Source organism: Melozone crissalis, unplaced genomic scaffold, assembly GCF_028551555.1.
Source record: "Melozone crissalis strain CALT ecotype California unplaced genomic scaffold, PUWL_Pcris_2 ptg000004l_1, whole genome shotgun sequence".
In the NCBI taxonomy this organism is placed as follows: domain Eukaryota; kingdom Metazoa; phylum Chordata; class Aves; order Passeriformes; family Passerellidae; genus Melozone; species Melozone crissalis.
This window is the reverse complement of record NW_026535782.1, coordinates 39,231,909-39,353,804: the sequence shown is the minus strand read 5'-3', so window position 1 is coordinate 39,353,804 and position 121,896 is coordinate 39,231,909. Positions and strand designations below refer to the sequence as shown.

The window sequence follows — 121,896 nt, the reverse complement described above, 5'->3', positions numbered from 1 at the left end:
AAGGACCTGATTAGGGTGAAGAAGAAACAACTCTTTTTTCTTAGGCTATTCCCTACCAGACTTTCATGTCCCCTGAAAGATCTGCCCTTCACCAAGATCAGATATTGGTCTTGGCCAAGGGTGGTTTCTCACAGGAATCATCCCTGGGCTCCTCCACTTTCAAAGAGAGTGTTTCCTCATAATCCACCCCTATAATAAGGTGCATACCAAGAAAGGATGGATTTCACATGAGGAGCTACAGATGTCAATGTGATTTTAGAGAAGAGACATATATTATAAAAAGAAACATTATTTCCTAGGAAGTAGCTGTACCACAGCATTTTGCTGTTTGCTATCTGCTGACACTCACAAACATCCCTCTGGTGAGACTGCTGGTCTTCTCTCCCACTGATAATTAGAAAGACCAGCTCCAGCAAAGGTGAGCAGGTGGGAATGAGAGCTGGATGGGAGAAAAGTGTCTTCTTGCAGCACCTGGCAAGGACTGAAAGGCTTCTAGTGCCATTAGTGCACTTGCCCAGATGGAAGTACATCTGCTGGTCATTAGGTAGGTTCCAGGAGCCTGCTTGGAGTGAACCTTAGCTTATCAGGGATCTCCAGATGTGTGGAGGAGGTCAGACCTTCACTGGGTGACTCTGCAAGCTGGGGAGGCCTGGCCACGCTGCCTGCTGTGCCCTGCTGCCTCTCTGCTGGTGACCTTGGGCTTGACGGTGGAAGGGGCACAGCAGGTGTTTCACAATGACCCCGGCCAAAAATGGTACCTCTGCTCCACCCTTTCCCATCCAGCCACATCCTCTTGGAATGCCTGAGGGCACTCTCTGGGAGCAGGTGACCAGAAAAGGGAAGGAAGGATGTTTTATTGCCTCAGCTCTCTTCCTTTCAGGGGAGTTTGGCAGAAAGGACTATTTTTTTTTTCTCCTAGTCTCTCCAGCAGATGGGAAATATGGCAGAAGTGTCTGATCTGAAGCTGTTTGCAGCTACTGTGATGTAACATTTGAACACAAATGTGTAAAATTTGAAGCTGGAATTTAAAATAAACACTTCCTTTACTAACATTGTTTTGATCAAATAACTGAGAAAACTTGAGTAAATTTACACTTATATACCATCTTTCTAACAGATTTCTGCCATGCTTGGTACTTTCAACCTTAACTACTGGACCCTGGAGCTACAAGCTGTCTTTTTTTCTTTTATTTTCTTTTTCAATTGTATCAAAGACAAATCTTAACTTTTTGCAGCAAGATATTAATTCAGAATCAGCAGAAACTAGAATAGGCCAAAATTAAAACAAAGAAAGCAAATTGGAACAAAAGGGCTGTGTCAGCTTTTAGTAACCTTCTCAGCAGATCCAAATTAATTTTTTGAAAGCATTCCAGAATGCGACAGGCTGCTCTGGGCTCTGGTCACCGGTGTATGTGGGTTTGAAGAAAGCTGCAAAGAGCAGAGCAGAGTGGAGGGAACAGGAAAGCCTGTGGGATGAGAGCACCTCTTGTTAGTTCCATTTAAGCAGAAAATTAGCCAAGCACACTGCCTGTGCCTGCTTTGTGAGCAAGCATTCATGGAACAAAAACTCCATCCTAAATTGCCTTGTCAAAACACTGTCAGCAGCATTTGCAGAGACCGAGTATTTATTTGGACGTACAGAATGAATTCCTGCAATGCATTTAAAGAGAGCAGCTTATCTGCCATTTGCCAGCTTCAGTTCCGTGCTCAGTGCAGGCTGTGTGGCACAAGGCTCTGGTGCACAGAGGAGCAGCTCCTCACGGTGCCCATGAGCCTGGCAATGGCCATGGCACAGCTGGCACTGGAATTCAGCACAGCCACCCACGGGCTCTGCTGGCACCAGCGCTGCAGAAATATGACATGCATCTCCAGGGCAAGTGTGGCTACCATCCCTCCAGGACTACAGAAAATAGCGAATTGTTAACATATTTCCAGGGCTGCAAAGAAACCTGTTATGTTTGTAAAAGGTAGAAATTAGGTAACCTGGTTTCTCGCATCTCTTTTCCAATGGACTTCTTGATGGCTGAGTTCACAAGGCAGCATTTCTCTTGAAAGAAGGGAGTCTGGATTCTTCTCACCTACAAAATCTACTTATTTTTGTAAAACTTTCAAGAAGTCAATGTCTTTGAAATCTTGGCTGCTTTGTCAAATTCTGGCTGGGAGTGCCTAGGAGCCTCAAAAGCTGCTGTGTTACATTGACTAACCCTCCCTTCTGGCACAAGAGAAGCAGGACAGAGACACAGAGGCCTAAAGAAGTCCAGGAAACGTTAAAAATTGTTACCTTGAGCTTCAGCTAGAGATGCATGGCACCTCATTTCAGCCCTCTTTAGAGGTTCACATGCAGTTTATTCACACTCTGAAGCTCCCTCTAGAGATAGGAGAAGGAAGAGTCATCCCCAAAACTTCCTCCAGTCCATCTCTTCCAGGCACCTGCTTTATAATACGTGACAAATTATAGACAGCAATTCTTTATCCCTTTCCTGCCTCATTCTATGTCCCACAGGTTGGCTAGGTTTATGTTCCAGTTTCAAATATCCTGTCCCACAGACACTGCTCTGGGCCAGAGATGCTGTTGTGGAAGGAAGACTGTGTGTGGCAGTGGTGCATCTCTGCCTCTCCCCCTCATGGATTTTTCAGGTACCTTTTGACCCTGCTGACACCAGCAAGACTTGGGAACACTTCTGAATGACAGAACACTTGCACAAGAGGGATGGATCTCCTCTAGATCCAAAGAGAAATGGGCATCTGGCTATGAGCATGCAGTGTGGCCTTCTGTACTCCCAAATATGTCATACAGGTACCACTGCTTGCATCCATAGTTAACTCAGTATTCATCAGTGGATATATGGCTGTTGGGATGGCCTTTATGTCCATCATGAATCAGGTCTCTGTATTTGACAAAGCTGCTTTGAAAAGTGTTTGTGGACTCTGCCTTTAAGGACAAATTCCATTCTTGATACCAAAATCAGATTTTGACTAATATCTCTTGTAAGGCTCCCCTCTAGGCTGGGTATTATTTTATATTTGCAGAACATCAGACATCCAGGGATTGTTTTCAGAGTAGATGACCACATTTTGTAGTGAGCTGGTATAGCTCTAGAAAAAAATATTTTCACACTTGAAGCAGCTCTGCAGACCTGGAGAACTGGAACTGGGCAGTAAGGATGAATATGTTCTCTTCCTGTCAGCCCTTGCTTGAACCTTGTTCAGTCAGGGAGCTGTATGGGATCTCAAAAAGCAAAAATGTTGCTCTACTTTGTGCCTTTTTACAGGGATGTCTGAAGATGAGCATCATCTTCCTTTAGCTTCAGCACACAGCAATCATTGCACCTGGGACCCTTCCTTCTTCTGTAGGCAGGTCTTCCCACAGGCAGTGGTCATGAGGGAGCCTAGGAAACAGCAGCCTCCTTCCCTAAAATCTGCTCCTCAGGAGGAATCTTTTCTCCATAGCACGGTGGATTGCAAGTAGGCATTGATAATCAGGCCGCCTACTTCTCACCGCTTTTTATATTTGGGGAAGCATATGGTGGCTGACGCATTTCCTGATGTAAACTCAAAAATCACATCAGTTTGGATGCTCTGATTATCAACATGGAGCTACAAACAATTCATTTCCTTGCTGTTCTACAGCATTTTCAATGACCTTTGGAGGTTCCCGTTCTCTCCTGATGTGTAGGGAAACAGAGGCAGGGAGGAAGCCAATGGTTTGCTCATTGCCTCCAGGGCAGAAGAAGTGGTGAATGGAGGTGGCCTTAGTTTCAGATGAATGTTTGCTCCCTGAAGCTACTCTCTGACCTGGCACAGCTTTTATAATACTGATCAGGTCATGATTGTAAATTCCCTTGTTCTGGGCCTTTGATGGTTGAGACTCCCATGTTTAAGGATATATCATATCCATTCTTCTCTTTATATTTCTTGGAAAAGAAAAGGTTTCTGTAAGCCAACAAGAATATTTCCCTTGTAAGGATTCTGGAAGAAAATGTCTTTTTTTTTACATTATTAATATGGAAGTGATTGGACAGCTGTCATAGGAGTCCTTGTTTGAATAGATGTCAGCAAGAAGGAAAGAATATTGCTTCATGCTGGTAATTTAAAAAAAAAGTCTTAGAATCTCTTTATCAGTTCATCAGAACTGCCAGAAGAGTTAGTGGAAAAGGAACAAGAGACATAAGGATGTATTCAGGATTCCACAGCTAAGCACTTTACATAACAGACCTTACATATGCTGAAAAATAAGGTGGTGAAGCAGCCCACCAGGAGCATTCCTCCTCCTCTAGCTCTTCTCTGAATTTGTCTGCTTGCCCAAATTCATGCATTTCTCCTGTCTTTACAGGTGCAGTGATACCAGCAGCTATTTTTGCTCTTGGCTCAGGGCAGCATTTCAGCTGCTGGACATCTGTGCCAAACTGCTCCTTTCCTTTGCTGGCTCTGAATCCCAGTGTCCTCTAGAAAAGTGCTGGGAACATCATCTTCGATCCTCCAGCAACACAGGGGCAGGAGAGGGGCAACCTCTTCTCCCTCTAGGGTTCCCGTAGGGTTCCCACCCGCCTCTTCTGAGCCATTATGAGCTTGTTTTTAAGAGGTGGTAGCTCATCTTCCTGGCTTCTCTGCAGAAAGTGGAGGAGATGCAGGTGGTTGTTCTCTGCCTGACCAGGGTGGGCACCAAAGGGGAGCCAGTGAACCACAAGAGCTGCAGTCAGTCAGCAGTTTCAGACCAGCTGCCTCAGAGGAGTTAAAAGTGCCTAAGGGATGTGAATGTCGTGGTTCAGAGTGGGATGGGAAAAGATGTGAGTCCCTACCAGGAGTTGGTAGGGAGACCTGTACATTGCCACCCAAACCAAAACCGTGGGTCAGGATTTTCTCCAGACAGCAGCTGAAAGGTGGAACAAGCTGCTCTTCCTGCTGTCCCCTTTGGGCTTTGTGACTGCTGCATGGGATGGAAATGCTATTATTTTAGAAGGACATTTTGGAAACTGAAGCTGCCTGCTCTTGAGATGTTTCCTTGTGAGGGTGCTGAAATGAAGGTGCAAGGGTGTTTCAGGTGCAACTGACTGCTCTGCGCCCTACAAAAGGTCAGCCAAGCCATTCCCACATTTTTATGTGTTTGGTGGCAGAAGAGTTGGGAATTACCAAAGTGAGGTGCAGGAACTGTTGTTCCTGGCCATCCTAAACCTAAACCTGGTGAGTACATCCAGTGTCAATAAGTGCAAGTGGCAGTAGAGTTTTGTTATAACTGAAATCTCCTTCTGTCTCCACTAGGACTGAAATCAAATATCTGCATGCAACTTGGCCAAAAGTGCTCCCTGTTGTCTGGATCTAGACAGCTGCTGAACCAGCAGCTTTGAGAGCCCTTTACAGTCCCTGCTTCCCCAAGGAGGGCACTATCAGGCACCACCAGCCCTGCCACCCCTGCCCAGCATCTCCTGGGGCTCCCTCAACCCTGTTCTGGTCCCTGGAGGCCATTGCAGCCCCCTGGAGCCATCAGCCCCTGTCCCAACAACACAGAAATAGGGCCAGGCTCAAGCTCCCCACAGCCCTGCCTGGCCCTGGTCGCACTGCCCCAGGGAGCATCCAATGCCCAGAGCTGGGGCTGAGCCCAGAGCCCCTCTCCAGGCCTCATCCTGATCCCACCTGCACCTGAATTCTTGGCCTTGCCTGTGTGTGTGTGTATGGCAGGGAGCTCAGGTTTGTGGCAAATTAAAAGTTAAAATAAGCAGAAAAATTCACTACATTTTGAACAGGTTTTGGTTTTGGTTTTTTTTTTTTATTTATTTTTTTTTATGAAATTAGATTAACCATCTCTGAATCTTTTTTTCTGCTGACAAGAAATGTTGAGAATTAACACCTATAGCTGGGCCTCAGCAGTAGAAGGGTAGAAAACGTGAATCAGAATAAAATTGGAGGATCCAAATAGATGTATTTTTGAGAATTGTGAATGACTCTCTGTTCTCCTATCTCCAAAACAGAGATGGGCTTTACATGTTTGGGAAAGCCACAGCAATGTGAAATGCAGCACAGTTAGGTGTTCATGTGGAAAAGTCATAAGGGAGGGGAGGAATAGGAGAAAGAGTTGAAGAATTGAAGAATTATCCTCAGTGTGAGTACAAACAGCTGAACACTGGACCTTTGTAAGGTCCTTTTCCTAGGACTTTTAATGACATCTATGGTGGCTGCTTGGCTTTGTGTCCTAGAGCCAAATACCACAAAAGGGACATGCAATGATTGAAAAGAGCATGCAATAATTGGAAAGCTACCCTGATTTTGCAATTTTTTTAATTGGCTAGCAGGCACTAAGTTTGGTTTGGATTACTATATATTTTTACAAGTTAATAGGCATTTGTTACTGGTTACAATAATCTATACTTTCCATGCTCTCTGGGAAGGGGTCTAAGGGGCTTTCAGATCTGATTTCTTGCAGTCCAAGCTGGTTCACATTGATAGCACCTGCAAAAAATAAATAGTTCTGTAGGATTTTCTGGCAGATTCTTGCTGCTCTAGCAGAGATCTCTGTCCATACTGACAGTGCATGCAGAGACCAGACAGCCTGGAATGCCACTGAGACCCTGCTGTTCCTGATTTCACCTCTTCTAGGGTGATGGAGCAAGACTGGCTGTAATTGTGATGGTAAATGCATGAGAGGGAGGGAGAATCTCTCTCAGTAAGGATCCTTCCCAGCTGTTCTTTTCCATGTCTGCATTGCAGGGCAATATGTGCTGCTACCCCTATCTTAATTAAGTTTGACCATGACTGGAGTAATGATCTCTGGTGCACAACTTCAGGTTTTTGTGCTGCTAATCACACAAGAAACAGCAGGTTTTGAGGGAGGAGGGTGAGCCACAGTCTTTGTGTATTTACCACTCTATGAGGTGATGCTGTATTCCTATCTCCTTGTAGGGCCTGATTATTCTCTTATACTTCTGCATCCTTCCCCTCATAAAAATGACTTGACTGCTTGTATATAAAATGGTCATGAGATTATATAATCTTTGTACAAATAAGGAAAGGGAATATTGGAATAAAAACAGAAGAGGAAAATCAAATAAGTAGGAGCCCCTAAAATAATTACAAAATTTAGCCTCAAGTTGCTCAATTTAACATTTGTTAGAGAATGGTGGAGACAAAAGTGGAGTGAGATGAGGACTACCACAATGTGTAGCAGTGTTGCAGTGGCACATACTGAGAAGCTTTTCCTCTGGAGATGGCTGGTGTTGTGGTTGGCACCACTATACAGGATTTAGGCATACAGCTGTGTGCCAGAAGGAAAACAGTCTTGGGAATATTACATTACAGGCTGGAGGGAAGTGTGCTATTGTGATGCATTATTACTCTTGTAAAATAAGATTTGCAGAGAATGGGGGAGGTAGAAAGGCTTCTGTCCCAACACAGGTATTGGGATTGGTGATTGAAGAGTTGGTGAGTACAAAAACCTGCTCAGACACTGTAGCACATTTAGTTTTTAAGGGACATCAAGGATTCTACCAGACCTAGATGGGACAGAGCAGACACACATTCATCCACCTGATTGCAGGAAACTTTAGGGGACATCAACAATTTCACTATTCAATTCTTTATGCCCCCTACTACTGCATGGAGTAAATGTCATACAGTCAAGTTCTCTTGGCTTTGTAAAATTTCCAGTGAGCCTTACTCAATAAGCCATCCCAATTCCGACATGGTTTGAAAGCCCAGAGCCAGATTTGCTGAATTTTCCATCTTATTGCACTCTCTGCCTCATCATAACATCATAATTCCTCACCTAGGGGACCTCGATGGCAAGGAGGAGTTAGAAAGAAAACATAAATGCAAGAAAAATGTGTTTATTTTCCTAAAGTCCTTTTTACCATAATTATGCAATAAATTGTCAAAGTGCCTGTATGAGGTTTTTTTGAATCAGATTTTGTGAATTAATTGAAGATGAAGAGTCTTCCAAAATCTTCAAGATGTTCATTTTACTGTTATTTAGTGGAATGAAATAGAGGAGTGAGGTGGTATTTTTCCACTCACAGATTTTTTATCTTGTTGAAGAAGAAAAAGGGAAGTTGATCATAACTGCTCAGCATCATACCTAAACCATTCAAGTGCATTTTGTTTATGTATAAATAATTGCAGCAATCTGGCCCTGCTAAATTATTGATGGCCATTAAATTTCAAGGTAAAGGAATTGGGAACTCCTGACAGAGACACAAAACTATACCCAAAGTTGTAGCTGGTAAGAATGTATGCATGCTAATGGGGGAGTCACCACAACCTGCATGAAGAGCTTTGCTTCACTTTGTGCTGCAGCCAAAGCTTTTATGTACAGAAACTGCTGTGACATGATCTGTAACACAGAAAAAAGGCAGTGAGCAAAAATTGTGGTTTTTCTTTCCAGCTTCAGATCAAAATATGAATAGAATGGTGCTCTGATATCTCTTGCAGACTCAAGATCTGTCCATTTCTTTTTCCATGTTAATGAATCACATGCATGAATTTTACAGATTTAGCACTGTGTGCTCCATTTAGAGTGTGATCTGCTTCTGTGCATCAGAGACCTACATGAAACTCTGTGATCCAACGCAAACTTTTTAATCTTTGGTGTTCAGCCCCCAAATTATTGCACTGATATTTCAGAGCCTTTTGCTACATTAACAGGAAAAATGTTTCAAAGAGCGGGATAAAGTATGTGCTGTCTCATACTTCACGCATAGAAGAGTGGAACGTCTGGAAACTTTGGGAGTAAAGGAAAAAAATTATACCTGAGTGTTTCACAGTAGCCAGAGGTTTAAACCCCAGTAGGAGAAGCGGCAGCACAGCTTTGTGCTACCTCACTCTCTTTGAAATCCTTTTATTTTAAACAATGAGACTCTAAATGTTTGCTTTCTTATCTAAGGTAAAAAAGACGCTCTGAATATTGATATTGAGTTTTCTGACTCACGTTAACTTTAAAGAAGAATTTCTAATTTACGAAGAAAAACAAAACTTTCACGTTCTCGAGGTCCATTTGTTGGCCGGACTCGGGGTTCCTTATCCCCTAGCTATTCAAATCCAAATCTTTTCTCGACGAGACATCAACAGGGGAAAACCAGCGGCTCCCACGGCTTCACAGATGTAGAAAAAGGACGAGTTTCGTGACAGATCAAATAGAAAAAGCCATTCTATTTCCCCCGAGGAAGCGCTAGGCGGAGCGCGGAGCACCGGGCGGGGCGGGGCCAAGCAGCGCCGGCCGCGCTGCAATAACCGGGGGGCCCGGGGCCGGCCCTGCCCGGTGCTCCCGGTGACACCGCGGTGGCCGAGACCGCCAAGAAGCCGAAGAAGGCGGCGAGCGGCTCCAAGGCCCGCAAGCCCGCGGGGCCCAGCGTCACCGAGCTGATCACCAAGGCCGTGTCCGCCTCCAAGGAGCGCAAGGGGCTCTCGCTCGCCGCGCTCAAGAAGGCGCTGGCCGCCGGCGGCTACGATGTGGAGAAGAACAACAGCCGCATCAAGCTGGGGCTCAAGAGCCTCGTCAGCAAGGGCACCCTGGTGCAGACCAAGGGCACCGGCGCCTCCGGCTCCTTCCGCCTCAGCAAGAAACCCCAAGAAGGGAAGGAAAAGGCTCCTAAGAAGAAAAAAACTATAGTAATCAAGCCCGGAAGCCCACCAGCGCCGCCAAGAAGGCGGTGACAGCAAAGAACGGCCCCAAGAAAGTTAAGCCTGCAGCCAAGAAAGCAGCGAAGAGCCCCAAGAAGGCGACAAAGGCTGCCAAGCCCAAAAAAGCGGCGGCAGCAGCCAAGAGCCCGGCTAAGGCGAAAGCGGTGAAGCCCAAAGCGGCCAAGGCAAAAAAGCAGCACACAAGAAGAAGTAAGGCCCACGTGGAAATACGCTTGCTTCGCATTTAAACCCAACGGCTCTTCTAAGAGCCACCAACATTTGGGCTGGAATGCTGTGGCTTCCGCAGCAGTTTTGGGGAGGGGTGTGGAGGAACAGCAGTCTGCTGGTGAATGTGCTGTTTGATTCCGGAACAGCTCGAGGGGCACTTCAATTGGTAGGGGGAGGGTATCAGCGCCTTGGTAGCTTTCAAAATGCCCAGAAGGAGCAGGGATTGGCTACGGAAGGGCTGAGCTGCTTCCTGGAACTGGTGTCAGCCCCGCCCCAGTGGGGGCCGGTGCTGTGGCGCGGAGCCGCGTTCGGCACAGGCAGTTAAAATGTCAGAGATAACAGGATAACGCCCCCGGTTATTCAAAACTTCCCGCGGGCTTTCGCCTCGGCAATGAAATTCAAGCTCTTTCTCTGAATTTGTGGGTGGCTCTTAAAAGAGCCTTTGGGTTTCTCTTCGTTAAACTAGGCAGCCTTTCTGCTCACTTGGCTTTGGCCTTGTGGCTGTCGGTCTTCTTGGGCAGCAGCACGGCCTGGATGTTGGGCAGCACGCCGCCCTGCGCGATCGTCACCTTGCCCAGCAGCTTGTTGAGCTCCTCGTCGTTGCGGATGGCGAGCTGCAGGTGGCGGGGGATGATGCGCGTCTTCTTGTTGTCGCGGGCCGCGTTGCCTGCCAGCTCCAGGATCTCGGCCGTCAGGTACTCCAGCACGGCCGCCAGGTACACCGGCGCGCCCGCGCCCACGCGCTCCGCGTAGTTGCCCTTGCGCAGCAGCCGGTGCACGCGGCCCACGGGGAACTGCAGCCCGGCCCGCGACGAGCGCGACTTGGCCTTGGCCCGCGCCTTGCCGCCCTGCTTCCCGCGACCCGACATAGTTGCAAACGAGCAGATGAAGTCAGTAACTGACTGCGAAATTTCTAAGCGCTGAGTTCGGCCTTATATACCTCTTTAGCGGACGGCGCGACTTCCGATTGGCTAAAACCGGGATGTACCTAAAACAGCCAATAGGAACGCGGATCAAGATTCGACCAATGGCGATGAAGGGCGGAGCGCTATCACTGCAAAAGCTTGCCTCAGCCAATAACAGCTTAGTCTACGGCAATCCCTAATTTGCATAACCGCTCTATAAATGCGGCGCGCTCAGAGGCGCGCGTCGTTCTCTGTCTGAGAAATCGTCGGTGCCGCTGTGCCGAGAGGATTCGCTGCCATGCCCGAGCCGGCCAAGTCCGCCCCCGCGCCCAAAAAGGGCTCCAAGAAAGCCGTCACCAAAACGCAGAAAAAAGGTGACAAGAAACGGCGTAAGAGCCGCAAGGAGAGCTACTCCATCTACGTGTACAAGGTGCTGAAGCAGGTGCACCCCGACACGGGCATCTCGTCCAAGGCCATGGGCATCATGAACTCCTTCGTCAACGACATCTTCGAGCGCATCGCGGGCGAGGCCTCGCGCCTGGCGCACTACAACAAGCGCTCCACCATCACCTCGCGGGAGATCCAGACGGCCGTGCGCCTGCTGCTGCCCGGCGAGCTGGCCAAGCACGCCGTGTCCGAGGGCACCAAGGCCGTCACCAAGTACACCAGCTCCAAGTAGACGGTTTTTGCGTTCTTCATCTGATATTTTAAACCCAAAGGCTCTTTTAAGAGCCACCCACATTCTCAGTAAAAGAGCTGATCCTGTGGCGAGTTCCTACCTGTCCCGTTTTGATTTTTTTTTTTTCCGGTGGCGGGCTGAGGGGGGAATATGCATTTACGGTGTTCAAGTATCTTAAAAAGAAGGCGGGATTTACAGTGTTTGCGGTAAACTTAGGCTATGTCCTACATCTGATTCAATGGGCTCAAGGACGTTCATAATTCTTTTTAAAAGCCTTAGGAGTTCGTTTTGGTGTATATACACTGTAGGGCAGGCGGGTTAGAAAAATGAATACATGCTGTCGGTGGTCTGTCAATTAAAACAGCCGAAGCATGTTCCTGACGGCTGGTACGTGGTAATTTCTCCGCTGACCTACGTTAACGTAACATGGTGCGAATCGGGAGCATTGACAGAGGTGCTTTCAGATCACCCGGTGCTCTTGTGCCTTGTTCTTTTGATTTACAAAACGGACTCTGAGGTGGATGCCCCCTCCTTGCCCCGCAATGCGCATTGTCCCAGGTGACCAAGGGAAGGAAAGCCGAACGCGCTCTCGCTCCGACCTGGGCAGTCCCCGCGCAGGTAGCCCCGAGCACAGGCTCCCGAGTGTGGCTCTATCCCGGCTTTCGTTCGCCCCTCTCTGTCCCCGCCGTGTCTCCTCGCCCTGCACTCTCCGCCGCCGAGCGCGGACGGGGCTGCAGCGCGCGAGCAGAGCCGGGGCCGAGCCGCTGCCGCGCTCGGTCCGACCTGAGTGAGGACTGCGCGGAGCCTCCCCGCGGGCGGGCCCGCCCGTCTCCCGCCCGTCTCCCGCCCGTCTCCCGCCCGTCTCCCGCCCCATCCGCCCGCCGCTGATTGGTGCCGCTCGCGGCCCCAGCGCGCGCTGCCCCGGGGCGCGCTCCCCGCACGGGACGCGGCGCTTCCAGCGGGCCGGGGCAGCGGCCGGACCGGGAGAGCTCGCCGGGGCCGGGCAAGGCGGCTGCCGCCTGCGCCTTCTGCCTTGCTGCCGCGGCCTGAACCGAAGGGCGCTACTGAGCGGGAAGAAACCGCGAGCCCGCGGGGAATAGAGGCGGCTGCCGGCTGCAGCTGTAGCCAGCGGTCTTGAGACTGTGAACGGAAGGGAGGGGAGAGGATTTAGTAAAAACAGGGCGAGCCCGCCCTGCCCCGTTCTCCGGCGGTGCCGCCGCCGCCGTCCCGGCTGTGCCCCGTGAGCCGCTGCTGGAAGGGGCGGGGGGCGGGGCCAGGGCGCGTTTCCCGCCCCGGAGGCGGGGCCTTCTCCCCGGCTCTCGACAAGCGCCCAATGGCAGCCGGCCGCTGCCGCGCGAGCGGCCAATGGGCGCGGGCAGTCCGGCTATAAATAGTGGCATCTGTAAGCCAGGGCTGCAATCGGTGTTTGTGAGCAGCGGAGCGCTGGTCTGGTGCTATGGCGCGCACGAAGCAGACGGCGCGGAAGTCGACGGGCGGTAAGGCGCCCCGCAAGCAGCTGGCCACCAAGGCTGCCCGCAAGAGCGCGCCGGCCACGGGCGGCGTCAAGAAGCCGCACCGCTACCGGCCCGGCACGGTGGCGCTGCGCGAGATCCGGCGCTACCAGAAGTCCACGGAGCTGCTGATCCGCAAGCTGCCCTTCCAGCGCCTGGTGCGCGAGATCGCGCAGGACTTCAAGACCGACCTGCGCTTCCAGAGCTCGGCCGTCATGGCGCTGCAGGAGGCCAGCGAGGCCTACCTGGTGGGGCTCTTCGAGGACACCAACCTGTGCGCCATCCACGCCAAGCGCGTCACCATCATGCCCAAGGACATCCAGCTGGCCCGCCGCATCCGCGGAGAGCGCGCCTGAGCTCCCTGCCGTAGCCCCCGCAGACCCAAAGGCTCTTTTAAGAGCCACTACATAAACAATTAAAAGAGCTGTGGCACTGGTTTAAGCATCATTTCAGGGGGTGTGGGGCACAAGAAATTGCATGTTCTGTGAGTCATGTGAAATCATCAGTGGAGTTGCAAAACCATTTTGTACATTTTCATTTATTAGGCCCTGGGACAAACCCTTGTAGTATTAGTCGCAGGGATGTAAACTCCTGTTTCACCATAATGTAAACCTGGCATTTCCTTAGTGTGCAAGTATTGCCTCCCAAACAGCCATTGACTTGATTTCAGTTCTATTGATAAACATGGACTTAAATGAATAACTACACCTCGGCAGTCTTTTCTCCCACACTTTACTAAACTGATCACGTTCTGTTATAGTGCCACAGCTCTTTTAATTGTGCATGTAGTGGCTCTTAAAAGAGCCTTTGGGTCTGCGGGGGTTACGGCAGGGAGCTCAGGCGCGCTCTCCGCGGATGCGGCGGGCCAGCTGGATGTCCTTGGGCATGATGGTGACGCGCTTGGCGTGGATGGCGCACAGGTTGGTGTCCTCGAAGAGCCCCACCAGGTAGGCCTCGCTGGCCTCCTGCAGCGCCATGACGGCCGAGCTCTGGAAGCGCAGGTCGGTCTTGAAGTCCTGCGCGATCTCGCGCACCAGGCGCTGGAAGGGCAGCTTGCGGATCAGCAGCTCCGTGGACTTCTGGTAGCGCCGGATCTCGCGCAGCGCCACCGTGCCGGGCCGGTAGCGGTGCGGCTTCTTGACGCCGCCCGTGGCCGGCGCGCTCTTGCGGGCAGCCTTGGTGGCCAGCTGCTTGCGGGGCGCCTTACCGCCCGTCGACTTCCGCGCCGTCTGCTTCGTGCGCGCCATAGCACCAGACCAGCGCTCCGCTGCTCACAAACACCGATTGCAGCCCTGGCTTACAGATGCCACTATTTATAGCCGGACTGCCCGCGCCCATTGGCCGCTCGCGCGGCAGCGGCCGGCTGCCATTGGGCGCTTGTCGAGAGCCGGGGAGAAGGCCCCGCCTCCGGGGCGGGAAACGCGCCCTGGCCCCGCCCCCCGCCCCTTCCAGCAGCGGCTCACGGGGCACAGCCGGGACGGCGGCGGCGGCACCGCCGGAGAACGGGGCAGGGCGGGCTCGCCGCCCGAGCCTCAGGCTCGCCCTCTTTATCCAAATCCTCTCCGCTCGAGTTCATTTCCGGCCTCAGGACTCCTGGCTACAGCTGCAGCCGGCAGCCGCCTCTATTCCCCGCGGGCTCGCGGTTTCTTCCCGCTCAGTAGCGCCCTTCGGTTCAGGCCGCGGCAGCAAGGCAGAAGGCGCAGGCGGCAGCCGCCTTGCCCGGCCCCGGCGAGCTCTCCCGGTCCGGCCGCTGCCCCGGCCCGCTGGAAGCGCCGCGTCCCGTGCGGGGAGCGCGCCCCGGGGCAGCGCGCGCTGGGGCCGCGAGCCGCGAGCGGCACCAATCAGCGGCGGGCGGGAGACGGGCGGGAGACGGGCGGGGCGGGCCCGCCCGCGGGGAGGCTCCGCGCAGTCCTCACTCAGGTCGGACCGAGCGCGGCAGCGGCGCGGTCCCGGCTCTGCTCGCGCGCTGCAGCCCCGTCCGCGCTCGGCGGCGGAGAGTGCGGGGCGAGGGGAAACGGCGGGGACAGAGAGGGGCGAACGAAAGCCGGGATAGAGCCACACTCGGGAGCCTGTGCTCGGGGCTACTGCCTATGCCGGACTGTGCAGTTCGGGAACGAGAACGCTTACTGATGGGAGGGAAGAAGGGAGGGCATTCATCTCGGAGCCTTTTGCTCAAAAACAAACGAACTGAAAAACAAGGGCACAGGGTCGTCTGCAACAGCCTGTGCTTTAAATGCTCCTCATTCACACCGTCATCCATTCGCGTAGCTCAAGAGGGAAGCACCTCGTACCAGCAGTCAGGAACAGATCTGTTTCGGCAGTTTTGGGGCCGCCGACTGCACTCGTTTGTCTAATTCGCCACCCCCAAACCGTACATGTACCAAAAGCGGGCTCCCAGGGTTTTTCAAGCGAATTATGAACGTTCCCTTCTCCGTTGAAGCGGATGTAGAGCACATCATTTTACCACAAACAATGCACGTCCCACTTTCCTTACAATTTACAATGCTTTCACAACATTACCTCAGTTTTGCCGAAAAAAACCCCGAAGAGTACAGCAAAGTACAGATTGCCATAGCAGCAGCTCTCTTATAGAAGAGATGATTCAAGAGGTCTGGCACTTGGATCTGTTGCATTTGGTGAGAGCCTCGGTGTCCTCGGAGGGGGATGCTGTTTCCCCTGCGGGCTGCACGCTCCCTTCGGGTGCGGGGTGGTTTCCGAGACGGGGTTGCCGAGCACTGTGACTTCTCATGGGCTGTACAGAGATGTAGTCGCCGTCGCCCCAGATCCATGTACGTGGGTATTCCTGTTTTCCTGGCTACCAAAATGCCGCGTTATTAGCGCGGCACAGCGGGGCGGGGACACCGCGGGCGCAGTGAGGCGATGTGCGCGCTCTCCGCGGGAGCCGAGGAACGCGAGGGTGCCGGGGAACGGCAAAGCGGAATGTTCGCCCTTTGGAGCGCACAGCGATCCCTGTGCCACCTGCAGAGGAGGCATCCGTGCCCGCCTGACTGGGGTGTGTGCCGGGTGGCGCGGAGCAATGGCTGTACAGGGAAGCAGCAGAGAGCCGTGTCCGCCCGTCTGGGATCAGAATGATTCCTCCGTCAGAGAGGACCGAAAGGATGCGCTAGCAGGCGCTGAACAATATTTGACAGCTGCTGCAGAAGGATCTGTGTGTTTGCTGGGCTCAGGAGGTGCCGCGTGTCGTAGGGAGCAGGGCGATGTGTGTGTCGGGGTGCGGAGGGCTCTGAGTGTCGGGGTGTGAGGCTAACGGAGGGCTCTGAGTGTCGGGATGCGAGGCTAACGTGGATTGAGGGCGCTGAGCGATGTGGTTTTGGCAGAGGGTGGGGAGTGTGCGGGAAGGGCGGCGCAGGGCGACTCAGAGACACGGGGCTGCCGGGCGCTGCGTGCATCGCCGGGCGCAGTGAGTTGTCTGTAAAACAGCGCAGAGCGATGTGCTTTCCTTCGGAACGAGGCGATATGTGTGTAAATCGGCGGCCAGCGGTGTGAGTGTGCGGGAGGAGCGGGACGATGCCCGTGCCATAGGGAGGAGAGCGGGGCGTGTTGCGGGAGGTGCAGAGCGATGGCAGCGCCGTACCGGGACGAACAATGTGTGCGCCCCCGGCGGGGAGCGTAAATCTAATTTGTGTGTGTCCGGGGGTGCACGGTGATGCTGGTGCCGGGGAGCGTAAATCTAATTTGTAAGTGTCGGGGGGTGCATGGTGATGCTGGTGCCGGGGAGCGTAAATCTAATTTGTTTTTCGGGGTGCGCTGTCTTTTTCGGGATCATAGAGCTAGACACACACTGTGTGTATGTTTGCACATGGATTGATGGCAAATTTATTATGGAACGTTTAGAAAGTGAAGGATGTGCGTAAGCTGAACAAAGCAGAGTACTGAAACACAGCAATGGGCTGTGGAGAGAAGAGGTCATAATTTACCAGTTTAATTCCGTGTTTCTTCGGTCTAACTTGCACAAGCTGCGACAGCGCAGTGAGAGCTGAAAACCTTCCGCTTTCCCGCGTTCGCGTTTGCCGGGCACGGCGCTGCCCTCCTGCCCGAAACTCGCTCCGCGGTGGGACCTCCCCGGCTCAGCCAGGGGCGAGGAGCTGCTCACGGAGGTGCTCACCGCCATCCGGAGCTCTTTGACAGCGCTGTGCCCAAAGCCGCGGCTCGATCCGCTCCGCCCCGGCGCTCCGCGGGCTTCTCTCCGCGCCCGGCCTTGCCACGGATATGTTAGTTACACACACGTCCCCTTGACGGATCTGTGTGTGCCTCATGTGGCTATTGCTTTCTAGAAACATTGGTTTTAATTATTTTCTGTTTCTTGAATCTCTGCAGGCAGCCCTTGAACTGGCACACTTATTGACCCCAAATTAACACTCAAAGGGCTTCTGAGGTCTGTGCCGGAGCAGAGGGGTTGTACGCTGTCCCACAGCTGTGCTCGTGTCCCGGAGCAGCTCCTTTCCCCAGCCGCTGCACCCTGGGTAGTCCTGTCCGGGCGGGAGCGCCGCGGGGCTGACAGCAAACCTGAGCTTGCCTTTCCTCTTGGTACTAAATCTCTGCCTTATCTGGATGTTGAGTGGAAAGTGATTGTACATGGAACTTTTCTAAGTGTGGGAAATGCTGAAATAGATGCCGTGTATGGAAGTATTGGACTCCCCCTCAGATCCTCCCCGTCTCTCCATTGTCGCTGCCGAAATCCGTGGAGTACAATACATACGGGTAATAGCCACAAATGCAGAAATCCTTTAGGGGAACGTGCCACGGTCAGGCTCAGGGCCGAGTCACAGCAAGACCATGACTGTCAATGCGCTCGCTCACCACCTGCCTTCACCGTGTGCATCTCCCCACGCTGCTCCGGCGCACTCCGCGTCCTCTCGGCGGCTCCGGGCCCCGAGCGCCCGCACGGCCCCGGGAGGGAGGGAAGGGGAACCTCGGGCACAGCCCGGAGGGAAGGGACGGTGCAGAGTTGTTCGTGTCCCTCCTCGAGGCACGGAGGGGTCAGCGCAGGCACCCAGGCGCTGCTCCTTCAGCATTCCAAAGCCTCCTGCCAGCCCTCGCAAGGGGCAGAGTGCCGCCGAGGAACTCATTCCATGCCACCCCTTCTGTCTGTGCCGCACCTGCAGCCGCACTTTGCCTTCTCAACATATCTGTGATCACTATTTGATCCTCTGTGTTATCCCTTAGCTTTCCAAACTTTCATACAGTCTCTTAAGGTGAAAATATCTTGGCATGGGATGTGGAGAAAATTCCTCTTCTCAGTGATGGTGTGAAGTGCTTTCTCGTCTCAAAACTATGGCAACCATCACCGACATAAACAAATATTTTACCAAACTGGTTTACACTTTGCTTGCATATGAGCTCAAAAAGTCATGGTCCCAGGATTTTTTTTTTGTTGTTTTTGTTTTTATGAGGTGAAGAGAACTCTTGATGGGTTTTTGCAGATGGGTCATCTCTCTGCCACTGATTGCCTGTTACAATCTTCTCCCCAACAGGCACTGATGGATATGATATTCTGCATGGAGAACAAAGCTATGTGCCATCGAAAAAGATAGTGAGTAACAGCTGGGATCACCACCAGAGGGCACAGCTAAAAACAAAAGTAAAAAACCAAAAAACACCACTAACAAAAAACCCCTCAACATACAAATACCCACAAACAACCAAAAAAACCCTGAAAACAAACAACTCCCCCAAAAAACCCAAGAAACAATCCCCACCTCAAAAAAACAGAAACAAACAAAGCCTCACCACCACAACAATTAAAAGCCACACTCTAAAAACCAATTCAAAATTGACCCAGGCAGTATAAATCAGTTTTTCTTTGGGAGTTGCTTATCAAACTGTGTCTGTAATGAACAAAACCATATGAGCCCCCACAGTTAGTCTGATGTCTTTCTGGAAAAATTTCTATGAAGAGCTGTGAATGAGTAATCTGAACTCATTGCTCAGGGTGGATGTATCCACATGATATCAAGGAAATAGGAAACAAAGAGAAACATTTGCACATTTCAGACAGGAATTTTAAAACATTTGCACATTTCAGACAGGGACTTTAACACCCTTTTGTTCTCGTAAAATACTTTATTTCCTGCAGGAGCAGCCCGCAGAGATATTTGACCAGTCTGTTCCTCTCCCAACTTTTTCTGTGCTTTCAGATTTATGGAACTACTGATTCCCTGAACACAGAATGACATTTGGAAGGAAAGCTGGTCCCCATTGCCCAGTTCAACATGATGGAAAATCTGAACCTGGGCCAGATGTGCAGAGCAAAATTGCTTTATTCATGACAGTAACAGTGTACAGGCAGTTTCCATTGCAGTTCTGCTTGCACTTCTGCATCCAAGAGGACTCTGTTCCCACAAGGAAAACATACTTCTTGTTGGTTGGACGTTCTTTCTCCCTTTTCCTTTGCCAGATTTTAAGGTAATTTGTTTTTCAAGTTTTCTCAAACTTGAAACTCTGCACCACACCTGCTGGTTTTAACCCCTTGACTTTGGGGCTGCATTCAGTCTCAGGTTTTACCTTCCACGTTGTGCCTGTGGGTCTCTGACTCCCCTGGCTCCAGCTCACACCAACCCACCCCAGCAGACTTGCTCAGTGACCCCCGATGGTGTGGCTGTGCCAGGTCACTGTCACAGTCCCTGCCCCACTCACCATGTGCATAAAAAATAAAAAAGTATCATAGCAATTCAACCGATTGATTGATTGATTGATTGGTCTGAACTGATTCCTGAAATTCTCCTTTAACTGAGCTCAGAAGTTATCAAAAACTTTGTGGTGTGGAATGATCAAGGAACTATTTTTCTCTTGCTTTGAAAAAAAATAAAACTTGAAAAAATCTGAGTATTTTTTGTAAGAAGGTAATAAAAAAAAAACCAACCTAAATTTCCTGCCTAATGCCTTCCAAAACTCTATCCATGGATTTTTTTATTTTAAGAGATTGATGTTCTATCTGGCCTTTAAATCCCCATGAATACAAAAAACTTTTGTCATGGGCAGGAGTCCTTTGCTGTAAACTGAACAGTATGTAATGATAAGTTCTTCCCTATTGAGACATGAAGTTTTCTTACTCATGTAACAATGTATTATGGCTTGGAATGCCATGATAAATCAGTTTTAAAATAGAAACCATCATGCATGGACAAAAGGTGTCTTTCAAATCATACAAAGTCTGCAATTACATCAAGGGCAGGTTTGAGTTGCCGTGAGTAACTCTGTGATTTTAGTTATGGGGGGTATTCTTGTACCAGAAGCACCCAAAAGTCAGAATGAATTTATCTGCACAACACATGTGAAGTAGCACAAGCATCAGGAAGGGTTTCAGAAAACACTAAAGTTACTGTGCAGACTTAGGCAGCCCTAGGTGAAAAACAAGGTAATGTTGGGCATTGCTGCCACAGGGTTTGTGTGTGACCTGGTCACCCTGTTTGGGGTTAGCACAGACAGGCTGCACTCCTGCCTCCAGCTGCACCTGTGGGATGGATGTCCCCATGTTTCCTCCTGAGCAAACACTGAGAGTCAGTCACAGCCACAGCTCACTCAGGGAGATCAATTGAAGGGCTGAAGGGCTAAAATAGATGGCTACAAACTGTTCAGAAGGGTCAGGAAAGGGTGGGGGCAGGTAGTCTTCTATGTGAAAACAAAAAAGTGGATGGATTGCAAAGAATTGTGTTAGAAAACCAGGACTAACAGCTGAGAGCTTCTGGGTACAAAACTAGAGGCCAAGCCAAAAAAGGAAACCTCACTGTCAGTATTTACCACCCAAACAAAGGAAGGAGGATGCTGATGAACTTCTTTCTCCAACTGCAGGTGCCATAATAACCACAGGCTCCTGTTGGGGCACATCAGCCAACCTGACATCTGCTGGAAACGTGGCACAGAAAGCCTGGATAACTATCCAGGAGACTCCTAGAGCACTTTGAAGATAAATTTTTATCAGGTGAAAGAAAGTCCAACCACAGGAGAAGCATTACTCCACCTGCTCTTGCCAACAAACATTAGTTAATTGAAGAGGTCAGGAATAGCTGCAACCTGGGCTGCTGCCTGAGTCCAGACTTGTCACAGATTTGAGGGACATGAGCCAGGCAAAGAACAGAGACAAGATATTTAATTTAGCAAACATTCAGTTACTTAAGAAAATGGGATAGGGAAACTCCTTGAAAACTGCCCTCAGGGATCAAGGAGAAGGTTAATCAAGCCTGAAATTTATTTAAGGACATTTGTCCCATGGAGCAGGTGCATTGATTCCCACATGCAAGAAAGCAGGCTAGGAAGGCAAAAGACCAATATGGCTGAGTAAAGACCTTCTGGACAAAGTGAAGTGCAAGAATAAATGCACAGGCAGTGGGAGCAGGGACACATATCCTGGGAAGGATATAGAGTGCCTGGGGCCTGTCCAGATGTGTAGGAATGGAACCAAAAAACCAAAAGTACATCTGTAACTAAATATAGCAAGGGATGTGAAAAATAACGAGGGCTTCTGTAGGTACACTGGCCAGAAAAGGACTCCTCAATAAAATGGGCCCCCCAATAGAAAAGAAAGGAGATTTAGTGACTGCTGGCATAGAGAATACTGAGGCACCCCACAAATTTTTTGCCTCAGTTTTCACTGGCAATGTCTCTTTCCCATCTCCTTATTCTGTCAATATCAAGGCATAGAGCAGGGGAACAAAGTCCCTCCCCTGCTGAAAGAAAATATCAGGTTCAAGACAGTCTGAGGAATGTGAATAAGCAGAAATCCATGGTCCCTAAGGGGGTTCATCCCAGGCTCTTCAGGGAATTTGCAGATATAGTTGCAATTCAGATGCTGTGCAATATTTTCACCAATAACAGAGTGGGATGGAGTGCACCTCAGCCAGTTCATGGGTGCCACCAGGCTCAGTGGGGCCACTGATTCACTGTAGGGAAGGGATACCCTGCACAGGGACCTTGGCAGGCTCCAGGAGTGCACCCACGTGAATCTCATGGAGCTCAACAATGTCAAATGCACGGCCCTGCACCCAGGCCAGGACCATTCCAAGCACCAGCACAGACTGCAGGGTGAACTGATAGCAAGCACCCTGCACAGAAAGACTCAGAGATGAGGGTGGATGAAAATTTGGACACGAGGTGGCAATGTGCATTCGGTGCTCAGAAAGCCAGTGATACCCTGGGCTGCATAAAAAAGAAAGCACAGCTAGGAGGTTGAGGGAGGTGATTCTCTTAATTCACTCCACTCTAATGAGAGCTCACCTGGGGCTCTGCATCTGCCTCTGGGGTCCCCAGAACAAGAAGGACTTGGAGGAGTTCCACAGGACGGCCATGGTAATGATCAGGGAGCTAAAACACTTCTCCCGTGAAGAAAGGCTGGGAGAGCAGTGGTTGTTAGGCCTGGAGAAGACAAGGCTCTGGGCAGACCTTTATCAGAAAAATAGGGCAACCCTGACAATGAGGAGAAACGATGCATCTGACTCCATTGATATCAGAAGGTTAATAAATTTCTTTATTATACTATATTAAGCTATATTATATTAGAATAATAGTATTTAGTCTTTATTATACTTTATTATTCTATATTATATTACACTATATTACACTTCATCTAAACTGAATCTGCACAAGCACCCAACTGCCCTCCACTGCCCAGAATTTTGTGATTGTCTGCTGACCAACAGTCTGCACACGTGCCTGGCCCTGACAGGCTAATGTAACAAAACCCCATCACTTTGGGTAAACAATTCTACTGTGGCACAAACACAGGTGCAGCAAGTGAGATAAGAATTGTTTCAATTATTCTTTTCTCTGCTTCTCTCAGGCTCAGAGAATGTGAATCCCACAGACCTCAGTGTGGCCTTTTGACATATGAAGAACATTTATAAGAAAGACAGAGAAAGACTTTTCACCAGGGCCTGTAGTGGCAGGGCAAGGGGCCAGGTTTTAAAAGTGAAAGGAGTTAGACTTAAGTAGGTTCCAAGGAAGAAATTTTTCATTATGAAGGTGGTGGGACAAGAGAAGTTGCTGATGCCTTCATTGGAAGATTTCCAAGCCATGTAGGATAAGTCTTTGAGCAACCTGTTCTAGTGGGAGGTGTCCTTGCCCATGACAATGATGTTGGTCTAGAAAATCTGGGAAGGACCCTTCCAACACAAATCATACTCTGATTCTCTAGTGCATCAAATCACATGGGCTCATAGCAAGGACCTTCCTGAAAGCACTCATCCATACCAGAATAGGAGAAAAATGAATTCTTGAATTTTTGACTGAACTTTGGAAAAAATTCATGAATCATAGCATTATAGAATAAGCTGAGTTGGATAGGATCCATCAGCACCATAAAGCCCAACTGCTGGCCCTGCACAGGACACCCCAAGAGTCACACCATGTGCTGACAGTGTTGTCCAAACACTTCTTGAGCTCTGTCAGGCTGGTGCTGTGGCCACTTCCCTGGGGAGCTGTTCCAGTGCCCAATCACCCTCTGGGTGAGAAACTTTTTCCTGACATCCAACCTCAACCTCCCCTGACTCAGCTCCATGCCATTTCCTTGAGTCCTGTCACTGGTCACAGGAGTGAAGAGATCAGCACCTGCCTCTCCACTTCCCCTCATGTGGAAGCTGCAGACTGCAATGAGGTCTCCCCTCAGTCTCCCCCACAAGCTGAACAGGCCAAGTGATCTCAGCTGCTCCTCATACAGCTTCCCCTCCAGACCCTTCACCATGCCTGTGGCCCTCCTGCAGATGCTCTCTAATCACTTCATGTCCTTTTTTTTGTAGTACCTAGACTGCACACAGCACTGGAGGTGAGTCTGCTCCAGTACAGAGCAGAGGGGACAATCCCCTCCCTTGCCCAGCTGGTGTTGCTGTCCCTGATGCCCCCCAGGACAGAGTTGGCCCTCCTGGCTGCCAGGTCACTGCTGGCTCATGTTCAGCTTGCCATCAACCAGGACCCTCAGGTCCCTTTCCATGGCACTGCTTTCCAGTGCCTCATTTCCCAGTCCGTACACACAACCAGGATTTCCCTGTCTCAGGTGCAGGTTCCAGCACTTGCCCTTGTTAAACTTCATATTGTTCAGGATTGCCCTTCTCGAATTTGTGAAGGATTCTCTGCAGGGCCTCTGCACTGGAGGGAGTTGGCAGCTCCTCCCAGTTTAGTGTCATGGCAAACTTAGCATTCCTTGAGCCCTGCACCCAAGCTGCTAAGGAAGAAGATGAAGAGAACTGGGTGAGGAGGGAGCCCTGCAGAACCCCAGCAGTGACAGCCTGATGTTCCCCAGTCCCTGTCACCCTTTGTGCCTCAGATGTCAGCGCCAGCCTGGCCACACATCAGGCCCTGGCTCCCTGCAGAAGGGAGTTCCTGATTAAAATCACTTTTCCTTTCCTCAGAACAGAGATCTTGATGTGGGGCACAGATGGTGCTGTTTTGGGGGCCCTGTGCCCCAGAAGGGCTCACCTCATCACCTGTCTGACCCTCTACCTCCAGGGCCTCACACCTGCTGTAGAAGGTGCCAGTCCTACTTCTTTTGTGTTCAGAAGGAGGAGGAAGGTTCCTCCTGCTCCACCACTTCCAAATATCTTTGTCCACTGTATTTAAAAAGTGTTCTGTAACCAGAAGGATCAAGGAAATCCCTGCTCCTGATCGTCCAACCAACCAGCCCAGGGCCAACTGGCATTTAATAAATGGTCTGTGAGCTTGACAGTTTATTTTAAGGGGAAAATAGAAGCCACATGTCATTTTGTTTTTACTGAGTACATCATAATATTTAAAGCAATTATTTTTTTTAATTAACTTCACCCATTAATTAAAGGAATTAAACTTATTTCTCCTTCTCTCCTCCAACTGAAAACCTTTGCAAGATCTCTTTCCATTTCCTTCTTTGCTTAGCCTAAAACTGTCTATTATTGTGAAAAACAAAATTTTAGAAGTCCACAGAGGTGGTCAAAATTTTGGAGGGCCAGGTGAAGTAACTTTCAGGAAAGCACATAGAGTGTTCCAGGAATGTGCTGCTATACCACGTGCTTGGAAGTAGGATAGAGGCCTAGCCTAAACCCAAGAAAATCCTTTGCAAAGGATCAAAATAATGAAAAGATAAAGGAGCTAGCCACTCTGAGTTATTAGAATAGATTGAATTTGAAGGAAAGTTGTATGCTGCAGAGTTATCACCCAGAAATTTCCCCCCCAGTGGTGTGGATCCTTCCCAAGAGATTAATTTCTGTGCCAATGTATTTCACAAGCCAAAATTCACAGTGGGTTCAGCAGGTGAAACTACCGTGAAATATACATCAGGACAAAACCAAATGCACATAATCTCGTTTTTATCCTCTCTCACATGATGTTTTTCTGCTGCCTCTCTGAAATGCCACAACATCTCCTGACAGTCCTCCAGTGCACCCCAGCCAAGATAACCAAGCACCCCTGACAAGTTCATAAAACTGACCCCACCATCATCAGAACTTTAGAAGACAGTCGATGATATTTTATTATCAAAAGATAAAGGGAAAGAAGCCAAATAACTGCATTTACAATCATTTGAATCAATCACCTGGGTTTCCAATGTTCCCACAGTGCACCACAAATGTTCAAGCATGATTATCCTGCTGCTATCCACCTCATCTCAAGAAAAATCTTTTTTATATAAATACAATTTATCCCATATCACAGTAGTCATACATTGGAAAAGGCCACACTATTGCTTCTCTCAGCAGTTGTCAGGAGAAAATTATTTGCTTAAATCACTTGAATTACATCATTTTGTTACAGAAATGCCTGCAGCTTTACATCTGATTTTTCATATCGAAGACATGTATGTTGTATTTTAATTTTATTTTGTTTTTCTTTTTGTAAAATTGGTGATTTTGGCGGACAAAATTCCTGAATTATAATGCAAAAGCAAGCAAAAAAATAAACATCACCTTAAAATAAGAACTTACAAATGAATAGGTTTATTTACTGTGCATCATGAACATGAGCGTTTTGGATAAAAATGGGAATACAGTTCATTAAAATAATAATGCAAAAGAGCAGAAAACCCAGGGGACAGAGAAGCTACTATACGTATGTATATATATATATGTATAAGTATTCTGGGATTTTAAAGATAGATTATTATTTAAGGGAGCTGCTTTGCAGGTTAATGCTTCTGGTGAAAATTGTCTTTCTTTTACTTTTTAACAAGTCCTTCTAAAGTTAAATAGGGCACTGTGTCCAAAGGTTTAATTATTTTGAAGAGATGCAGTCGTGTTATGGAAAACAACTCATAACCCAGACACAGAGCCGAGTGACCACCTTGTGTTACCTGCATCGATTCAAAGCTAATTTACGCTAAGATAACGTCTCGGGATCACACCCTTTTTGCAGCACCTCGATGAAAAACCCTCTCAGCAACAAGTATCCGATGTCACTGAGGCAGTGGTGCCAGAAGCAAAGTTTTAATTCAAAAGGAGAAATAAAAATCTTACGCTCCAGCTCTGAGTGCAATACCCAAACTCGGGGATTGCTGAGCCGCCTAAAACTCACCTCAAGTCCCCCCTGAAAGGAACGTCGCAAGACAAAAATGCTCTCGCTTCTCAGCAAGAACGCCAGGAAAGGGGGTGCCGCGGTCCGGTTTTTTTTAGGAAAAAGCAATTTTCTGGGAGGCGAGAAACAAAGCGCGGGCGGCGGGAGCGCCGGGGGGCGGGGCGGGGGCGGGGCCGGCTCGGGAGTAAACCAATCAGCGCCCGCCGCGCTGCTATAAAAAGAGGCGCCGCCGGTGCCGCGGCGTTCGCAGCGCCGCCATGGCCGAGAGCGCCCCCGCCCCAGCCGCAGAGAGCGCGCCCGCCGCCCCGGCCAAGGGCCCCGCCGCCAAGGCCGCCGCCAAGAAGCCGAAGAAGGCGGCGAGCGGCTCCAAGGCCCGCAAGCCCGCGGGGCCCAGCGTCACCGAGCTGATCACCAAGGCCGTGTCCGCCTCCAAGGAGCGCAAGGGGCTCTCGCTCGCCGCGCTCAAGAAGGCGCTGGCCGCCGGCGGCTACGATGTGGAGAAGAACAACAGCCGCATCAAGCTGGGGCTCAAGAGCCTCGTCAGCAAGGGCACCCTGGTGCAGACCAAGGGCACCGGCGCCTCCGGCTCCTTCCGCCTCAATAAGAAGCCGGGTGAAGTGAAGGAAAAAGCCCCGAAAAAGAAAGCTTCGGCGGCTAAGTCTAAGAAGCCGGTGGCTAAGAAGCCCGCCAGCGCCGCTAAGAAGCCCAAGAAGGTGGTGACAGCGAAGAGCCCCAAGAAAGCCAAGAAGCCGGCAGCAAAAAAAGCAGCCAAGAGCCCCAAGAAGGTAACAAAGGCTGCCAAGCCCAAAAAAGCGGCGGCAGCAGCCAAGAGCCCGGCTAAGGCGAAAGCGATGAAGCCCAAAGTGGCCAAGCCAAAAGCTGCAAAGGCAAAAGTGACTAAGGCAAAGAAGGCAGCACCGAAGAAAAAGTAAGTCCTTCGCTGGAGAAGTCCTGCTCCACATTTAAACCCAACGGCTCTTTTAAGAGCCACCCACATTTTCTTAAAAAGAGCTGAAATTATAAATTTAGGTTCGCAGTTGGTTAACTTGGCAGCTGTAGAGAAAAGCCCCTTCCAATAGGCAGCAAAATTCAATATTTTCAAGGACCAAAATCGCGTGAACCAATTCGTGTAATTTTTTTTTAAAAAAACAGCCTTTGTGATACTTCCGGGATTTTGCTGGCATTTAGAGAGCAATTTCAATGCCAAGTGGGGGTTGGGTTTCTGTTTAAACACATATACAGAGGGATGATCAAAGAAGGGGCCTAATAAAATAAGTTACACTTGGGTCAGTTTTTCAATGCTTAAAAGCAATTTAGCCCTTTTTTGAGAAAGTTGGTGGCTCTTAAAAGAGCCTTTAGGTTTCTCGGTTAACCTTGGCAGCCTTTGATGAGCGCTCACTTGGCTTTGGCCTTGTGGCTGTCGGTCTTCTTGGGCAGCAGCACGGCCTGGATGTTGGGCAGCACGCCGCCCTGCGCGATCGTCACCTTGCCCAGCAGCTTGTTGAGCTCCTCGTCGTTGCGGATGGCGAGCTGCAGGTGGCGGGGGATGATGCGCGTCTTCTTGTTGTCGCGGGCCGCGTTGCCCGCCAGCTCCAGGATCTCGGCCGTCAGGTACTCCAGCACGGCCGCCAGGTACACCGGCGCGCCCGCGCCCACGCGCTCCGCGTAGTTGCCCTTGCGCAGCAGCCGGTGCACGCGGCCCACGGGGAACTGCAGCCCGGCCCGCGACGAGCGCGACTTGGCCTTGGCCCGCGCCTTGCCGCCCTGCTTCCCGCGACCCGACATCTTCCCTGCAGCGACTCGGCAGCGGCGACAGCGACACAACCGGGAAAGCCGGCGGAACTCCGAGCCCGCCTCACCGCCAGCCTTATATACAACCCGGGCGGATCGGCAGCGCCTGCTACGATTGGCTGCGAGAGAGAAGTTCGTTCCGTAGCCAATGGAAAAGCGAATCCAAATCTGGCCAATGGCGGATCCCGGCGCCGAGCTCGGAGCCGACAGACAGCCAATGGCGAGGCGGCGGTGCCGGCGGAGCTGCTATAAAGGCGGCTGCCGAGGCGTTGTTGCTGCTGCTGAGCGCTGTCGCTGTGTGAGTTGTTGTTGTGAGGAGCTGCTGCTGCTGAAATGCCCGAGCCGGCCAAGTCCGCCCCCGCGCCCAAGAAGGGCTCCAAGAAGGCGGTGACGAAGACGCAGAAGAAGGGCGACAAGAAGCGCAAGAAGAGCCGCAAGGAGAGCTACTCCATCTACGTGTACAAGGTGCTGAAGCAGGTGCACCCCGACACGGGCATCTCGTCCAAGGCCATGGGCATCATGAACTCCTTCGTCAACGACATCTTCGAGCGCATCGCGGGCGAGGCCTCGCGCCTGGCGCACTACAACAAGCGCTCCACCATCACCTCGCGGGAGATCCAGACGGCCGTGCGCCTGCTGCTGCCCGGCGAGCTGGCCAAGCACGCCGTGTCCGAGGGCACCAAGGCCGTCACCAAGTACACCAGCTCCAAGTGAATGCTTGCCTAAAACCTGCTTAACCCAAAGGCTCTTTTAAGAGCCACCCACTTTTTCAACAAAAGAGCTGAACAGTCAAGTAAGGAACGCTTGATTCTCTCTTAGTGTGGAGTCTGTGTTTTAAGGCTTGGGTTTTTTTTTTATTTCTTATTGTTTGGTTTGGTTCTATTTTAGGGTTTTTTGGGTTTTGCATACTAGGTAGTTGTTCTGATAATATACTTCTCTCCAGTTTCCTGTTAATGAATTTTCCATAGCTAAAATATGTCATTAAGGGCGGTTTTAAAACGCTGCTGGTTTGGATTTTTTAGGATTTTTTTTATGTTTTTTGTTTTTTTTTTTTTTATTTTGGGGTTTTTTTTTGGTTTTTTGGGCATGTTTTGGTTTAGGTTTTTTTTTTCTTTTTTGCAGCCTTTTTTTTTAGGTGATGTTTTCATTAATTTATAGTTTTCACAATTTTTAATATCACCTTACTGTTGCAAGTTTCCATGTTATGTCTGTACTAAACTGAAGGATAGGGAACTTACTGTTTTTTTCTAGCCGGGAGGGAATCGAAATTATCCATGGATACTCATCCCTGCCCAGCACTGCTGTTGTCGATCGGCCACACGATGGTGCTCAGCCTCTGCCGTTTTTGGGGTTTGCGGTTATTTTTGCCACAGAAGCGAGAGATGAGTACAGCGCGCTGCACTACAAAGGAATTTATGCTGTGGTAAGCTCTTGTAATAGCCCGATATTGATCAACATAACTCAGAAGCACTTTCTAAACTCTTTTATCTTCACCATTTGTCTTTATAATCTTTCTGTTCATGTCTTTTTTTTTTTTACAGTAACATGCCCGGCTCCTCCCCACAACTGCTTTGGGTTCTCCTTTCAAGGAAGAAAACATGGGAATGGGAAGATTTTTTTTGTTTGTTTTTTTTTAAACTTATCTGTCCTTTTCTGCATTAATCTGTCACTAATTGTTCTAAAAGCACGAAATACCAAGAAACTCGACACTCTGGGCTGACTTTGTCAGCTCCCAGGTCTCATCACGCAGCCGCTAATGAGGCTCAAAGCGCAGGCTTTGTCAGACCCTCCCTCTCATCCCTGGGGAATGACATGCCACCATGGATGCAGATCAATGCCATTATCACTTCCTACCTGGATCTCAATAATCCTGAATCCCAAGTACATATTGTGAACTTCTCAACGTAATTCATACAGGGACCACAGAACGACAAAAGTGACCTTTCTAGTACTGACTTGCCTATTCTTTGGTAGGACAGTTAATGAGACAGGCACCAGGTCTCTCAAAAATCTGTCACCTATTACCTAAGAAATGCTAATTTCAGTTTGAAGGGTTATGGGGACTTCTGAGACTGGATTTCAGATATCCAGTGGGAAGAGGCATTCTCCAAACTCTTCTTTATCAGCTTGAAATGGGGTTTTGCAATCTCTCCAAGGGCTTTAGTGCAAACTCTGAAGCCCAGGTTGCTTATTCTGAGTTCCTGTGTATGTCTAATACCCTAAAAGATTAATAAACCATTGTATATTCCACTCTAGGCTTTTCCAAGCTTTCCTGGAGCACCAGAAAAGCACAAAGAAGTGCTCCTGTTGTCACAGTCGGAGATGGCCACCAGAAGGGTTTGTCAGTGGCCATTCTGTAGATAATCAGCCCTGTGAAAAGCCCAGTTCAGAGCAGAGCTGCCCTGGGACAGCCCTGCTGCCCGATTGAAGCAGCAGCTCAGGGATGCCTTTGGCTGCCCAGCTCTGAGTGTTCGTTTTCCTTTTCCCGTGTTTGTGTGCTCCACGTTGCACACTGCATCAGGAGCCAGCACAGAAATTCTGAGGATTTTTTCATAGATGGTTTCAGTGTGTGAAATTGTTTCTAGGCCTAGGAAACTCTTCACTAAACAGAAACCAAAATGCTGCTGATTGCTTCTTTCAATTTCAGTAGGAATGACAAGGCAATATTGGGGGCTATGATGTGAACAAAGCAATTGTCATCAGGTCTGATTGTAGCACAACTCTAATTATTCTAACAGTGCTGAGAACAAAGTCCCTGAGCTACTGCCATGGAAAATTTATTTAACTTGTTCCTTTCACCAATGGTAAAGGTAGCAGGATTTACCCTCAGCAAAAATATCAAATCGTAAAAATTCCATGCCACAAGAAGATGAACCCTCAAAAGCACTAATGCAGATAGTGTGAGTATAAAATCACATGGCAGCTTATTCCTCCATCATTCACATTCTTTCCTGTCCTTTCCCATTTCCTTCAGAGCAGTTCCCTTTGTACTCCCAAGGACCCGACCCCGGTGGGATCCCCCAGCAGAGTGAGGGCTCTGCCCAAATGCAGCGCCCTGCGGGAGCTGGGGCTGCTGCCATCAAACCATGGGGGAACAAAGCAGAAACCCCTCCAACAATTCTCCTGCCCTGGGCTCCTTTTGCAGATGAGTTTCCAGCTCAGTGAGTGACAAGTTCCTTTCCGCAGTGTGCAGAGCAGACAGAGCTGGGTGTCCCCACAGAGGAGCCCCTGCAGCAGATTGCAGCCCAGATTGTGTCTGTGCCACCATCCCATGCCCAAATACAATAATCCAACTCTTGGTGCTGGGCCCCGCGTGTCTCATTGATGGTTTTGGTCACGGGGCTGAACTCCTTCTGAAGTTATCTCATTCCTGGGATTGGTTCCTTGCTCCATCTTCATCCTGCTCCTGGCTTGCCAGTTTCAGCTTGGTCAGTTTTGTGACACCATTTTTATAAACAGTTTACACTCATCACCTCGTGTGCCCTGGGGCTCCAATTGCTGATCTCCCAGTGCAAAGCAAAATCATCAATCCCAGCAATTCTCAATATTGGAAGTGTTTGAATGTGTAATCTATAAACAGGCCCTTCATGTTGTCTTTTAATCTACCCTGTATTTTTACCTTCAAAACACCTCCTGATTTACAGCATCTGAAATATGGGGAATGTTTACTCTTTGTAACATAAATATTTTTGTAAAAATATTCTTTTTATATCAGCAATTTTTAATATCTCAGATTATCAGAGTGAAATTACAGCTTAGTAAATAACCAGCAAAAAAAGAACGCTGATGGACAATACAACCAATTACAAAAAATTCCTCTATTTTATTTTTATTAGAATAATAAAAATGGCACTTCTGGAAGAACATGTATCCTCTCTAGATGACCATCCTAGCAGTAAAATTTATATGTATTAATCATCATGTTTAAAAAAGAAAACACCCTCCCTTAATTTCTGCAAAAGGGAAATACAGCAGCTGGGCAAACAAATATCTGTATTCTCTAGTGAACTGACTGAACAGTGAATCAGAAATGAGAAATAGATGCCTTACACGTGGACCAAAACCAGTACAAATCACAGACTGTCTGTAGAAGTTTTTTGCTACTTCCTGGGGTTTTGGGTGGTTTTTGAAGGGTTGTGGTGAAGTGGGTTTTTCTTGAGTTTTTTTTTGGTTTATTAATATTTGTTTCATTTTTCGTAATGAAGTAAACCAATATCTGCTTTCAAACCTGAATTTGTTTTTTTTCTTTAATGGCCACAGGATATAATTTCCAGACACCCAAGACAAATCATCGCAATGTTACTTTCCCAGAGGCTTTGATTTCCATTCTAAATAGAAAATATTACATTTTAAAATAATTACAGTTGTTGGAGAAAGTATTCACTGCAGCTAGGGAAAAATATTTGGTTTCGCACACACCTTGATGTAATGTTTTCTGACAGTGATGAAAACTGGCCCAGGTCAGACGGTAAATGAAAAAAAAATTGATACTTCAGGTTGCACATACCTGGTCTAAGGTTGTGCCATTCAGAGAGCAGCACAGCCAAGACAGAAATCTCACAGGAGGAGAGGCTGAAAGTGGGTGGGAATGCAGCTGGGAACTTCTCCCTTGCCAGCCCCCAGCCCTGTGAGGGAGGATGGAGCACTCAATGAGCAGAGGCAGCTCCTTCCCCTGGGCTGGGCTCACAGAACCAGGGGCTGTGCAGGTGGAAAGGCTGGTTTTGGTTACATTTCTTTCATGCTTACAAGGAACCTAATTATTTGACTGCAGACCTATCAAAATGCTTCTTTCAAAAGCATTCCTTGTCAGAAATGATAGAAGGTATTAATCTAAAAAGTTCCTCCTTTCATTTTTACCACTGAAAATATCAGGAAACAATTATGAGCATAATTCATTTTAAAACTAGAAAACAAGCAGATTGAAAAGGGTTACAGAAAGGATGGGAATTTTAATCCCATATAAAATCCACAACCTTTTTGTACTTGCACTCCTGCTTGTATTGTATGTAGATGTTTTTACTTGCACAGGTTGTAGGAAAATGGAAGAAATAATTCCTGAAACAAGAAGAGAGCACAGTGTTACATCTGAAATCTGAACCTGTAATACATGAAAGGATTGACTTCCTTTTGTGCAGTATCAGAGCTGGGAAGAAATGCACACATCTCTGGTGTGCATCCTCTTTTCCTTTTGTAGCAAATAGCAGCCCCCTCAACAATAAACATTCTGAGCACTCCACATGATCAGGTTTTGGGGGTTTTCCCCCTTGTGCTCTCGGGACACTGCCAGGTTTGTGAGTTCAGTAATTCCACTCAGAAAAGAAGACCCAAATCACCACAGGAATGGCACAGGCCCAATCTTTCACCGTACCAAACCACCTTTACCCAGAGCTGCCTGCCCCGTGCTCGAGCATCAGCAGCTGCACTGACGGCACCACAGGCACTCCTGCGAGCCTGGGCTCAGCTCAGCTGCCCCTGGAAGCCAAATTTACCTGAGTCTGTTCTGCTCTCTGCATGGGGGGGCTTTGAAATCGCTGCTCCCAGCCCCATGGGAGAAGGGAAATGGTCACATTCCACAGGCAGCTGGAGCTCCTGCAGCTTCAGCCTGAACTGACACTTACATGTCATGCAGAAACTCACAGGATGTGCGTGTGCTGTACTTCAGAGTTACCACAGCAGCTCACAATTCTGTGCAGGAAAGTGTTAGGAAAATTAATTCACAAACACCAGAGGTTTATGTCCAAAAAGGAGACAGAGGATTCCTTTTACTTTATTCAAATAAAGGGAGAAGCCACGAGGCATTCCGCTGATATCTCTCAAATTTTTAGAGGATGCAGCCTCCTTTTTTATTCTAATTTCCTGACTGCAATTCCCTTCTCTCTTTCCCCAGTCCTGAGGAACTTGAGAGGTACAGACTTGAAATACTTCCCTTTAATGTATAACCCTCGCTTTTAACTTGAATTGATATGGAATTTAGGGGGTTTTTTTCCCCATTGTTTCTTTTGGCTTTCAATGTCTAATTTCATTTTCCAGCAAACCCAGAGTCTATTTGTAAGAGCAAATATCTTTTACCATCCATCAATCAGTGGAATCCTTCCCATTTTTTCTTTCATCTCCCAGTGCTGGTTTTATCTACCAGCAGACAAACAGCTCGTTTGTAAAGAAAAATCTGCTATTCCTCTCAAAATGACATGGTACAAAGCACAGGAGGAAACACCAGGAAACTGCAAAAGAATGGGACTAATTTACAGCATTTACCTGAAACTGAATAATGTCTTCTTTTCCTCTTCACCCTACAGGTTTCTTTCTTGACAATGGTGAAGCAAAAAATCCTCTAACTGGTGGCTGGGGCGAACCTGATGAGGAAATTCCTTGTTTCTGGATGTAAAACTCCAGGGCCCTGCTCTGCCCTTCCAGGAGATATCCCAGCCTTTCCTTTGCCTTCTCCCTTCTCTTCCCAGGGCCTCTTGCACACGAGGTGTTGGTGGCAGCCACAGAGCAGCACGAGCTGATGAGCTCCTAATCCCAAAGCTCCCCATTCCCAATGTGAGGTGCTGCCCCATCCCGTGCCACCCTGCATTTCCCCACTCCCAGGGGCGGATCAGTCCTTAAATCCCCGTCCCTGCCCCAGTGCTGGGAGCAGGAAAACGCCTGCTTGTCACGGCCTGACCAGCAAACCCAAAGGGTTTTGTTGTGGCTGCAGAAATGAGGGTTCCTGCCGGGAAGCGTCCCCTCTGTCACTCACCCCGCTGTATTTATGCGGGAACGGGATCGCGCAGCTCCAGCCCAGCTCTCCTCCTTAACGCCCCCAAATGCAGCTCCTGGGATTGAATCACAAAGGCACAACAAAGCAGGAACCGAACCAAGCCCGAATTCGAACACGACCCCGTGTTTCGTGGCGCGGGCAGGCGGTCACTGCGGGAGCCGCAGCGAGCGCCCCGTTCCCAGCCCGCACGGAATCCTTCCCTCGGCACGGCCGGGGATGCTCAGGGCCGGGATGCGGCACCGGCGGGGCCGGGGCTGCCCTGCCCGAGCATCTGTCCCGGCAGAGCTGGAAATGCTCCATCGACACCTTCCGCCCCGTTCTGCTGCTCCCAAACACGCCGTGCTCAAAGTCCGTCTGCGCCGATCCAAGGGGGCTGCCGGTGCTCACTGCTGGGAAATACATGAATTTTCAAAGCGTTCTGCTCGCTTATCCCGCTTTTGGTAAACCACATCTAGGAAGCATTTTCACAAGAGTGTCTGGCTGTACAATGTACATTCGAGGTCCTGCAACCCTTCCTAATTTAGACCTCGTATAGCCCTATCTTTAATTTCTGGCTTGATTCCCCATGGATGTAACTCGAAACTACAACTACAAAATAACCGAGCACGTTCTTTAGAGGGAAAGATTTAAGGGAAATACTACAATAATAGTTATTAATTATATACCTTCTTGACCACTACCCACTGTACTCTTAATATCAGAGCATTCATTTGTAATGGAAAGAAACCTATAAAATTGTTGTGTGGAAAATTCTACCATCTACAAACTCGAATTTTATTCCAGTGTTCACACAACATCGAGATGATGCACACACGGTTTTTCTGAGCAGTCTTTCCCGTTGTTCACTGCAGTTCAATATGCAGGGCTGTTGCATTATGAGGAATAAGGTGGCACAGAGGGGAGTGGGGAATTCCTTCCCCTGTGGGAGGGTGAATTCATCACTGACTCACTTTGAGGAAAGTGAAATTCAGCGAGCACACACACACACACCAGGTCACGGGTGCCAAGCCGCATCTCTTTCCCCGTACCGAGGACAGCGATGGCGAAGTCGTGCCCGCGTTCCGGGCCGCCGCCGTCGCTGCGGTGCCGCAGCTGCAGCACAGGCGGAGGCGCCGGGGCCGAGCGGCCGCTGCTGCTGCAGCCCAGAGCCGGCGCGGGAGGCACGGGGAACACGGGCCGGGAGCAGCCGCGCCAAAGGCAGGAGGAGATCGGAACCCAGCAGGGATTTGACTTTAAAGCAACACCGTGGCCTGCCGTAAGAGCAGCAGCTTTTCCAAGAACGACTCGCTTTCTCCCAAAACCGAGCGCCGGCTTCAAACTCCCCGTACCACAGGGAGGAGGGCGTGGATCCAGTGATCAGTGCCAGAATAACGAAATTAAAGCGATTGCGCTCTTTCCAGTGTAACCCAGTGACTACTAAATCACATCAGAGCTCCTTGGGAGCAGCGGCAACACCTCCCTGCCTGAAACCATTCCCCGGTGTTCCACAATTCTGCCCAGGAAAGCAGCTGGGACTCACACAGGAGTGTTAAAAGGCAGCAAAGGTGGATCAGTCAGGGGCCCGAGGCTGGGAACACCCGTCCTGTTGAGAAACCATTTGTTCAAGCCACTGCCAGGACTGCCCAACATTATTCTAGGCTTTTATTTTTTTTTTCTCCTGCGCGAATTGCTTTCGTTTCAGCTCTCCTTTATCTGAAACACGAGAGATCAGCTCAGAGATCAGCTCCTTTTACCGCGCGCAAAGAAAACAATCCAGTCTGCTAAGACTTTATTTAGATTTCCTAACACGTAACTAAAAAAGCGCAACAAACTCGGAGTGGGCTGGCCAGAACACGGGATATTTTCACCACTAAAAAACCCACACTTCCCACTGTTAAAACTCTGAAAAAGTCAACACATAAATCAATCAAGAAAATCTAAGGAGGCATAAACTACGGAAATTCATCTCGGTGATAAAAACATGGGTTCTTTGAGATAAAACAAACCGCCTTTAAGACAATCTCTTAAAAGAAACAGAAACAAGAAAAGCAGAATTAGAGACTTGAAGAAAAGACAACTTACGTGTTCCGGTCTTTGACTGAATAACCAAAATGCAGTGACTTAGCCCTTTAAGAGGAACGTGGGCGGCTCTGAAAAGAGCCTTTGTTTGGTGATGAGCCTCACCGAGCATTTACTTGGCTTTCACCTTGTGGCTGTCGGTCTTCTTGGGCAGCAGCACGGCCTGGATGTTGGGCAGCACGCCGCCCTGCGCGATCGTCACCTTGCCCAGCAGCTTGTTGAGCTCCTCGTCGTTGCGGATGGCGAGCTGCAGGTGGCGGGGGATGATGCGCGTCTTCTTGTTGTCGCGGGCCGCGTTGCCCGCCAGCTCCAGGATCTCGGCCGTCAGGTACTCCAGCACGGCCGCCAGGTACACCGGCGCGCCCGCGCCCACGCGCTCCGCGTAGTTGCCCTTGCGCAGCAGCCGGTGCACGCGGCCCACGGGGAACTGCAGCCCGGCCCGCGACGAGCGCGACTTGGCCTTGGCCCGCGCCTTGCCGCCCTGCTTCCCGCGACCCGACATCTTCCCTGCAGCGACTCGGCAGCGGCGACAGCGACACAACCGGGAAAGCCGGCGGAACTCCGAGCCCGCCTCACCGCCAGCCTTATATACAACCCGGGCGGATCGGCAGCGCCTGCTACGATTGGCTGCGAGAGAGAAGTTCGTTCCGCAGCCAATGGAAAAGCGAATCCAAATCTGGCCAATGGCGGATCCCGGCGCCGAGCTCGGAGCCGACAGACAGCCAATGGCGAGGCGGCGATGTCAGCGGAGCTGCTATAAAGGCGGCTGCCGAGGCGGTGTCGCCGCTGCTGAGCGCTGTCGCTGTGTGAGTTGTTGTTGTGAGGAGCTGTTGCTGCCGAAATGCCCGAGCCGGCCAAGTCCGCCCCCGCGCCCAAGAAGGGCTCCAAGAAGGCGGTGACCAAGACGCAGAAGAAGGGCGACAAGAAGCGCAAGAAGAGCCGCAAGGAGAGCTACTCCATCTACGTGTACAAGGTGCTGAAGCAGGTGCACCCCGACACGGGCATCTCGTCCAAGGCCATGGGCATCATGAACTCCTTCGTCAACGACATCTTCGAGCGCATCGCGGGCGAGGCCTCGCGCCTGGCGCACTACAACAAGCGCTCCACCATCACCTCGCGGGAGATCCAGACGGCCGTGCGCCTGCTGCTGCCCGGCGAGCTGGCCAAGCACGCCGTGTCCGAGGGCACCAAGGCCGTCACCAAGTACACCAGCTCCAAGTGAATGCTTGCCTAAAACCTGCTTAACCCAAAGGCTCTTTTAAGAGCCACCCAGTTTTTCAACAAAAGAGCTTTGATTTCTTCTCCTGCGCCTTTTTTTAATAGCCTTTTCTCTAAATTCCTTAGTAATTAACATTTTACCCCGAAAATTGAATACAACTTTATAGTCCAGAAATACAAGCAAATTATATTTAGACTCTTATTTGTGTTTTTTTAGGCTTGCAACTTTTTTTCACTACTGAGCCCAGCTATGTACTGAAAAGCCTTTATTTTACCTGTTATACATTAATTGCTTCATTTTCCTTGTGGTTTAAAGGGAGCTTCCCTGTTCCACCGCATTACCTGTGTGCTTTTACACAAAGTCCTATGACAAGTGTGAATGGTAAATGTTAAAATGTTCCCTCCCCGCCCCGAGTTTCAGCCATGGTCTCTCCCCTCTCATATCCATACCACAAAGAAGTGCCATATACTTCATATGTGTCTTCAAGAATTTATAAATTTATATGGAAATAATTTTTTTTACCTCTACACTTCATTTGTCTTCCCGATCTGAAGTATAAAATTTGTTGAAACATATGCTATAAATATTAAGCACTTACTTTATAATTAGGTTTATTATTCTAAAATTCCACGTAATAGCTTCTTAACGGCTTCAGAAGTAAATAGCACTCATTTAAAGTGTTTTGTTAGTCCCTGTTGCCCCCTTACAGGTGTTTCTGAATTTTCTTTCATTTTTTTCTTTTACGGCTTCTGTTTAAGACCTCAGTATCAGATATGTAGGAAAAACTGCAAATACTGATGAAAAACTGGTCCCGAGGGACGATATTCAAGTGGGACTTGAAAGATGTAGAACTTTAAAAACCAGATCTTACTGGATGGAAAAGTTAAATAATGGGTACAAAATGAAGGAGAGAAAATTCTTCAAATTAAATAATTGGCAGCTCTTTAAAGCCTCAGTCTCTGTCCCACAGAGAAGGGAGGCAGCCGCCTTAGACCCAAAGGCTCTTAGTTTAAGAGTTGCTACATGGACAATAAACGGGCTGCAGCACTGCTTTGAAACGAGCCGTTTCTTAATTTCTTTTCTTTTTTTATTTTAAGGTTAGATTTTTATAATCCCGACTTCTTTTATGCTTTACTGAGTCTCATTTTACTGAGCTCCTGCATATCAAAAAATTCTTTTATAAAACCCCATACGGCTCTCAAGTTTATTTACAACTCGTTCCCGAGTCTTTGCAGAGTAACGCGTGTTTTACAAACATCGGGCAAGGAAGAACATGTGAAAATACGTTAGTTTAAGTGGGGTAAGCAGAGTCTAAAGTAGAACGGAGTTTACATCCCTGCGAGTGTGCCTGACGACCTAAGTTTAAGGGAGGAGGGGCGATTAAATAAATGATTGTGACTGCAGTTGTCCCGTGCTAAAAACAATGCTATTAAAAATCCTGGCTCTAGAATAGATTAAAATTTCACGGACTCAGTGAAAATTTTACTACTGGACCCTAATAAAACATTAAGCGAACATTAACAGCCTGGTCTGCAGATCATGGAGCAGCTTTATTAAAAGCTCAGGGCTCTTGGTATAGTCATCCCCCAAATCATGAAGGTTCCCTCCTCCCCCAACTACTAAAACCGTGTTTAAGATAGTGCAACAGCTCCTTCAATTGTGCACGTAGTGGCTCTTAAAAGAGCCTTTGGGTCTGCGGGGGTTACGGCAGGGAACTCAGGCGCGCTCTCCGCGGATGCGGCGGGCCAGCTGGATGTCCTTGGGCATGATGGTGACGCGCTTGGCGTGGATGGCGCACAGGTTGGTGTCCTCGAAGAGCCCCACCAGGTAGGCCTCGCTGGCCTCCTGCAGCGCCATGACGGCCGAGCTCTGGAAGCGCAGGTCGGTCTTGAAGTCCTGCGCGATCTCGCGCACCAGGCGCTGGAAGGGCAGCTTGCGGATCAGCAGCTCCGTGGACTTCTGGTAGCGCCGGATCTCGCGCAGCGCCACCGTGCCGGGCCGGTAGCGGTGCGGCTTCTTGACGCCGCCCGTGGCCGGCGCGCTCTTGCGGGCAGCCTTGGTGGCCAGCTGCTTGCGGGGCGCCTTGCCGCCCGTCGACTTCCGCGCCGTCTGCTTCGTACGCGCCATAGCACCAGACCAGCGCTCCGCTGCTCACAAACACCGATTACAGCCCTGGCTTACAGATGCCACTATTTATAGCCGGACTGCCCGCGCCCATTGGCCGCTCGCGCGGCAGCGGCCGGCTGCCATTGGGCGCTTGTCGCGAGCCCGGGAGAAGGCCCCGCCTCCGGGGCGGGAAACGCGCCCTGGCCCCGCCCCCCGCCCCTTCCAGCACCGGCTTGCCGGGCACAGCCGGGACGGCGGCGGCGGCACCGCCGGAGAACGGGGCAGGGCGGGCTCGCCGCCCGAGCCTCAGGCTCGCCCTCTTTATCCAAATCCTCTACGCTAGCGTTTATTCCGGGACTCCTGGCTGAAGCTGCCGCCGGCAGCCGCCTCCATTCCCCGAGGGCTCTCGATTTCTCCCCGCTCAGTAGCGGCCTTCGGTTCGCAGCCGCGGCAGCAAGGCAGAAGGCGCAGGCGGCAGCCGCCTTGCCCGGCCCCGGCGAGCTCTCCCGGTCCGGCCGCTGCCCCGGCCCGCTGGAAGCGCCGCGTCCCGTGCGGGGAGCGCGCCCCGGGGCAGAGCGCGCTGGGGCTGCGAGCCGCGAGCGGCACCAATCAGCGGCGGGCGGGAGGGGCGGGCGGGGCGGGCCCGTCGTAGGGAGGCTCCGTGCAGTCCTCACTCAGGTCGGACCGAGCGCGGCAGCGGCTCGGCCCCGGCTCTGCCCGCGCGCTGCAGCCCCGTCCGCGCTCGGCGGCGGAGAGTGCGGGGCGAGGGGACACGGCAGGGACAGAGGGGCAAATGAAAGCCGAGGAAAAGCAACTCTCGGGAGGCTGTGCTAGGTGGTAGGGCCCAGGCAGGACTGTGCAGTTAGGGAGTGATAAGGCAGAGCATCGTCTCATTTTTCTTCCCCCGGTCATTCGCGAAAACACATTTTCGGGGGGGTGAAGAAGAGCGGGTATCCATCCCGTATCCATTTGCTCAGAAACAACTAGAAAACAAGAGCACAGGGCCTCCAGGAAGCGCCTGTGCTTTTAATGCGTCCGATTTAGGCAGAAAAAGAACTAGCATCATTTTTTTTCTCCTCTCCCTCAGCATGCACTAATGGCGTAATGATTTATCTGGGCCGTTTTGAGACCGTGAAAGCTAAAATTTTTAGGCCCCACTCTAGCACCAAATAAGCGCGAGAATGAAGCTCCTAAGAGAAGCAGGATATAGTCTCAAGAAATCAGTGCAAATCCTGCTGTACTTTAAAATACGACACTTTGACACCGTCATTGCATATTTCCCTCTAAGAGACGTTTAATAATGGTGCAGGAACTCACGAAAAAAGACCAGCTCTTTTACTGAGAATGTGGGTGGCTCTTAAAAGAGCCTTTGGGTTAAGCAGGTTTTAGGCAAGCATTCACTTGGAGCTGGTGTACTTGGTGACGGCCTTGGTGCCCTCGGACACGGCGTGCTTGGCCAGCTCGCCGGGCAGCAGCAGGCGCACGGCCGTCTGGATCTCCCGCGAGGTGATGGTGGAGCGCTTGTTGTAGTGCGCCAGGCGCGAGGCCTCGCCCGCGATGCGCTCGAAGATGTCGTTGACGAAGGAGTTCATGATGCCCATGGCCTTGGACGAGATGCCCGTGTCGGGGTGCACCTGCTTCAGCACCTTGTACACGTAGATGGAGTAGCTCTCCTTGCGGCTCTTCTTGCGCTTCTTGTCGCCCTTCTTCTGCGTCTTGGTCACCGCCTTCTTGGAGCCCTTCTTGGGCGCGGGGGCGGACTTGGCCGGCTCGGGCATTTCGGCAGCAACAGCTCCTCACAACAACAACTCACACAGCGACAGCGCTCAGCAGCGGCGACACCGCCTCGGCAGCCGCCTTTATAGCAGCTCCGCTGACATCGCCGCCTCGCCATTGGCTGTCTGTCGGCTCCGAGCTCGGCGCCGGGATCCGCCATTGGCCAGATTTGGATTCGCTTTTCCATTGGCTGCGGAACGAACTTCTCTCTCGCAGCCAATCGTAGCAGGCGCTGCCGATCCGCCCGGGTTGTATATAAGGCTGGCGGTGAGGCGGGCTCGGAGTTCCGCCGGCTTTCCCGGTTGTGTCGCTGTCGCCGCTGCCGAGTCGCTGCAGGGAAGATGTCGGGTCGCGGGAAGCAGGGCGGCAAGGCGCGGGCCAAGGCCAAGTCGCGCTCGTCGCGGGCCGGGCTGCAGTTCCCCGTGGGCCGCGTGCACCGGCTGCTGCGCAAGGGCAACTACGCGGAGCGCGTGGGCGCGGGCGCGCCGGTGTACCTGGCGGCCGTGCTGGAGTACCTGACGGCCGAGATCCTGGAGCTGGCGGGCAACGCGGCCCGCGACAACAAGAAGACGCGCATCATCCCCCGCCACCTGCAGCTCGCCATCCGCAACGACGAGGAGCTCAACAAGCTGCTGGGCAAGGTGACGATCGCGCAGGGCGGCGTGCTGCCCAACATCCAGGCCGTGCTGCTGCCCAAGAAGACCGACAGCCACAAGGTGAAAGCCAAGTAAATGCTCGGTGAGGCTCATCACCAAACAAAGGCTCTTTTCAGAGCCGCCCACGTTCCTCTTAAAGGGCTGATTCGCTGCATTTTGGTTATCCAGTAGAAATTGACCAGAACGCGTAATTTGTCTTTCCTTCAAGTCTTCTATTTTGGTTTTCATCCTTTCAGTTTCCCAGTTCCTGTACGAAGGTTGTCTTAAAGCTGGTTTCTTTTTTTTTTAAGGTGGGTGTTTTTCTCACCGAGGTGAATTTTCGTCGTTTATGCTTTATTAGAATTCATTAATTTATTAAAATCTATAAGTTTTCGTTGTTTTTACAGGGGCGGTATGGGTTTTATAATGGCGTAAATATCCTGTGTCCTGACCAGCCAGCTCCGGCTTTGCTGTACGTGCTCTGTTCAGTACCTAATACAGGACAACAATAAAGTCTTAGCAGTCTGGATTGTTTCCTTTGCGAGCGCTAAAAGGAGCTGATCTCTGTTGCACCTTCGTGTTGCAGAGAAAGAGGAGGTGGAAGGGAGGCAAAACTCGCAAGGAAAAAAAAATAAAAACAAAAACCAAAAACAAACAAACAAAAAAAAAAACTGATTAGGCTTAGGCAGTCCTGGCAGTGGCTTGAACAAATGGTTTCTCGACAGGACGGGTGTTCCCAGCCTCGGGCCCCTGACTGATCCACCTTTGCTGCCTTTTAACACTCCTGTGTGAGTCCCAGCTGCTTTCCTGGGCAGAATTGTGGAACACCAGGGAATGGTTTCAGGCAGGGAGGTGTTGCCGGTGCCTCCAAGGAGCTCTGATATGATTTAGTGGTCACTGGGTTACACTGGAAAGAGCGCAATCGCTTTAATTTCGTTATTCTGGCACTGATCACTGGATCCACGCCCTCCTCCCTGTGGTACGGGGAGTTTGAAGCCGGCGCTCGGTTTTGGGAGAAAGCGAGTCGTTCTTGGAAAAGCTGCTGCTCTTACGGCAGGCCACGGTGTTGCTTTAAAGTCAAATCCCTGCTGGGTTCCGATCTCCTCCTGCCTTTGGCGCGGCTGCTCCCGGCCCGTGTTCCCCGTGCCTCCCGCGCCGGCTCTGGGCTGCAGCAGCAGCGGCCGCTCGGCCCCGGCGCCTCCGCCTGTGCTGCAGCTGCGGCACCGCAGCGACGGCGGCGGCCCGGAACGCGGGCACGACTTCGCCATCGCTGTCCTCGGTACGGGGAAAGAGATGCGGCTTGGCACCCGTGACCTGGTGTGTGTGTGTGTGCTCGCTGAATTTCACTTTCCTCAAAGTGAGTCAGTGATGAATTCACCCTCCCACAGGGGAAGGAATTCCCCACTCCCCTCTGTGCCACCTTATTCCTCATAATGCAACAGCCCTGCATATTGAACTGCAGTGAACAACGGGAAAGACTGCTCAGAAAAACCGTGTGTGCATCATCTCGATGTTGTGTGAACACTGGAATAAAATTCGAGTTTGTAGATGGTAGAATTTTCCACACAACAATTTTATAGGTTTCTTTTCCTTACAAAAGAATGCTCTGATATTAAGGGTACAGTGGTAGTGGTCAAGAAGGTATATAATTAATAACTATTATTGTAGTATTTCCCTTAAATCTTTCCCTCTAAAGAACGTGCTCGGTTATTTTGTAGTTGTAGTTTCGAGTTACATCCATGGGGAATCAAGCCAGAAATTAAAGATAGGGCTATACGAGGTCTAAATTAGGAAGGGTTGCAGGACCTCGAATGTACATTGTACAGCCAGACACTCTTGTGAAAATGCTTCCTAGATGTGGTTTGCCAAAAGCGGGATAAGCGAGCAGAACGCTTTGAAAATTCATGTATTTCCCAGCAGTGAGCACCGGCAGCCCCCTTGGATCGGCGCAGACGGACTTTGAGCACGGCGTGTTTGGGAGCAGCAGAACGGGGCGGAAGGTGTCGATGGAGCATTTCCAGCTCTGCCGGGACAGATGCTCGGGCAGGGCAGCCCCGGCCCCGCCGGTGCCGCATCCCGGCCCTGAGCATCCCCGGCCGTGCCGAGGGAAGGATTCCGTGCGGGCTGGGAACGGGGCGCTCGCTGCGGCTCCCGCAGTGACCGCCTGCCCGCGCCACGAAACACGGGGTCGTGTGCGAATTCGGGCTTGGTTCGGTTCCTGCTTTGTTGTGCCTTTGTGATTCAATCCCAGGAGCTGCATTTGGGGGCGTTAAGGAGGAGAGCTGGGCTGGAGCTGCGCGATCCCGTTCCCGCATAAATACAGCGGGGTGAGTGACAGAGGGGACGCTTCCCGGCAGGAACCCTCATTTCTGCAGCCACAACAAAACCCTTTGGGTTTGCTGGTCAGGCCGTGACAAGCAGGCGTTTTCCTGCTCCCAGCACTGGGGCAGGGACGGGGATTTAAGGACTGATCCGCCCCTGGGAGTGGGGAAATGCAGGGTGGCACGGGATGGGGCAGCACCTCACATTGGGAATGGGGAGCTTTGGGATTAGGAGCTCATCAGCTCGTGCTGCTCTGTGGCTGCCACCAACACCTCGTGTGCAAGAGGCCCTGGGAAGAGAAGGGAGAAGGCAAAGGAAAGGCTGGGATATCTCCTGGAAGGGCAGAGCAGGGCCCTGGAGTTTTACATCCAGAAACAAGGAATTTCCTCATCAGGTTCGCCCCAGCCACCAGTTAGAGGATTTTTTGCTTCACCATTGTCAAGAAAGAAACCTGTAGGGTGAAGAGGAAAAGAAGACATTATTCAGTTTCAGGTAAATGCTGTAAATTAGTCCCATTCTTTTGCAGTTTCCTGGTGTTTCCTCCTGTGCTTTGTACCATGTCATTTTGAGAGGAATAGCAGATTTTTCTTTACAAACGAGCTGTTTGTCTGCTGGTAGATAAAACCAGCACTGGGAGATGAAAGAAAAAATGGGAAGGATTCCACTGATTGATGGATGGTAAAAGATATTTGCTCTTACAAATAGACTCTGGGTTTGCTGGAAAATGAAATTAGACATTGAAAGCCAAAAGAAACAATGGGGAAAAAAACCCCCTAAATTCCATATCAATTCAAGTTAAAAGCGAGGGTTATACATTAAAGGGAAGTATTTCAAGTCTGTACCTCTCAAGTTCCTCAGGACTGGGGAAAGAGAGAAGGGAATTGCAGTCAGGAAATTAGAATAAAAAAGGAGGCTGCATCCTCTAAAAATTTGAGAGATATCAGCGGAATGCCTCGTGGCTTCTCCCTTTATTTGAATAAAGTAAAAGGAATCCTCTGTCTCCTTTTTGGACATAAACCTCTGGTGTTTGTGAATTAATTTTCCTAACACTTTCCTGCACAGAATTGTGAGCTGCTGTGGTAACTCTGAAGTACAGCACACGCACATCCTGTGAGTTTCTGCATGACATGTAAGTGTCAGTTCAGGCTGAAGCTGCAGGAGCTCCAGCTGCCTGTGGAATGTGACCATTTCCCTTCTCCCATGGGGCTGGGAGCAGCGATTTCAAAGCCCCCCCATGCAGAGAGCAGAACAGACTCAGGTAAATTTGGCTTCCAGGGGCAGCTGAGCTGAGCCCAGGCTCGCAGGAGTGCCTGTGGTGCCGTCAGTGCAGCTGCTGATGCTCGAGCACGGGGCAGGCAGCTCTGGGTAAAGGTGGTTTGGTACGGTGAAAGATTGGGCCTGTGCCATTCCTGTGGTGATTTGGGTCTTCTTTTCTGAGTGGAATTACTGAACTCACAAACCTGGCAGTGTCCCAAGAGCACAAGGGGGAAAAACCCCAAAACTTGATCATGTGGAGTGCTCAGAATGTTTATTGTTGAGGGGGCTGCTATTTGCTACAAAAGGAAAAGAGGATGCACACCAGAGATGTGTGCATTTCTTCCCAGCTCTGATACTGCACAAAAGGAGGTCAATATCCTAACATCTATTTTTCAGATGTAGCACTCTGTGTGCTCTTCTTACTTCAGGAATTATTTCTTCCATTTTCCTACAATCTTCACAAGTAAAAATATCAGCGAGCAATATAAGCAGGAGTGCAAGTACAAAGAGGTTGTGGATTTTGCGCGGGATTAAAATTCACATCTGTTCTGATACTTTTTTTATTCTTATTTTCTACTTATTCTACTTGTTTTCCAGTTTTAAAATGAATTATGCTCATAATTGCTTCCTGAGATTTTCAGTGGTAATAATAAAGGATGAACCTTTTTGATTAATACCTTGTAACATTTTTGACAAGGAATGCTTTTGAAATAAGCATTTTAATAAGGCTGCACTCCAATAATTTGGTTGTTCGTAGGCATGAAAGAAATGTAACCAAAACCAGCCTTTCCACCTGCACAGCCCCTGGTTCTGTGAGCCCAGCCCAGGGGAAGGAGCTGCCTCTGCTCATTGAGTGCTCCATCCTCCCTCACAGGGCTGGGGGCTGGCAAGGGAGAAGTTCCCAGCTGCATTCCCACCCACTTTCAGCCTCTCCTCCTGTGAGATTTCTGTCTTGGCTGTGCTGCTCTCTGAATGGCACAACCTTAGACCAGGTATGTGCAACCTGAAGTATCAATTTTTTTTTCATTTACCATCTGACCTGGGCCAGTTTTCATCACTGTCAGAAAACATTACATCAAGGTGTGTGCGAAACCAAATATTTTTCCCTAGCTGCAGTGAATACTTTCTCCAACAACTGTAATTATTTTAAAATGTAATATTTTCTATTTAGAATGGAAATCAAAGCCTCTGGGAAAGTAACATTGCGATGATTTGTCTTGGGTGTCTGGAAATTATATCCTGTGGCCATTAAAGAAAAAAAACAAATTCAGGTTTGAAAGCAGATATTGGTTTACTTCATTACTAAAAATGAAACAAATATTAAAAAACCAAAAAAAAACTCAAGAAAAACTCACTTCACCACAACCCTTCAAAAACCACCCAAAACCCCAGGAAGTAGCAAAAAACTTCTACAGACAGTCTGTGATTTGTACTGGTTTTGGTCCACGTGTAAGGCATCTATTTCTCATTTCTGATTCACTGTTCAGTCAGTTCACTAGAGAATACAGATATTTGTTTGCCCAGCTGCTGTATTTCCCTTTTGCAGAAATTAAGGGAGGGTGTTTTCTTTTTTAAGCATGATGATTAATACATATAAATTTTACTGCTAGGATGGTCATCTAGAGAGGATACATGTTCTTCCAGAAGTGCCATTTTTATTATTCTAATAAAAATAAAATAGAGGAATTTTTTGTAACTGGTTGTATTGTCCATCAGTGTTCTTTTTTTGCTGGTTATTTACTAAGCTGTAATTTCATTCTGATCATCTGAGATATTAAAAATTGCTGATATAAAAAGAATATTTTTACAAAAATATTTATGTTACAAAGAGTAAACATTCCCCATATTTCAGATGCTGTAAATCAGGAGGTGTTTTGAAGGTAAAAATACAGGGTAGATTAAAAGACAACATGAAGGGCCTGTTTATAGATTACACATTCAAACACTTCCAATATTGAGAATTGTTGAGATTGATGATTTTGCTTTGCACTGGGAGATCAGCAATTGGAGCCCCAGGGCACACGAGGTGATGAGTGTAAACTGTTTATAAAAATGGTGTCACAAAACTGACCAAGCTGAAACTGGCAAGCCAGGAGCAGGATGAAGATGGAGCAAGGAACCAATCCCAGGAATGAGATAACTTCAGAAGGAGTTCAGCCCCGTGACCAAAACCATCAATGAGACACGCGGGGCCCAGCACCAAGAGTTGGATTATTGTATTTGGGCATGGGATGGTGGCACAGACACAATCTGGGCTGCAATCTGCTGCAGGGGCTCCTCTGTGGGGACACCCAGCTCTGTCTGCTCTGCACACTGCGGAAAGGAACTTGTCACTCACTGAGCTGGAAACTCATCTGCAAAAGGAGCCCAGGGCAGGAGAATTGTTGGAGGGGTTTCTGCTTTGTTCCCCCGTGGTTTGGCGGCAGCAGCCCCAGCTCCCGCAGGGCGCTGCATTTGGGCAGAGCCCTCACTCTGCTGGGGGATCCCACCGGGGTCAGGTCCTTGGGAGTACAAAGGGAACTGCTCTGAAGGAAATGGGAAAGGACAGGAAAGAATGCGAATGATGGAGGAATAAGCTGCCATGTGATTTTATACTCACACTATCTGCATTAGTGCTTTTGAGGGGTCATCCTCTTGTGGCATGAAATTCTAAAGATTTGGGGTTTTTTTGCTGAGCTTAAATCCTACTATCTTAACCTTTGGTGACAAGAAACAAAAATACTGTCCATGGCAGTAGCTCTTGGTCAGTTTGGAGACTTTGTTCTCAGCACTGTTAGAATAATTAGAGTTGTGCTACAATCAGACCTGATGACAATTGCTTTGTTCACATCATAGCCCCCAATATTGCCTTGTCATTCCTACTGAAATTGAAAGAAGCAATCAGCAGCATTTTGGTTTCTGTTTAGTGAAGAGTTTCCTAGGCCTAGAAACAATTTCACACACTGAAACCATCTATGAAAAAATCCTCAGAATTTCTGTGCTGGCTCCTGATGCAGTGTGCAACGTGGAGCACACAAACACGGGAAAAGGAAAACGAACACTCAGAGCTGGGCAGCCAAAGGCATCCCTGAGCTGCTGCTTCAATCGGGCAGCAGGGCTGTCCCAGGGCAGCTCTGCTCTGAACTGGGCTTTTCACAGGGCTGATTATCTACAGAATGGCCACTGACAAACCCTTCTGGTGGCCATCTCCGACTGTGACAACAGGAGCACTTCTTTGTGCTTTTCTGGTGCTCCAGGAAAGCTTGGAAAAGCCTAGAGTGGAATATACAATGGTTTATTAATCTTTTAGGGTATTAGACATACACAGGAACTCAGAATAAGCAACCTGGGCTTCAGAGTTTGCACTAAAGCCCTTGGAGAGATTGCAAAACCCCATTTCAAGCTGATAAAGAAGAGTTTGGAGAATGCCTCTTCCCACTGGATATCTGAAATCCAGTCTCAGAAGTCCCCATAACCCTTCAAACTGAAATTAGCATTTCTTAGGTAATAGGTGACAGATTTTTGAGAGACCTGGTGCCTGTCTCATTAACTGTCCTACCAAAGAATAGGCAAGTCAGTACTAGAAAGGTCACTTTTGTCGTTCTGTGGTCCCTGTATGAATTACGTTGAGAAATTCACAATATGTACTTGGGATTCAGGATTATTGAGATCCAGGTAGGAAGTGATAATGGCTTTGATCTGCATCCATGGTGGCATGTCATTCCCCAGGGATGAGAGGGAGGGTCTGACAAAGCCTGCGCTTTGAGCCTCATTAGCGGCTGCGTGATGAGACCTGGGAGCTGACAAAGTCAGCCCAGAGTGTCGAGTTTCTTGGTATTTCGTACTTTTAGAACAATTAGTGACAGATTAATGCAGAAAAGGACAGATAAGTTTAAAAAAAAAGGTCTTCCGGTGTTTTCTTCCTTGAAAGGAGAACCCAGAGCAGACGTGGGGAGACGACAGGCAAGTTACTGTAAAAAAAAAAAAAAAGAAAAAAAAATGAAGAGAAAGATTATAAAGATAAATGGTGAAGATAAAGGAGTTTAGAAAATGCTTCTGAGTTATATGGATCAATATCGGGCTATTACAAGAGCTTACCACAGCATAAATTCCTTTGAAGTGCAGCGCGCTGTACTCATCTCTCTCGTCTGTGGCAAAAATAACCGCAAACCCCAAAAACGGCAGAGGCTGAGCACCACCGTGTGGCCGATCGACAACAGCAGTGCTGGGCATGGATGAGTATCCATGGATAATTTCGATTCCTTCGCGGCTAGAAAAAAACAGTAAGTTCCCTATCCTTCAATCTACAACAGACATAACATGGAAACTTGCAACAGTAAGGTGATATGAAAATTGTGAAAACGATAAGTTAAGAAAATAACCATAAAACACAAAACAAAAACCCCAAAAGAAAACACAAAAAATAAGAAAAAAACAACAACAAAATGAAAAATAAAGGAAAAATAAAAAAACCCCCAGCAACGATTTAAAACCGCTTTTACAGACATATTGCACCTGTGGGAAAATAACAGTAAATCCGAGAGAAATATCTTATCAAAACAACCCTCAAGTAGTATGTCAAACCCAATAACCTAAAAAAAAAAAACAATTAAAAAAAAAAAAAACAAAAAACCCAAACCCCTGAACACCAAGATTCCACACTAAGAGAAAAAAAGTGTCCCTTACTTAGTGGTACAGCTCTTTTGTTGAAAAAGTGGGTGGCTCTTAAAAGAGCCTTTGGGTTAAGCAGGTTTTAGGCAAGCATTCACTTGGAGCTGGTGTACTTGGTGACGGCCTTGGTGCCCTCGGACACGGCGTGCTTGGCCAGCTCGCCGGGCAGCAGCAGGCGCACGGCCGTCTGGATCTCCCGCGAGGTGATGGTGGAGCGCTTGTTGTAGTGCGCCAGGCGCGAGGCCTCGCCCGCGATGCGCTCGAAGATGTCGTTGACGAAGGAGTTCATGATGCCCATGGCCTTGGATGAGATGCCCGTGTCGGGGTGCACCTGCTTCAGCACCTTGTACACGTAGATGGAGTAGCTCTCCTTGCGGCTCTTCTTGCGCTTCTTGTCGCCCTTCTTCTGCGTCTTGGTCACCGCCTTCTTGGAGCCCTTCTTGGGCGCGGGGGCGGACTTGGCCGGCTCGGGCATTTCGGCGACAACAGCGTCTCTTCGTGCACCAACGGATCGGCTGCAGAACAAACCCCGGGGCGAAGTGAGGAGCACGGCTGCTTGCCATGAATTTATACCGCGTCTATGCAAATGAGCGGCTCCTAACCTGCAGACTATCATTGGTCAGACTACGAAATGATGTCAGCCCTCTCCCGTATTCGCGTCTGATTGGTCAGATTTGGATCCTCCTTTTCATTGGCTGCCTGCACAAGACCTACTTCTCAGCCTATCAGCGCAGGGACGAGGCAGTAAAGCGAGCGCGGAGCGCAGCAGCGCCGACTGCTTCTGATCGTGTGCCAGGGGAGCGAGCGAGGAGCGCAGTAAGATGTCGGGTCGCGGGAAGCAGGGCGGCAAGGCGCGGGCCAAGGCCAAGTCGCGCTCGTCGCGGGCCGGGCTGCAGTTCCCCGTGGGCCGCGTGCACCGGCTGCTGCGCAAGGGCAACTACGCGGAGCGCGTGGGCGCGGGCGCGCCGGTGTACCTGGCGGCCGTGCTGGAGTACCTGACGGCCGAGATCCTGGAGCTGGCGGGCAACGCGGCCCGCGACAACAAGAAGACGCGCATCATCCCCCGCCACCTGCAGCTCGCCATCCGCAACGACGAGGAGCTCAACAAGCTGCTGGGCAAGGTGACGATCGCGCAGGGCGGCGTGCTGCCCAACATCCAGGCCGTGCTGCTGCCCAAGAAGACCGACAGCCACAAGGCCAAAGCCAAGTAAATCTCATCTGACTAACAACCCAAAGGCTCTTTTCAGAGCCACCCACAAGATCCTAAGAGAGCTGAGTTATCGCAACAACAATGAATGTCGTTTTGCATTAACTACTCAATTCTTATTTCAACTTATTTTTTATTTTTGGGTGGATAAAGTAGCAACGTTTTCCATGTTTACGATAACAAAACAAAGTCTTGCCAAAACGTCCCCCCCTCCGTGCAAGTTCTTCCTGGTACGGGCTATTTTCCGTTTAGTTCTTACGTCTGAGAACATACGGACACTATTCGTTGAGAGTCCCGGTCCCACCTCCCTTTTCCACCTCTTAAAGCGGCTGATGCAGTTCCAGAGATAGGAGGCGGAATCGTCTTCGGGGAAGGGAGGGGGAAGGGCAGCGGGCCGGGATTTCCGCTGGCCAATCCTTGGGCAGGGCGGGCTTTTTCAATACTTAAAGCTTTCTTTCTCATCAGGAACAAAAGGATTGGCCGAGATCAGGGCTATTTTTGTGTCCGTAGAGAAACCCTCCCCTCCTCCCCCGCAAACAAACAAAGGCATTTACGGAGATACTTAAAAAGGAATAATAGATTAGACATGGCTCAGTAGTAGCGTGCCTGGCAATTGCATTATTTTGTTACAAAATATATCTTTAAAAAAACGTACATCTGATTTTTTATCAAATCATTATAAAACATTGCTTCTTGGTAGTCAAAGTAATCACTTGAAGAAAAAACAGAAGCCTACACTTCCCTAAAGTCGCCGCGCTCTACCGCGTTCTTAACTATTTCTTTCGGTAATCCCTAGGAAAAGAAAATACACAGGACACAATTGACCTCTTGACGACTTACGAATTGCTGGACCCCTGCTACAGGTTACGGACGACCTCGGTGCATCAGCTCCTTTAGGGAAAGCGTGGGTGGCTCTTAAAAGAGCCGTTGGATAACAAAATAAGCAGAACAAAACTCTCCTGGTACAATTTACTTCTTTTTGGGCGCCGCCTTCTTCGCCTTGGCCGCTTTGGGTTTGGCTGCCTTGGGCTTGGCCGCTTTGGGCTTCACGGCCTTTGCCTTGGCCGGGCTCTTGGCCGCCTTCTTGGGGCGCCCGGCCTTGGCGGCTTTCTTGGGGCTCTTCGCTGCTTTCTTGGCCGCTGCGGCCGCCGGCTTCTTGGCCTTCTTGGGGCTCTTCTTCACCGCCGCCGCTTTCTTGGGCTTCTTGGCGGCGCTGGCGGGCTTCTTGGCCGCCGGCTTCTTGGGCTTGGCCGCAGGTGCCCTCTTCTTCGGGGCTTTCTCCTTCACTTCCCCAGGTTTCTTGTTGAGGCGGAAGGAGCCGGAGGCGCCGGTGCCCTTGGTCTGCACCAGGGTGCCCTTGCTGACGAGGCTCTTGAGCCCCAGCTTGATGCGGCTGTTGTTCTTCTCCACATCGTAGCCGCCGGCGGCCAGCGCCTTCTTGAGCGCGGCGAGCGAGAGCCCCTTGCGCTCCTTGGAGGCGGACACGGCCTTGGTGATCAGCTCGGTGACGCTGGGCCCCGCGGGCTTGCGGGCCTTGGAGCCGCTCGCCGCCTTCTTCGGCTTCTTGGCGGCGGCCTTGGCGGCGGGCGCGGGCGCATCGGGGGCGGCGCTGGGAGCGGTCTCGGCCATGGCGGCGGCTGCCTCGGCGGAGCGGGCGAACACAATTGGGCTGGCCCGGGTCAGATGCTCGCGTTTTTAGAGCGGAGCCGCGCCGTGATTGGTGCGCTGCAGAGCCCGCCCCGCCGCGCGGCCGGGGAGCCCTTCGGTGTGCTCGATTTGTGTTTCTTTGGACTAACAAAAGTGTGTTTTCCTCGGAATTTCTGCCACCAAATCGGCCGGTTTCCCCGGTGAGGGGGGGGAAGAGCAGGTACTTGCGTTCGGGAGAGTTTCCTGCGGCAAACTCGCGGTTTGAGTTAAAGGAGAGGCGATAAATCCCGTGTGCTGCTGCCGGAGAGACCTCTGAAGGGAGAAACTTTTGTTTTTCCTTGCAAATTAAAAATTTCCTTTTGATATAAATGTTACGGCAACGACTCAGTCTTATTCTTTAGAGGGTTTTCTTGGGCTCAAAGTTGAAAGCTTACGATTTGAAGCTATTTTGACAGTATAAGTTGATTTTGAACAAGAGGAAGTAACACAAACTCCTTTTTCAGCTCTGAATATGGATTAAGAACCGGTTCCTTTGACCATGTGTTTTACCTACTAAAACGCTAAAGTCTAGTGAAATAGTGTCTCGTACAGCCACCTATTGCACTTTTTATAGAAACATAAGGAATTTCTTGTTATCTGGAGACTGATGACCAGAGAGTTGGTTTATTTTGTCTTACTGGGATTTCAGTACAAGGGAGGCAAAGTTACTCTGCTACCCTACGTGGGGTGTTTTCTTTTTGTTTGTTTTCCATACGAATTTTTCTACCAAATATTGAGTAGATCAATCTATTTGCCTGTCGTGTTCCATATTATTTTGAAGTATATAGTAATTTAAAACCTCTTGTTACAGAACTGCAGCTTTGTAAAAGAAAGCAATGTCCTGCACTTCTGTTGTTTATGGAAATTATCTTTGTCTCTGGTAATTTAAGACTTGCAAGGAGTATCATTGCCGTTTAGTAAGCATGCTATTCATTCCCAAACAATATTATCTTGTTTTATATTTTCTCTAAAAGTAGTAGAATTGTAAACCTTATTGCTGTTTGGATTTTGAATGTGTCTCACAGAATATGGCTACACAAAGGTTTAGCTAAAGCCTCTGAATGCTGAATCCCCTTCTCACTCTAAATAAAGCCCCCCTAATTATTACTTGTGCATTTTACAGCGATCACTGAAATAAGGAAATACTTTTATGACAGAAACTAGAGCAATTTGTGATAACCTGAGTTTTAACAACGGGAGAGGTAGGCCATAGGTCATTCCTGAAGAACACGAAGGAGTCAACCCACACTGGTATCTGGTGGAAGATGGTGTAATATGCTGAGCAGAACAGAGCTCTGGCTTAATATTTCATTAATCTGTAACTGACTGGGGAAAAAGTGTTTTAAAACACTTTTTAAAATTATCCATTGTCTTTTGTAGTTGTTGAAGAATCACAAAGACTGCACTGCAGCCAGGCCTTTGGTATTACCTGATATAACATAGAATGTGAATACAGTATTTAAGTGCATATTAGCAACCAGAAATTCAGAGTGTGTGAGTAGATAGTTTTAGGAAAATGTAATTCTCTTTCTGTGTCATGGTTTCATTTACGATGGCTGTTTTATAAATCCTAAAATGTGTATAAGATGAGAGATTTAGCTTGCTGTAAAATAGTGTTTCAGGGAATGTGAAATTATGAATAAATGCAATGAAGGGGAAAATTGTGATCTCCACCCCATAATGATAAAATACCATAAAAAACGTTGCAGTAAAAATGCACCTGAGCTCTGTAATGCTTTAAGGGGAAATTAACTGAGAGGAGACCTAATCAAATTGTGATTTTCAAGGTCTTATTTGGCAATACTATGTAACATGAAGTAAGGATTAAATGGAGTGGATGTGAGTATTGCAGAGTTACCTTCAGAAACTGCAAATGAAGGGAAAATGTTTTGAAGCCTTTATCCTGTATATGTAAAGCTATGAATTAATATTTCCATTGATTTGGCTGCATAATGTAATAAGGTAGCAATTGCTGGGAAGATCTGAAATTTAGCAGTTGCCTAGAGACTTCATTGCATATAGGCAGAGGAACAGCATAGGCCATGAGTGACATGTCAGCAAAATGAAAAATTCCTTTTTGCTTATTCTTGGTGCTTTGAACACATTAGTTTCAGTAATCTTCACTGAAGGAAATGTAAATATTCCAGCTGTCATTTGTGTCTTCACAGAGTCTTCATTCACATTTGCTGGTGGCAAAATTGAGGTGCCTAAAATGGTCACTATCCCAGTTTTCTGCCTGGCTTTTCTCCCAGCAGTTGCTACCCTTTCCTCATTTCCAAAGAAGTCTACTAAGTATATACATGTAAGCTTCTGGTCTTCAGCAAGTTTTTAGTAATTTAAACTGAAGTAACTTCAGAGATTTCATTAAAAAAAAAAAAAAAAAAAAAGAAGCTATTTTCTAAATGGTGTCGAAGCAAAGAGATAAACCTACTTCACTGATTCAGAAATGCTGCTTGGAGCACATATTCTTCTTTATGTGAAAGAAATACATACAGGAACAATATTTTGGAAAGTTAAGGTGTATTTGCCAATTTTAACAAGAGCTGCTCTGCAGTTAGAATAGATAGTTAAAAAAGAATACACAGATGTATTCAGGAAGAGAAAAAATGTAGTGAAAGATTACCTGAAAGGCAGAAGTGGGAGTTTTACCTCTAGCTGAGCAAATGAAGAAGGGAAATAATCTTGTTTTAGATAGAGGATATTGTGGGAAAATATAATTAAGAAGACATTACATAGATTGTTACATGCAGTTTGGTTTTCCCAGTGAGACTGGAGCAAGGTAGAATTCATCATTCCGTAAGAGAAGGAAAGTTAATATCAGGATCTCCGGAGATATTTCTGGAGAAGACACCGCTGTAAGGTCTATTTCATATGAATTATTTCAATCCTTCTCACCTTATGGGCACTCCAGCAGGCCACACTGCATCACAAACCTGCAGCCTCAGCCCTCCCTGCAAATTGTTTCCCTTCAGACACCCAAATCTGTTCCAACTTTTGCAGTTCTCATTAGGACCCCTTGGCATGAGCAAGGAGACGCAGGAAGCAGAGCCAAGGGCTGGCAGCACACGTGAGAGCTATCAAAGGTTCCCATCTGCAGCTTAGGACCTGCCAATACTTGTTCCTACGAAAATAAGCTGTGGGTTATATTTAGGCATGTCTGCATTAAGGAGAGGTAGCACAGGAGTTGTTCCCAAGCAGTTTTGTTGGGAGGCATTAGCATGAGAGCCAGGCACACGAACGTGGCTGCTGCAGCTGGGGGCTCTGCTCAGCATTCCCAGCAGCTGAAGGAAGGGAAGCACAGCTCCTCTGGCACTCTGAGCCCCTCTCCTCACTCCAGATGGCAATTTCCAGAGAGATTTGTGTGAGGGCCTTTACGTGATGTGCTGCATTCCCACATACATGTTCCACAGGAAAGAGCTGTAAATGCTGCCTGCAACCATGATTACACTCCCATTACGGAGTTACACCCATGCCTTACTTGCCCTCAGTGACATCATCTTTCATCTGAGTTTCACATGTAATAACACTTGTGTGATCCAACCAGCCAGCACAGTTTAGCAACTTTTAACACTTAGCTAAGGAATTTTAAAGCAAGACCTACCAAACTACAAACTTGTTGCAGCTCAGCAGAACAAGTCTCTGCCTACATAACACTAATGTGTCTGCTGCTGCTGCTGCTGTTAAGGCTCCTAAAGTGCACTGCGGTCACATAAGGCCTTTTAAACTCAGGGTGTAGTGAGCACCTGTGGGGAGCAGAGCAAACAGGGTAGGGCAAGGGATGACTGTCCCCACAGACTCATCTTCCTGGAATGTTGCACACTCCTCCCTGTACCCTTGGTTAAGGGTTGGGGCACCTGTGGTGTCCTCCCTTCTTCATTGCATGACATGTAATTTGGCAAGTTAAAATCTATAGTGTGAAACCTGGATTTGTCCATAGTTAGGAGGCACTGGAAAGGAAATCCTTCCTGGGAAAGCAAAATAAAAAAAAAAAGTCAGCAAAATAAATACAGGGGGCCAAAACCTTTCTGAGAACAGATAATGATGAAAAAAATGGACTTTGTTCTTTACTCTCTGTTTATTAGTTTAAGGCATATTTACTTTTTTTCCACACACAATGAAGAGGTCCACAGTCACATATTAAATAATAGAATTATTTCTATCTCTGAGTAATTTGGTCTTCTAAAACTAATCCAAGCCACTTGAAAAACTGTGTTGTGGACCACCCTGGCATGGTTTGAATATCATCATCAATGGGAGACTGAGGACACCTCAGGCCCTTAGACAAGCTGTTCCTGAGAGGTGAACAGCATTAGCAGCAGCTGCATCATCAATGGCTCCCCAAGGAAATTGTCTCCTCCTGCATGGAGAGTGCCTCACTTTAACTGGATGTAGTGGTGAAGTCCCCCAAGGAAGGGTGACACCACGCTGTCCTTCCACAGCAGCCTCTCCACAGCACGGAATCCTGGCTGCTCAGACTGGTCAGCAGCTCACACACAGGGATGCTGGGCTGCACACTCTTCCTCCCTGCAGAAATACCCTTCTGTGGATTTTCTGCCCTCCACACTTTCCTGCTTGTGTGACAATGCTGTCTGTGACTTCTGGTACACGGGAGGGAGCAATGTGGTGAATCTAAATGTCACTTCCCACTCCAGCCAGAAACGTGTTTGGAACCTATGGAGGGACAAAGTGTCCTTGGACACATCATGCATGCACAGCTGGTCTGCAATCTGCCATCTTCCTGGCTGCTGACACCCCAGACACTGATGTGACACGCTTCCAGGTAAATTTGGATTGCAGGCAGCTCATTTTTGCCTCAGAGGCACTGAGAGTGGCACCCAGGCACAGTGTAGCCTAAGAGCCAGAGCCCTGTGTCACTCACCGTGCAAAGGTGCTCTCCTTAAGTGGTGTTGCCTTCCTGTTACTCTCCACAGGTGTGAAGGTGAAGCAGGTACTGGCTCTAGACAAGTTGTGCCATCTCTCTGGAGCAGGAGTATTGCAAGTTAGCATTTGGGAGCTCACTGTTCTTTCGGCTGTTTTCCCACAGAAGGGAAGAAAAAGGTTTTGCAGGGCTGTTCACTGTGTAAGTGTTGTGCTGTAGTTCATGTTTTTGCAGTACATGCTTTGCAGCCCGTGGTCTGGTGCTAGAGCAGCACTATCTCAGGTCAGTACGCTGTGCAGGTTGCCAGGGGCACTGGAAGGGCTGGCTGGGGCCTGAATTTACCCCTGATATATCAGTGAGGTCAGCAATTGTCACCTCTGCTGTCATACAGGTAGGAAGTCGGGAATCTGGCTTCAGAGGCGTGTGAGACTATATATGTATGGTTTGGGCACGTTCAGGATGAATATATTTCATCTGTTTTGCCTGCAAATTGCCTTAGTCCCAGAAAAGATTGGCTTCCATAATGACTGTATTAAAACTAATTCTTGCTCTTTCTGGCTTTGGTGGGTTTTTTTTTGTTTTTTTTTTTTTTTTTTTTTTTTTTGTTGTTGTTGTTGTTTTTTTGTTGTTTTTTTTTTTTTTTTGCTTTGGAACTGCAAATGCCATCAAGATTTTGTTGACTTGGTTTTGAAATAGGGAAACTTTAACTTTTGTGTTCTGTTTGAGGTTAGTAGTTTGTAACACCTGACACTGAATTGTGTGGTTAGCAAGAGTTGCACAGAAGGGCAGCACTGAGCAGCCAGGAGCAGGGAGCAGCAGCCACGCAGCTCTGTGGAGGTGGTGAGTGAAGAGAAACCTGCTGGGGCTTGGGTTTGCTCACGCTGCAATGAGACATGTACAAGGAAACTTAACAGCTGAAATTACTCAAAGCTGTTGAGGAAGGGGCCGGTGATCAGTAAGTTGAACTTTTGAGTCATTCCAATGCTAATTGACAAATCTAAGGCATGGTCTTTTTGTTAAAAAATTCGCTAGGAAAAAAAAAAAAGAAAAGAAAGAAAATAAATAGAACCAAAACCAAAATAGAGGGAAAATTGCTATCTGTTCTGGTTTTATCAATTCTTTAGGCCTTGATGTGCTTGACTGCATAGAAAGGTTTTCAAGGGTTATCACTGTCAGCCACACCAGTGGATGAAACAGGAATTTTGTTTGCATTTGGCACTAATGAAAGTAAAGATGGGTTCTTAATCTTCAAGTCTGTTTGTGTTTAGATTTTTATTATTTTCATTTTACCACATGTGCTTGTTGACCCTACATGGTGAATGGTCTTAGCTTTAGTTTGTGGTTTTGTTTGGGTCTTTTGGGTTTGGTTTCTTTTCCCCCTTGGGTAGCAGGATCTGGTTATGGTCCCTTCAAACTTGAGGGTCACACAAGCTCTGTTAGGATAGTATTGGGAACACAAGAGCTGTAAGTCTGGAAGAGGTCAGAAGAATACACAGTGCAGTAGTAGAACTTGTTTCTTAAGTTAGTAATATCAGCAGGGATCCAAGAGTGGGGAGAAATTAATGGGTGCTCTGAGCAGGACAGCCTTGAGATTCTGCTCTCTTTGAATTGCATGCTGGAGACATAATTATAATGCTTGAAGAAATGAGTAATTAACGGGAAACTTCTTTCTGGACCAATATCCCAACTGTGACAGAGGCTAGTAAATAAAGAGGGTAGGAGCAATAGCTGATAATCTCATCAAAGTGGTCCTTTAGATTTTAGTGCTTTGTAGGCTGGAGACTCATTGAGTCAGAGGGGATTACTTAGGACAGAGGTGAATCAGGGAGCAGCAAATGGAGTTTTCTTCTTTGTGTGTAGCACTTACTTTCTCTAGACAAAGCATTTTTCATGTTTTGGGATTTGCTTTAGCATTACAAATCAGAAGGTTGAGGAACAGGTGAGTGGGAGTGGTTGATGGACAGATGAGTGATGGGCATGCATATTACATGGACTGCATCCCTGTCTGTTGGAGAATTTTGCTCAGAAATGGTTTAAAAGGCAGCTGTAAGGAGCAAATTCTCACAGCCTGTTTCTGTAAACAGCTAAGTTCTCAGGCAAGTCTTCTCATAACAGGTAAACATTCTGTCCTTGGCTGTTTTGGGAACAGACATGGAGGTTTTGAGAACCTTTCATATCAGGGTGAGAACACAAATCTTGGTTTCAATAACATACCACAGGTATTGAAAACAAAAGGAGGGGTTAATGTGTAATCTGTGACCTATGATGAGCTCAGATTTTGGAATATGCATGAGCTTAATTAACACCACTATAAAAGTGTATAAGGGAGATCAATAAACGGAGTTCGATGCTGATCAACAAAGATGGGTCGTCTCCCTTCACTTCAACACCTGTCATTGTGGAGAATTCCATTAACACGTGGTTAGCTGTCCTCAGTGTCTGTCTGTGGTATCAAAGGCTGGTGGAAAACATGCATGAAATGAACAAAATGCCCACCAGCAAAGAGAATGAACTGAATACCCTTCCCTGTAGCTCCAAATATGAAGATAACACATGTGAAACAGAGAGAATGGCAAGTCATATAAAAGAAGAGATTAAAAGGAATCATATGTCTTCATGGCCAGGCTGAGACATTCTTATGGAAAATAACTGAGCTGAAAGATGCTGTGAAAGAATTACTTCACCATTATATTTTTAGGCCCCATAATTTTTTACCCTGCTAGATTCACTGTGATTAAGGCAGAAAAAAAAGCCACAGTCAATGAGAAAAAGGGTTGCCAGAGTTCAGAGATCTTTCCAAGCCCTTCATTTTCAAGGACTTTCCTCTGTCTCTGTGTGAGTAATGTGTGTGTGTATTTGTATATGAGCTCAGGCAAATTTTCCATATTGGAATTATGTTAATTGCATAGAGCCAGTGGGTCCTGAACTGCAAATGGAGGACTGCAGGCATAGCCAACAGAAATGAGGCATGGATTGAAAACTCATAATGACAGATATTCAGAGTCATGCAGTTATACCAAAAAAACAAAGAGAAATGTCATAATTTCCAACATTCCCTTCTGAACGGAAAACATATTACATGAAGGAATGGGCACCCACTCAGAATTTTGCCAGGCCTTTGAAAATATGGGGGTACACAGGAACACGGCTGGCATAGCCATTTTTGTTGTGCATTTGACATATGTTAATAATTTGAATCCAGTTAATTACCTAATGGACATATATTACATTTTGTATGTCACCAGTATGATTGGAATGTAATGTGAAGAAAACAATAAAAAGAGAAAATAAACGGTGAATGGGAAGGAAACACTGGAGACACGAGGATAGAAAATAAAGAGTGTTCACTTCATTGCTGAAAAGTCCTGTGCAGATTCGCCAATGATACAATACTGTGAGGGTCAGACATAGGCAGATTTGAGAAAAACGAACGTTTACTTCTGGTCTAACGTGAAAACTTAGGCATGATTCCCCTCATGCTTCAGGGTTTAGAGGACAAATACTAAACTAAGCTCCTGAAACTGACCGAAGAGTCCTTACGTTTATCAATATATCGAGTGCCTGAACGGAACCTCAGCTATGAAAAGATGTGGTCAGGGCCATAAAAACCGTGTGCGGGGTCCGAACGACCGCCACGTCCCGGGGAAAATAAACCGGGTTCTGTGTTATCGGCACGACTGCAGGGCGGAAACCAGGGAAAAGCGGTTCGGAGGGACTGAGGGGCTGGAACGGAGAGCGAGGCGAGGCCGGGGCGGGGCGGGAGGCGGGGAAAGCAGCCGGGCCCGGGGCGGAGCAGAAAGAGGCGGGGCCTGAGCCCGGCCCCGCCCGCCGGGCCCGCCCCTGCTCCCAACCAGGTCGGACCAAACCCCATAAAGCCGCGGCGCGGGCGGCTCTGCCTCACACCGGCAGTGTCGGTAGCGGCGGCAGCGAGCGTGTAACCATGTCTGGCCGGGGCAAGGGCGGCAAGGGGCTTGGGAAAGGCGGCGCCAAGCGCCACCGCAAGGTGCTGCGCGACAACATCCAGGGCATCACCAAGCCGGCCATCCGTCGCCTGGCTCGGCGCGGCGGCGTCAAGCGCATCTCGGGGCTCATCTACGAGGAGACGCGCGGCGTGCTCAAGGTCTTCCTGGAGAACGTCATCCGCGACGCCGTCACCTACACGGAGCACGCCAAGAGGAAGACGGTCACGGCCATGGACGTGGTCTACGCCCTCAAGCGCCAGGGTCGCACTCTCTACGGCTTCGGCGGCTAAAGCATCGCTTTCCTTCCCGATCATGGCCATAAAATCACAAAGGCTCTTTTAAGAGCCACCCACCTATTCCTTAAAAAGAGCTGTATCGCTATATTTTGAGGTTGGTTTATTGGTATATTTGCCTCGGCTTCATTCCCCTTAACAAAGCATCTGCCTTCCGTCCCGTTTCTGTCCCGCTTCGGATAAGTTGGGCTGGGATGCTTTTCCTCAGCGACCTTTTGGGAAGGAAAACCACACAAAGCCCACAGAGGACAAAAGAGTTTATTACACTTCCCTAAGAAAATTTGAGCAAAGCGCTCTAGGCCTAAGTTCTGCACAACAAGGCGCCGCAGCATTCTTTTCCTTATTCCCCCTCGCCCGTAACGCAAAGGCAGCAGGAGAATCAAAGACAGCGCCCACAGTAGGGAGCCTCTTCCCGCTGCCGCCCCCGAGAGCCCCGGGCCGTGGCCAGGGCGGCTTTGGCGCCCGCGCCATTTCCAAAAGCGCGCGCGGGACGCGATTGGCTCCGGCACATCCCGCGCTCCCTCCGCCGCCATCGGCCCGGGACAGCGGCTCCCTGCGCGCCGGGAACAGGGATCCCACCCATCCCGTACCAACAGTGAACGCGCAGCCCGCCAGAACCGGCCCGGGGCTAAAGACAGCGAATACACGCCAAACCACAGACACACGCTGAGACAAACACAGCCGCCCTTCCCTTCCCCTGGCACCCGGGCCGCAGCATTTCAAGCTCTTTCTCGAGACTGTGGGTGGCTCTGAAAAGAGCCTTTGGGGTTCGCTTCTGGGCTCCGCACGCTTCCGCCGCCCGCTTTACTTGCTCTTGGCTTTGTGACTCTCCGTCTTCTTGGGCAGCAGCACGGCCTGGATGTTGGGCAGCACGCCGCCCTGCGCGATCGTCACCTTGCCCAGCAGCTTGTTGAGCTCCTCGTCGTTGCGGATGGCGAGCTGCAGGTGGCGGGGGATGATGCGCGTCTTCTTGTTGTCGCGGGCCGCGTTGCCCGCCAGCTCCAGGATCTCGGCCGTCAGGTACTCCAGCACGGCCGCCAGGTACACCGGCGCGCCCGCGCCCACGCGCTCCGCGTAGTTGCCCTTGCGCAGCAGCCGGTGCACGCGGCCCACGGGGAACTGCAGCCCGGCCCGCGACGAGCGCGACTTGGCCTTGGCCCGCGCCTTGCCGCCCTGCTTCCCGCGACCCGACATCTTCCCGCGCTCCTCGCTCGCTCCGCACACAAAGTCCCAACGACACCGACACACAACGACACCGACACCGCCGCCCTCAGCCCTCCGCCTTTATATCCCCTCCCCGCGCGCCACCGCCGCCTCCTGATAGGCCGAGACCTCCACTCGGGCCAGGCGCTGCCCAATGGCGCAGCGAATCTCACGCTGACCAATCGCGACGGCCGCAGCGCCCCGAGGCTCCGCCTTCGCCCTCCGTCCGGCCAATGACCAGCCGCGGAGGGCGGGCCTCGGATCGCGGCACCTCCCACGGGAGCCGCCGCTCCCGCCCGCTCCGGCGGGGCCGCGCTGCTCCGTCCCGCGCCGGGATCGCTCTCTGCCCTACGCTGGGCTGCTTCTAAAGCCGCCGGGCTGCACTGTGCGGATTGGAGGAGCCGGGGCGAAGACAGAAAGAGTAAAAGACAGACAGTGGGAGCGGTGTCCGTGAGGGGGAAAAGGGGGACGCTGGGGTCACGCACGCACTGAGAAGGGAGCAATTCCCTCCTACATTTTTAGCGGGAACTCATTTAAAGAGAGGCTCTAAACTGAAAACTTAAAATAAATATAAACCTTCCTTTACAATCCTTGATTCCTTGCTATGCCTTCTTGTTTCATATCTGCTTATTAAAATTTACTTATCAGTGTATTACCAGTCAGAACTGAAAGCTCTGACTGTTTTTCATTCTTGGGCTGAAAAGACTTCCTTTAATATCCTTTTTAATTTCTTTTTCCAGTAGACATTTTCATCTACTAATTTCACCCACTTTATTTTGCATAATCCTGTGGCAATTTAAGGTGTTTAAATAAAACTACAAATAATTTCAGGGGAATTTTTGTCCTTGTCAACTCTGCACAAATATATCCACAAAAATAGAAGGGAAACTTTCACGCTTCAAGGATGATAAAGTGAAGTAGTAAGCAAGATACAATTACAAAATAGTATAATGTAAAAAAATTTTAAAGCTTGCGTGCTTTAATATTCAAGATAAATTTTGTCAGTTAATAACAACACCAAATCTTGAACATTTCGCAAATTGAAATAGTACAAATTATAGCTATTTACACGAACACTGAGTATTCAGTAGGAACAGAGCCTGTAAAGCGTAAGCGGTATCGGCTAAGGGCGGGAATTTTAAAATTTGAATTAACCAATCAAATGCAGCGTTCACTCGTCTGCCTATCAGAGAAGGCGCCAGGGGTATAAATACTCCCCGGACACAGAGCGCCGTTCATTGCTGCTGTAAGTCGGCGCTCGATTGCTTGCAGGGGCAGCGATGGCGCGCACGAAGCAGACGGCGCGGAAGTCGACGGGCGGCAAGGCGCCCCGCAAGCAGCTGGCCACCAAGGCTGCCCGCAAGAGCGCGCCGGCCACGGGCGGCGTCAAGAAGCCGCACCGCTACCGGCCCGGCACGGTGGCGCTGCGCGAGATCCGGCGCTACCAGAAGTCCACGGAGCTGCTGATCCGCAAGCTGCCCTTCCAGCGCCTGGTGCGCGAGATCGCGCAGGACTTCAAGACTGACCTGCGCTTCCAGAGCTCGGCCGTCATGGCGCTGCAGGAGGCCAGCGAGGCCTACCTGGTGGGGCTCTTCGAGGACACCAACCTGTGCGCCATCCACGCCAAGCGCGTCACCATCATGCCCAAGGACATCCAGCTGGCCCGCCGCATCCGCGGAGAGCGCGCGTAAGCCCTGTGAGATGTTTACTACCTGCTTTTAAAGTATCTAAACACAAAGGCTCTTTTAAGAGCCACCACAAACACAATAAAAGGAGCTGTTACACAAAGGTTTGCATTACACTCGTAAGGGCACAACTATACCCACTTGGTACAATGATGTATACAAATTACGGAGTCAACAGAGGTAGTGTTACGTTGCACTTTACATATTTAAATTTTGGGATACAGAGGAGAGGGTTACTATCAGCTGCGGGAAGTGTATGAGGTATTTTAAGCTCGAAAGAAGGATCGAAACGGTATTGAAATTGTCTGAAACCGCGGGGAAAATACTCATCGTGGAACCAAGGGAAAGTCACTGCCTTCAGAGCGTGCGTGACCCCAGCGTCCCCCTTTTCCCCCTCACGGACACCGCTCCCACTGTCTGTCTTTTACTCTTTCTGTCCTCGCCCCGGCTCCTCCAATCCGCACAGTGCAGCCCGGCGGCTTTAGAAGCAGCCCAGCGTAGGGCAGAGAGCGATCCCGGCGCGGGACGGAGCAGCGCGGCCCCGCCGGAGCGGGCGGGAGCGGCGGCTCCCGTGGGAGGGGCCGCGATCCGAGGCCCGCCCTCCGCGGCTGGTCATTGGCCGGACGGAGGGCGAAGGCGGAGCCTCGGGGCGCTGCGGCCGTCGCGATTGGTCAGCGTGAGATTCGCTGCGCCATTGGGCAGCGCCTGGCCCGAGTGGAGGTCTCGGCCTATCAGGAGGCGGCGGTGGCGCGCGGGGAGGGGATATAAAGGCGGAGGGCTGAGGGCGGCGGTGTCGGTGTCGCTGTGTGTCGGTGTCGTTGGGACTTTGTGTGCGGAGCGAGCGAGGAGCGCGGGAAGATGTCGGGTCGCGGGAAGCAGGGCGGCAAGGCGCGGGCCAAGGCCAAGTCGCGCTCGTCGCGGGCCGGGCTGCAGTTCCCCGTGGGCCGCGTGCACCGGCTGCTGCGCAAGGGCAACTACGCGGAGCGCGTGGGCGCGGGCGCGCCGGTGTACCTGGCGGCCGTGCTGGAGTACCTGACGGCCGAGATCCTGGAGCTGGCGGGCAACGCGGCCCGCGACAACAAGAAGACGCGCATCATCCCCCGCCACCTGCAGCTCGCCATCCGCAACGACGAGGAGCTCAACAAGCTGCTGGGCAAGGTGACGATCGCGCAGGGCGGCGTGCTGCCCAACATCCAGGCCGTGCTGCTGCCCAAGAAGACGGAGAGTCACAAAGCCAAGAGCAAGTAAAGCGGGCGGCGGAAGCGTGCGGAGCCCAGAAGCGAACCCCAAAGGCTCTTTTCAGAGCCACCCACAGTCTCGAGAAAGAGCTTGAAATGCTGCGGCCCGGGTGCCAGGGGAAGGGAAGGGCGGCTGTGTTTGTCTCAGCGTGTGTCTGTGGTTTGGCGTGTATTCGCTGTCTTTAGCCCCGGGCCGGTTCTGGCGGGCTGCGCGTTCACTGTTGGTACGGGATGGGTGGGATCCCTGTTCCCGGCGCGCAGGGAGCCGCTGTCCCGGGCCGATGGCGGCGGAGGGAGCGCGGGATGTGCCGGAGCCAATCGCGTCCCGCGCGCGCTTTTGGAAATGGCGCGGGCGCCAAAGCCGCCCTGGCCACGGCCCGGGGCTCTCGGGGGCGGCAGCGGGAAGAGGCTCCCTACTGTGGGCGCTGTCTTTGATTCTCCTGCTGCCTTTGCGTTACGGGCGAGGGGGAATAAGGAAAAGAATGCTGCGGCGCCTTGTTGTGCAGAACTTAGGCCTAGAGCGCTTTGCTCAAATTTTCTTAGGGAAGTGTAATAAACTCTTTTGTCCTCTGTGGGCTTTGTGTGGTTTTCCTTCCCAAAAGGTCGCTGAGGAAAAGCATCCCAGCCCAACTTATCCGAAGCGGGACAGAAACGGGACGGAAGGCAGATGCTTTGTTAAGGGGAATGAAGCCGAGGCAAATATACCAATAAACCAACCTCAAAATATAGCGATACAGCTCTTTTTAAGGAATAGGTGGGTGGCTCTTAAAAGAGCCTTTGTGATTTTATGGCCATGATCGGGAAGGAAAGCGATGCTTTAGCCGCCGAAGCCGTAGAGAGTGCGACCCTGGCGCTTGAGGGCGTAGACCACGTCCATGGCCGTGACCGTCTTCCTCTTGGCGTGCTCCGTGTAGGTGACGGCGTCGCGGATGACGTTCTCCAGGAAGACCTTGAGCACGCCGCGCGTCTCCTCGTAGATGAGCCCCGAGATGCGCTTGACGCCGCCGCGCCGAGCCAGGCGACGGATGGCCGGCTTGGTGATGCCCTGGATGTTGTCGCGCAGCACCTTGCGGTGGCGCTTGGCGCCGCCTTTCCCAAGCCCCTTGCCGCCCTTGCCCCGGCCAGACATGGTTACACGCTCGCTGCCGCCGCTACCGACACTGCCGGTGTGAGGCAGAGCCGCCCGCGCCGCGGCTTTATGGGGTTTGGTCCGACCTGGTTGGGAGCAGGGGCGGGCCCGGCGGGCGGGGCCGGGCTCAGGCCCCGCCCCTTTCTGCTCCGCCCCGGGCCCGGCTGCTTTCCCCGCCTCCCGCTCCGCCCCCCTCGCCCAGTCTCGCTGGCAGCCCCGCAGTTCCTCGCTTCCCCCGGGTCGCTTTTCCCGGCCTCGTCCCCTCCGGGCAGTGGCGGCCCCGGAGCCGTCTCTGTATTTGCCGCAGGTCCCCGCGGTGCTGTCGCTCCGGGCTCGCCCTGTCCTGGCTCAGGTTCCCGGGATGTCTGCAGTCCCTGCCCTCCGGCTCCCGGGGCTCGGCCGGCCCGGCCGCCTCCGTGATCCCTCCGCGTGTGCGGGCGCCGCGCTGTCCCGTTGCCGCGCTCCCGAAAAGGGAAAAGCATTGCGAGCCTTTTTCCCGAACTTCCCTCTCTTCTCTCCTGCTTCACAGAATGTAATTTCTTTCTAACTTTGCCACATCACTTTTTCTACCCGATGACATAAAAGAAACATAATTTTTTCTTCCTATTGTTGTTGCTCTTTCAGATTTATAACACATATTTCCTATCTTACTGTGTTGTTTTACCTACAGCCAATAAATTTTTTTTTCCTGTCAAATTTGGGTATAAATAACCCACCTTTTGGACGTACTAATTTTTTCCAAGCATGGGTGCAGAACGTATAGTTTAATTTTCTTTTATTTCCATTAGTGAGTAGCACTAAATCCTCTTATTCTCTTGTTGTTCTTATGCTGTGTACTGTATACTAGGAACTTATGTGACAGTACTTTATAAAGAAACTTAACCAAGTGCAGCTTACAGTTAAAATAATATCCAGAAAAGTGTATGTCCACTTCATTAGTCTTTCTCCTTTTTTAGGGATGTGTTTTGGGCCTACATGTACTATGGAACCCTTTTAAGCACCACTTCATGTGAATATATATATATATGTATAAATACTAGAAAATAACGAATAGCTTAATAATGTATAAAAGCACTGGCTAACCATGGCAAGTATTGTGTTAATTAATCATAAAAATTCTGAAAGCATTTCCAACACTTTTTCTTAATTTATTTCTCCCATTTAAGTTTTCCCAGATGGGTTTTTTGGGGGGAATTGTTATGTTTTTTGAGGGATGTGGTGGGGTTTGGTTTTCTGCTTGATTTGGTTTTTGGTTGATTTATTTTTTTCTTTCACAAAATTAGCAGAGAACTATTATTTTATGTGGAAGATATTTTGATTTGTATGCTACAAACACACAATTTGACTTCTTTATATTTCACTAGTGAGGACCAGCACTGAATGTGAGCATGTCAGCTGTGAACTGAATCTCAAAATGACTTCCAGCCACAGGAAACAGCAGAAGTCGCTGTGAAATGGCTGCCCTGAGCCTTATATGCCTCCAGATGTTAACCAATATGCAGCGCCTTGAAAACCAAGATTTCTCAATCACTGTATTTTTATTTAGCACTTTTTTGAATAATATTTTCACTCACTTATGAGCCATCTGGTTGTATTCTCTTCTTTTATCTACCACAATGCATGTTGAAGAATGCACCCAATAATCTCCTTTTATATGCAAGAGTCAAAACCTTCACAAAACTGCAAACAGCAGGGACACACTTCTCCTTGAATTTTGGTTGTTTACTCGAAATTCCAAGGGCCAAAGACTAGAGTGAAGTCCTCTTGGAAGCCTTGCTCCATTCATCTGCAATTTATACTATTAGGTTAAAAATAAATCTCCCTCTTTTGTAAATACTCAGTAAAGAGATATTAATGCAGCAGTATTAAGATAAAAGAAACATCAATAAAGAAGGAGGATTTAAGTATTTTTTTTTAGAAGAAACAATTTATACTATAAGTTAGTTTAATAGAAACAAAGGGAAAAATATGTTTTAATGTTACAATAAAAGATGTACTTTGTTAAAACTACAACATTGATTTAGTAAGTTTTGAAGCAGGCAGGCAGACATTCCATTCAACGCAGAAAGACCTGGAGTGGTCTAAAGTAACGCCCAGAGTCTGGTCTGCTACACAGTAACAGGAATTCAGTTACCTGGTATCAATGGAGCTGGGGAACTCCATGAACTGATTTTGCCCTATGAGGGAAGAGAAAAAAAATCCACACAGTTTAGAAATTTTGCAAACATTGACTTGACTCACTACACTGTATAAAACCTTTATCTGCTTGTGCCACACCTGGAGTTTCCAAAGTGCAATTCCTGTTCACTGGTAGTAGACAAGGAGGCCTCACTCACCTCCATCCACTACAATTCTGGAAAACTCCAACATCCTTCCCAGAAAACCACTGTAGGTGACAGCATTCCTCACTCAGCTTTGGGAATCTGACCTGAAAGTGGCTCTTTGTATTCCATGCTTATTACCACATCTGTACTGTTGACTAAACATAAAATATCACTTCTCACAATCCCCTTTTTTTTTTGCCAGCTCCAGCAGCAGATTCAGGTCTTATGCTGTGTCAAAAACTCCTTGTGTTCCACTTAAGAAGGAAAAAAAATTACAGTCCATTTGTGTTTCTGCATGCTGAGCAAGAGGATTTCTGTCCTCTCAATGGTATTAGTGGACAAAGAATGAAAGACAGCGATACAGTTTCCATCTGTGTTTGAATAGTGTGAATTTTCATTTCTGTGATTTAAGAATTGTTTCATTTCCTGAAAATGAGGCATGTTCTATGGCATGAGGGGGAAAAAAAAAAAAAAGAAATAAAATTTATGTGTCTTTCAAATGTGGAATACAGACTTTTTTAACATTCTGAAGTGCATATCTCACCTTAGGCCTTGGCCTATACCCAGAAATTATTAGATATATAAATAAGATTACTGGACAACCAAGCCAGGAGCCTCACCATCATGGAAGCCACAACACTTGGTGAAGAATTTGGGTGCTGTTCAATGAGGAAAGGGGCCATGAAAATACTAAATCTGCTTTTGTTATAGGATATTTTCACTTTACTAGTCATTCAGAAAAATAAATGTCAGTGGGTGCAGAGGAAAATAATGGCAACCTTTCATTATTTAAGCAGGATTAGCAAGGATTCGTTGTTTATTTTACATTAGAACAGCCATGCTAGGCATCAGCTTTGAATTTGGCATTAAAGCACAGAAAAACAGTAATTTCTTACTACCTACCCTATTTGTCTTTGGAACAGGAACAGGGATAGATGTCCAATTTTTGTAAGCAATATGCATAAAGTATGATTAATTTACAGCATGTGTAGGATTTTGATGCAGAACATGAACCCACTTGGCAATGGTTCTTTTTTTTTTCCTTTTCCCCTCTATTAACCTTCTAAAAAAATTCTGGGCAGAATCTCTGTACAGGCCTGTGCTAATTCATAAACATGTTTATTCCCTGGAAAGAAAGAAACAATATTTTACTAAAATATTTTGATGTTTCTACTGATATTTGCAGATTTTAAAAATATGGGGATGGTGAATGGAGTGATGATACCCAAACACTATTTCTATGTGAAGAAATGATGGAGCATCAAAGCCTTGGGAAGCCTTCCTGGTTTACACATGCAAATGCACCGACTTGCTGTGTTGAGCAGATGTGCCCTTTTTTGTGTTTTTTTATAGGGGCTGAAAAAATAAATTTTACTCTACAGTGGCTGAGAAATTAAAACCCACTTACTGGATTACAATAGAAACACTTGGATGATTCTAAGGTATTATGCTTGAATATCCAAAAGCAAAACACAGCTGAAGAAAAAAGGCAGGCAAGTGATCTCTGGCTTGCAGCAACACTCAGGTCTGCCTTTCCTGCCTTATGCTCACCTTTGTTTTGGTCTGCACTGAGTAGGATTCTGCAATGGTTCATTTCCCACGAGCATCCACTCCCCAATCTGTCATTTCTTCATCTCTCACAGTGGGTCGGGGTTATCTCCAAGGCTCAGTGATATTGTACATGAAGGGAAGATGAGCTTGAGAGAGTAGAATCACAACTCGAAACCCCTTCCAGTTTCTAAGTAAATCAATATACAATCATGACAATGAAAATAATAAAAAATACAAATTGTTCTGTTTATTTTTCCAGGAATTTCAGAATTCCTTTCTGCTACAATGAAGTAGGAAGAAATAAAAGGTTTACTGAGTCTTTCAGGGGTTGATCAAGATTACAACAGTTCCTGTACAAGCCCAGAAAGTGGACAGAAGCTGCCAATAAATGTGACTATCTTGACACAAATGACCATTTATATACAAATATCAAGGGACTAAAGAACTCCAGATCTTAGCACTAGTGCCTCTGGGAGGTTTTGAACTGTTCTTGGCTATGGGGTTACTATTACTAGTTTATAAAAAAAAAATTTTCAGCATTCTGGTAGTGCTCAGTAGTGTCACAGAAGGCCTTAATCCTCCCCCACTATAGGAAATGGTATCAGATTAAGTGGGCATTAAATTTATTTTCCCTTTTCTGTGATTAATCAAGAAAGAATGCAACATTCTGCAGGGTCGCACCGCGGTTTTGTTATGCTTGTTATTATCATCCAACACGTGCATTTACCTTTGTTTTATAGGTTTACTAAGGGACACCTCAGTAAGCTGTATTTTTCCAACATTTACCTTCAAGCAGGGAAAAAAGGGTGTTTCAAATTACTAGAATAAATCCAGTGTTTCCTCTGATTGCATCAGTTTAGATTTTTCAATGAAACATGGGTAGTAAGAAAAGAACATGACGTTTCTCAAATTACTGAAGTCGCTGTGTTTCTTTATTTTCACACTCCCCAACAGCGGGGACTCCAGGTTTTGCCGACATTTCATTCATCCTTTCGCACCTCCTTTCAGCACCGAATTTAGCTGCTCGCAGGGTTTTAGGAGCTGCTGATAGCCCCGGATATGGAGGGTACAGAAGACAATACTGCTGCCGGCAGTGTGTTAACTGGTCGGTGTTTGAAAGAAAGCAACGTTGCACTGAAAACGAAGGGGGAAAAAAATAGGGAATCCATCCATTGTTTGTAATACGGAGCTGTCACTTCCCAGGGCAGGAATCCCCTTGCTGAGGTGTGGGTTCCTTTCTTCTGAAAGTAAAGAAGTGGTGAATCACCAGATGGTATTATCAAAGATACAAGCTTACACAATCAACATTCTTTGGTTAAAACCGAGAAACCAGTTTTGCTTTAAGTCTCCTCGCTACTCAACATACCCTCAAAAGATGAGTTTTCAGGTTTAACTCCCTGTACAATTCAAAATTCAGCATACTCCAGATTCTGTTTCTCAATCAATTTTAGTTAATTACGAGGCAGAAAAGAATAATTACTCTTACGATATACTCTTATTACTCTGTCTGTATTAACACTAAAAGCAGATAAACTGTAATTGCAGTTATCCTGATTGCTGAATTTAATAAAGGAAAGCTGCTTCGTTAAGGTTTTGTGGAAAATGCAGCGACAGGAGCATCGGCGTACAGAGGGTGCACGCAGTCGGTGCTTTGTTCCACTGAAATGCCCAAGCACAAGGAAAGGAACATGGACTTTCACACACGCTGCTAAAGCACGAACATCTCCCCAAAAGGCAGCGGCTGAGAGGCCGCGATCTCCGGAGACCGAGCGCGGTGATTTCGGAGGGAAGCGGCTCAGCCGCGGAGCCGGCTCTGCATCAGCGCCTGGGACCGTGGGGCAAACTGTGTTACTTCCTCGGATTAAATGTCCATTTACTCTGACACCACCCACTCAAACCACTCTGATTTTTCTCTGCTCTGTAGAGAACCTTCTAAAGAACAAGATTTTGTGCCAGTTGTGCCCATATAGCTCACGGTAAATTTTTAATTTAAAATATAAACCGAAGGTTTCTCTCTGCCGAGGTCTCTGCAGCTGCCCGCCGCTGAGTTTCAGCGGTCGCGTTTCCCTCATTTCTTCTCCTTCTGGGGGGAAACTCCACTAGCCCGTAGAACAGAGTCCCCCCTTCCCTCCCGGCAAGAAACGGGGCGCACGGGCGGCAGATTTCGCGAAGAAAAACTCATTTTTGGGCCACGAAGAAACACAGCGGGCGCGGCGGCGGGCGGCGGGGCGCGGGCCCGCGCACCAATCAGCGCGCGCGGCGCTGCTATAAAAGGGGCGGCGGCGGCGGCGCCTCCATTGTTCGCCCGGATCGCCCCGAGTCGCCATGGCCGAGACCGCTCCCCTCGCTGCGCCCGACGTCGCCGCCGCCGCCCCGGCCCCGGCCAAAGCCCCCGCCGCCAAGAAGCCGAAGAAGGCGGCGAGCGGCTCCAAGGCCCGCAAGCCCGCGGGGCCCAGCGTCACCGAGCTGATCACCAAGGCCGTGTCCGCCTCCAAGGAGCGCAAGGGGCTCTCGCTCGCCGCGCTCAAGAAGGCGCTGGCCGCCGGCGGCTACGATGTGGAGAAAAGTAACAGCCGCATTAAACTAGGCATCAAGAGCCTCGTCAGCAAAGGTGTCCTGGTGCAGACCAAGGGCACCGGCGCCTCCGGCTCTTTCCGCCTCAGCAAGAAACCCGGAGAAGGCAAGGAAAAAGCCCCGAAGAAAAAAACTGCCGCAGCCAAGCCCAAGAAGCCGGCGGCCAAGAAGCCCGCCAGCGCCGCCAAGAAGCCCAAGAAGCCGGTGACAGCGAAGAAGAGCCCCAAGAAGGCCAAGAAGCCGGCGGCCGCAGCGGCCAAGAAAGCAGCGAAGAGCCCCAAGAAGGCGACAAAGGCTGCCAAGCCCAAAAAAGCGGCGGCAGCAGCCAAGAGCCCGGCTAAGGCGAAAGCGGTGAAGCCCAAAGCAGCCAAGCCCAAGGCGGCCAAGCCAAAAGCAGCCAAGGCGAAGAAGGCAGCACCTAAGAAAAAATAAATGGTGCTGAAAAAACCCCCTGTCTGCCTTGCAGATAAACCCAACGGCTCTTTTAAGAGCCACCTAAGTTTTCACAAAAAGAGCTGGAACTCTTAAATTTTTTAAAGTCTATCTTCGTGTTATCCTTGCTCAATTAAATGCTTTTTTGTTGTTGCTTTCCCCGTTGCTGTCGCTTTTGAGTGTACCCTGTAACTTCCTTGCGCTCTCGTTCTTTGCCGGTGCCCAGCGGCGCCGCAGCGGAACTCACCGCGGCACAGCTCATTTAAATAAATAATCCCAGAGCGAACACCTCCCCGTTCGGAGCAGGAATCGGGGCTAACCGGAGCTTCTCGGGGTAGCGAGAGCACCGCTCAGTGTGCTCCGGGGAAGGGGAGCGGGGATGGGGATCGGGATGAGGATGAGGATGCTGCGGCTCCCCGAGTTCATTCCCATCAGGCGGAGCCGCGCAGGGAAGCGCCGCTCGCACCGCCCCCGAGCCCGGCACTTTTCGAAAAGCCCGCGCTCCGCAAGCATTGGCCCTCGCTCTCGGGCCTTTCTAGCGCCCGGCAGTTTTCGGGTTAAAAAGGCCTTCCACCTTTCTACCCACACTCACTCTGCAGGAGAGGCTCCCGAATTCCCTGCTAGGTTTGTACCGCCTCTCCCACCTCCCTCATGCCCTCGGCCTGTTTCATTCCCGTCCGGTTCCGTGCCCGCTTTGGGAGCCGTAGGGCCTCGGGGATCGGGGAGGTGGAGGTTCCGAGCTGTCTGGGTGCAGTTCTCCGCTCCGGAGCTCAAAATCCGCTCATTGGAGCTGCCGCGCTCAGTTCCTTCCCGCGTGTTCATTTTTGCACAAATCGAACCATACAGACCAGATATTTTCTGCACTCATAACAGCCTGGAGCTGGGGTCGCTGGCGATTCTCTCGTCTCGGTTTGAAGGATGCAGTGCACACTTCCTTTCGCTGCGACTGCTCTGGGAGGAAGCGGCTTACAGGGAGGGTGAGGCGATCAGAGCCTGCGGGTGGGGATTCACCTTGTTAATGGGCACAAAGATCGAGCAAAGCTGATCCTTCACTTGGGAGATGACTCAAATATTGTGGGAAATTGCTCCACACAACAAGAAGGGGTGTATGTGTGCAGGAACACGGAGTGCACTGTTTATGTGAGCTCCAGTGGTTATACTGTCAATTACAGGAGCAAAATTACCATCAAACCAAAAATTCCTGTTAAACTGGTGAAGCTGAGTTGGGCAGCACAGCCCAGATACCTACTGGGAAAAGGGAGTGCAGTGGCAAAGAGCAAGAGTGGCCTGGGAAAACTCATCCTGCAGGGATAAGGGCAACGTCATGTTTATGCCAGTTACACCACTGGCATATCAGTCAGTAACCCAAATTAATAATTTCTCGTCCACCTTTCCCCTCGGCTTGGCCACTACAGGCCCTGCAGATCCATCTGAGCTCGCCTGTGGGAGAGCTGTGCACTGCTCCAGACTGATTCTCCCTCAGAAACAGCTTTTTTTAAACACGGTGTCTGATCACTGTCTCTCCCTCAGGACCCCATACCACCCTCAGCAGGTTCCTCTAGCTAATAAGAATTAGATTCCTATTCCTAAACAGATTCCTATTCTGGACATAAGAAAAGCTGATATCCTAAGAAAAACTCAGAGCTTGCTAGTTTGCTGTCATGGCTCAAATTTCTTGCTAACCTACTGGACTGAGGTTCAGTTGTGTGATTCATGATTGCAGTGAAGAGGGGGAACACATGTCACTCTTCTGACATATTTTTTTGACATATGGTCATTATTTTTTTTCGTTAAACATGTTAAGATTACTTTATGATACTGAAAAAAGAAAGAAAATATATGAGCTCTGCTCAGTGTTTTCTAAGGTGTGCTACATGCTGGTGTCTAGTGTCTGGACATAACTTCAACAAAAACCAAAAGGATATACTTTATGATTAAATATTAAACTGCCCCAAAATTAGAATAAAGGTAAAAAAAAAAAAAAAAAAAAAAAAAAAGCCAAAAACCAAGGGTCCAATATTGCAATTTATTACAAGGAAGACCTGGTTTGATTTGTTTTCTTGTGGCAGTACCAGCTGTTGGTTTCTCTGGGTCTGCGTTGCAGGCACTTGAGACAGTAGTTCGTCTTTGGACTCAAGTGTTTATTATTTCTTATCAGCAAAACAGGCTCACCCCTTTTCACCACTGTTTGCTGAAAAGCTGAGTTCAGCAGCTTTTCATTAGATGGTACAAAATGGCCCACAACCTCTTGTTACAAGGTATTTTAAGACTAAACTATCTAATTAAGAGCTGACACCTAGATTATTTTCCCTTTTCACCCAATAACTGATCCCAAAGAGGCTCCAGTGGGGACTTCTCTGCCCAATCACAAAATGCCACCCAAACCCATGAAGAAGGAGGAAGAAATGAAGGAGAAACCCAGGACAACACCCTGTGCCCTCCATCTTGCTTCCGTCCACAACATACTAAAAATCCCAAAACCTAAATTTCTCACCAGTGATACCCCGACACCGCTCTCTATAATCTATTTCACACTTTTGTGGATTCTAGTCTGTCTTGACATCTAGGAAACTTTCTCCATGAATGAGGGTCAAAGTCAGTGCTCCCCTGGGGGTCAGGGCACCCCAGAGCAGACAGAGAAATATTCCCAGTGCCCTGGGTTTCCACATTTTCTCTTCCATAGGGTCAGCTGTTTGTTTCACAGATGTACTTAGTAAATGTAATATCAAAAGTCTGTGATGTTCCAATAGTGCCAAATGAACCACTGAGTTGGATAAAGGTCTACATATAGCAAAACAGACATAGGATCCTGTCAAGGATTCTGTTTAAATTACCCCCCTCCCCAAGAATAACAAATAATTTTCTACTGATTAACACTTTTTTATGATGGGGCTGCAGAGTTTTTCATGAGCATTAATTACCACAAAGCCAAATGGCCTGTCAGATTACCACAAAACCAGGGAGTTTTCAAACATATGTTTCTCTATGTGTTCATGCTCTCTTAGTGGGTTACGTTATTCCTGTACTTCTTGTGCATGTCTCTATATTTAGTGGCAGCTGTTGTCAGGTGAAAGAGTTTATTCTGCCTGGCCTCATCATGTCTTTGAAAAACATAAAAAAGTCTCCCTTAAGGGCTTTATTCTTAAAAACATCAAAAGTGCAGTTTTATTGCTAGTGAAACTGTTCTACTAATTTATTAAGAAATCTTCTATGTTCGGTAGAGAAAATTAGAAGCTAGACTTCCATAAAAAGCAAACTGTGTTAGTTCAGGCACAAAGTTGTTTAAAATTTGTTCTGGGAACAGTGTTGATAAGGCAGGGATGTTTTAGTTATTGCTGAGCAGTGCTTACACAGATCCAAGGCCTTTCCTGCTTCTCACCTCACCCGTGAGGAGCCTGGGGGTGCACAGGGAGGTGGGGGGGACACAGCCAGGACAGCTGATCCCAGCTCACCAAAAGGATGTTCCAAATCATACAGGTTCATGTACAGCAGGTAAAGCTGTGGGGAAAGAGTGAGGGAGCACCTGCACGGTGCTGAGCTGCTGGCTGGGTTAAACCATGACAGCTGAATAAAGAAGGGAAAAAGTCCTTCCTATTATCCTCAGCTAAATTAATTGTTAAATGTAAGTTATGTACATTTCAAGACTAAGTTTACAGGGTCTCAAAAGGAAGGAGCTGTTTTCAGTTGTGAAACACCTGCAACGTCTGGGCAGGAAGCTGGGGACAGCCAGATGTGGAGTCTGGCTCTGCCCTGGAAGAGGGCAACATAAATAGCATTATACCAGACCTGGTCTCTGCTGCTTGCTTGTCAGTAAAGATTTGAACCAGCTTGAATTTGGGCACAGAACCACTTTTAAACTTAAACACCTTTGACATAGTAAGATTACTCAACAGAGTTTTCCTTCCCAAGTTTATTTTTTACCATCTAGATCACAATGCACCCAGTGCTCTGCTGGACACAGGGTTATCAAATACTTTTTTCCGTGGGAATTTGAGATCTCTCCTCTACATAACATGTTGTCAAAGCACAATGAAGGCATCAGTGTGACTCCTCCTGGGATCCCCATTCACTCTCCATACTGAATTTTGGAAAATTATTTCTAGATTTGGAGTTATGTTGCATTCTGACTTTGATTTTGCACACAGTGTTTTGTCGATCTCTTTGCACTTCCATCCCCACATGAGTTTTGTTCATCAGTCCTGCATGAACTGCTGAGACATCATGAAAAACTTCAGTGACTGCGGGATTCTTTATTCAATAATTTCAGGATTGGGCTGCAAGCAGCTATGGAAGAATTGAAATGTAAAAAAATAATAGTGGGATAATGGCTTACATCAAACATTGAAACTTTATCTAGTAAAAGAAGTCCTTGCCTACAGCACAGAGGTGTGGGATGACAACCAAGGCCAAGGCAAGGGCTGTAGCTCACTGCCCATGCCTGCAGTGCACCTCCTGTTGTCTGTGCATATTGGGAGATGCATCCTTGATGCCAAGGGAGAATGTTTGGGCTGGAGGTGAAGATAGGATGGTCACACTTTGGCTCTGAGGAACAGCAAAAATGGAACTTTGAAGGACACATGGCCAAAAAAGTAACTTTTGCCTGATAAAGTCACTTATATGTTAAATTGCACGCTACTGAATATGCTAATAATTTTTACAAGGTATGTGCTACCACATGTGCGAGTATAGCACTCAGCTCTCCACCTAGATCATGCCACACATAAGAGGGAGAGTGGGATAAGATTATGTTTTATATAAGGAGGGTAGAAATGTAACCTGTTTCGGGGGAAGACAAAAAGACCTTGGAGCCAGGACACAGGCTGCTCTCTTCTCTCTACTCCCAGCTGGGCAGGCCTTCTTGGTAAGCTTCATCACATAATAATAGCAATAATAGCAATAATAGCAATAGTAGTAATAATAGTAATAGTAGTAGTAGTCGTAGTAATAATAATAATAATAATAATAATAATAATAATAATAGTAATAATAATAGTAATGATGTCTGGGTTAACACAACATTATTCTTCTTGTTGAAGCTCTATCATAGCGCATTTAACCCTGGCAATTCTGAGTTTGTAGTTCTGTTTCTTCAGGAAACTACTCTGCTCTCCAGCCTGTGATTACAGCAGTTCTTATTGAATGCAACCACATCTATAAAGCTGAATTGTGAAACTGCACTATTTGTGAATCTGTGCTCATGCTTCTTATTTGACACTACCAGGCTTACCAGGCTGAATTTTCATGAATCAGAAATTAAGGACAGCTGCACGCAGCCCCTCTGATGTGTGAGAACCAGCTGGAATGCAAGGGTGTTCATTTTCTGCCAAGTTTCTGTACTCTTGATGCCACACAGAGGTCAGTTTTATGATCTTTGAATGTCTCTTCCATAGGAAATGATTCAATGGATCCTAAGTTCCTGCTTATTTTATCAAAGATACCTCACAGAACAGATGATATTTGATGTATAATTTAGAATCAGCTGTGAGTGAAGAAGAGCAGGAATTCAGCATGAAACTTGCTCTCTTTTAGTAGTTGTGAGTTTCTGTCATGAGTTAAAAGACTAATGCTATGAACAAGCATATATCCCTTATTTTTTTGAAAAGTCATTTTCCAAATGGTTTCTGACCTTTTGTAAAGCAAACAGACAACAAGAGACAGAGGAAAATGTTACAGGTAGTCACAGATCCTTGGGCAGAAGCAGCTCATTATGGAGCAGGATTTATATTATGAGGCTTTAACATCATTTTATCCCATTGGGGAAAAAAAAAAAAAAAAAGAAGAAGAAAGGAAAAAAAATAAAGAAAAGCTCAGCTTTACAGAGCTGGACAACTTATCACAAGCTGCTTAGGTATGTGATTTGCCCAGGATTTTGTGATAGCCTCATGGCAGGCATCTGCATATGGAAACAGTTCCTAGCAAGGAGCTGTGATGGAGTCGGAGTCCCTGAAGTCTTCGTGAACAGCCTGAAGGTCTGGATTTCCAGAGCTGAGTGGTTCAGGGAGTTCTGCAGCAGGTAGTGCTAAACTGCCCTGTTGGTGACACCCTGGGGGCTCAGAGAGTGAAAAACCTGCAGCAAGCACGACACCAAGTGTATCCTTAACAGGGCAGGACGCACCCACCTTACTCCCAAAATCTCCTGGAAATGAGAGAAGGGCTGACTGCAGAGTGCCCAGTTTCTCCTGACAGTCTGATCTCCCTCAGCAGTCCAGGCACGATCCTTGAAATTTCCTCCCTGAAAGGAACAAACTAACCTTGGGAAAGGCACCACCATGACCTGAGCTGTGGCATTCCCTCCCCCTGCATTCCAGAAGTATCTCCACAGCCCAGGTGAGAATACTGTCAAGTTCCTTGGAGAACAGAGACTTTGTCAGAGGTTTGAAATTTCAGGATGTCTCTTTCAGAGTTTTGATATTTGCCTTGCCCCATATGGGTTTCCTTTGGGCCTGTGCTGGAAAGATGGTGCATGAACGTGTGACAGATCCCATTATTTTAATTTCTCAAAGCAGGAGGGACCACTGAACAGTGATTTCTCTGCTAACGGGTGCAACTTCTCTGTCTGTGGTCTGTGGGAAGATGGACTGATGATTGTTCAATCATTGGATCCTCATGAAAGCACACATTACATAAAGCTGCCCAGCCAGTCAGAAAAAAAAACACTATCAAGCAAACAAAAACCATCCATGAGAGGGCAGCAAAAACCCAACGCAGGAATCTTCTTTTATCCTTCCAGAAAATTTTCAGGTCGAAAATGACTTACTGAATAACTTTTGCTAAATACAGCTTGATTTCAACAGCAAAATCTCAGAACATTTTCCTCCATTAAAGAGACCAAACCCAGAATTAATAAATACCCGAAAAATGCAAAACCACCCTTCTTTTCAATATTTGATTTTCAATTGCTCTAAAAATAGACATGCTCCTGTTTATGACACTACCACACTGGAAAATACTGTAAAAATATTTGTCAAAAAAAATTCTTTTACCTTAAAATATTAAACTGAAACCTGTAAAATCTCGGTTAGCATACCTGGCCTGGTAAATTCACCTTGAGATAACATTCAGAGATGGTGGGAAATGAAGATGTGAGAAAAAAATGAGGATAGGTAGAATTTCTCAGGAACGCTATTGGACAGAATTTGCTGCAAGATTATCCATTGATAAAGAAGTGAAGTAACTGTATAAACAGAGAAGCCGCTCAGGAGAATCCATACAAGCAGGTGAAACCGAAATACGTAAGACATGACTCTTTGAAAATAACAAATTAGAGCATAATTAAAGGGAATCGATAAGTGGGGTAACTTTCTATGAATGAGCTTTTTTCCCTAAGATATCACGACATATCAAAGCTTTAAAATATACATGAAACATCATAAAAAACCAGACACGCTGTCCTTGCTACCTAAAACACAAGAAGCGCACCGAAAAGCGACAGAAACACCTAACCCATTGTGCCTCGGGGGAGGGAAATTCACACAAATCCCGAAATTTTCTGCTCACGGGCCGCGCCGCTGAGAAAGAGGGGAGGTGGCGGGAGCCAAACGCAAGCCCCGCCCCCTTCACTGCAGTCCTCAACCAGGTCGGACCAAACCCCATAAAAACCGCGGCGCGGGCGGCTCTGCCTCACACCGACGTCGTCGGCAGCAGCTGCGGACCTTTCGTCATGTCTGGCCGGGGCAAGGGCGGCAAGGGGCTCGGCAAGGGCGGCGCCAAGCGCCACCGCAAGGTGCTGCGCGACAACATCCAGGGCATCACCAAGCCGGCCATCCGCCGCCTGGCTCGGCGCGGCGGCGTCAAGCGCATCTCGGGGCTCATCTACGAGGAGACGCGCGGCGTGCTCAAGGTCTTCCTGGAGAACGTCATCCGCGACGCCGTCACCTACACGGAGCACGCCAAGAGGAAGACGGTCACGGCTATGGACGTGGTCTACGCCCTCAAGCGCCAGGGTCGCACTCTCTACGGCTTCGGCGGCTAAAGCCTCGCCGTCCTGCTGGACCACTGTCACACAAACCCCAAAGGCTCTTTTAAGAGCCACCCACCTATTCCTTAAAGAGAGCTGTATTACAATGTTACAAGACCTGAAGAGAACGATACTGTTTTCAAATCTATCTAAAGCTGTTAGTGTAATGCTGCTAATGTTTATGAGGGCTCTCCAATGTGTCAGTTCGCTGTTAACGGAGTTGTATGAGGCGGTTCTTCTGAGTCCTAAATTCTCTTTAAAAATCGATTCAAATACTTATAAATTTGAATGTGCATTCTTGCAATGTCCACCGATTTTAACGATTATGTAAAATGTTAATTCATGTCTTAATTTTTTAAAGTTTTCTATTGGACTAAGGAGTAAGCAATTTGAAAGAATGTTTCAACTACCGAAGAATTGGGAAGTTGCCCTGAGGTGAATGTTTTCTTTCTGGTATTTCTGTTCCACTCCCCCACCACCCCTTTATTTTCTTGTCTATGATACATTTCCTTTCAAAATAAAAGAGTAAATCTAATACTGTTTTCTAGTGATCATTTGAGGTGTGATTGGGAGGAGGGAGGGATGGGATGGGATGGGACTGGACAATAAAAGCAAATGATGATCCTAGAAATATTTTCTTTTTATTGTATCATAAGAAGCTTGGTGTTGATACTTTTGTCAGCACAAACAACATTTTAAAAACACAAAGAATCCCAAAAACATTTTTGTTGTGCTTCATGACCAAAAGGGAAAAAAAACCAAAAACATTTTAACTTTATATGAAACCTTTGAAAATTATTTGGCACCTGCAATCAATGATATCAATATGGATTTGTGGTCTAGTCTGGTTTTCTCACAGCCTCATGATTAGCAGAAAATTAAGTGGGAGACCAATACCGTCTTCTCTATCAATTAATTTCAGAAAAACAAAAAGTCAATGGCCTAAGTATTATCATCATCACGGTGTTGTCTGATGATACGTAAAGCCTTTCCTTCAGAATTTCCTAGTGAAATTAAAGCATGAAAAACGTGAGAATAGTAGCTTAAAGATCACCTCCATCACTGCAGATAGTTACACGTCATAGCTACAAACGTGTGCTACCGGATTTTTTTGCGTGCCTCAGTTTCCAGGTACCAGCTTTTCTGTGCTTTGTGTGTTAGGGAATAACGTGCCTATTCACGTAAGGAGCTCTGTACCACACTGAAAGAACATTTTCCTTCTTTTGTAACCAGCCCGTCATTAAAAATAGCAAACCAAAACAAAGACACAGAGAAAGAAAATATAAAGTGCAAGTAACGTGCAGAATTTTGGCCTCTTCGCTGCTTCCCATCTGTCAGGAGAATGGGCAGAGATGCAGAGCGGGAGAAGCAGCAGGGATACGAGCACAGTGTCCGACATTCACGGCCCGCCCCGGGCCGCTCCGAGCGCGTTACGGAGGGAGCCGGGCTGGGAAGCTCCGGCCGAGCTTCAGCACCGGGCTGGGATCGCACGGCAGCCAATGGGAGCCGCGCCTCTTGCGACCAATCACAGACGGGGCCGGGCTATAAATAGCGGCCTTGGAAGCACCGCAGCATTCATTGTTTTTTCTCTGCCTCAGAGGATTTGACTCCCGGCAGCGATGGCGCGCACGAAGCAGACGGCGCGGAAGTCGACGGGCGGCAAGGCGCCCCGCAAGCAGCTGGCCACCAAGGCTGCCCGCAAGAGCGCGCCGGCCACGGGCGGCGTCAAGAAGCCGCACCGCTACCGGCCCGGCACGGTGGCGCTGCGCGAGATCCGGCGCTACCAGAAGTCCACGGAGCTGCTGATCCGCAAGCTGCCCTTCCAGCGCCTGGTGCGCGAGATCGCGCAGGACTTCAAGACCGACCTGCGCTTCCAGAGCTCGGCCGTCATGGCGCTGCAGGAGGCCAGCGAGGCCTACCTGGTGGGGCTCTTCGAGGACACCAACCTGTGCGCCATCCACGCCAAGCGCGTCACCATCATGCCCAAGGACATCCAGCTGGCCCGCCGCATCCGCGGAGAGCGCGCCTGAGTTCCCTGCCCCGGGTGCCCTCGATGTGGTCCTGAATTATTCCTCCCACACCCTAAAGGCTCTTTTAAGAGCCACTACATTGCACAAGAGAGTTGAAACACTGCCTTCCTTATACTTAAAAGACAGCGATTCTGAAGTTCTGAAAAGTTCTTGCAATTCCAATGTAAGCATGCCGGTAATTTTAAGTACTTAAGCTGCTTTCTTGTTTTGGGCAGCGTTGCATGCTGTTCTAGTGCGGTGCTCCCTAATGCCCATTCAACTGCACAGAATAAGTTAATTGCACAAAGCAAATGACCGTTCAAATACATCGAATGGAAAATATACTAGGTCAGCCAGCTGACACCTATTTTTCCCTGCCCCTTTTTCCTCTCCTACTTCCAACTTGATACTTTCTGTAAAATACTCTATTTGGAATAGTTTAGATTTACTTGAAAGTATACTGGAAGGTATAACCTGAGTTAGCATTGCAAGAAAGACATTATCAAGTTTCAAACAGCTTTTAAATAAGTATTATACACTACCATTGCTTTTACTGTGATGTACTCTTGAAATTTTAACTGGATATCTCAGCTCTCCCTCTATCACGTGACTAAAACAGGAGTGCTAAGATTATAAATTCAATGATAGGATTAAAAATTGAGAAATTCAATAGTCTAACTTTTTGGGGGGGGGGGGGGGGGGGGATGGCGGGTGTGTTGGTTTATGTGTGTTATAAGACAGAGGACAGGGTGGAGAAGAGGACCAAGGAGTACCTGGAGAGGCAAAGAGAACCCGGTGGTTGTTTCTGACAAGTCTCCTCTCTTCTATTTTCCCAATACCTGGAGACCACTGGCGCAGAGAAAGTTTTGTGGCTTCTGCTTGGGACTTCCATGAGCTAAGGAGAGGAAAGCAGCTGCCAGGCTTGGCACATTCAGCCAAGGGGAGGCCTGTGGGAAATAGGCTTGTGCAGTTCTGGGAGTTAAAGACAAGTGGTTTGTATTTGAAGACAAGAAAACTGAGTTAGAAAAGGAACATGCACCAAAGGCCAACACTTAGCAGAATTCAGTTGATTCAATAAAACTTTGTAGTCAGGAAATTACAGTTGGCCTTTAGTTCCATTTCTGGTTGTACCAAGTCTTACAGACTGCAACTCTTTTAGTATCTTAGAGAGGTCAACTTTTCTACAAATTCACAAATAAAGCACTGAGATTTCTGTTGATTTTGCTTCTTTGCTGTCACATCTTTTCCTCTGTCCTTGACAATGGACTCCAGCCTGTCCGAAACCCTTCTGTAAATGTTACCAGACAAATTGTTCTGAAATTGAAATTCAAGCATTTGAGTATGGCATGTGGGGAATCCTGTTAGAGTATTCATGTGGTATTTTTCTGAAACAATACCCACGAGGTAACCAAGGTACATACAAGAAATACTCATAGCATAGTGATGTAGGTATGAAGGTAAATATATCAATGCACCTATGTAGATGTTATATTCCACTACACACACCTTCATATTCTGTTTTTCCATTCATAAATTTCATATCCATCCATCTCTTTCTCACTCCCCTCTGCCTCAGCACCATCTAGTACCACGTTTTCCTGCAGCTCCAACGTTATATGGTGTATTAAAGAATAGAAACTGTTTCACAGCTGGTACTAGATGATCACTATGAGTCTCTTAGTTGAAATGGTTCTATTATCTTTTATTCTTTTGTTTGTGCATCACCACTTGCAGAGTGGGGTGAGAATTTACACATGGCAATGCTCCTGCTGAAAGAGTACAGAGACTGTGCCTGAGTGTTATTTAAAAGGAACTCTATCATTATAATATTAAAAGTAACAATATATCTGCCTACTCTCTAAGACTTCAGCAGCCTCCATCCTGATTCCACTTGTTGCTACACACTTGCAATCTATAACTGACTCAAACTTCCCGACCCGGCCCAAATTCAAGGTAAGCAAAGGTTAAGAGTTAAAGCCTTAGAAGTGTTACAATTGTAAATAAAGAGGCAGGGGTCACTGCTGCCTGCTCATAGTGCACACCCAGGCTCTGTAAAGAGCCTTCCCTGATTCCAGTCTTTGGAAACTGCTCCCAAAAGTGAATGAGGAAATTATTCATTATGAGTGGGAAGTTGTTAGTGTCTTCTTATTGATCTCCAGTAAAATTTCTAAAAGGGACTGGGTAGGATCTTACAGCATTAAAATGGTGCTGCTTGTTAGAAATAATACAGAGTTTATTTTTTTTCCCCCAGTTAGTGTTAATATGCTCTGTTACAACTGAAGCAGAAGGAAGAAAGAAAGATTGAGGTTAAACTTTTGTGTATTCTTTTCTCTGACTTTTAAAAGAACCTGGAACTTTTGTGGCCTACTGAAACATTTCCTTCTCTCCCCAGGTTGTTAGTCAAAATTTTCTCATAACATAACACTGTTTAATCAAGATATGGGGAAATCTTCATCATGCTTCACTACACAACTCTCCTTGCATTCCAACCTTGTTCCAAAACCAGGCCATGGCGATCAATAAATCCATTCAGGGGGCTTTATGTGTGCAGAAGAAAAAATAAGGGAGAAAATTAAAAAAGGGATAAGAGGCAGAACCCTCCCCCAAAACAAATTTTTATTCTATCTGACTGACAAACTCAGCAAGTCTTTCTGCTTTCTGTTCCCAAGCGCTGTCTTTTGGCAGTCAGGGTCTGTAGCTCAGCATCTCTGAGCAGGCACACAGGGCCCAGGAGCCTCTAAAGAGAGCAAGCGGCCACTCTGGCCTCTAACAGCAGCTTCAAGTGCTCCCCACTCCTCAGGGCTGTGGCACCCCAAGTGCCAGATGTGATTTTTTTTGCAGATGGAGAGAAGAAAGGGAGATGATTCAAAAAATGACTGGAGAAACATCAGCTATTAATGAATCTGAAATTTAATTTTTAACTCCTCCTTTTGATTCTCAGGCTCTTCTTAGACTGACTTTGCCTCATAGTAAGAATTTGAACAGAGATGAGTCCTTAGAAGGCTGCAAACTGCAGGTGTACATATCTGTCCTTCCAGAAACTCATGAAGAATGCTGAAGGACTGGCTGCAGAAATGACAACTCAGCACACATCATGTATGGTGATCACTACTGGAGAAATTCAAGTTAAAAGACAAATATAGTAACTCTCATTAGGGCAAGAATATATAAATTTTCACTCCATTGTTTTTATAAAACTTATTGAAAATACCCCGTCCACAAAAAAAACCCAAAAAAAACCCCTCAAAAACAAAACAAAACAAAACAAAACAAAACAAACAAAAAAAAGGAAACCCACAACCTTCCCCCCACAACCCCCCATCCCCAGTTTTATATTATTATGGTAACAAATCTGGAAGTGTTTGAAATCCGGGAATGTTTGGTAAATTATTCCTGTCTACAGTACTTTTCAGTTTTCTTGGCCTTTTCAGTTACTTTTCTGTGCTGCAAGAAGCCTCAGGCACCCTTTGCCATCAGCATGGTTGTCCATTGTGTTAACACCAGGTAAAAGAATATTTATCAAGTCTGAGATAATCTAAACTGATTTCTTGTGATGGATATTCTTATTCCCGGTGTTACAAATTGTTGGAGCAAGGTGGCAGCCCCCTTAAGGCAATCTGTTACGTTTGACAGCGACACAGGACAGTGGTACAGGATGTTTCTGCCCTTGCCTTGAAACACCCAGCCAGGGTTTACGGTGCAGATTTCCTTAGCACGGGTCGACTCCATACAGGAGTGTCCCTGTCGGGCCCCTCCATCCCTCCTTTCTCTTTAAAGCTGCGTCACATCCCTCACTCACATGGATGTAAACCCCTCCATTCTGCCTGAGGCTCCCTAATCACCCTCCCTTATCTCCTATTTCTCTCCCTTCCGTAACTAATGTTCTTAAAGCACTTGTTACTTTGCGGTTTTGCAAAGTATCGCGGGTGACTTTCAAGGGAAATCTTAAGCAGTGCCACAGCTCTTTTAATTGTGCATGTAGTGGCTCTTAAAAGAGCCTTTGGGTCTGCGGGGGTTACGGCAGGGAACTCAGGCGCGCTCTCCGCGGATGCGGCGGGCCAGCTGGATGTCCTTGGGCATGATGGTGACGCGCTTGGCGTGGATGGCGCACAGGTTGGTGTCCTCGAAGAGCCCCACCAGGTAGGCCTCGCTGGCCTCCTGCAGCGCCATGACGGCCGAGCTCTGGAAGCGCAGGTCGGTCTTGAAGTCCTGCGCGATCTCGCGCACCAGGCGCTGGAAGGGCAGCTTGCGGATCAGCAGCTCCGTGGACTTCTGGTAGCGCCGGATCTCGCGCAGCGCCACCGTGCCGGGCCGGTAGCGGTGCGGCTTCTTGACGCCGCCCGTGGCCGGCGCGCTCTTGCGGGCAGCCTTGGTGGCCAGCTGCTTGCGGGGCGCCTTGCCGCCCGTCGACTTCCGCGCCGTCTGCTTCGTGCGCGCCATCGCTGCCGGGACACAGCGGGAGCTGACGGAGCCGAAAGGAGGAAACGAAATGAGCCCAGCTCGCTGCCGCGGCCGTTTTTATAGCGTGCACCGCTCCCTGATTGGCTGCTAGGAATGCGCGGCTCCCATTGGGTGCTTTCAATTTGGAAAAGCCCGCCGCGAGCGGAGCGCGCGCGCGCCTTCACCAACGGCTGCCCGCGCTCACCCCTCCCCCACCCCAGCCCCCACCCGGGCCCGGCCCCGCCGCTCCTGTCCCGAGGGTGCGCGGTTCGTATCGCGGTTTGTACTGTCCCCCCCGAAAATGAGCCCTGTACAGAGAAATGTTCCAACGGGAAAGGAGAAATCGCAAATTATGCTGAATTTAATGCATAGAATATTCATGCGGCTTTTTTTCTCCAATTGACTTTGGTTTTTTTTTTCCTAAAAACGAATCTTAACAGTATTTTTGGGGCTTGGATTTTCGTTGCAATGGGGTGCGTGGGGTTGTGTATTGCGAGGGAGTTTTGGTGGGAGAGGTTGGGTTCCACTTTATGTAACTTTCATCAGGCAGGGTAAATGTTTTGGAGACCAACATGAATTGCAAATGTAAATTTTCTAATCCAAAGGAGAGTGGTTTCAAATGACCGGATCGTGCAGCATGTGAAGCATCCTTAGGTTGCTGCTGAAGCACAATGAGGCGTAAGGTGATTTTCCTTTTTCCTCACTGTATATGTGTGCAGTATTTCCCTACTCGGGTGCGCTGTCCTTGGAGCCCGATGGCAGAAGAGCTCCCAGGTGAAAGGCAGGTACTGACACCACCTACGGACACCTCTGGCACCCTGAATTAAAAGGAAGTGTATTCCTAACCTTAAACACAGCGAAAGCACAAATAATGAATGGTAAATTTCGTACACACGACAGAGAAAAAGGGGACCTTTTTGGAACATTGAGAGGGGGACAGAGAGGTGATACCTCTAATGTTGCATTTACAATCAACATTACTTTTATTTAAATATAAATAGGTGTCCGCTTCCATTCTTTACATAATGAGGGGGAAAATCCTCTCAGATGAGATGCCCGCTTAGGTACCTTACAGCCCTCAGCACGAAACAGGGGGCTACGCGTTTAGGATGCTTGGCTAATTTTTTAACTTTCTTAGTCAGCAAGTACATTGCCCCAAATACAGAACGTTTAAATAACTAAAATGGCTTCCTATTTATTAGTGAGTCTCTGGCCAAGGGGCTAAAATAATTGCTACCTTACAATATAGCAACGAGTTACAAAGTAATTATTTAGGATTGGAAGAAATTAACGCATCACTTCTAAAGCAACACAGCTCTTTTTATGGTAAATTGTGCGGCTCTTAAAAGAGCCTTTGTAATTTTTAAGGTGGTTGTCGGATAGGAATGTGAGGATTTAGCCGCCGAAGCCGTAGAGAGTGCGACCCTGGCGCTTGAGGGCGTAGACCACGTCCATAGCCGTGACCGTCTTCCTCTTGGCGTGCTCCGTGTAGGTGACGGCGTCGCGGATGACGTTCTCCAGGAAGACCTTGAGCACGCCGCGCGTCTCCTCGTAGATGAGCCCCGAGATGCGCTTGACGCCGCCGCGCCGAGCCAGGCGGCGGATGGCCGGCTTGGTGATGCCCTGGATATTGTCGCGCAGCACCTTGCGGTGGCGCTTGGCGCCGCCCTTGCCGAGCCCCTTGCCGCCCTTGCCCCGGCCAGACATGACTAGACTCCGGCTGCTGCTGCTAGCAAAGTCGGTGTGAGGCAGCACTGCCCGCGCCGCGATTTTTATGGGGTTTGGTCCGACCTGGTTGAAGACTGCAGAGGGAGGGGGCGGGGTTCCCGCCCATTTTCCCCGTTGCGTCACCGACGCCGAAGCATCGCTCGCTGTTGCCCGTTTAGGGCGCTGTAAAGTCCGGCAAGTAAAGCAAATGAAAAACCACCTGCAGGAAAAAAATTCCATCGGTGTTCGTGTTCATACTGTCGGAAAGCTTCCCCCCCCAGATTTGTGTAAACCATTTGCATATGTGCTCGTGTTATATTTTGTAGCACTGGCAGGGGTTGGTGTGAATAACTTCAAAATCTCGTTACTTTCATTATGCCTTTTATTAAAACTCTTGGTTAATTTGTATTCAAAGTGCTATAAACTTTGCTTCACGATTTTTAATGATTTCAGATCTCTTAACAGCTTTAAATAATTTTTCATGATAATAGTAATTTTATTGGTTTCTTTATTTTAATATTCACCTCCCATTTCTTAAATATTCCAGTTTCACATCAGCAACCTTTGTCTGTAATCACATATTAACCAGAAGGTGGAATAGAATTTTTAAAATATTATTAAGGTTATATTAGTATGTGACTTCTGCTAGTTTTGCTCATTTTGAGCTACTGCAGTGGGGTAAATTTTTGGGCTTTCATTTTTTGCAAAATGACCTTTACTATAACTATAGATTGAAGTTTCTGCTCCTTGATTAGCAAAATAATCACTCTGGTTTTTACTATAGATTAGGCTTTCTGTTTTCTTCCTTCTTTTGTGTGTTTGTTTGCGTGTATGTGTATCAATATTGGAAACAAAAGATATTCTGAATTATCTTCAGTGAATGTCAGGAGTGGTTTTAGGACATTCCAAATGCCATCATGTAAAAACATCCTGACCTGGCACAGCTGAAAAACTGATCTCGAAATAATGCTGTTCTTCTCTTATCCTTTTATGTATTAAAGGCAAACATAATTTCTGTGTACTCTTTTAAAGTGTTAAAGTTTAAAAAGTCATTCATTATATGCTACTTTTAATTTAGGTCAATATTAGCCAAAAAATATATTGCCAGACATCATATTTTTAGGATATACATGAATAAAATTTTGGAAATATGTTCGTACTTTCAAACTAATAGTTTTGAATTTAAGTATTGTATAATTTTTCATTTTCCTTATTTTCCACCCACTGGCAGCTGGTGCTTCTTCCTCCCTTCAAAATGTTCTGTGTCACTCTCCAGGGCAGAATGGAAATGCCCCAAGCCCTCTGTGGATGTGGCAGGTTGTACACAACCTGCTTTGCTCTGTGTTCATGCCCTGGTCCTCTGCCATGCTGGAAACACTGATCTCACCTGGAGGAAAGAAATAAACTCTTTCCTTGCACAGAAAACCTGAGCAATTTTGATGGAGCAGCATGTTCCCACAGGAGAGGAGAGCTCAGAGGAGAAGGGCAGAACCATCAGGAGCTGGAGGAAAAAGGCACTGAAAAGAAAACTCTGCTTATTTCAACATCAGGGAGATGGAGGTGTTACCACGGCTTAAGACAAGAGAGCTGCACCAGTGGGTCATCAGATTTCCTCAGAGCACCAGCAAAGAATGGCTTCTTCCTCAGCAAGCCAGATGAAAAGGAGGGGTGGGGAGGATGGGCCGTGTACACGTGAACCAGCCCAATATAACTTGTGAAAACTGGGGAACAAATGGAAAAGTTTGGAGATAGCAACAGGCTCGAGATGATTTCAACCAAGCCATTCCCTCCCAGGGACTGGGCAGGGGGACAGAACTGATATTGAGCATATAAACACCAGTGATGGGAATTTTGTTTCTAAAGTGATTCAGCTGTCTGTTGCACATGCTTTATTATGCTTGGCTGTAATTTCAGTGCAGTATCCTTCTGCTAATTAAAAACACAGCCTAACATCAAATATGCTCGTTAGGAAAATTTGAAATTAAACATTAAACCCTCCTCATGTAATATCTGAAAGAACCTGAATGGAGAGTACTCAACTTCCACAGCCTGGAGATGGGATCAGCTGGGCCCTGCCTCCAGCTAGGACTGTAAACTGAACAAAATCTGACTTCTTTGGCAGGCCTTGAGCTGCTAAATCCACCCCAGTGGTCTTTGTTCTCTGTACCCCCATGCCCACACACCACGCCTTCAGTTCAGCACCTAGGCCATGCTGGGAAGCTGTGCTTACTGAAATAGACCAGCACACACCACTTTGGTAAGAAATGTTTTGAGCACAGAAAGCTCTGGTTTTGAGACTGAGGCACAAAAATCAATATTTGCATGTGTGGATTTGCCATTTGGATGGAGTTTTCTGGCAGTAGCATAAGTGCAGAAATGCTTTATGCTCTCCAAGGAAAACTAGTAAATACCACAAATTTTGTTTAATGACTGGGGCACTGATAACTAATTTAGTATTTTCCCTGTCTTTCCCTGCTAATTCAGAGTCAGAGGTGGAGAGACCCATTCTCATCTCTTTATTTAACTACTGCAGCTGGTCAGAGATAAGAGTTTGGGCTGTAGCCCTGGCTTGGGCTGTTTCCAGCTTCCTTTGCTGCCAAATTCAGAAAAACCACAGGGACTGATAAATCAAGAAAAGACCTCTGTCGTGGTCCAGCAGCATAGGCTGACCTTTGAGGATACAGTTTGCCACTCACATAGAGTGGCTTACACATCAGATGATCCACGGAGAGGCAAAATCTTCCCAAAATTGTCTAGTGGGCTTGTTGTCTGAGTCCCTGCTGGGAGGAAGGCTCGCATGGCCTCACCCCCATCACTCCATGCACGAGCTGAAATCTTGTAGGCTCACTGCACGGCTGGCACAGCTGGTATAGCTGAATAGGTCCAGGAAAAAAAAGGCTGGAGGAACTCCTAGATCAGGTTTGGGGTGTTGGGAAGTTAGTGAAATAACCAAGTTCTTCACATGAAGCTTTTATAGGACATGGGAGAGAAGGGACAGGGTCAATAACCTGTAAGGGGTGCAAGGGCAACCATGTTGAGCAAATTCTGGCCACAGCTATAGCATTTCTGGGCTTCTCTGAGGAAAACACCAAAGATTGCTCTAACAAACAAGTGCTCCAGGGTGGCCTGTGGAGCTCTGAGCTCAGCAGCACTCCATGGAAATCTGCTCCTGCATTCTGGTAGAGACACAGCAAACCAGCTACCCAGCACCCCAGCCTGCAGGGATGCTCAGGAACTTTGCTTCTCTCAGATCCTTTCTCCTCTTTCTAAACTGGCATTTGATTGAAGCAGCACAGACCTCACGGTGCACTGTCCCTTGATTAAGCCAGAAAGGGGAATCCAGGAGGAATTGTGAGCCCCACATTTTTTGCACAGCTGAGGCTGAGTAGCTCCTCTGGTTGCCTGGGCTCGTGCAGGGCTGGGCTGGGCTCCATGGTTTCAGCTGAGCTCTGCCAACCCTTACAGGGCTGTAAGTACTTAAAAGCAGCTGAAGGGCTGCCTTGTCCAAATGGTCTCTCTGGGGCATAATTTTCCAAGTGCAAAACTAATGTGAGCATCCTTGTAGGAATTTATTGAGTACTGTCTTGGGCTATGCATTTCTGGAGGAAGCCAGTTCTGAAAAAATGGCAAACTGCCTTTTGTTAGGGACTCCAGACACTGCTGTTGTGCTCTGTCCTTGTTACAGCAATAATTGGTTGGAAAACAGAAAAATTCCAGGGATTTATTTATGGCTGTGCCCTGGACTGTGGCAGTACCAGCTGTTGGTTTCTCTGGGGCTGGATTGAAGGCACTTGAGACAGTAATTCATGTTTGGACTCAAGTATTTATTATTTCTTATCAGTAAAACAGGCTCACTACTGTGAGTTTGGCAGCTTTTCATTAGATGGTACAAAATGGCCAACAACCTCTTGTTACAAGACCTTTCAAGACTAAATTATCCAATTAAGAGCTGATACCTAAATTATTTCCCCTTTTAACCCAATAACTGATCCCAAAGAGCTGCAACGGGGACTTTTCTGCCCAATCACAAAATGCCACCCAAACCCATGAAGGAGGAAGAAGAAGCATGAAGGAGAAACCCAGGATGACACCCTGTGCCCTCCATCTTGCTTCTGTCCACAACACACTAAAAATCCCAAAACCTCAATTTCTCACCCATGATACCCCTACACCACTCTCTATAATCTATTTCACACTTTTGTGGATTCTAGTCTGTCTTGACATCTAGGAAACTTTCTCCATGAATGAGGGTCAAAGTCAGTGCTCCCCTGGGGGTCAGGGCACCCCAGAGCAGACAGAGAAATATTCCCAGTGCCCTGGGTTCCCACACTGGACAAAGCAGCTTGTCCTTGAGGATACAGCAGTTAAGGAATTCCCCACACTGTCCATGTCCTGCCCAGGTCACACCAGCCATCACCTGGATGTGCTGAGGCAATGGCATCCAAGTGCCTTCATGTGCACACCTTGACGCTTCTCTTCAACAAACTGCACAAGATTTCTGTCAGCCCATACCTCAGGTTTATTAGCATCTCTTTTTTCTGAAAGTATTACTTTTGGCCCTGTCTAACGTTCTTCACTTTGTGCTACCCACACTAGCATAGTGTACATTCTGCCTCAGCACCCAGCTTGCTCCAGAAAACACTAAATAATACCAGCCCTGGAGCATTGTTTTCACTACCAGTTGTCTGCAGACACTCAGTTGTTGACTACAGCCCCTTGGACCTGTGCTACAGACAATTTTCAAATATCTAAGAGCCCGCTGATCCTGCCTGTAGTCCCTCTGATCCCAAACAAAAACACCTGGGAGATGGTTCCAAAAATATCATGAAATGTCAAGTATATTGCATACAACATTCCTCCTTTGTCCACACAGATACTCTTTAATCAACAGTTCTGTGATAATTACCTATACCTAGGCATGAGCAGGTTTTGTTGCACTCTATCCACTATCAAGTCAACAGAACCCATTTTATTTCTGAGACTTTGTCACTCTGCTTCTTGGAGACTGGGGGACTGTTGTCACTCCCTGCAACATTTTCTACTCCATGTTAGAAACCATACTGCTAACTTGCTGCAAAGAACATCAGTTCCTCTACTTTCAACAATGTATATTAAGGAAAAATCTCTTCCTTTCCCATCTTGTTTAAAGTGTTTTAAGAAGAAACTTTAGTTTTTCAGCATTCTCCTTCAGTCAGGGTACTTCAATAACACTTGCCTTTTCATCAGGGAAGAATTTTTAGACATCTAACATTTGCCATTTCCCCCTTCTGCATATTGACTAATTGTTCACTTCTCATTGCCTGATATTTGGAACTAAAACCAAGGCCTAAAACTCCACATAGGAGTATACCATTCCTGTCTACAGATGAAGATCTTATTCATCTGTCTCAGGGAAGCAGCCACTGTGATCCTTTTCTGCTAACACACTCCTCTTGATTCATTATCAGCACAGAACTTCAATCTGAAGATCCAGATTTACTGAGGTGCTTGCCAGCTCCTGCTGACTGTAGCAGTTTTGCAATATTTTCTAGTATTTGTAAAGCTGATACAGTTTATTCCAGATGAACAGTCTAACATATCTTTGAAGGCAGTGTCTATTATCTGGCATTTTTCACTACATAAAATGCCCTCAACCATTTTAATTATTTTTCCTAGTTGATACTCACAGTATTTATATACAAGCTCTGTAGACTAATTCAAATCACAAATAAGATTATACCAGAACAAGGACTGATCCCTGCAGTCCTAGGCTGTTTGAGACTGCAGTTTAATTTCATAATTGGAAAACATAAACATTTAAATATAAATTTCTGTCCTGAAAGTGTTGGTGTTTCCTGCTAATACTTTTCTAAAACAAAACAAAGTGAAACTGAGAAAAAAATTTGTAGTGAATCAGCAAGTTCTAGAGAAATATTGCACCTTGTACTGATACTCTTCCTACAGTAAATTTTGGAAAAAGCCTATTAAACATGGTTCTCATTTCTTCGTTTATATCTGTTTTGAGTAATGTTAATTCTAATTTTTATTCATATACAATGAATAAAAATTAGAAACTGTTTGACCTTGTAATTACTACAACTCAACATCAATGAGTTATCCCTTCCTCAGTGTGTGCTGAGTCCACAGAGTGCGCTGTAACCTGACAAATGCATTAATCTGTGACCCAAAATGACTGATTTTGTGCTTAGGTTTTGGCCATACTCTTCAGATTCCTAAAGAACAAGAGAGGCTGCAGAGTCTGGGTGCATATTTGGGCCTGCAGCATACTGTCCCAGGAAAACTTTCAGCATCCTCTTTCCCTCCACTCAGAAATAATGGCTGGAATTACCTTTGATATTTCAGAAAACAGCATCTGACAACAAGCACATCCTGGGCCTCACTGAAGGGCTAGGATAGAGTTATTCTATATGGATGATGTAGTTTCAATTTGCACTTCTGACTGAATCAGTATTCACAATATCCATCACAAAAAAGTTTAAAATTTACTCTGTTGCGCACCCCTGGGAGGATAGACAGCATGTCGCACAGTTTCAAATACCACATTCCAGTTCTTTTCAGGAATTCTGTAAAAGTTACAGGTGGGGTTACATTTCCATATTTTTGCATGTAGATCCCTATATTTCTTCATCTTTCTGTACTTACCTTCCTCCTCTTTTTCTTCAGCTGAAATCCATACTAAGTTAGTTGGTCGGTGGAGCAGGGTAACAGAGAATCCTGCTCTTTACTGAGGTTCCTAAGCTTAACAACACTGTTACTACTACTAGCAATAATTCTCAGTCCCATGGATGGATGGAGAGAAGCAAAATTTGGTTAGAAGAGGATCTCTAAACCAAAGGCTTTCGGAAGCTTTCAGGAGGAATATTTTACTGCTTTAAGCTCTCATTATATGGGGGGGAAAGAGAAGATTTGGGAGGTTATTCATTAAAATGCACAGCCCTTTTTTGCTGGCTGGCAAACATTTAGCAGTTATGGCAGAGGAGTCACTTCTTTGATCAGTCAGTCACTTTTTGATCACTCCAGACTGTAGGAATTTAAGTTTTGCTGGGACTCTAACTGGCCTTAACAAATCCTTCAGGCACATACAGTATGAGCACCAAGCCAAATCAGAGTTGCCCAAACTCATCTTGACAAGCCTTGAAACTAAGGACTGTGTGAGAGGTTGAGTGGTTTTTGGAAAAAGCCTATTAAGCATGGTTTCCATTTCTTCCTTTACATCTGCTTTGAGTACTGTAAATTCTAATTTTTGAATTGAACTACCAAAATGTAAAATGTTGTTGGAGTGTCATTAAGGGTTAATGTATACTTGGCCTCCACAAGTATCCAGTTTTCTTAGTGCTGCCCACGAAAGGAGGCAATGGGCACAAACTGAAACACAGGAAATTTTATTTAAATGCAAGAAATAAATTTTTGGAGCATGCTCCCCATAGAGGATTTAGTGTCCCCCTGCTCTAGCTGATCCTGCTTTGAGCATGGCCAGGCCCTACTGCATCAGATGTTAGATTAAAAGATGAGATATTTTTTTCGGAGATGTGATTGTCCTGATACTGAAGTACCCATCCATATCTTTTTGTTAGTTTGGGTTAAATATAACTAAAAGGATGTAGGCTTCTTTACTACTGAAAACCTTTGACAACTTGAATCTTGATCTTCCCTACATATAAACTTTGCAGTTGCTGAATCAGTATTGTCAATATATTTTCAGCATGGCAGAAACCTGACTAATGTCTTTTGATCTTGTTATGGTGTTTTTATTAATAATATTGAGAGTGATTACTTGAGTAACTGCAAAATTACTATTTATAAAGAAGACAACATGCTTCAGTTAAAAGTTGTCAATTTCTCTGTATCTTCACTCTCCTAACTGTAGTAATTGTAATTAAGTGAGTGCAGGCTTTCAGCTAAATTTGTCTAATCAGCTTATCTGGATTGCTCTCCTCCTGCAGTCTGAATGTCTTATTTGCCTTTATTTGTCTAATGTTTTTCCTCCTTGAGAAGCTTCTCTCTTGAAAATAAGTTTTTTGTCTACTATACAGTCTCAGGAATTCTTACATTATATATGAATGATTTTTGTTTGGAAGACCCCTGCATTAGAAAGCGCTTTGTCATTTTGTAGGTTCCCCTGAAACCTGCACAGCTGAGCAAGAAAATCTGGGCATGAGTGTGACGGTGCAAGGGAATGAGGCCGTGTTTTGTTTGGGTGCACATTTAAAGAGGGAAAAAAAAATTGCTTGAGTTCCTTGGTAAGAGATAAACTGAGACAACAATTGTACAGGATGCTTGGAAAGGAAACCAGGGAGAATACTGAAAAATGTTTGCTGTTTAATAATGAAAATGTTTGCTGTGACTCATTAATTATTAAATGAGTCACATTTAAATATCATCTTTTCACATGGAAAATGGAAATTATTTTTATTACCAGCTCACTCTCAAAACTTTCTTTATTTTCAAGTAATTTTGTTCCACACAAAGAAAATTTCTCTGTCTGTTTAAAAAACTGTTCCCTAATCTACCACTGATTTGATAAATTATGTGCTCAGATGCTTGCTTTGCTTTCTTTTTCCTCTTATCAGTAAAACACCCAAGGCATTGTCAGTTGTCAAATGTCAATGTTTGTAATGATCAGTCTCTAAAATATGAGAATTTTCATTGTGGTTCAGAGTTGCATTTAACAGCCATTTCCAGCAGTGCAAACTTGAAAATTGCTCAAAGCAATTGACAAGTTTGTTTAACCCAATTAAGCAGAAAATGTCGTTGCTTGGCCCAGAGTGCAGGAATAACCCCTAAAAAACTTCCCCTTCTCACACCACTTCATATTTTTAAATCCCCTCTCTTTATTAACATACACACAAAAAAAAAAAAAAAAAAAAAAGAGAGAGACAGAGAGAGAAAAGAGAAAATAAAATTGCCTTCTCCAGAAATGGATGGTGAGACCAGGAACATTTTGTCCTCTCAGAAGTAGGCCAGGGATAATTCTCTGCAGATAAGAGCCAGTGTGATGGCTAGGGAGAAGATACAATAAAGGATGCTGACAGACAATGCCGGAGGCCAGCTGCCAAGACTTCCAATGTTCCAATGTCAGGCTACTAGGAAAAAGCAAAGGACTCCAGAAGTGCAACTCCAAACAGGGAGCAAGGAACACGAAGGATTTACAGGGATGCACCCAGAACCAAAAGTGAGAGAAGTCCTACATTCTACCCTTTAAATACTTTACATGACAACCTTTACAATCCTCTTCCTATGCTTTCCTTACAAAAACAGAACAGAAGGAACCAAACAAAGAAACCCCTAAACCACCCAGAAACGTTCCTGTGCCTTTGAAATTTATCACAGAGTAGATAAATTTTAAAGAGTAGATAAATTTATCAGAGCAATCCTTACCTGGTGCAGGTGGAATTCTAATGCCTGCGCTGCTCAGTGAGGAAGGTTTAAGATCTCCCACCACTTTCTTTCTTTCTTGTCTTTATCTCTAACCTCCGGTCTGTTTATGGGGGAAGGGAAGGAAACCTCTCCTCTCCTCTCCTGGTGGGCTGGGAACAGCTTTACTAACAGGGAGCCTGGAGCTCAAAGGTGAGAATGCGAGGGAGGTGCAAGGAGGATGCACCCCTGGGGCTGCAGCTGCATTCCTGTAGGAGCAGCTGTTGTCCGCTCCCTGTCCCTCCCAGGTTCCTGGCCAGTTTCAAGTGTAATAAAGCAGTCAGGGAGCTCTAACACCCAGCCGTCAAAGCTGCAGGGATTAAAGCACATTAATCGTCGTGCAGCCTTTATTCTCTGAAGAATGTGCACCACGTTAAACAGACCCGGAGAGATGACAACACTCCCCGCTCCCCTTGTATCACTTACAGTCAGATTCTGCTTTATCTTTGTTCATCTAGACTGGAAAATGTGCGCAATGCCCTCATCCTACCTAACCAAACACTTTTTTACCTCTCCAATGTGTTCACGCTGCTCACACAACTTGCCACGCTGAACTTTCAGAATCTCCTGTGGACTCGGTCTGGTTGTTGCTGTGGGACCAATGTCACGTTCACAAGAGGCATGGCAGATCTCAGAGCCCACCTCAAAATCCCTTTCAGTCAGTTTTTTACTGTGCAGTACTGACAAGATTAATTTTTGACAATGTCCCCTTACCATTCCCCTCCTTCCGAGTATTTATCTCACCTTCATGCAAGCGCAACAAAATGAAAGTAGAAAAAGAAGTGAATATGGAAGCACCATAGTTTGTTGTTTTGACTTGTAATTTTAATGTATCTACTGTATCATTATCCTTTTCATCTGTCTCATTTAAATTAAAACTTCTTGCTATCAAGTATAACTTTGTGTCTTCAGCATTCAATGTATCAAAATGCATGTCAGGCCCCTTCGTAACATACCTCATGTCATCTTGAATCTCAATTTATCCAGGCTAGAAAAGATGTTATTTTATTGAAATAAGCTACTGACATTTTGCATGACAATTTTTTACAAAGTACAATGTGGTAAAATATTAAGTTTGATCTTAACTTGTTCATTTAAACTAATGGGAAAAAATTCTGGCTGCTTTTTTAATTAGAAACCAATTGAGGCTTTTATCTTCTAACTTAATAAAAAATTAGCCAAAACAATTAATTGCTATCCTTAAAAGTTTTAATTAATTTCTATGGTCACTTAATGAAACTCGATAATTAAGAAGGATTATGATAATTAAAACTGATTCTGATTTATGAGGATTGTCTGAAAATTATTTCAGTACTCTTAGGCTTGAGATGGAAACCTCAATAGGGAGTTTTTTTCCTTTTCCTTTAAAGAAAAGAATTGGAGGAATATGAAACCTATGAAAAAAAAACAAAAACAAAAACAAAACAAACAAAAAACCCCACAAAACCACAACAATCAGTGTCCAAATATTTGTAAGTTATACTGAAACTGAAGCATTCTATTCATGAAGGCCAGATTTCCACAGTATTTAATTTTTTGGGTGATAAGTGATGCTTCAGCTGGCTCCATAATTGTTTAAATAGCATATAATACATATTAGTGTATCTATATCTGTTAGACAGTTTTCCTCCCCAAGTCTGCCTCTGATGTTTGTAAGTCATAAAGAAGAGCATCCACTATTGTAACAGAGAAAGTGTTAAACTACCCGTTTTTCTGGGATTTCTAGGCATCAACTAGGCATTAAGAGCTTCATTTTACAGACAGACTATTCATAAAAATATCAAAATCTTTCTAACCACTTATAAAGCACCAGACAAAAAAACAAAACAAAACAACACAAAAAAAAAAAAAACCCAACAACAAAAAGCGTAGCCCTGGCAAGTTCCAAACACTTTTCAACAGTAAATATATTCCTCTGAAGGTCTCCTCCTTTCCCCAAACAAGAAAATATGTTGAAATACCGTGTCCTTAATAGTTAAAGATATGGTTAAGAGAGCCGAATCTTTATCCATATTCAAAGCTTAGCCATGAAATTGTGTTACTTCCTTGTCTTTGAAATCAATTTACGACAAAAATACTCAAGCTGCTCACTCGGTTTCTGTCCTAATCTGAAGAAAACCCCCCAAAGAGTAAGCCTGCATTACGGGGGAGACTTTTTATCTACGTGTTTTATTTTAATTTAGAAGGAAAAACAAAAGTTTGCCGTTCCCGGGGTCTTTCTGGCTTCACAACGCGGGGTTTAAAACGGCTTTTCTCTCCCATCTGCGGTCCAAACGGCAAGAAACTTGCCCGAATGAAAGTCCACCGTCTTCTCTTCACTCTCCGAAGAAACTGGGGTGATTTTGCGCCACTCGTTTTACGAAAAATATGAATTTATAACTCCGAAGAAACACAGACTCGGAGGAGGAAAAGCTCTTCCTGGCTAACAGTTAGGCGGGCTCTGCAAAGCACCAATCACAGATCACCGCTTCGCTATAAATTCAGGCATCGGGGTTACTGTAGCCCAATTACTTTCTTTTGATTAAGAAGAAGTCTCTGCAGCGATGTCGGAGACCGCTCCCGCCGCCGCTCCCGCCGTCGCGGCCCCCGCCGCCAAGGCCGCCGCCAAGAAGCCGAAGAAGGCGGCGAGCGGCTCCAAGGCCCGCAAGCCCGCGGGGCCCAGCGTCACCGAGCTGATCACCAAGGCCGTGTCCGCCTCCAAGGAGCGCAAGGGGCTCTCGCTCGCCGCGCTCAAGAAGGCGCTGGCCGCCGGCGGCTACGATGTGGAGAAGAACAACAGCCGCATCAAGTTGGGGCTCAAGAGCCTCGTCAGCAAGGGCACCCTGGTGCAGACCAAGGGCACCGGCGCCTCCGGCTCCTTCCGCCTCAGCAAGAAACCCGGGGAAGTGAAGGAGAAAGCCCCCAAGAAGAGAGCAGCTGCGGCGAAGCCCAAGAAGCCGGCGGCCAAGAAGCCCGCCAGCGCCGCCAAGAAGCCCAAGAAAGCGGCGGCGGTGAAGAAGAGCCCCAAGAAAGCCAAGAAGCCGGCGGCCGCAGCGGCCAAGAAAGCAGCGAAGAGCCCCAAGAAGGCGACAAAGGCTGCCAAGCCCAAAAAAGCGGCGGCAGCAGCCAAGAGCCCGGCTAAGGCGAAAGCGGTGAAGCCCAAAGCAGCCAAGCCCAAGGCGGCCAAGCCGAAAGCAGCCAAGGCGAAGAAGGCAGCGCCGAAGAAATGAAGTGTTGAAGTGGAAATACTTTTAAACCCAACGGCTCTTTTAAGAGCCACCCACTATTGTCCCCAAAAGGGCTGATACACTCCATCACTGAGCTCCGTGCCTGCAGCAGAGCCAACTATTCGCCACTATCCGTGTGGGACGTTCGTCTGTGGAGTGGATGGGACGCTAAACTTACGGACTGGTTTTACACTAAGACTTGGAAAAATAAAAGTTTACATTCCCGGCCAAAACGCTTTCTAAAGGCTGCTTTTTCTCTTTTTTTTTTTTTTTTTTTTTCTTTTTCTCTTTTTTTTTTTTTTTTGGAGCACCGCAAGTGGGTGTTTATGTTAAAGGGACTGCTAAGGGCGGGTACCTTTCTGGGGCGTGGAGGTTCCTTTCGTTGCTCTAAATCAGCGCGATTCCTAACAGCACGGATGCGACCGCCACACCTCTTAGTGACCGCAGCCGGGAACTGCTGTCAGCACGGCTCCTCCGCTTCCGTGGCAGTGACCTTTCCGCTTGCCAGCGCCGGCCTGGGGCAGGTCTTGATTTCTGCGTGATTTCACCGACCTACTTTCCCGAGGAGGCGCCTGCCGGGGCGGGGGGCGGGATGGAGCCGGCAGCGATCCCGGCCCTCTCCCTGCCGGGCCGGCGGCGGGACTCGGCTCAGCTCGGCTCGGCCGGGCCGGGCAGCGGCGCCGCGGGCGGGGGGCGGAGCGGCTGCGCGCGGCCCTGCGCAACCCCGGGGCCGCCTGTGATTGGCTGCTGGGAGGAGCCGCAGCCGCTCATTGGCCCGCGTGGAAATTTGGAAAAGCCCGCGCTGCTGGGGAAGGGGGAGGGGATGTGGGGGGGGGGGGGGGGGGGGGGAAGGGAGCAAGCGCGGGCAGCGATCCGTGCCCCCCTCCCCATCCAGAGCCCACCCCTGCTACCGGGGCCCGAGTTCCGGGAGATCGCAGCCGTCTAAAGCGTCTGCCCCATTTCAGGGGGGCTCTCCCTACCCCCAGCCCTGTAGTCCTTGCCGTCATACACAAAGCAAAATATTTCAGCATAAGAAAATTCTAAAACAAAGTGTAAAGAGGGCCGAGTATTTCTCCCTCCGCCTTCCATAAAAGTTATAAACATTGTTTTTACCTTCGTGAAGTATGTTAGCTAATTTAACTGTGAAACTTTTAATTTGGATACAACAAATTATAAAGTATTGTCTCTTTATTTTTTCTGTAAAAAAATACTGTTTCCATTTATTGAAAGTGTTTAAACGCTTACCTTTAAGAAGAGTACATTTAAATTACCTCCAATTTGAAATCAATTCAAGGACTTCGTAATTACTGTTGCAAGATTAAGTAGCTGAATAAATGTTGGCTTAAAATTATATCTACCTTTTTTTTTTTTTTAAGTTAAGATTTCAATACCCAATAAGACTAAGGCACTAGTGTGTTAAAGCTCTTTTACGGAGTACGTGGGTGGCTCTTAAAAGAGCCTTTGGGTTGAGAGTGACGGTCCGAGGCGCCCTACTTGGAGCTGGTGTACTTGGTGACAGCCTTGGTGCCCTCGGACACGGCGTGCTTGGCCAGCTCGCCGGGCAGCAGCAGGCGCACGGCCGTCTGGATCTCCCGCGAGGTGATGGTGGAGCGCTTGTTGTAGTGCGCCAGGCGTGAGGCCTCGCCCGCGATGCGCTCGAAGATGTCGTTGACGAAGGAGTTCATGATGCCCATGGCCTTGGACGAGATGCCCGTGTCGGGGTGCACCTGCTTCAGCACCTTGTATACGTAGATGGAGTAGCTCTCCTTACGGCTCTTCTTGCGCTTCTTGTCGCCCTTCTTCTGCGTCTTAGTGACCGCCTTCTTGGAGCCCTTCTTGGGCGCGGGGGCGGACTTGGCCGGCTCGGGCATTTTAGCAGCGCTGCTCTACCTCGGGGAAGCTCAGCATACAAAATGGCCGCAGCGCCCGTTATTTATACAGACGTGCATGCAAATATCCGGTATCAGCACCGCGCAATGCGATTGGACCTTGCCGTGCAGAGCGTGTCCCTGCAGCCGATTGGTCCTAGCAGGATCCGTCCGCTGATTGGTTCTTTCGGAGGTGCCCGGCTCCAGCCAATGGCCGCGGTCGCGTCCCGCCCAGGGAGGGGATAAAAGGGCCGCGGCGGTTGCGTCAGGAGGATTGTCCTGGTTTCCTCCGTGCCCAGCCTCGCTCGACAGCGCTTCCAGCCACCATGTCTGGCCGCGGCAAACAGGGAGGCAAGGTCCGAGCCAAGGCTAAGTCGCGCTCGTCGCGGGCCGGGCTGCAGTTCCCCGTGGGCCGTGTCCATCGGCTTCTCCGGAAAGGTAACTACGCGGAGCGGGTGGGCGCTGGAGCTCCCGTCTACATGGCGGCCGTGCTGGAGTACCTGACGGCCGAGATCCTGGAGCTAGCGGGCAACGCGGCCCGTGACAACAAGAAGACGCGCATCATCCCCCGCCACCTGCAGCTCGCCATCCGCAACGACGAGGAGCTCAACAAGCTGCTGGGCAAGGTGACGATCGCGCAGGGCGGCGTGCTGCCCAACATCCAGGCCGTGCTGCTGCCCAAGAAGACGGAGAGCCATAAAGCCAAGAGCAAGTAAATTTGGCGAGCAAAGCCACTCAGACTTTGCACGACATAACATTTTAAACAAAAGGCTCTTTTCAGAGCCACCTACGTACTCAGAAAAGAGTTGTGTTGCTTTCTTAAAAAAGGTGCTCTGGTGCTGAGTCTTTATTAGTACTAAATTAAACTCAAACGAACTTGTGTTTCGATTTTTTAAAACTTCGTTTCTACTGAAGAGGGTTGATACATTTGCCTTTTAAGCCGTGTTTCTAAAACCATGTTAGTATTTTTGTAATTGTTTCATTTGCTCATTGTTACATTCAGTAAAGAACTTTATTATTCCCCTCGCCTTTCATGGTTGCACAGCTTGCTTAGGGTGTAGAACACAGGACGGTGGCTACAGCACGGGTGGGAGTGGCAAAAGCTGTGCAGCATGAAGATAAATAGGAGACCATCCTAAAGCCCAGACGTAGATACATCTAACCGTGAAAAAAGGCTTTCTTCATTCCTGTTGAAGGCCTTTGTTCTTTGCAAGATGCCAAGTTCCCTATATGTTTAATATATGTATTTCCTATATATAAATATGTTACATGTATGTTTATTATATGTAAATACATGTTGTTCCCTATATGTTAAATATAAGTAATGTATTGTAACATATATGTTAAATATATGTAATATAAAATGAGGAATGCCTTAGCAAAGATGGCATTTGATCTACATCTCTACTTAATCAGATGTGCAATCTAAAGAAACAGTGTAACACTTCCATTCAGGAGAATCTTATAGTGGTAGTATGCTCCCATTTTAAGAGGTATTTTCAAACTTTCTACTCATAAATTCGCTGTTCATTGCTGCTACTCTTGTTGCATCAATTAACAGTGGGCAATACTGAGTTTTCTATATTGTTGGCACAAATATCACCCCTGAGCACAACCGTAAATATTTTCATAAATTCATTTTTATAAATTATGAGGAAAACTGGCTGATTCCTCTTGCCAGGACATTCCCAGCAGCCCCCTCTGATGGTCTGTATGCAGCACACTGCACTGAGGTGATTTGCCCTCATCTTTGCTGCACCTCTGCCCTTCCCATCCCCTGGAGAGGAGGAGGAGTGCCCTGGGCTTGGGGGAAGGCAATTCTGCCACTGTGCCTCCTCAAGCTGCAGCTGAGAGGTGTTTCAGGCAGCATTGTGCCATGGCCAAAGCAGGGCATCAGGGATCCTTTGTGGAGAGAAACATAAATAAGAGAGCTGCTGGAGCATCAGACTAATCTGGTATCCACAGATGGTATCTGTGGTAAAAGGTTTTGGTGTTAAGTGGACACGTTTAGGGTTGTAGTAGTTTTGTTATGCTGTTTTATTTACTATTTGCTACAGCTAAATATCTCCTGGCCCTTACACTTCTGTTCTTTAAAAACTGCAATGGTAATTAAAATTTCATTTTAACATGAGCCTTCTATACTTAGTTTCCAGAAGATATTTCTGCCCACATGTTTGTCAGAAAATTTCAATCCCAGAGTGGTTTGGGTTGGAAGGGACCATTAAAGGTTATCTCACCCAAACCCTGCTTGTGGGCAGGGTCACCTTTCACCAGCCCATGCTATTCAAAGCCCCATCCTGCCTGACTCTGGGGATGGCATCCTCTAGGGATGGAGCATCCCCATTTTCCCTGGACATCCTTGTTCAGTGTCACACAAGCCTCCTTGAAAAAAAATCCTTACTTATGTGCACTCTAAATGTGACCTCTTTCAGTTTAAAATCAGTGTCCTTCCTCCTGTCCCTACAGGCCTGAAAAGAAGCCTTTCTGTATTGAAAGACTGCTGCAGGATTTCCTCAGAACCAGCTTTTCCCTGGCCAAACAAGCACAGATCTCTCAGTCACTCTTCATGGCAGACAAGATTTAGCCCTCTGATAATTTCTGTGGCCCTCTCTGGACCTGCTCTGACAGATTCCTATCTTTCCTCTGCCAGAGGATCACAGAGCTGGTGCAGCACTCCAGCTGGGGGCTCAGGAGGGCTGAGTGGAATGGGAGAATCACCTGCTTCCACCTTCAGCTCAGGCTGCTTCTGTTGCAGCCCTCGTTAGGATTGGCTTTTGGGCCACAAGTGTGTATCTCTAGGTCAAAGCACTGAGATTCCAGAAAAAAGGCTGTGGGGTAGAGGTATGAGCTGGTTTTCTCTGTGGACAAACTCCTGTATGTGGAGGTCAGAGCTGGCAGCACAAGAGAGGGCCCCATCCTTTGAGTGTGGAGCTAAGCCCAGTGCATCCCTCCAAATTCTTACTGTTGTCTGACCAGGAATTCATTATATGCTTCAGAATTTCATTCCAAACACTCATTGCACTCATTTGTCTTCTCACCTCAGTACCTGGAGTTTCATCCTCTGTGATGCTCAGATCCAGCCCTGAACACTCCCCGGATTTGTCTTTGCCAGCAGTGCCTTCACCAGTGATGAGGTCTCCAGTGTAAAAATCCGTTAAACGAGATGGATTAAATGGTAGGAGAGCTGGGAAATCTGGTGTTAAAGACAGCTTTCAGGCAATGTAAAAATCCAGTAAATGAGATGGATTAAATGGTAGCAGAGCTGGAAAATCTCCTGGTGTTATAGCTTTCAGGTAAATTCCAGTGGATGAAAGAATGCAGCTAAGCAAGCTAAAATAAATTAATTCATTTCATTTGGATATGCAATAAGCAGTAGGAAAGAGGAAATCCATATCACATGGTGCCTTAGCTGTGTCACTGGGTTGCAATGCACCTTCACATTCTAAAGAATCTGTGACAAAAATAAAGATCTGAATCTGCAACCAAGGTTACTTAAATACTATAGATCACAGTTATGCTTGGGGATAACTCAGTGATGTCAGTCTGTATCAAAAGACTTAAAACTGCATGGTTAAATATTCATAGAGCTTTTCTAGCCCTTTTCATCTATATTGCTTGCAATTCTAGGAAAAATGCACCTATTGAGCAGCTCTTCCATCACTTTAGTGTGCATAATATTGCACCTATTATGGCAGTTGCAGCAGATACAGATATGGATTTAAATTGCCACTTAATCTCTCAAGAAAATTATGAGCAGCCTTGAAGTTGGTTATAATCCACTGACGCAAAGACTTTTTTAAATAATTATGTACCCTCTTGTGCAGTCATTGTGAGATGTTGCCTTATTGTAATAAACAAATGCAATTTCCTCATTATATTTTGATGAGGAGCTAGGGCAACTGTCCTAATTAATGCACACACTTGAAAAGCTACAGATTTTTAATTTTTTTAACCAAGCTGAGTTTTGCAAAGGTTTCCTTTCTCATTTAACCCCTGGTGCCATGTGCCCAAATTCATGAGGAAAATGTAATATCTATAACATGTGAATTGGACACTAAACATTGATTAAAAAAATAAATTATCTCAAATCAACAGTAGCAATAACTTTATTAGGGATTTTACTGAGCAGCAAAAAATTCTTTTTTCTCTTTCAAAATTATTTTTGCCTAAGAAAATGTTCTGATCCATAAAAGAACTGAATTTATCCCTAACAGCCACACCTGTGAAATGTGTCTGGGTGCACTTGCAGCAACACACAGGCAAGGCAGCCTTCCAGAAGGGATGATGTTAAATTGTACCTAATGTGCTACACTTACTGAGGAAAGGGCTTTGCAGCTGTTTTATTTACTTTGGGCTGCTGGTCTCAGCCTCTCCATCACCCATCTCTGGCAGAAATCAAAGGGGATTTTCCAAGCCTTGCAGTGGTTATGCTGCTGGAAGGAAAAGTTATGCTAGGATCCTCGCTCTGCATTTAGGAAGCCTTAGGAATAAATTATTATTTTGACATACCAAAAGGTTTTGCATAATTTCTTTCAGGTTTCTTAAGTAATCAGAAAGCTGTTTCTAACTGCCTCAGGAAACATAGCTAGACACAGATTTTCAGATATGAAGAACAAAGCAGACTTTGTGGAGCAAAACAAGAATGTTGGGCACCAGCCTGGCAGCGCCACTACTGACAGACCTCCCAGTTAGTCTATAAAGGGTCTAACTTCATTCTGTTCAGTCAAAAAAGCAGACCTAATCTAAATTAAAGATATATTTTCCTCCTAATACTGTAGCAATTCTTTAAATTTGAAAGAAGAAGGAATTCACAGTAATATTTATAAAAATATTTGCACCTTTTTGTCACCTGCAACTGAAAGCATGTCTATGTCAATTGCATTTTCCCCCTGAATTTAGAGAATATTTTATTCCCAGAAATATTTTGGAGATGTTGCTGAGGTTCTCTACATTAGATTATGGAATAAACTTAAATAAATACCTGCACCATTTTTAAAGGATATGAAAAATTTTATAGTAGTAGGCATGTTTAAAGGATATAAAATACTAAAAATGTAAGAATTGGAAAAGCACCTTAGGCATATCTGTTCTGTGTGAGTAATATTTAAAATCTTAAAAGATTTAATTTAGAAATACAGTCTCGTTACTGTAATATTTTAAATCTTAATATTTAATTTAGAAATACAATCTCATAGCTCTCTCAGTATTTATTAATTCACTTCACAAATACAGTCCAACGTCCAGTCAGCAGCATGCATGACGTGTTTTCTGCAAAAGCGTGAAACACGTGGAAAAAAAAAATTCTGGATTCCACATTGAAATTAAAATTGCTTGGCTAGTGCTCATCCTTCAGAAGTCATACAGACAGTTGTTTGTGATGTCCGAACTGCTTTCTTTCGTTTGCGGAGTCCCGGTGCCCGGCAGCGGATGCTCTTTTCCGAGGCCGGCGGCTGCCGGAAGCGGGCTCGGAGCCTGCGGCCAGCAATGCGGGGCTGGGCCGGGCAGGAGGGACGGTCCCTCCCTCAAACAGCCCCTCCGAGCTGCCTCCAGGGAATCCGTGCTCCAAACGCTCCCGCTGCCCGCCCTGGCTGACCCTTCCTCCCCGGCCGGCCGGGGCTCGCTCCCGGCTCTCCCCGCCCCGCACGGAGCAGGGGGCGGCTGTGGGAGCGGCCGCGGAGACAAAACAACCGAGAAGCCGCCATGGCGGACCCGAACAAAAGGAAAGGCGGCTCCGTGGGGCTCCCCGCGAGCGGGAGGCGGAGGGGCGGCGGGGGGAGGCGGGAGCGCCGGGCGAGGCCCCGCATTGGTCGGATTTTGCCGCAGACCCGCGGGGAGGGACGGGGAAGGGGCGCCGCAGCTCGAAACGCGGGCCGGGGGTGGCAGACCCGCTCCTGCTGCTGAGGGTGACCCAGAGGTGCCGGGGAAGTGCCAGCAGCGCAGGGGACGGCGCGGCGGGCCGGCAGAGCGGCAGAGGGACGCGGGGCCTGCCGGCGGGCAGAGACAATGAAGTGCGGCCTGACATTGACTCGGCTCGTTAGAGCCCCGTGCTAAAAGCGAATAGTGTACGTTCAATCTCTGTATTAGCTAGCAACTTAAGAGTCGGGCTGGATGATCCATGTGGGTCCCGTCCCTTCCCTTCTCAAAATATTCCGTGATTCCCGAGCCGCAGGAAGAACGGGGCGAGGCCAGGCCCGCTCAGGAGAGGCGGAGCCGGGCGCGGCCGAGGAACACGGCCCACAAAGCGCCGCGGCCGCGTCTCGCGGGGGGCGCGAGCGGAGCCGCGCGGGGCGGGGGCAGGAGAAGGGCGCGGGGCGGAGACTGGGCAGGAGACCCCGCCTCTCCCTGCAGTCCTCAACCAGGTCGGACCGACGCCCATATACAGCCGCGCGGGGTCTTTCAGCTTTCATTGCTCTCACTGTTGTGAGCGTGTGATCATGTCTGGCCGGGGCAAGGGTGGCAAGGGGCTCGGCAAGGGCGGCGCCAAGCGCCACCGCAAGGTGCTGCGCGACAACATCCAGGGCATCACCAAGCCGGCCATCCGCCGCCTGGCTCGGCGCGGCGGCGTCAAGCGCATCTCGGGGCTCATCTACGAGGAGACGCGCGGTGTGCTCAAGGTCTTCCTGGAGAACGTCATCCGCGACGCCGTCACCTACACGGAGCACGCCAAGAGGAAGACGGTCACGGCCATGGACGTGGTCTACGCTCTCAAGCGCCAGGGTCGCACTCTCTACGGCTTCGGCGGCTAAATTCGTTTCCTGCAATAGCCCAGCGCTTTTACAACATAAAGGCTCTTTTAAGAGCCTCCCACAAATCTCAGAAAAAGAGCTTTAAACCGCGCCTTTAATCGTATTACGTTAGTTTTGGGGTTGGGAGGAATTGGGGGGATGGGATTTAATTTTTCCCGGTTTCCCTAATACCCGCAATTCCTCAACCTACTTTTCTGCGGTCTAGGGGGAAAATCTCATATTCGAGTAGGCAGGGATATCCTGATCTTTACTCGGGGAACGAAGCGAGGGCGATGGGTGTAGTGCTTTCACTGGGGGCTCTCCCTGCTGTAGGAAAATACCCTCTGCAACTTACATCCTTTTATTTCCCCCATTCTCTTACACGCCGATCACCACGCCCTCAACCCACTCCCTCTCTCCACAGGACAAGGGAAGCGTCACACAGCCGAGAAAAAACAAAGCCGGGGGTAGGTCGGGGCCAGGCGCTGTTCCTATAGCCGCTGGCGCGGCACCGCTTTTACCGCCACAGCCTGCAAGGGGAAGGGAGGGAGCTCCTGAAATGGCGGCGCTCTTCTCTCTGCCATTCGGTGGGCGGGACGGAGCGGGAAGAAGAAACAGCCACGAGCACCCCTTGGCGCCCTGCGCATCAAAGACGGGGCTGTGAGCCCGTGATCTTAAAAAGCCCCCTCACCCGCCCCCTCCCCGCTCCTGAGGCTGCCCCTTCTCCGCCACCGCTCCCGCCTGCACCAGCACAGCACCGCCCCTCACACCCTCTCAGCCCCGGCGCCTTTAGACAATGGTGAGCCTCACTATGACCCAAACACACGGGGCACAAGGGGAGGGCACGGCTGGACACTGCGGAACGCTCCCACTCCCCCAGATATCCCTGAATCCCCACTACACCCTGGGCAATAGAAGTGCTCGGCACGGGCTGCCCCTGCCTGCACCGCAACGCAGAGACAACAGCTCTCTCCAGTGGCCGTGTGGTGGCTCTTAAAAGAGCCTTTCGGTTTGAGAGAGAAGGGCTGGCAGCTCAGGCGCGCTCTCCGCGGATGCGGCGAGCCAGCTGGATGTCCTTGGGCATGATGGTGACGCGCTTGGCGTGGATGGCGCACAGGTTGGTGTCCTCGAAGAGCCCCACCAGGTAGGCCTCGCTGGCCTCCTGCAGCGCCATGACGGCCGAGCTCTGGAAGCGCAGGTCGGTCTTGAAGTCCTGCGCGATCTCGCGCACCAGGCGCTGGAAGGGCAGCTTGCGGATCAGCAGCTCCGTGGACTTCTGGTAGCGCCGGATCTCGCGCAGCGCCACCGTGCCGGGCCGGTAGCGGTGCGGCTTCTTGACGCCGCCCGTGGCCGGCGCGCTCTTGCGGGCAGCCTTGGTGGCCAGCTGCTTACGGGGCGCCTTGCCGCCCGTCGACTTCCGCGCCGTCTGCTTCGTGCGCGCCATCGCTGCCCCTCGCACGGATCGGTCTGAAACAGTAACAAATCGCTCCCTGCTTCCCCATTTATAGAGCACGGCGGCCCCGCCCCCCCGCCTTGATTGGCCAGATAGCAGAGAATCTAATTGGGTTACAACTGAAGCCACTCCGAGCCTCAGTGGTTAGGATCTAATCTTGTGCTGTTTCCTTTTTGTTAGAAAAGCATCAGCATTTATCAGTGTTATACTTGCATTATGTCTATTTCTACTATTTGTTTTTCCCAAAGTTTTCTTCGGAATAGTACTTACGGTTTTGTATTTTAAAAAAAGATTGTAAATCTTTACCTGAAGAGAACTACAATCCCCCCAAACCACACACCAAACAAAACAAACTTATAAGCAAGTAAACGAAACAGAAAAAACCTCCCAAAACAAAAATTTAAAAAAACAAGTTACAAACAAATAAGCAAAAAATAATCAGAACAAAAAATAAAAACTCCACCAGGAAAGTATTAGATTCGCAATGCATGCAAAGCACCTGATTCCTTTGTTACTATTTGCAAAGGAGTACAGGATGACAAAATATAAGCAACCAGTTTAAATAGAGAATAAAATATGGGTAAGGAAAGCTGATTACAAACAAGTTATTGGCAGTTGTTAGAATATAGGTCTTTCATCTTCACCCACTTGTAGTGGCGGAGTAATATAATTAATTAAAGCAAGTCGTTAAAAAGCAACCATGCCGGCTCGGAAGAAAGGGAAGACTAAGGAAAAGGCTGTTCTGGGTTAGGTATTTAAGAGCAATGCTCAGGACAGGAAGGGGTTAACGCGGGATTTTCAAACCTTTCGCCTGAGCGCGGCTGTTTCCATCGCCCAATCAACAGGCAGCGCTCGGATATAAAAACGAGCTGGGAGCGCTCCTTGCAGTCATTGTTGGATTCTCTGCTGTTCTGGTTGTGCAGCGTACGGTCGGCAGCGATGGCGCGCACGAAGCAGACGGCGCGGAAGTCGACGGGCGGCAAGGCGCCCCGCAAGCAGCTGGCCACCAAGGCTGCCCGCAAGAGCGCGCCGGCCACGGGCGGCGTCAAGAAGCCGCACCGCTACCGGCCCGGCACGGTGGCGCTGCGCGAGATCCGGCGCTACCAGAAGTCCACGGAGCTGCTGATCCGCAAGCTGCCCTTCCAGCGCCTGGTGCGCGAGATCGCGCAGGACTTCAAGACCGACCTGCGCTTCCAGAGCTCGGCCGTCATGGCGCTGCAGGAGGCCAGCGAGGCCTACCTGGTGGGGCTCTTCGAGGACACCAACCTGTGCGCCATCCACGCCAAGCGCGTCACCATCATGCCCAAGGACATCCAGCTGGCCCGCCGCATCCGCGGAGAGCGCGCCTGAGCTGCCAGCCCTTCTCTCTCAAACCGAAAGGCTCTTTTAAGAGCCACCACACGGCCACTGGAGAGAGCTGTTGTCTCTGCGTTGCGGTGCAGGCAGGGGCAGCCCGTGCCGAGCACTTCTATTGCCCAGGGTGTAGTGGGGATTCAGGGATATCTGGGGGAGTGGGAGCGTTCCGCAGTGTCCAGCCGTGCCCTCCCCTTGTGCCCCGTGTGTTTGGGTCATAGTGAGGCTCACCATTGTCTAAAGGCGCCGGGGCTGAGAGGGTGTGAGGGGCGGTGCTGTGCTGGTGCAGGCGGGAGCGGTGGCGGAGAAGGGGCAGCCTCAGGAGCGGGGAGGGGGCGGGTGAGGGGGCTTTTTAAGATCACGGGCTCACAGCCCCGTCTTTGATGCGCAGGGCGCCAAGGGGTGCTCGTGGCTGTTTCTTCTTCCCGCTCCGTCCCGCCCACCGAATGGCAGAGAGAAGAGCGCCGCCATTTCAGGAGCTCCCTCCCTTCCCCTTGCAGGCTGTGGCGGTAAAAGCGGTGCCGCGCCAGCGGCTATGGGAACAGCGCCTGGCCCCGACCTACCCCCGGCTTTGTTTTTTCTCGGCTGTGTGACGCTTCCCTTGTCCTGTGGCGAGAGGGTCTGTGTTTAGCGGGTGGTGCTGGGTGTGAAAGAGGAATGGGGGAAATAAAAGGATGTAAGTTGCAGAAGGTATTTTCCTACAGCAGGGAGAGCCCCCGGTGAAAGCAGTATAGCGATTGCCCTCGTTTCGTTTTCCGAGTAAATCGGGATAGTCCCGCTCACTTGATTGCGAGAATTTGCCCTCTAAACCGCAGAAAAGTAGGACCAAGCAGCATAGGCTTTGGGGAACCTGAGAAGAACAAGTCCCTGTCCCCTTCCTCCAAACCCCAAAAATTCTACACAATTACTAGAAAAGCGATTTAAAGCTCTTTTTTGAGATCTGTGGGTGGCTCTTAAAAGAGCCTTTGTATTGTAGAAGCGCCGAGCTATTAAAGGAAACAAGTTTAGCCGCCGAAGCCGTAGAGGGTACGACCCTGGCGCTTGAGGGCGTAGACCACGTCCATGGCCGTGACCGTCTTCCTCTTGGCGTGCTCCGTGTAGGTGACGGCGTCGCGGATGACGTTCTCCAGGAAGACCTTGAGCACGCCGCGCGTCTCCTCGTAGATGAGCCCCGAGATGCGCTTGACGCCGCCGCGCCGAGCCAGGCGGCGGATGGCCGGCTTGGTGATGCCCTGGATATTGTCGCGCAGCACCTTGCGGTGGCGCTTGGCGCCGCCCTTGCCGAGCCCCTTGCCGCCCTTGCCCCGGCCAGACATGGTCACACAATCACAACAGCGAGAGCAATAAGCGGATCAAAGCCCGTCACGGCTGTATATGGGCGTCGGTCCGACCTGTTTGAGGACTGCGCTGGGCCGGGCCGGGGCGGGCTCTGTGCGCGCCCCTCCCCCCGCGGGCCGGGCCTTTGCCGCCATCTCTCCCGGCCCCGCCCCTGCCCCGCCCCCGGAGCCCGAACCCGGCGGGGCCCGGAGCGGATCCGGCCGGGCTCTCCCCGTGCGCGCCGCGCTCCGCCCGCCTGCCCGGCCCCGCCCGAGGGCTCTCGGTGCCCGCACGGAGCGGGGCCCCGCCGGCCGCGGGGCTGCGGCACAGCCCGGCCAAGGGCGGCGGAGCCGCGTCCCGCCCGCGCTGCGCCGCCGCCCGCGAGCTGTGCCAGACAAAGGGCCCGGCCCGGCAGGGGACAGAGTGGGCGCTGCAGTCCCGGTTCTACCGTAAATGAACCCTTTTCTGCCGAAAGTTAAGAAAGTTGGGTAATGTGCTGTAATGTGTTGCGATTTTTATTTTTTTTCCCCTTTGAGTAGGACCTTTTTTTTGGGGTTTTTTTTTTTTTTTTGGTCCTTGTAGGGAAGCCTTGTCTGTCCCACATCTCTGGCTTAATAATCAAATAATCACGTGGCTTTGCTGTGTTTATGGGAGTGGTGTCCTAATGAAAGAACTGATTTGTATCTCTTACTGATGTACGCATGAAAAAATCTGCATTATGTCTGTGCTTTTAAAGATGTTGCAAGTGTTGGATAATTGTTATGGTCCTATTCTTTATTGAAACATAATAAAACATTACATTTTTAATTTCCTTCTCTACAATTTATTACTTTTTGAACAGAAAAAAAGTGGTCTGGAGGTGTTATTTTTTGTTGGGTTGTCTGTTAGCTGCGTGAGTCAATTCTGCTGAAATGACTCCTAAAAGGCTTCAAGCTTTGCATGTACACAACTACTTTTACTTTTTCCAAGTTATTATTTAAATTTACTATGAATATATATTTGAGATATTTTTGCTTTGTTCTGGAAGGATTGTCAAATAATGCTATCCCATGCAGTGGCTATATACCATTTGTCTTGGCAGGCGTTATCCTCTGGTTAATTTTGCCTGTGCGCAGTGCACAGGTTTGGGGGTTTTTTGCTTGTCAGCTATTTCTCAATTTGTTTGATCCTCCCTTTCTTTTCCCTGTTTCCAATGGATGCCTATTACTATACAATGTTTCTTGAATGTGAAAAGGTTTTGCTTGGCAATTTTGCACATTTTTACATTTGAGCCATCACTGGGTTTTTTTGTTTGTCCTTTTTCACCACTTTTCTGAAAAGTTCTTATTCTCAGGGGAGGTGATAATGGGGACTTTTAGATTTACTTTTCTCTCTCTGTAGATCTTTTGTATGCATGTTATTTAATACAGGTTTATGCTTGGCCACCACCCTGATACGTATTTTCATTTGCAGATAGCCAGGCAGTGTTTACATCTGTTTATACCTATTAATACGAAATTATTTGTTCTACAGGTATAGGAAACACATATTTATCTTTGAATCTCCACATTGATGATGGTTGTAGGACAGATGAAACTCTTCCAGTTGTCGTGGAAGCAACCAAGAGCCATGCAGGCATTTGCTCATTTCTCCACCAGTGGGACTGAGGAGAGAATCAAAAGGGAAAAGCAAGATAACTCATGGGTTGAGATGAAGACAGTTTAATAGGGAAAGCAAAAGCTGCACTCACACACAAGAAAACCAAACCAAAAAATGAATTGACCGCTTCCCATGGGCAGGCAGGTGTTCAGCCATCTCTGGGAGAGCACTGATCACTGTAATGCTTATTTGGGAAGATAAATGCCATCACTTCAAATGCCTTGCCCTTCCTCCTCCCAGCTTTATATACTGAGCATCAGGTGACAAGGTCTGGAATATCCCTTTGGGCAGTTGGGGCCACCTGTCCTGGCTGTATTTTCTTAAAAATCTCCCAGGCATCCCCAACTTCCTCACCCATTGTGCAGCACAAAAACCAGAAAAGGCTTCGGCTCTGTGTGAGCCCTGCTCAGCAACAACAGAAACATCACTATATTATCAATCTGGCGCTCAGCACAAATGCTAAACATAGCCCCATGCAAACCACTGTGAGGAAAATTAACTCCAACCCAGCCAAGACCAAGAGATTTAGAATCACTGTCTTTGCACAGTATTTATCATTACACTTACTCAAGGAAAAAAAAACCCCAGATATTTATATGCAGTCTTTCCCCTGCTGTCACTGCATTTATGGGTTACAACATAGGTAGAACTCAGTAAAACTTCTGTATAACTATAAAACATATTCTTCCCTGCCTATTACTGCTCTCAGTATTTGATATCACATACCTTTTCCTTGGCAGTGGTGAGTGTGCCTTTCTCTCTATTTATTTACATTCAGATGACCTATTTTGGTCTCTTCAGGACTCCTGTAAGAATTACTTTTCCCTTTTCATGTGGCACATTTGGTTTGTAATCAGATTTTTTTGGTACATCTTCTCTGTAGCTTTTCTTTAATTTCATTTCAAATGTATAGGTGCTGATATTCTTGCAAATTATTGAATTAAAAAATTTAATTTTATTTATGTGGCTTAATGAGCATAGTTATTCTGCCTTGCAAAATGCCTGGTTCACCTCCCTTGTCCAGTGTTAGTTGGCATTTTGTCAAAAAGTTGCAATCTCTTTTAGAATCCATTTCTTGATGCTTTTTAGTTCCTGAGATCTCTTTGTGTGGTGCTCTTTGTGCAGTTAATATTTTTTCCATCAAATTTAGCCTTTGCTTACTTTGAAGTCATATTTTGTTGATCTTCTCTGTATTAGACCACCCTAAATAATCAAGTCTTTATCATTATCCAGGGTCCTTCACTTTCTAAGTATTCTTAAGACAAACTCAGATGAAGAACTACAACAGGTATCAGTCTAATTTGTTCCTAAGCAATACTTTAGCTTCAAAAGAATAAACTCCACAGAGTATTTAGAGTAAATTTTTATTATGGCAAATTTTACATAGAATCCTTGTAGATACGACAGCAATATAAAACTACATAGAATACATTCATGCATTACAGTGTGCTTGGGTTATTCAGGGAAATACTCTATATTTCAAGGTTGTCCATGTAATGCTTACCCAAATTTATCTTTTCCCACACCATGTAGCTTAATTTTCTTGGTTTTATTTTAGCATGCTTTATTTGTGTATTACTTTTTTAAACTTCTTGCCAGCATCAGTGGGGATAAAGCAACAGTGTGTATATTATTGAAGCATTTGGGCACTTCTGAAGATAGACAAAATTAAACCAAAAGGAGGAGCAAACAACCTGTTTACAGGAACTCAAACATTTCAACGTTATGAAAAAGAAAAAAGGAGTTCTAAGCAATCTGAATTCACCGAATCCTGAAATAACACTTCATTTCCTATATGACATCTTTTACTTTATGGCCAGTCTCATGTTTAATGGCCAGTGTTGCAGGACTGGCTGGGGATGGCAGGAATGACCGAGAGAGTGACTCCACTTCTTTGCTCACTCTAGGAGTGCCAGCAATTCAGCACTTCTCTTCCCCTCTGCATCTGCTTTCAATCCCTCATCCTGACTTTCCTCCCAACACTCCTGTCCATCCCAAAAGAAAACCATCCCCTTGAGGAGGCTTTTGAAACAATGTGATTTTCAAATTTGTTTTCTCTTTAATGATCTGCTTTTCTTTTCAGGAAAGCTGTTAGCTGAGCTGAAGGAGACACTGATCTCTCAGTGGATCTGCCAGCACATGTATTTTTACATCCTTAGGAGAATTAATATTAACTTAGAAACTCTCTGTGGTATGTTTTTTAAATCAGCTAAAAGTATCCTGATGGAAATATTGAAATCAGAGATACAGATTTGGTTCATCTCCTAAAGCAAAAGCTTATGGTAGTGCTACTTTATTTAGATGAAACATTTGTGAGGGAAAGGAATAATCTTTTTTTGCATCATCTTCCTGGGGAGATGAACATCCCAGAGCATTCTCATTTGAAATGTACAAGCCCAGCTAAAAATAGAGATGGATTTTTGCTGAGAGTGATAATCAACAAGACTAGATATTGCAGAACTTGTCTAATTCCACTGAGAGGAAAAGAAAAGATTTTTGAAAGCTGCAGCACAAGCAAAATTAAAGCTTTGTGTGCCCTACTGACATGGAGACTTCAAGCTGGCAATCCCTGCGCAGCCCCTCTGGTTATCTCCATATAATAAAGGAAAATTGCACCTTTCACACCTCAGTGTGCCTAAATTACTGCCAGACTCTGAAGCTCGGTCAGCTCTGTCCTAATTTTCCTTCTCATTCACCTGGGCTAATCTGATGAGCCTGGGTCAGGGACTGAGTGCCTCTGTGGGTCTGTCTGTCTGTCTGTCTGTCTGTCTGTCCAGGGCACAGAGGATTTCCTCCTCACTGTGCCTCAGGTACCACAGTTACCTGCCATGATCCACCAGCACGGACCATGGCAGCTCCTGTCCACCCACAGTGGGGTCCATCTCTGACAGAGCATTCAAAATTACATTTAAATAATATTTGTGGGGTTTACCTACGGTGCTTACATATTACAAGGCAATAACATTTTTCACTCTTGTTAATTTTTCTGTGTAAGTTTAGTAATTAAGTTTTGATCTTACTAACACTATCCACTGCTCATTCTATTCTGTATGAACTCCTTGTGGCTACAAGGTCCTTTGGCAATCAGCAGTCTACACACATACAGGATCACAAACTAACAGGAACTTCACTGCCTATAGACATGGACTTGGACTTCTGGATCATAATGGTTTGGGTGATCAAATGGCAAATCGAACCATCCTTTTGGTGAGGAATAAAATAAATCTTTGTTTTCCTGATGTGCAACAGGGAACTTGCCATGATCTGTATAGCATTAATATCTTGGGTTCTCTAGATGTTTTGGGTGTCATTAAATAACAATAGACTTCAGAATTTTAATTTACTTTTTTTCAACTATGGTTTCCAATTTCACTGCCTGTCCTCTCCTTGTGCTTGATTCCCAACTCACTCTTCAGAACTGTCTCACCACCATTTTCCACCTTTACTGCACATAATAAAAAAAATCTTCCCACATTTGAAAACCATAAATAAATTGAACAAATGTGTTCAATGCTCAGAACCACTACAATGAAATTTACTTGAATGTCTAGAAACACCAGAAAAGGAAAAGAGAATAAAACAGGATTTTGTATCCTTGTGCCATTGTAGCGTTGTGTGAAATAGTTCCACCCAGCAGTGTGCACATTCG

The 121,896-nt window shown here is 47.9% G+C and overlaps 29 protein-coding genes and 1 pseudogene across 29 annotated transcripts; 15 read left to right on the top strand and 15 right to left on the bottom strand.

Annotated features, from left to right (window-relative positions):
• The first annotated feature begins 6,743 nt into the window (after nucleotides 1-6,743).
• Nucleotides 6,744-9,854, top strand: LOC128939023 (histone H1.10-like; annotated as a pseudogene).
• Nucleotides 9,855-10,313: 459 nt separating this feature from the next.
• Nucleotides 10,314-10,715, bottom strand: LOC128937637 (histone H2A-IV). Its single transcript, XM_054277432.1, has one exon. The coding sequence runs from the start codon at nucleotides 10,701-10,703 to the stop codon at nucleotides 10,314-10,316; it is 390 nt and encodes a 129-aa protein (XP_054133407.1). The 5' UTR covers nucleotides 10,704-10,715.
• A 319-nt stretch (nucleotides 10,716-11,034) lies between these two features.
• Nucleotides 11,035-11,418, top strand: LOC128936299 (histone H2B 5). The gene has a single exon (XM_054275136.1). The coding sequence runs from the start codon at nucleotides 11,038-11,040 to the stop codon at nucleotides 11,416-11,418; it is 381 nt and encodes a 126-aa protein (XP_054131111.1). The 5' UTR covers nucleotides 11,035-11,037.
• Nucleotides 11,419-12,874: 1,456 nt separating this feature from the next.
• On the top strand, nucleotides 12,875-13,285 carry LOC128933926 (histone H3). Its single transcript, XM_054271130.1, has one exon. It carries the CDS (start codon nucleotides 12,875-12,877, stop codon nucleotides 13,283-13,285), a length of 411 nt encoding a protein of 136 aa, XP_054127105.1.
• A 480-nt stretch (nucleotides 13,286-13,765) lies between these two features.
• On the bottom strand, nucleotides 13,766-14,176 carry LOC128933935 (histone H3). Its single transcript, XM_054271142.1, has one exon. The coding sequence runs from the start codon at nucleotides 14,174-14,176 to the stop codon at nucleotides 13,766-13,768; it is 411 nt and encodes a 136-aa protein (XP_054127117.1).
• Nucleotides 14,177-26,677: 12,501 nt separating this feature from the next.
• LOC128933925 (histone H1.11L-like) lies at nucleotides 26,678-27,352 on the top strand. The gene has a single exon (XM_054271115.1). The coding sequence runs from the start codon at nucleotides 26,678-26,680 to the stop codon at nucleotides 27,350-27,352; it is 675 nt and encodes a 224-aa protein (XP_054127090.1).
• Nucleotides 27,353-27,815: 463 nt separating this feature from the next.
• LOC128933966 (histone H2A-IV) lies at nucleotides 27,816-28,219 on the bottom strand. The gene has a single exon (XM_054271175.1). It carries the CDS (start codon nucleotides 28,203-28,205, stop codon nucleotides 27,816-27,818), a length of 390 nt encoding a protein of 129 aa, XP_054127150.1. The 5' UTR covers nucleotides 28,206-28,219.
• A 325-nt stretch (nucleotides 28,220-28,544) lies between these two features.
• LOC128933987 (histone H2B 1/2/3/4/6) lies at nucleotides 28,545-28,949 on the top strand. Its single transcript, XM_054271198.1, has one exon. It carries the CDS (start codon nucleotides 28,545-28,547, stop codon nucleotides 28,923-28,925), a length of 381 nt encoding a protein of 126 aa, XP_054127173.1. The 3' UTR covers nucleotides 28,926-28,949.
• An 8,145-nt stretch (nucleotides 28,950-37,094) lies between these two features.
• LOC128933955 (histone H2A-IV-like) lies at nucleotides 37,095-37,548 on the bottom strand. The gene has a single exon (XM_054271164.1). It carries the CDS (start codon nucleotides 37,532-37,534, stop codon nucleotides 37,145-37,147), a length of 390 nt encoding a protein of 129 aa, XP_054127139.1. The 5' UTR covers nucleotides 37,535-37,548; the 3' UTR covers nucleotides 37,095-37,144.
• Nucleotides 37,549-37,870: 322 nt separating this feature from the next.
• LOC128933977 (histone H2B 1/2/3/4/6) lies at nucleotides 37,871-38,276 on the top strand. Its single transcript, XM_054271186.1, has one exon. It carries the CDS (start codon nucleotides 37,874-37,876, stop codon nucleotides 38,252-38,254), a length of 381 nt encoding a protein of 126 aa, XP_054127161.1. The 5' UTR covers nucleotides 37,871-37,873; the 3' UTR covers nucleotides 38,255-38,276.
• Nucleotides 38,277-39,967: 1,691 nt separating this feature from the next.
• On the bottom strand, nucleotides 39,968-40,378 carry LOC128933945 (histone H3). Its single transcript, XM_054271153.1, has one exon. The coding sequence runs from the start codon at nucleotides 40,376-40,378 to the stop codon at nucleotides 39,968-39,970; it is 411 nt and encodes a 136-aa protein (XP_054127128.1).
• Nucleotides 40,379-41,694: 1,316 nt separating this feature from the next.
• LOC128936216 (histone H2B 1/2/3/4/6) lies at nucleotides 41,695-42,138 on the bottom strand. Its single transcript, XM_054274974.1, has one exon. The coding sequence runs from the start codon at nucleotides 42,133-42,135 to the stop codon at nucleotides 41,755-41,757; it is 381 nt and encodes a 126-aa protein (XP_054130949.1). The 5' UTR covers nucleotides 42,136-42,138; the 3' UTR covers nucleotides 41,695-41,754.
• A 322-nt stretch (nucleotides 42,139-42,460) lies between these two features.
• Nucleotides 42,461-42,914, top strand: LOC128936210 (histone H2A-IV-like). Its single transcript, XM_054274961.1, has one exon. The coding sequence runs from the start codon at nucleotides 42,475-42,477 to the stop codon at nucleotides 42,862-42,864; it is 390 nt and encodes a 129-aa protein (XP_054130936.1). The 5' UTR covers nucleotides 42,461-42,474; the 3' UTR covers nucleotides 42,865-42,914.
• An 8,136-nt stretch (nucleotides 42,915-51,050) lies between these two features.
• On the bottom strand, nucleotides 51,051-51,530 carry LOC128934772 (histone H2B 1/2/3/4/6). Its single transcript, XM_054272635.1, has one exon. It carries the CDS (start codon nucleotides 51,470-51,472, stop codon nucleotides 51,092-51,094), a length of 381 nt encoding a protein of 126 aa, XP_054128610.1. The 5' UTR covers nucleotides 51,473-51,530; the 3' UTR covers nucleotides 51,051-51,091.
• Nucleotides 51,531-51,798: 268 nt separating this feature from the next.
• On the top strand, nucleotides 51,799-52,287 carry LOC128934763 (histone H2A-IV). Its single transcript, XM_054272624.1, has one exon. It carries the CDS (start codon nucleotides 51,819-51,821, stop codon nucleotides 52,206-52,208), a length of 390 nt encoding a protein of 129 aa, XP_054128599.1. The 5' UTR covers nucleotides 51,799-51,818; the 3' UTR covers nucleotides 52,209-52,287.
• Nucleotides 52,288-52,355: 68 nt separating this feature from the next.
• LOC128934755 (histone H1.01) lies at nucleotides 52,356-53,845 on the bottom strand. Its single transcript, XM_054272612.1, has one exon. The coding sequence runs from the start codon at nucleotides 53,831-53,833 to the stop codon at nucleotides 53,174-53,176; it is 660 nt and encodes a 219-aa protein (XP_054128587.1). The 5' UTR covers nucleotides 53,834-53,845; the 3' UTR covers nucleotides 52,356-53,173.
• Nucleotides 53,846-62,709: 8,864 nt separating this feature from the next.
• On the top strand, nucleotides 62,710-83,243 carry LOC128939015 (uncharacterized). Its single transcript, XM_054279729.1, has 5 exons — nucleotides 62,710-63,018; nucleotides 63,392-63,610; nucleotides 63,871-64,444; nucleotides 65,500-65,836; nucleotides 82,805-83,243. The coding sequence occupies exons 1-5, from the start codon at nucleotides 62,710-62,712 to the stop codon at nucleotides 83,130-83,132; spliced, it is 1,767 nt and encodes a 588-aa protein (XP_054135704.1). The 3' UTR covers nucleotides 83,133-83,243.
• LOC128933787 (histone H2A type 2-C) lies at nucleotides 63,732-64,250 on the bottom strand. Its single transcript, XM_054270880.1, has one exon. It carries the CDS (start codon nucleotides 64,216-64,218, stop codon nucleotides 63,829-63,831), a length of 390 nt encoding a protein of 129 aa, XP_054126855.1. The 5' UTR covers nucleotides 64,219-64,250; the 3' UTR covers nucleotides 63,732-63,828.
• Nucleotides 66,683-67,257, top strand: LOC128933778 (histone H2A type 2-C). The gene has a single exon (XM_054270866.1). It carries the CDS (start codon nucleotides 66,771-66,773, stop codon nucleotides 67,158-67,160), a length of 390 nt encoding a protein of 129 aa, XP_054126841.1. The 5' UTR covers nucleotides 66,683-66,770; the 3' UTR covers nucleotides 67,161-67,257.
• On the bottom strand, nucleotides 67,960-68,279 carry LOC128933820 (histone H4). The gene has a single exon (XM_054270927.1). It carries the CDS (start codon nucleotides 68,277-68,279, stop codon nucleotides 67,968-67,970), a length of 312 nt encoding a protein of 103 aa, XP_054126902.1. The 3' UTR covers nucleotides 67,960-67,967.
• LOC128933743 (histone H1.03) lies at nucleotides 74,480-75,160 on the top strand. Its single transcript, XM_054270817.1, has one exon. It carries the CDS (start codon nucleotides 74,480-74,482, stop codon nucleotides 75,158-75,160), a length of 681 nt encoding a protein of 226 aa, XP_054126792.1.
• A 1,493-nt stretch (nucleotides 83,244-84,736) lies between the features above and the next one.
• On the top strand, nucleotides 84,737-85,147 carry LOC128939006 (histone H3). The gene has a single exon (XM_054279717.1). It carries the CDS (start codon nucleotides 84,737-84,739, stop codon nucleotides 85,145-85,147), a length of 411 nt encoding a protein of 136 aa, XP_054135692.1.
• A 4,008-nt stretch (nucleotides 85,148-89,155) lies between these two features.
• On the bottom strand, nucleotides 89,156-89,572 carry LOC128933857 (histone H3). The gene has a single exon (XM_054270977.1). The coding sequence runs from the start codon at nucleotides 89,564-89,566 to the stop codon at nucleotides 89,156-89,158; it is 411 nt and encodes a 136-aa protein (XP_054126952.1). The 5' UTR covers nucleotides 89,567-89,572.
• Nucleotides 89,573-90,904: 1,332 nt separating this feature from the next.
• On the bottom strand, nucleotides 90,905-91,291 carry LOC128933830 (histone H4). The gene has a single exon (XM_054270940.1). The coding sequence runs from the start codon at nucleotides 91,271-91,273 to the stop codon at nucleotides 90,962-90,964; it is 312 nt and encodes a 103-aa protein (XP_054126915.1). The 5' UTR covers nucleotides 91,274-91,291; the 3' UTR covers nucleotides 90,905-90,961.
• An 11,634-nt stretch (nucleotides 91,292-102,925) lies between these two features.
• LOC128933753 (histone H1.10) lies at nucleotides 102,926-104,147 on the top strand. The gene has a single exon (XM_054270829.1). It carries the CDS (start codon nucleotides 103,231-103,233, stop codon nucleotides 103,894-103,896), a length of 666 nt encoding a protein of 221 aa, XP_054126804.1. The 5' UTR covers nucleotides 102,926-103,230; the 3' UTR covers nucleotides 103,897-104,147.
• A 1,160-nt stretch (nucleotides 104,148-105,307) lies between these two features.
• Nucleotides 105,308-105,764, bottom strand: LOC128933792 (histone H2B 1/2/3/4/6). The gene has a single exon (XM_054270892.1). The coding sequence runs from the start codon at nucleotides 105,762-105,764 to the stop codon at nucleotides 105,384-105,386; it is 381 nt and encodes a 126-aa protein (XP_054126867.1). The 3' UTR covers nucleotides 105,308-105,383.
• Nucleotides 105,765-106,038: 274 nt separating this feature from the next.
• On the top strand, nucleotides 106,039-106,671 carry LOC128933768 (histone H2A.J). Its single transcript, XM_054270855.1, has one exon. It carries the CDS (start codon nucleotides 106,088-106,090, stop codon nucleotides 106,475-106,477), a length of 390 nt encoding a protein of 129 aa, XP_054126830.1. The 5' UTR covers nucleotides 106,039-106,087; the 3' UTR covers nucleotides 106,478-106,671.
• Nucleotides 106,672-112,189: 5,518 nt separating this feature from the next.
• Nucleotides 112,190-112,507, top strand: LOC128933848 (histone H4). The gene has a single exon (XM_054270964.1). The coding sequence runs from the start codon at nucleotides 112,196-112,198 to the stop codon at nucleotides 112,505-112,507; it is 312 nt and encodes a 103-aa protein (XP_054126939.1). The 5' UTR covers nucleotides 112,190-112,195.
• Nucleotides 112,508-113,519: 1,012 nt separating this feature from the next.
• On the bottom strand, nucleotides 113,520-113,936 carry LOC128933866 (histone H3). Its single transcript, XM_054270989.1, has one exon. The coding sequence runs from the start codon at nucleotides 113,928-113,930 to the stop codon at nucleotides 113,520-113,522; it is 411 nt and encodes a 136-aa protein (XP_054126964.1). The 5' UTR covers nucleotides 113,931-113,936.
• Nucleotides 113,937-116,296: 2,360 nt separating this feature from the next.
• LOC128933839 (histone H4) lies at nucleotides 116,297-116,610 on the bottom strand. The gene has a single exon (XM_054270952.1). The coding sequence runs from the start codon at nucleotides 116,606-116,608 to the stop codon at nucleotides 116,297-116,299; it is 312 nt and encodes a 103-aa protein (XP_054126927.1). The 5' UTR covers nucleotides 116,609-116,610.
• Between the last annotated feature and the right edge of the window lie 5,286 nt (nucleotides 116,611-121,896).

Excerpts from the sequence above, each read along its gene's own strand:
- LOC128933778 (XM_054270866.1), top strand. The coding sequence starts at position 66,771 with ATGTCGGGTCGCGGGAAGCAGGGCGGCAAGGCGCGGGCCAAGGCCAAG.
- LOC128939006 (XM_054279717.1), top strand. The coding sequence starts at position 84,737 with ATGGCGCGCACGAAGCAGACGGCGCGGAAGTCGACGGGCGGCAAGGCG.
- LOC128933977 (XM_054271186.1), top strand. The coding sequence starts at position 37,874 with ATGCCCGAGCCGGCCAAGTCCGCCCCCGCGCCCAAGAAGGGCTCCAAG.
- LOC128933925 (XM_054271115.1), top strand. The coding sequence starts at position 26,678 with ATGGCCGAGAGCGCCCCCGCCCCAGCCGCAGAGAGCGCGCCCGCCGCC.
- LOC128933926 (XM_054271130.1), top strand. The coding sequence starts at position 12,875 with ATGGCGCGCACGAAGCAGACGGCGCGGAAGTCGACGGGCGGTAAGGCG.
- LOC128937637 (XM_054277432.1), bottom strand. The coding sequence starts at position 10,703 with ATGTCGGGTCGCGGGAAGCAGGGCGGCAAGGCGCGGGCCAAGGCCAAG.
- LOC128933820 (XM_054270927.1), bottom strand. The coding sequence starts at position 68,279 with ATGTCTGGCCGGGGCAAGGGCGGCAAGGGGCTTGGGAAAGGCGGCGCC.
- LOC128933830 (XM_054270940.1), bottom strand. The coding sequence starts at position 91,273 with ATGTCTGGCCGGGGCAAGGGCGGCAAGGGGCTCGGCAAGGGCGGCGCC.
- LOC128933753 (XM_054270829.1), top strand. The coding sequence starts at position 103,231 with ATGTCGGAGACCGCTCCCGCCGCCGCTCCCGCCGTCGCGGCCCCCGCC.
- LOC128936299 (XM_054275136.1), top strand. The coding sequence starts at position 11,038 with ATGCCCGAGCCGGCCAAGTCCGCCCCCGCGCCCAAAAAGGGCTCCAAG.
- LOC128933866 (XM_054270989.1), bottom strand. The coding sequence starts at position 113,930 with ATGGCGCGCACGAAGCAGACGGCGCGGAAGTCGACGGGCGGCAAGGCG.
- LOC128933987 (XM_054271198.1), top strand. The coding sequence starts at position 28,545 with ATGCCCGAGCCGGCCAAGTCCGCCCCCGCGCCCAAGAAGGGCTCCAAG.
- LOC128933966 (XM_054271175.1), bottom strand. The coding sequence starts at position 28,205 with ATGTCGGGTCGCGGGAAGCAGGGCGGCAAGGCGCGGGCCAAGGCCAAG.
- LOC128934755 (XM_054272612.1), bottom strand. The coding sequence starts at position 53,833 with ATGGCCGAGACCGCTCCCAGCGCCGCCCCCGATGCGCCCGCGCCCGCC.
- LOC128936210 (XM_054274961.1), top strand. The coding sequence starts at position 42,475 with ATGTCGGGTCGCGGGAAGCAGGGCGGCAAGGCGCGGGCCAAGGCCAAG.
- LOC128934772 (XM_054272635.1), bottom strand. The coding sequence starts at position 51,472 with ATGCCCGAGCCGGCCAAGTCCGCCCCCGCGCCCAAGAAGGGCTCCAAG.
- LOC128933787 (XM_054270880.1), bottom strand. The coding sequence starts at position 64,218 with ATGTCGGGTCGCGGGAAGCAGGGCGGCAAGGCGCGGGCCAAGGCCAAG.
- LOC128933743 (XM_054270817.1), top strand. The coding sequence starts at position 74,480 with ATGGCCGAGACCGCTCCCCTCGCTGCGCCCGACGTCGCCGCCGCCGCC.
- LOC128934763 (XM_054272624.1), top strand. The coding sequence starts at position 51,819 with ATGTCGGGTCGCGGGAAGCAGGGCGGCAAGGCGCGGGCCAAGGCCAAG.
- LOC128933848 (XM_054270964.1), top strand. The coding sequence starts at position 112,196 with ATGTCTGGCCGGGGCAAGGGTGGCAAGGGGCTCGGCAAGGGCGGCGCC.
- LOC128933955 (XM_054271164.1), bottom strand. The coding sequence starts at position 37,534 with ATGTCGGGTCGCGGGAAGCAGGGCGGCAAGGCGCGGGCCAAGGCCAAG.
- LOC128936216 (XM_054274974.1), bottom strand. The coding sequence starts at position 42,135 with ATGCCCGAGCCGGCCAAGTCCGCCCCCGCGCCCAAGAAGGGCTCCAAG.
- LOC128933857 (XM_054270977.1), bottom strand. The coding sequence starts at position 89,566 with ATGGCGCGCACGAAGCAGACGGCGCGGAAGTCGACGGGCGGCAAGGCG.
- LOC128933768 (XM_054270855.1), top strand. The coding sequence starts at position 106,088 with ATGTCTGGCCGCGGCAAACAGGGAGGCAAGGTCCGAGCCAAGGCTAAG.
- LOC128939015 (XM_054279729.1), top strand. The coding sequence starts at position 62,710 with ATGTCTGGCCGGGGCAAGGGCGGCAAGGGGCTTGGGAAAGGCGGCGCC. Across the intron at positions 63,611-63,870 it reads ACAGGGATCCCACCCATCCC|CAGCACGGCCTGGATGTTGG; the intron begins GTACCAACAGTG and ends CTTCTTGGGCAG. Across the intron at positions 64,445-65,499 it reads CGCCCCGAGGCTCCGCCTTC|GGGCAGCGATGGCGCGCACG; the intron begins GCCCTCCGTCCG and ends GATTGCTTGCAG.
- LOC128933945 (XM_054271153.1), bottom strand. The coding sequence starts at position 40,378 with ATGGCGCGTACGAAGCAGACGGCGCGGAAGTCGACGGGCGGCAAGGCG.
- LOC128933935 (XM_054271142.1), bottom strand. The coding sequence starts at position 14,176 with ATGGCGCGCACGAAGCAGACGGCGCGGAAGTCGACGGGCGGTAAGGCG.
- LOC128933792 (XM_054270892.1), bottom strand. The coding sequence starts at position 105,764 with ATGCCCGAGCCGGCCAAGTCCGCCCCCGCGCCCAAGAAGGGCTCCAAG.
- LOC128933839 (XM_054270952.1), bottom strand. The coding sequence starts at position 116,608 with ATGTCTGGCCGGGGCAAGGGCGGCAAGGGGCTCGGCAAGGGCGGCGCC.